At 41.4% G+C, this 121896-nt stretch overlaps 1 protein-coding gene across 1 annotated transcript; it reads left to right on the top strand.

The window, feature by feature from the left end:
• The first annotated feature begins 1857 nt into the window (after positions 1 to 1857).
• On the top strand, positions 1858 to 100243 carry CHST3 (carbohydrate sulfotransferase 3). The gene is made up of 4 exons (XM_075841677.1): positions 1858 to 2156; positions 69357 to 69410; positions 90098 to 90356; positions 93229 to 100243. The coding sequence occupies exons 3-4, from the start codon at positions 90220 to 90222 to the stop codon at positions 94481 to 94483; spliced, it is 1392 nt and encodes a 463-aa protein (XP_075697792.1). The 5' UTR covers positions 1858 to 2156; positions 69357 to 69410; positions 90098 to 90219; the 3' UTR covers positions 94484 to 100243.
• Positions 100244 to 121896: the final 21653 nt, after the last annotated feature.

Raw genomic sequence — 121896 nt, 5'->3', positions numbered from 1 at the left:
ACTGTGAGACTCACCAATCCCAGCACCGCTTGTAGCTTTCCCACGCTAATTAAGCGCTGGAAAGCTACAAGCAGGGCTGCGATTAGTAAGTCCGACACTCCCCCACTGCCTGGTCTCGGTCTGAGCCGTGGTTGTGACGTCAGGACCAGATAACTCCAAGGTCCAGGGACCGACCCAATGACGGTCTGTCTCTGACTGAGGTCACCTCAGTCAGTGACAGTCGCAGACCGTCATACGCTCCGCCTCCTCACTGTCCGCAGCCACTCCAAGTCCACTCTCTTCAAGCCACTCCAAGTCCTCCTCTCTGCCCGCCACCCTTCTTGATTGCACTTTATCTGCACATGTAAATTTTGGCGCATGCGCAGTGCAAATCATACGCGAGCACAGAAGAAATCCAGGACAGTGCTTCTTTCTGCCGGACGGCAGAAAAAAACTGTGCGTGGGCTTTAAAGTTTAGTGAGTCCCCCACTCACCGTAGAAGGTGCGCGGCCGTGCACCTTATAGAGAACAGTGGCTCTAAGGGTTTTCTGATTGATCAGTAATTTCCAAGCTAAGGCTCTGTTTATATCTTCGTCGGAGGCTCCGTTAGGGGCATTCGTCGCAGATCCCGCATGGTTTGCCGGAGACAATAGCGCACCATGCTGCGCTATTTTGTCTGCTACAATCGCGGACACCCCGACGGAACCTATTAAAATCTATGGGTTCCACCGCAACCGGTGGCGTTCGTTGTGCAACGGAACCGTTGCTTCCGTTATTCCCTTGTTCTGCTCCTCTGAGGGAGCAGAACAACGGAACAGCACAGTGCAAGTGTGAACCCTGCCTAAAATTTGATGTTATTTACCACCAGTTCTTCACTTATAGTACACACAATATTCATTTTTCAAAACAAATAACATGTGAGGAAAATATTGCAGAAAGAGCATAAATAGAAAATAACATACAATGGAAATGGATGTGCTGAAGGATGCAATGTTCTCAGCTTCGTTCACATCTGGGGTCCCGTTCACCCCCTTTCCGTCAGGGGAACCCATAAACTGAATCCAAACGGAAACCCTAGGTTTCCGTTTGCATCACCATTGATTTCAATGCTGACGGATCCATTGTAAATGGTTTCCGTTTGTCACCGTTGCTTCTTTTGACGGAATGAATAGCGCAGTCGACTACGGTATTGATTCCGTCAAAATGACGAGAACCCTTAAACAACGGTGACAAACGGAAACCATTTGCACCGGATCCGTCACCTTTGAAATCAATGCTGATGCAAATGATAGGTTTCCATTTGTTTCAGACAGGGTTCCGTTCATGGGTTCCCCTGATGGATATCTCCGACAGAACCCATGAACGGCGTCCCGACGCAGATGTGAACGAAGCCTGAGTCTTTCAGCTAAATTTTACATCAGTAAACCAGCGGTTCCAACAACTTGTGGCGCATCACACGGCAGATGTGGGACTGCAGGGAAGCCGTCCTGTACCGCATGAATGCTGTTTATTGCAGGCAGTCCTTATATTAACAAGTCTGTGGGGGCAGCAGTAAATAAAACCAGGAAGAAACGGGCGACGGAAAGAAATGACTTGTATTTTTGGAGAAAAAGTGCCAGAGTAGACTTGGTGCTGGAGTGAGACAAAGCAACAGAGAGGTTGTTGTTCATAGGGATCCCCGGAGAAGGAAGGGGAGGGGGTGATGCTGCTGCTTCCATGGAGGAGGGGAGCACGAAGGGTGTGGAGAAGAAGTAACTGATGGCTTTGGGGAAGACATGAGGGGACATGGAGGGTGGTGAGAGGGGTGGGGGATCCTTACAAAGCTCCTCCTGTAGGCAGACGCTGGAATGATGCGCTCCTGCCTCCATTCAAGTCTCACTCGCCAACTTCTCCCTCCGCTTCTAACTTCATACATCGGCTGGAGGTAAAGAGGCGCAGGTCACAGGAATACCGTAAAGTGCCTGAGCCGCTACAGGAAACCCTATGCGCTAGCGACGTACATTTAAGATTAACGCAGAGGAAGAAACAAGCTGCTGAGATGCGGACTGCCCGGCTGCTGGCTGGCAAGCGCCCCTGGGCTCATTGTCACCCGGTTTGGATGTTTAATTCACACTAGACTGAAGAAGAGTGAGAGAAACGGAGCAGAAGCGGACGGAAGCCGGTGCTGCGCTCACACAGTAAGTACACGTTTACTTCTAGGAGCGCGCAGGAAGGGGGCGAGCTCCGATTTTGGACTTTCCATTTTTTCCTCCTGCCTTATATTTCCATCATTATAATGTGAAAACTGAAAAGCTTATTAGAAACTGAAGATGAAGGAGCATTGAGCCGAGTCACACATAATCACATCAGCTTGCCGCAATAAAACCTACACACGTTCTACTTCTAGATTTCTATATTATGGGGGGATTTGTGAGTTCTCTTTACATGAAGACTATTTTAGGTGCCATCAGGTTACTGGCAGCAGGTTGACCATTGCTTGACACTTACATGATTTGTTCTATTACATCAGCCCAATTTTTGTGTATGTGATGCCAGACTGAACTAAAATAAAAGTGCCAAATATTTGAACATTTGAGGTCAATATTACATGAATTTTGTTTTGACATGTATTTGGCTGCGTGACGTGTTGGGGACAATGATGTGTTGCGATGCATTGAACATACAGCCTGTGGCTATAACCTGCAGATGTGCACATTGCTCTGATCATCTGCATTCATCCCCATAGACATTTCCTCAATTGACAGCTTTACTATTCCTGAATGCCCGTTTGACAGCGTCTCATAAAATGCCTATATTTGGCATCTTGTGCCACCGCCTGCCTGGTTCATGTGATCTGTTACTGGCAGCAGTCATCCGAACTTCAGTGAACAAGGAAATCTGAAACCGATTTGAGAATAAGGACCCTCTATGTGGTCATTACTGATGTACAGTTCATGGTACATGTAGTATACAGCAAAGCCAAAAGGGCTCCACATATTTTAGGCCGATTGTGCATCGATTTCGGCGAACCCATTCAGATGAATGTGACAGTCGCAGAAATTTGGGCAACCAATATGCCGAGTTTGTTTATACCCTAAGGGGTAAATTCACACAGTAAAAGTTTGTTGCAGAAATTTCGGAGACTGTCCCATTCATCTAAATAGGGCTTTGAGAAATTCATGTGCTTGCAGAAGAATTAACTCTATTCACATGAATGGAACTTATTTCCAGTCGCAAATATTTTTGCAACAAATTTGCCACGTGTGAACTGACCCTAAGGCAACTGGGCTCCCGTGGTGATCATGCCTGCACAACTCCTGTGCCCATGTCATCAGAATGAGATAAATGTACGCCATTATGCGGCAACTAGTACCCGCAGATGACGTACAGGTACATCATTCTGCATTAATTACTTAAAGTCTATAGTGAAAGTTTTAACTTTTTTGGGTTCAGTCGCGTTTTCGTAAAAAACACTTGAAGTTCAAGGCGTTTTTTTACCAAAGGTTTGAAAACACTGAAAAAATAGTGTGTGGAGATGGCCTTAAAGGGGTTTTCCAATACCTTTTGTATTTTTTTTTTAAATCTCTGAACCAATTCTTATTTTCTATAAGCCCCCTTAATATTGTTCTTTTAATTTTTTTCATTTTCTTTTAGCATAAGGCCCTGTTCACACAGAGTTTTTTTTGACAAGTTTTTTGACGCAGAAACCGCATTGGAAAACGCGCCAAAAAACATCCGCAAATGCCTCCCATTGACTCAATGGGAGGCAGAGGTGTTTTTTTCCCACGAGCAGAAAAACCGTCTCACGGGAAAAAGAAGCGACATGCTCTATCTTCGGGCCTTTACGTCTCTGAGCTCCCGTTGACATCAATAGGAGGCAGCGAAAGCATTTTGCGCGTTTTTGCCCACTGTGCTCAATGGCTGTTGGAGATAAACGCCGCGAAAAACGCGGAAACGGCGTGCAGGCAGATCAAAATCTGCCTCAAAATTCCAGACGGAATTTTGAGGCAGAATTTTCTGCCTGCAAAAAAACTCTGTGTGAACAGGGCCATACGCTGTTTTGTTTACATAGAGAGGTTTGTTTACCTCTGTGTGTTTCTTCCAATGCTCTTCCGGTCATTCTGCTCCCAGCATGCACCACATACTTTTACTGCGCATGCGTGATTCAAGTAAACATTAGTTGAAAGGCGCAGGCGCTAGTTTAGCAAGTCGTTGTTCGGGACAGCCCACTACAGGAACGTCACACATGACGCACCGTTCGTGGAGACGACAGGAAGAGGAGCTCGTCCGGAAGTAAAGAATCAAGACTGGTCTGCACGTCAGCGGAACAGAAAAGTTCTGATGGTGGCGGTGTCACGTGACAATCGGTATTTGAAGACATCTACTGCTTTGCATCGGTAAGTATATTACAAATATAGTTCAATGCATCTTTAAAATATTTTGCTAAATATTTTTACAAAGGTGGAAAGCTGTTTGAGAAGAACAGGATGTCTACTAAAGGGCTTTTCACATCTGCGTTGGAGGCTCCGTTTGGGGCCTCCGTCGCAGATTCGGCAGAAATTGTTTTTAGTAAAGCGACGGACACCCTGATGGAAAGCCAACGGAACCCAATCACGTCAATGGGTTCCATTGGCCGTCAGTGGTATCCGTTTTGCAACGGAACCGTTTCGTCCGGCATTCCCTTGATCTGCTCTGATGGAGGAAGGAAATTGATTTTTCAATACTAAATGAAGATACATCTCTCCAGGGACTTGCTAGCAAATTTGAGCCTGGAAGGCAGCACACAGCACTAGCCATGATTAGTGGCGACAGAGGAAACTGGTCTTCATATCCAACCGCCCTTAAAGGGTAACCAAACGTTCAACAAACTTCTGACATGTCATAGTGACATGTCAGAAGTTTTAATTGGTGGGGGTCCGAGCACTGAGACCCCAGCCGATGTATCGGAGTACGGGCTCATAAACTTTCTATTGAGTCCGTACGCCGCTACATAGTTTTCCAAAAAAGCGCGAACAGAAACTAAGCAACTTAGCGCTCACACGAGTGCTTCTGCCTCTTCATTTTAGGTATTAGTGGGGGTCTCAGTGCTCGGACCCCCACCAATCAAAACTTCTGACATGTCACTATGACATGTTAGAAATTTGACAAATGTTCAGATAGGGCATGTTCACACGTACACGTCCGATACGCCTGAAATTACGGAGCTGTTTTCAGGCGAAAACAGTTCCTGAATTTCAGACGTAATGGCATGTGCAGGCGTTTTTTCTATGGAGTCAATGGAAAACGGCTCCAATTACGTCCCAAGAAGTGACATGCACTTCTTTGACGCGGGTGTCTTTTTTACGCGCCGTCTTCTGACAGCGGCGTGCAAAAAAAATGACCGTCGGCACAGAACATCGTAAAACCCATTCAAATGAATGGGCAGATGTTTGCCGACGCTTTCAAGCAGTATTTTTGGGCGTAATTCCAGGCGTAAAGCGCCCAAATTACGTCCATAAATAGTGCGTGTGAACATACCCTAACCCTTTAAGCTTTAGGTAAAGCTGCCTGCTGTCCTGATAATGTTATTTTAGATAGTGTCATATTTTACTTATGCCTAATGACACCCAGCTTTTTCGAACTCCTGAATGGTGTAGCGGGGAATAAATCTCTGCATAAGTAAACAAATTAGTCTGTGGGAGCTATAAGGCTGAGTTCACACGTTGTGGATTTGTCGCAGATCTCACCCTTTTGCATTGCAAAGTGTAAAATCTGCGCTGAAAATCTGCGTGAAATCCACGACGTGTGAACTCAGCCTTAGGTCAACAATATGGCTTGTCACCCAGCTCTTCCAGAAACGGATGTAACTAAGAAACCGTTATAAGAGACAACTCATTGATTTAGCTTTAAATGACATATTTTTTTGCTCTGCAAAAATGGACTTTCCTTCCAACAGCTGTCAGACAGAAGTGGCCTATTCACTGATCTGTATTTTACATTGTGTGGTTCTGCTCTATCTGTTAACAGGCTTTATCTAGTATACAAAATGCCAATAAATAAATAGCCTATTGTAAGAGTCTGGAGAACACTTGGTGGGGGATGATGATTATATATGTGAAGACATAATTGACTTCCCACAGTGGTCTGAGAGCAGCGGTGTTTGGAGTTCAGATAGATCTGAACCACAGAGTAGTCTGGGCTTGAATAGATGTTTGCTAAGCATTAAAGCCCTCCGCTTCATACTCACATTCACCTAAAACATGCCAAAATAATAAGAGACTTCAAAGCCTGAAGCAATGAAGAGTGGATTGCTTTTAGTTCCTTTGTGAGTATAGCCATGTGTCTGAAAGATTCTCATACAGCAGAACCTCATCTAGCAAACACCCAAAACTGCTTTATATAACTGCAGGAAACATCATATTTCACAGCACGTTCAATTGCTTTTCTGCAAAGCAATCAAACACAAAAGCCCCAACTCACAACAAAAACAATAAATATATACTGCGTATACATATATATATATACAAATATATATATATATATATATATATATATATATATATATATATACACCAGCAGAGAGCAGCGGCACGCACCACAGAAAAAATGACGGGTGCCAAGCAAGTGATCCCGATCCACAGACCATATACATATAAGGAAGAAAATCTTGCAGCACAAACAAACTTGTTTGATGTTGGCTGAATAAACCGCATTTTTTGACATTCATAATCGGAGTGCTGCAAGATTTTCTTCCTTATATAGATATATATACATATATATTGCATTTTTTTTAAAATATGTAGTGAACAGTAGGCCCTAGAGAGCTGAGTCCTTCGGAAGTGCCTGATTTACTTATGTGCCAAATTTGGTGCAGATTGGTCCAGTCGTTTGGCCGTGCATAAAGAACAGACAACATAAATACATTTTTATATATATCTATCACTGTTCATGAGAAATACAGTATGCTAATTTATTGTATAAATGTCTCCCCATGTTTCTACAAACAACTTGTATCTAAATGTAGTTTGAATCCTGATATAATGTCTACAGTATCAATCTAATAGAAAGCATCAATATCTAAAATATGAGAAAGAGCTATTCCATCAAAGTAACAGTGCTCTACAGAAGAGTTAGGGCGGGTTCACACGTGGCGGAATTTCACTTAAATTCCGCTGCGGACACTCCGCAGCGTTAATCCGCAGCGGTGCCGTTTGTCCATTGACTTACACTTTAATTTAGCAGTGTTCGTTTAGACAAGGCGTAAAATTCCGCTGCGGAGCATAGGCTGCGGAGCGGAATTTGGTGTCCGCAGCATGCTCTGTCTGTTGCGGAGCAGTGGCGGACTCATGGCGGAATTTCTCCATTGACTTCAATGGAGAGTCAAAATTCCGCAATGAAGTCCGCAGATCTTATGTGTGCTGCGGAGCGTATTGTTTTTACTACCATGACATTTCTTCATTCTGGCTGGACCTATGTATTTCTAGGTCTACAGCCAGACTGAGGAAGTCAATGGGGCTCCCGTAATGACGGGAGCGTTGCTAGGAGACGTCTGTAAATAGTCACTGTCCAGGGTGCTGAAAGAGTTAAGCGATCGGCAGTAACTGTTTCTGCACCCGGGACAGTGACTACCGATCTCAATATACATGTATCTGTAAAAAACATATAAGTTCATACTTACCGAGAACTCCCTGCGTCTGTCTCCAGTCCGGCCTCCCAGGATGACGTTTCAGTCTAAGTGACGGCTGCAGCCAATCACAGGCCAAGCACAGGCTGCAGCGGTCACATGGACTGGTGCGTCATCCAGGGAGGTCGGGCTGGATGCCGAAAGAGGGACGCGTCACCAAGACAACGGCCGGTAAGTATGAAATTCTTTTACTTTCCCTAGGGAATGTGCTGTCCCTTCTCTCTATCCTGCACTGATAGGGAGAAGGGAAGCACTTTTCCCGCAGTCCGCAGCAGCTAGTCCGCATCAATTTTCTGCACATTTTGTGCAGATCCGCAGCAGAATCTGCAACGCAGATTCTGTGCGGCATTGATGCGACAGTTGCGGAGGAAATCCGCCACGTGTGGTCATGCCCTTACTATTTGAACAGCAGACATCTCAAGTCAAATATCATGGAAAAATTGTGTTATGTATTCTCAGTGTACATTCTGAAAAGATGCATGTCATAGCATAATAAAAAATTAATGTGTAAAAGCTTAAGAGCACATTCACACGTGGCGGAATTGCTGTTGAATTCTGCTGTGGACAGTCCGCAGTGGAATTCTGCAGCAGCCGTTTTTTTACATTTGTTTCTATACATTTTTAGGAAACTTAGTTCAGACGTTGCAGAAAATAACTGTGCGGAAATCAGGCTGTGGTGCAGAATTTTCCCTCCGCAGCAGCTCATGACGTTGCGGAGAAGAAGCGGAATTTCACTGCGGATTTCAGTCTTTGCAATGCAAAAACTGAAATCTGTGGCAAGTCCGCTGTGATATCCGCAACGTCTGAATTACCTGTCAAATATGCAAATGTTGCTGCAGATTCATTGCGTAATTGGCCCAAATTTGCACCAACATTTGCGGCGGAAAAATTACGCCACATCTGAACATGGCCTAATAGGGTTATGTATGAAGATTGTCCATTCGGCAGAAACATTTTAAGAGTGTGTTCACATCAGCGTTCACTGTCAGTTGTTGAGTCCCGTCTGAGCTTTCTGTCAGAGGAACCCATCAAAGGAAAGGCAAACAGAAACCATAGCTTCCGTTTGCATCCCAATGTTGGGATGTATTTACAAATGCTGTTTTGTTGTGTTTTTATATCGCGATTTGCACAAAATATCAGTAAAAAAAAAATGACACAAAACCAGCACATGTAAATACATCCTTAGGGCATGACCACACATGGCGGAATTCCTCCGCAACTGTCCGCATCGATGCCGCACAGAATCTGCGTTGCAGATTCTGCAGCGGATCTGCACAAAATGTGCAGTACATTGATGCGGACTAGCTGCTGCAGACTGCGGGAAAAGTGCTTCCCTTCTCCCTATCAGTGCAGGATAGAGAGAAGGGACAGCACTTTCCCTAGTGAAAGTAAACGATTTTCATACTTACCGGCCGTTGTCTTGGTGACGCGTCCCTCTTTCGGCATCCAGCCCGACCTCCCTGGATGACGCGCCAGTCCATGTGACCGCTGCAGCCTGTGCTTGGCCTGTGATTGGCTGCAGCCGTCACTTACACTGAAACGTCATCCTGGGAGGCCGGACTGGAGACAGACGAAGGGAGTTCTCGGTAAGTATGAACTTATATGTTTTTTTACAGATACATGTATATTGGGATCGGTAGTCACTGTCCCGGGTGCAGAAACAGTTACTGCCGATCGCTTAACTCTTTCAGCACCCTGGACAGTGACTATTTACAGACGTCTCCTAGCAACGCTCCCGTCATTACGGGAGCCCCATTGACTTCCTCAGTCTGGCTGTAGACCTAGAAATACCTAGGTCCAGCCAGAATGAAGAAATGTCAAGTTAAAAAAGCAAGACGCATCCGCAGCACACATGACATGTGCATGACAGCTGCGGACTTCATTGCGGAACTTAGAATCTCCATTGAAGTCAATGGAGAAATTCCGCCATGAGTCCGCCACTGCTCCGCAACAGACAGAGCATGCTGCGGACACCAAATTCCGCTCCGCAGCCTATGCTCCGCAGCGGAATTGTACGCATCGTGTAAACGAACACTGCTAAATTAAAGTGAAAGTCAATGGAGAAACGGCTCCGCTGCGGATTAACGCTGCGGAGTGTCCGCAGCGGAATTTAAGTGGAATTCCGCCATGTGTGAACCCGCCCTAAGCCTGACTGGTATTTTTTGGTGGAAAAGATGGCAACTCTAGATGTGGGCAACTTTATATTGACCACTGCTCTTAAAGGTCTTTTGGCAATAACGCTCTAGAGCTGGAGTTCGGGCACATAGAAGATCAGTCTCCACTGGTATCCAATAAATTACACTATGGACATCCAATTTACATTTGGCTTTTCTGTAAGGACGCAGCTGTATTACGAATACTTGTACAGATTTGTAATATGTCGGTTGTAGACTACTATTGGCCCATATGGCCATGTTCCAATACATACCATATAAAAGAGGTATTCTCCCCTACGAGTTTCGTTTGTTGCTCATATAGTCTTTTATAGTACATAAAGGGTTACACAGGTTTCCAGAAATGTAACACTTTCACTATAACACAGCAACCCTCCACTTAAACATTGACTGTTTTGGCAGGGTAACACATAGGCGCAACATTACACTATGCAATGCCTGCTAATATTCATTATCACTGTTGTACTAGGCTGTGAATAAGGAATTCTCACCATAATTAGAAAGTTTCAGGTTAAATGCAAATCAGTAACACATTTGCGGTGACAAATGAAGTGAAAATGAGTTTTATATCTTTAGCTTTTCTCAAGTCACTTCTAGAATTGTTACCCTTACACCATCGGGTTGTGATCATTGATGAAGGGGAGCCATGGTGCTGGAAGTTTGGTTGAACAATCATTCCTTGTTGATCTGTGAAGGTTGTTGTTTTGGGACAACGACTCTAGAAGTTAATACGTTAAATCCCTGATCAATCTCTGCCTTGATCAGTGGCCCGGTCTGGGCATGGACTGTACCTGACAATGACCAAAAAAATCCACCATGACAGAACAACTTTTTCACACGTCTTGTCTGTCTCGCTCGTTCGGCAGTCTATAATCTTGAGTGTATTGTCAGCTTTAATAAGCGAGTATACAAATAGTGATTATCAGTTGTACATATTTTCCTCCTGTCGGTTTCTCACATGATACTTGATGATTACCAAATTGCCTGTATGATCTCCATATTTTCTATATGTTATAGCAATACACTTATACAGTGTGCATAAGTCCAAACATTTTATGACATAAGAAAAGTTATTCCTATAGTGTTACTTTGGGGCAAACTTTATAAGATGAGACATCATTGCTGAACCAAACATAACTGAATAACTGAGAGGCCAAGTTATATCATCCTAAGAAACGTTCACTGTTTCTTGCAAGCCTCTTCTTCAGTATCAGCTCTGAGGACAACAGCGCCCCCTAGTTCCGGGCTTTTCTCTTGGTCTTAGTTTATCTCAGCTGAACCCAGCAGAGCACCAAGCTCATACAGACATTTGGGGTACCCAGACAGCTATTAGGGCTTCACACTGGTTTTACTAGTTAAAAATGACATCCAGATCAGGATGTTGGATCTGGTTGGATTAAATTTTCTTTATCTGTTCCTCTTTAGTGTGGTTTTTCCTTTTTCTCTTGCATACTAAGATTCGATGTTTGACCTATTTGATATTTCATGTAAAATGGACTGACAGGTATGTCTAAACAAAATGGTCACATACACATCTATCATCAGGTTTGCCAACTGTTCTTAAATTCATGGAGAGTTCTTAAGATAAGGGACTTTTTTCCAGTGTTAGTAAAAAAATAATAATTTTTTTTTATAATGTAGAAACTTCTACAGGTTGTTATGGTTGTAGTTATGTTCAGAGTAAATTCTGCTAATGTGTTCTTATTAGTATCTCAGCTATGGACATATATCACTTTTCTTTATGATTTATTACGAGTTTTCAATTTGACCGTAAAAAATTTGTCTGTGGTATTTGGATAAGTTGTCTAGAAAAAAAGAAAAAAATCACGTAGGCAAACATGGCTATAATATGAACTGAAATGTTAATGCTGTTCTTTATTGTAGTCCTCAGTGCTCAGTTGGTGGATAGTACTCAAATCCTCAAATGTTCATGTATCAATTTGGAGAAAATAGTGCACAGATTTGAGTAACTTTAAAAAAAAAAAAATGTTTCCTGTTAGTCCAGGGTCACACACACAGTTTTGGTGCAGTTTTTGTCTTTGTTTTTTGAGCTGAAGCCGGAAGTGGATACAAAAGGAAGGAAAGGTATAAAGAAAAGACTGATGCATCTCCTTTTTTTGTGTCCACTACCCTGGCTCAGAAAAGTGAGCCAAAATCTGCATCAAAGGTTTGTGTGTAATGCTGGTCTTAGGGCTCATGCACACGACCGTATTTGTGTGCACGGCCCGTGATTTGCGGCCCAGACTGCTGCAGAGTGTGACCTGCGCGAATCCCGGGCCGTGCACATGGCCGTGTACATTCATATCAATGAGCCTGGACCGCAAAATGCGGCCGTAATAAGACATGTCCTAACTTTTTGCAGTCCGGGACTGTGGAAAACACGTTCGTGTGCATGGGGCCGTAATGCGATTATTATTAACCAATATTTGATGAACTACACATATGCATGTTTGAGTTTCATGTTTAAAAAAAAAAAAAAAAGGAAGAAATCGATGTGCACAGCCAACCCTTCTAAGGACACAGAGCAGTCATTTTTATCAGCTGCTTTTACTGGTCATGTGTCATTGCCATACAGTGTTTTCCTGCTTCTGCTTATAGTGCTATATACTGTAGCTGTCCACAGGTTACTTCCTCTATGTTCAGACTAATCATCTTTTCAAATTGGGACACTCGATCACTGTTAAAAGGTCCGTTCATCAGATGAGGATTCTGAAAAAAGCGTAAGTCACACAATTCTTCCATTAATTTAATTTAAAATAGTTTTCAGATCCCATGGAAGCCGTTCTAGGAACATTTCACAGCTTCTTTAAAATTATTTATGAACATGCATTTATTGTGGCAAAGTGGTATACTGAGTGCATCACCAAAATGTGAGCCACTTCTTTTTGCCACGGTTTTCAGCTCAGTAACCTTCTGCCTGCAGCAGGGTTGCCAATAGAATTTTTTGGCACCTGTATAGTCAAGTGGCCATAGCCCCCCCTCCTCTACATATCACATCCTTTACAACAATGCCTCTTTTTTTTTTTAAGGCCGGGTTCCCACAGGTCGGATACGCTGCGTAAAAATCACGCGGCGTGTCTGACCTGGAACCCGCAGTACTTTCCGCCTGTGGTGCGATTTTTTTTGATAGAATTTCCCCTGCGTAAAAAAGCGCTCGTATATACCCCCTCCATCCTTTGATGTCCGCTCCGACCTCCTGCGATGACGTTGCAGGCCATGTGACGCTGCATTCTGTCATTGGCTGCAGCGATCACAGGGGATGAAAGTGCAGGAGGCCGGACTGCAGGAACAAGAAGGGCGTTCTGTGTAAGGATTTTTTTTCCAGAGTTGCGATTTTTGCAGCGTAATCTCTGTGATTACTTCACATATGTCACAACACTTGGCTTTCTGTTCAACAAAAACGCAGCATAAATTTACATTATATTCCGCACTGCAGGTTAATTAGCGTTTATGCTGCATTATTTTTCCGCATAATTCTGTTGCGGAAATTCTGCAGCATTTACTGTATGTGGGAACCTGGCCTAAAACTGTGTGTGTGATCCTGGCCTTAAAGGGGTTGTCCGAGATACGATCAAATTTTCAAAAAGTGTGTCATACATTTCCCCTTATACAAACAACCTAAATAAAGCAGTATTTGAAAAAAAAAAATCCACTTACCACATCTCTTCTTTGAATTTAGCGCCGTTTGTTTACATGCACTTATGGTCACACGCACTGTTTTCAGATGTAATTCGGTTGTTTTACGCCTCAAATTACGCCTGAAAAAACGCCTCCATTACACCTACAAACATCTGCCCATTGCTTGCAATGGGTTTTACGGTGTTCTGTTCCCACGAGGCTTAATTTTACGCGTCACTGTCAATATACGACGCGTAAAAAGACGCCCGCGAAAAAGAAGTGCATGTCACTTCTTGGGACGTTTTTGGAGGCGCTTTCATTGACTCCATTGAAAAAAAGCTCCAATAACTTCCGTAAAAAACGCGAGTTGCTACAAAAACGTCTGAAAATCAGGAGCTGTTTTCGCCTGAAAACAGCTCCGTATTTTCAGATGTTTTTGGTCACTGCGTGTGAACATACCCTTAGGCTGGGTTCACACTGAGTTTTTTGACGCGGAAGCCGCGCCGCAAAACTCGCCAAAAACCGGCCGAAAATACCTCCCATTGATTTCAATGGGAGGCGGAGGCGGTTTTCTCGCGCGAGCAGTAAAACCGGCTCACGGGAGAAAAAAGCAACATGCCCTATCTTCGCGAGATTACGCCTTTGACCTCCCATTGACATCGATGGGAGGCAGAGAAAACGTATTTCGCTGTGTTTTATGCCCACGGCGCTCAATGGCCGCGGGCGAAAAACACCGCAAAAATCGGCGTGCAGGCAGAGGAAAATCTGCCTCAAACTTCCAAACGGAATTTTGAGGCAGAATTTCCTCCTGCAAAAAACTGTGAACCCGGTCTAAAGCATGCAATGAAAGGGCTCTGTATTTGAACCTGACAACCCATATGTAGAATGTGACCTTGTGTCCAAATACACGTACTATTCACTGCACATAACTATATGGGCCTCTAGCATGTTTGATACAGGAATTGACCAGGCCCTGTTTTGAATTTTCAAGGACACTTATCCATTATTACTTGCAGTTCTTTGATGGCCTGCCGTTTTCTCTATACACCATGTACAATTATATTTAAAATTACTTTAAAAAAAAAAAAAAGAAAGTATATATATATGCCTATATTTAATGTGGGATAAAGACTTCTTTTAAACATGTAGAATTCCTGCTGAATCTATTTCCTCTTATTTACCAACGCCATTCATTGCAAAAGAAAGAAAATGTAAAAGATTCTTGAATAAATGGCAAGGATCCCCGCAGTGAGCAGATTCTGGCCAACAATTTCCAGCTGCAGAATTCAAGTCAAAAATTCACAATGGCCTTTTCAAATCTGACATGAATGACATGAATAAGGACTCTTCAAAGCCACAGTTTGGTGGAGATCAGTACATTCATTATTAAAGTATTGGGTAGTATTGATTACACCACCAGAAAGTCAATGCGATGCAGATCATGATGCTTTCATTGGGTCAATTAACAAGTTTTGTAAATATACTATAAGGCCCCCCCCCTGCACATGTTGCAGAAATATCTGCTGCAAATCCACCTGCGGATTTTTCCCCAAATCCGCTGCGAAGCTGCAGCAAAACTGTAACGTGCAGATTTCAGCATGGATTTGAATCCTCAGTGAAATCCGCGGAGTTCCAGATCTGCACTGCAGGTAAATTTCCGTATTCTGCAGAATGTAGATAAGATTTGTTCAAATCTCACCCACATGGCTCGTACTGTATTCCGCTATTGGATTAATGTTCGAAAACTCCTCATCTAATATGCGTTGTGTGCAGGGGTAGGAAGGGTATTTTTGCACACGGCAAATTTGTTTCAGAAATGTCTGTGACTTCAAATTCGCTTAATGTCTCTGAATAGGGTTGCTTTGTTTCAAGCTCATGAATTCTACAAGCCCTATTCAGAGGAAGGAAACAGTCACAGAAATGTCTGCCACAAATCTGCCACATGTGGATATACTTTGAGGCCACATTCACATGATTTAGGTCAGTAGTTTGCATCACTATTTGGAAACCAAAACCAGGAGTGGAGCATAAACAAAAGGTAAAGAACAACCGTCCCGGATATAGCGGGACACTCCTGGATTCTGGACGGTGTCCCGGGCGGCCGGTGGTATGTCCCACTGTCAACTGTATCTGCTTCCTCAGGTAGGGGGACATTATACTGTATTGGGGAAGCTATAGGAGCATTATATTATATGGAGCTGCTGTGGGGGCATTATACTGTATGGTGGCAGATAAAAGGGGCATTATACTGTATGGGCAGCTATAGGGGCATTATACTGTATGGGGCAGCTGTGGGGGCATTATGCTGTATGGGGGTAGCTATTGGGCATTATGCTGTACAAGGGCAGCTATGGGGTTTTTATACTGTATGGGGCATTATGCTGTATGGGGAAGCTTTGGGGGCATTATACTGCATTAGGCATCTGTGTGGGCATTATACTGTATAGGGTCATTATACTGTATGGGGGAAGCTATGGGGGCATTATGCTGTATGGTGGCAGCTATGGGGCTTTATGATGTATGGGGGAATTTGTTTAGGCAATATACTCCATGGGGGCATCTTTGTGGGCGTTATACTGTATGAGAGCATCTGTGTGGGCATTATACTCTATGGGGGCATTATACTGTATGCTGGCAGCTAGATGGCATTATACTGTGTGGGGGCAGCTAGATGGCATTATACTGTATGCTGGCAGCTAGATGGCATTATACTGTGTGGGGGCAGCTAGATGGCATTATACTGTATGCTGGCAGCTAGATGGCATTATACTCTATGGGGCATCTATGGGGGCATTATACTGTATGCTGGCAGCTAGATGGCATTATACTGTGTGGGGGCAGCTATATTGCATTATACTGTGTGGGAGGCACTATGGGATACTATACTGTGTGGGCTGAAAGATTTGCAAATAATAAACATTTTTGAAAAGAAAATCACATTATAGTTAACACTCATCATCGCGCCTATTAGATTAGTTAGGAGATATGGAGTTAATAAACTAGTGACAGATCCTCTTTCAGGCCTCATGTACAGGGCAGAGCCAAACATCCTGCTCTATCTGCGGGCAGTATGATATAGAGCAGGAGGTGAACAGTTTAATACATGTTTTTGTGGGAAAAGATTCATTGTAGCTTGTATGTTATTCATAGGGGTTAAGTAGGCGGTGCTACCCAATGATTGACAGTTATCTCTGTATGTACAATTATTAAGGGAGTGCTATCAATCATTCAATGAAACCACTCAGTGGATTTATAAGCCCAGAGTAAGTTATACTAAATATTTTCCCATAAAACGATGTATCAATCCGCTCGGCTCCTCCTGCTCATCAATAAAACAGTATGTTCAATGTGACAGGTTCCTTTTAAACTAAGTCCATTGTTGAAAATTTCTGTAGTAGGCTATTGATATACAAAATAAGCAGAGGCGTCACTTGAGGTTTCTGGGCCCCAATGAAAAATCTATAACAGGACCCACATCTATTGTGCCATTTTTTAATACCGGTGTTTTAGTATGTGACAGAGGGGCATAAAAACACTTATAGATCCATATGTATTTAGCCTATGCCCACAAACATTATTATACACCTTCTAGATCATAGCCACAGTCCGGGAGATTATAACAATTATAACAATTTATAACTGACATTGTATTACGATATCAGAACATGTCTAGTCATTTCAGATGTATCGTGTACTGAGATGACTCCCTTATAGGGGACTTACAAAATTTAGGATTCATAGCATATGTTTTGGATGAACACAGCCCATATACGATGGTGACATTGTGTCTGGTAAAGCTTCATTTAGTTGAAATCTGATATCTAAGGCCAGAATAAAAATAGAGAAGGAGATAGAGGGGTAGTCTGAAGATCGACATTTAATACCTATCCACAGAATAGATGATAACTTTCTTATCGCCTGAGCTCCCCTCCACTGGGACTTACTAGAATGGGGGTCCTGAGCTCTCCATTTTTCCTCACTGCACCCCCCACAGTGAGGAGGAGCTTGACTGGAGCGGCAGTCGAGCATATACGCCCTGACGCTCCATTCAAAGTCTATAGGGCTATCGGAGCAGCACACCGCATGCTCGACTGCCGCTCCATTCAAAGTTTTTCCCACTGGTTGTGCAGTGAGTATGCATGAGGGTCTCAGATCTTAGCATTTCGAGACAGCGGTGTAGGGCTGGGTTCACACATTAAATGGTGTTTTGTTTGTCTGCTCTATCAGAGGAGCAGAACAGCAAAAATACTGGAAGCACAGACTAATGACTGACTTATAATGACATATAACGTGTATATATATATATGACTTATAATGACTGACTTATGACTGACACAATCACCACCTGATGGTACACATTGACTTTAATGGGTACCATCAGGGGGACAGATCTGTGGCGAAGGCCCTTTATGGCACCTCCAACGCAGATGTGAACAGGCCCTTAGAAACACTCCTTCCATGTAGATTCTCTTGTAAATAAAGACAGAGTGTGTCTTAGGCCTCATGCACATGGCTGTGCAGTAATCACGGCCTGCGATTGCAGGCATGTCTGGCCACGGGCCGCAGCCTGCATTTTCGGCCCATTCTCCCATACAAAGTATGGGAGCACGGCCCGTAAAAAGCAAAAGATAGAACATGTCCTATCTTTTGCAGTACACTTCTACGGCACAGACACCTATCCGTAGCGATACGGAAAGATGTCCGTGGCCAATAGAAGCGAATAAGTCCGTAATTGCTTTTTTTTGTTAATGCTTAGGTGGCAGTGGGTCCATCTTACATGTAATATGACCCATAATATTCAGAAGTGGAATGGGGCAAATATAAGCTGGAGCCCCTTACCCTTATACTCTATAGTAGCCACAGGTGTATTGTAAATATGCCTATGGATAATGTCAGCAATATTCTAGAACCTTTGGTGATGAACAATTGGTAGAATTTTTTATTCACCAGCAAATGATCACATATTCCCTAAATAAAAGTATAAAAATAAGCAAACTAAAAACTGTCCAATGCTTGAATAATGCCCTGCCAGCGTTCACACAGCACTCAAATGCTGCTACTCTTTAAAGGCACATTGAGTAACAAAAAATGGCATTTGAAGCTATCATATTACTTCTTCATGCCAAAAGGAATGAACTTTCTATGTCTGAAGTATCCAGATGTTAAGCAATTTGCTTCTTTTGTGACATCAGGTTTAACATCCCAGATGTGGAAGATTTCCTCCTTTACATCTTATTCATTCTCTAGCAATGCAGACATTGGGGGAGATTAACTAAGTAAAATGCAAGCAAATTCTGTTGTAAATTGCTCCAAAAGAATGGAGTATCTGCAGTGGACCAAAATTGTCATGTATTTTGGATACTTTTTACGCCTAGTAAAAGTATTTAAATGTTCTAGAAAAAAAGTGTATGGTGCCAAATTAATTAAAAACGTGCGCCATTTTTTGGCACGTCTGCTGTGTTCATGAAGTCTAAGAGTGAAAACATCTGGATATCAGATAAGTGACCTTATGCTGAAAATACATACATGTGAAAATTGGTATATGCTTCTATAGGAAGGTTTTTGCATATGAATGATTATTCTATTATTGCTCAGTTTAATATTGTACTTTTGAATGGTTACTTTTATAAAACATGGAAGGGAATTGTACATTGATGAAGTCACAGCCAATGTATTATTTTCATTTTCCGTAAACTATCCAAACTATAGTCCATGTTTTTTTTAAGGTGTTGAAACCAAGAGTTAACAGAGAAACAAATTGCATATGAAGGTCATCAATGCAAGGTAACAGACTGGAGAATATAAATCTATAATGTATTTTGTCATATTGTCCACTTAACAATGGTTTGCTCCTAGAGCTAGTTGATAAATATATTATCTGTTCTTAAAATGTTATAAGCTATATGGTTTTAAGAAGTCATATTAGTAATATTCGGGCTCGACAGGTTGAACATGGATGCATTAGTTTGGTGGCACACGTAGTAGCCTACCAGTCCATATTTAGTGAGGGAGAGTTTTTTAGTTACTGCGATACCAGATTTATTGGCCATGTGTTTAGAATGTCGTGTCCAGTGATGAAGATCTCTGCAGTGCTGATGGGGTTTGACATGCTATAGTTTGGTAAATTGGTGGATGTGTAAGATCGCAGACTCCATGCCTGTAATCTCTGACATACATCAATGGTATTTTATAAGATCAATTCTGAGTGACTTTCCCCTTTAAGTGGGGTGCACAGAAACTACATGGAGATTCTTAAAGAAAAAAGCTCCATTTTTATTTTCCCTTTTTCTTTCTTTTACTATGGGTATGAGTGGCAAAATAGCTTACAATCCGTGGAATTAGACAAGAGAAATATTTACAAAGTTACTCTTATTTAGATTTTTTTGTTGAACTGTTTTTATTAAACATTCAGTGTCAGATAAACATGCATGTAATAAAATGCAAGTCAAATTGTATATAACACTTTATAAGCAAGTCAAAGCTTTAGGCCTCATGCACACGACCGTAGCCATGTGCACGGCCGCGATTTTCGGGTCGGCCGGCAGCGGACTGTCAGCCATGAGCCGCCCGCAAATCGCGGGCCATGCACATGGCCGCGGCCATTATTTTCAATGAGCCCGGACCGCAGAACACGGCCGTAATAAGACTTACCCATTCTTTCTGCGGTTCGGGCTCCTGGGCCATGCTCGGACCGTGGAAACCACGGTTGTGTGCATGGTCCTATAGGAAAGAATGGGGCCGCAATTCTCCCGTGGATTTTTGGGGGAATTGCGGCCGCAAAAGCACGTTCGTGTGCATGGGGCCTTAGCATAAGGCTGGGTTCACACGACCTATTTTCAGACATAAACGAGGCTTATTATGCCTCGTTTTACATCTGAAAATAGGGCTACAATACGTCGGCAAACATCTGCCCATTCATTTGAATGGGTTCGCCGATGTACTGTGGAGACGACCTGTCATTTACGCGTCGTCGTTTGACAGCTGTCAAACGACGACGCGTAAAATACTGCCTCGGCAAAGAAGTGCAGGGCACTTCTTTGCAACGTAATTTGAGCCGTTCTTCATTGAAGTCAATGAAGAGCAGCTCAAGATTTATGAGCGTCAAAGACGCCTCGCATAATGCGAGGAGGAGCTTTTACGTCTGAAACGAGGCAGCTGTTTTCTCCTGAAAACAGTCTGTCTTTTCAGACGTAAAAGGAAGCTAGCGTGTGCACATACCCTATCAAGTCAAGCATCCGTGTTTTGTATTATCACATGGGATATAAAACAACTTAAACAACCAGTCCTTAAGACATAATACCTTATTTAGTAAGCACTAGATCACTGTGATCACTGTTAGGGTCAGTTCACACGTTGCATAAATACGGCGTTTTTTCCACAACGGAATTGGCTGCAGAATATCAGCCGCAAATACAGTAGCAACAAAGTAGATGAGATAAAACAAATCTCATCCACACGCTGCGTAAATACTTAGCAGAAGAAACGCTCAGAAATTGACCTGCAGTGTGGCGTTTTATTCCGCTGCATGTCAACTGTATTTGTGTAAACGCTGCTTATTTGTTGCGGGTTTTCCCCATTGAATTCAATGGGGAGGTAAATCCTGCAACAAATAGCAGTCGTTGCGTTTTTTTATGGTGGGTTCGCAGCGAATCCGCTTCAAAAAATGCAACTCAGAAAAAAAACAACACATACTTAGCCTGAAGTCTGTGTCCCTCCCTACAGCGCGGCCTCCTGGGATTGTGTTTCATCCCATGTGACCGCTGCAGCCAATCACTGTAGCTGTAGCGACGGTGCTTGATGCAGCTTCTATTTATAGGGGATGCATAGAAGATGCATAAAAAAACTTTAAAAAAAATGTTTTCATGTAAATTAGAACAATGTTTATAATCACCAATTACAAATATTTAATTTAAAAAAAATGTCTGCAAAGGTTTTGATTGCGTTGATAACTTGGAACCCCTGCCGATCAGCACAATGATGGGGATACTGCACCCCATCACTCTTCTGCATGGAGCATGGTGCATGGAGACTTAGCATGTTGAGCCACTGCACAATAAACCACCAAATATTGTGGGGGGTTTTAATGAAACTGATCATGTATACAGGGCCAGATTATAGTGTGTGCAAAAGGGGCAATTACCCAGGGGTCTTCACCAGGTCTCCAGCTCCAAGTTCCCTCCAGAAGTTATTTGCTACATATGTTTGGAGAGAATGATATCGCTAATTGGCAATTACTTTGTGTGAACAAAAAAACAAGTAGTGCCAAAAGGAATCCAGTGCTCCTCAAGTGTCTGGACACCAGTTACTGGCGACACAAGTGACCACTGGCAGTCATTATCTTTTTACACTTAGGTAGATATCTATATATATATATATATATATATATATATATATATATATATATATATATATATATATATATATATATATATATAAAACTGTGAGATCCTTACCACACAATAACTAGGGTGTCACTGAATATAGCCAGTTCATTTTATGTGTGTTTATTTTAAAAAGCATTGTAAGTAGAAATAATTAAGAGCAGTCACTGAATGAAAAATGTCTTCAAATGTGATAAACGCATAATTCATTTTTAAATACCTTAATAATGTAATTTCCATGAAGGTGGGGGACACATGTTTATCAATAGTCTTTATTCAAGGAATGTTTGAATTCTCTATATCTTTGTAACAATTGTAATATATTTTCTCTGATGTTGCACAACAAAAACAAGCCATCTAATCAACAATTTCGTTAGATAGGGAGAAAAAAAGAGAGAGAAGGTTTTCATGTGTGGGCATTTTTTTATTTTTTATATTTTTTCAGGGGGTGGCAGGGGTTGTGTGAGTTGTTTTTCACACTATTTTAAAAAATAAACTTAATCTCCTGAAGAAAAGTCTAGAGTGGTTATTAAATGTCCGGATGGTTTACATGGCTTCAGGGAGGGAAACAAAGATGTTAAACGTTCCCCTTTTCCTGGTTCTTCCTCTTGTCCCTTTTCTTTTTCAGCCATTTACGCAGACGGTTCAGGCCTGATTTCTTTGTGACTTCCTCCTTTTTTGTATCTTTTCTTCTACCATTTCTTCATTGAGCAGGGGTGTTTCTTCAATCATAATCTAATGATACTGTCAATGATTCTCATGTTAGATACTTTCCCCAGCTCCATCACAGCTACTGGAACAAATACTGGCTTAAGGATGACAATCTCCTCCAGTACTGCCGGGTACTGGCTGGCACGCCGGCGCTGGATCATATACATGTAACAGCATCTAATGATCCCTATAAACGCAGCGAATATCATAGAGCCGCATAGCAGCAGGACTACGAGACGTTTGATGTTACTGTCATCTCTGTCATCTGGACCGGGAGTTTTCTGCCTCCCTGGTCCTGGGAAAGTCACTGTCCAAAAAAGAATAAAGGGAAATAAAGACATGAAATCAACGATAGTAGCAGCTGAAGCCCAAGACTGGACCATAAGGAGGAGATAGAAGACTCTTCTTATACCTGAACCCTAGAAACCCTACACAAACCCTCCCCAGTGATGATGTCCATTACCTGCTGGTGTTTCTGTGAACTTCCCCTCTACATAACATAGACTAATCGCCAAAAATACAACAACAACGCTCCGCAACTCCATCTTCTCCAACAACTAACCCTCAAAAGACTCCAGTGCTCCTCAACACATAGAAGCCTGGACACAGCATTGTGATGTCACCCATCATCTGAGCTGTAATGTGAGGGGGCGGAGCTGCTGCTGCTGATGTCATAAGAGATATGGCCTGAATGATGGGCAGTATATAGAGTAATATATATATATATATATATATATATATATATATATATATATATATATATTATTTTTTTCCCCTCTCCTTCTTTTCCCCCATTCCTCTTCCCTTTCTCTTCTTTCTTTTCTCCTCCTCAATCCTCTCATCCACCCAACCTTCACTTCAATAACCAAATACATTCACGAGGGGGCACTTAGCCCTAACAAAAATTGAATTTTCTATCTACTTCAAAGACCTCATAAAGCACTTAAATACAGGGGGGGGGGGAAGGACTATAAAGGCAAACTAGCCCCTTTAATCCACAAATATTCAGGTATTTACAGGAAGTCCATCCAGTATTGCAATACAATATTTGCAAATTAAAGGCAGTAAACCGTAAACTTGCCCCTTTAATCCTCAGGGATCCAAGTATTTACAGGACGTCCATCCAATAGTACGACACAATTTTTGTAGCTTAGCGGTCGTAAACAGTAAACTTGCCATATAAATCCCCACAGATCCAGGTATTTACAGGGAATTCAGGAATTCATCCAGTAATGTAATACAAAACTTGCACTTTAAAGGCAGTGAACAGATAGACAGAAAATAACAACAAATATAATATTAAGCAACAAATACAGCTGGTTTTTAGGATTTAAATAGACAACTCATGTCCCTTTATAAGAACTTTCATAGGAGGATAGAGCAGATATTAATAAACAACTCATGTCCCTTTATAAGAACTTCCAGGAGGATAGAGCAGATAGGATATCCAAAGTGTCCTGGTCCCAGCATTGCAAAAGATCCTGATCCAGGTCCTAGTTACAGCGATACACAAAGCCAGTTTTCCCCCTCTTAAGGCATCTTAATAGGGGATAATGGTGGAAACAGGAGGCACCGTGTAAATCGGGGTCACAAAAGGGCGCACATAGGCAGAGTTCACCCGCCAATATACACTGATCGCTGCAATGAAGGGTAGAGGAGGACGCAGGAGGCGCCGTGTAGCTACGTCATCAGGTGCACACGCGTGCGTCCGTAGTGTCATCGATCATGTGTGGGAACCTTAGGTTGTTTGGGAGAGGGTGTTTACAGTTATGCTCACCTTTTTTTTAGTTGTGCAGTGAGGCACAAGTACTCAATGCGTGTTATAGTCAATGTATCCCATCCACGGAACTGCCGGCCTTGAGTCATTCCCGGGTCGAAGGAAGCCGGTAATTCAATAGGAATAAAAATGAGTAGTTATTCTGAAACTCTCTGTGGCGCTGTTCCTCAGGGAAAATCTAAAGGCTCTTTTGTCTTCATGTATAAAACAGTTTTTCGCAGCGAAAAAGAAGTGCAGGACACGTCTTGGGACGTTTTTGGAGCCGTTTTCCATAGACTCTATTGAAAAAAGCTTCAAAGACGGCCGTAAAAAACGCTGTGAAAAACGCAGCGAAAATCGCGAGTGGCACAAAAAACTTCTGAAAGTCAGGAGCTGTTTTCTCTTGAAAACAGCTCCTTATGAACTGCGTGTGAACATACCCTAAAGCTTCGTTCACATATCCGTCAGGGCTTAATTCTGACGTTCCGTCTGAGCTTTCTGTCAGAATGGAGCCCTGACTGAAACAAACGGAAACCATCCGTTTCCATCGCTATTGATTTCAATGGTGACGGATCCGGTGCCAATGATTTCCGTTTGTTTCAGTTGTGCAAGGGTTCCGTCGTTTTGATGGAATCAGTACCGTAGTTGACTACGCTATTGGTTCTGTCAAAACGACGGAACCCTTGCATAACTGAGACAAACGGAAACCATAGGCACCGGATCCGTCACCATTGAAATCTCAGACGGAACGTCAGAATAGAGCCCTGATGGATATGTGAACGATGCCTCATTTTTATACCCTTTTATTCTTATATAGTCAACAATAACACATGCACTTTACTATGCCTCTATGATCAGGTCGATAGTTTGTACATAAGGCCTAATTCACACGAGCGTATTTCACGTCCGTGTTACGCGCGTGAAAATAACGCACATCACACTGACCTATGCAAGTCAATGAGGCCATTCAGACATTCCGTGTTTTTAACACAGCGTGTGTCCGCTGTGTCCGCTGCGTGAAACTCACTGCATGTCCTATACTTCTGCGTTTTTTGCGCATCACGCACCCATTGAAGTCAATGGGTGAGTGAAAATCACGGACAGCACACGGACGCACATCCGTGTGCTGTGCGTGATTCACGCAACAGTTGCTAAAGAAATGATGAGAAAAAGAAAAACACCTTCAGTTTATTTTACGCAAGCAAAACGGACACGTTCGTGTGAATAAAGACTTAATGGTATATTTTTTTTAAATCTATACTGAAAGGACTATACGAACACTTTTTGGCAAACATTGTAATGTGACTTCAATAGAGCACTTACTTATCTCTGGAGAAACAATCGAAATGCACCGGAAAAATCCATCCTGTCCAAATTATGTTTAACCCAATGGCAGCCCTTGGTTGAGAGTCTGTCAGGCCAAATAAAAATTAGCTTGTTTTGAGAACCTGCAGGATTCACTAAAAAAAAATATATATGATATAGCTGAATGCCAATTTACACGGGCCAATTTACACGGGCCAATTTACACGGGCCAATGATTGGGAACGATGGTTTCTAAGAAAGCTTGTTCGGGCGATTGTTGGCATGCAGTATAGCATCGGCTTCTGTAAAAGGGTCTATTAACGAGCACCAATCTGCGATCGTAATCTGTCCATGTACCTTTAGGCTGTGTTCACATTTCTTTCTGTGAATACATTCAGCGTATGCGTCAGGAAAGCTCACAGCGCATACAACAAACGCAGCCATAGGCCTTCATTCACCCAAGGGTGGCCTCCATCACTGTGGCATGTGTCGGCATACCTTTTTCCTTACTGTATAGGAAAGTACAGCAGGTATATGGTTTTTTAACATCGAGGCCAATAAGTGACGTATGCCGCTGTATGTTAAACAGTGACATGGGTCAGAGCCTTCTGACGGATGTATTCATCGGGGAATAGAGAAGGCTGAACAGAGGTGTGAACAGAGCCGTAAACTGCACTTCACAAAGCAATGGGTTTATTATAAGTAAAGTAGTTTATGACTTGGGTGATAGCTGGTCATTTGTTTCATTCCAGTTGCAATGCTGTACTGTGTGTTGTCAGCTGAATATGTAGAATATGTGTGGCTAATAGGTGTGTGTACACATTCAGAAACCCGGATAAGTCACACACAATACGTGATCTTAGTGTTATTTTTTTATTTATTTTTTCGAAAATAGACATACTGACACATAAGTGAAGACAATAGGTAAGGAAACAGCTGTGTGTTGTTATCACAGCATAGGCTAATTCCAGCCTTCTGTTTATTCTTTTATGTCTAATGATGCTTCCTTCTCATCCACGTCCATGTTTACTTTGTAGAACAGTCGGAAGGACATCGCGTTACCCTAATGAATGCAGTCAGGAATCAGCATCTGGCCGAATACAACTGTGTCATTCATCTGGAGACGTTAAAGTGACATACTGTACAAGTTGCTAGGTTGCCGAGGTTTGGCCCTCTGGTTAAAGTAACTTCTTTCATGATCCATGAGAGCTGATTCTTAGGTGCTATCAGAAGTGTCTCCCCAATCTATGCCCTTCCGACCAAAAGTTGTTTGGGTGTCATTGACAGTGATTAATATATATATATATATATATATATATATATATATATATATTTATTGCATTGTACCTACAGCAGTAGTCAAACCCCTCTTATACCATTTACATAACACATTGATCTCTTAGGTCCAAATTGTTCAACAAGTCTTTTGAGAAATAAAAACATCAATACCTGAGAATAGTAACCTATATTTACAAATGTTCAAAGATTGAATGTATATGCGGCAGCCCAACATGCCACTGTCAGAGGTGTCTGTTACTGGTTTATTTCCCTCCCCTCATTGAAATAAACATTCACACTTGGTATGTGTTTGGGGGGGATATAGCTGTTGGTCGAACAAGCCATCTGTCATTTCTACCGAATAATCTAAAGTTACAGTAATTGTTGCAAAAAGCGTCATTACAAAAAGTCTGAAGTCAGTTAATGTTCTCTCTCCACATGCAGGAAATCTGAAGTTATTTTCATCACACAGGATCGTAATCTTGTCATTTTGTAATAGGTTTTGTATCTGAACACTCATAACACGCACATTTACACTAAGGGTATGTGCACACGTAGTCAACAAAAACGTCTGAAAATCCAGAGCTGTTTTCAAGGGAAAACAGACCCTGCTTTTCAGACGTTTTTTTTACCAACTCGCATTTTTCGCGGCGTTTTCACGCCGTTTTCGCGGCGTTTTTTACGTCCGTTTTTGGAGCTGTTTTCATTGGAGTCTATGAGAAAACAGCTCCAAAAACATCCAAAGAAGTGTCCTGCACTTCTTTTTACGAGGCGTAATTTTACGCGTCGTAATTGCCGTACGACACGTAAAATTACGCGTCGTGTGGACAATACAGCGTTCTACCCATAGAAAGTAATGGGCAGATGTTTGACGACGTATTTGAGACGTATTTCCAGACGTAAAACGAGGCAAAATACGCCTCGTATACGTCTGAAATTTGGCCGTGTGAACATACCCTTACACTCTTTATAGCCTCTTCCATTTCTTCTCTGTCACCTCATGAGTGCATTTCCTTTAGCGGACTATGAAAGCACATATAGGGACCGGTAAACATCAGCTGGAAGAAACCCCAAAATAAACAGAGAACTAGAAACCTCCCATGAACAGATCAGGGCAAAAAGTCAATATACTTCAGGCATTCCCTGCTTCTGTCTATCCTGGGCTGAAGAGACGAAATATCTTCTGTTATTCCATGCACTCTTGACCTCCGAACCTCCTATGTCAATTTTTTTTACTGCCAGAGAATAGGTTTGTTTCAATAAACATAATAGATGCTCGGTCTACCTATCTGCCTATTGACATGCGTAACTTTTGGCTTAAAGGGAATCTGTCAGCAGTTTTGAGCCCTCAAAACTGCTGGCAGCGCCATATAGAGAGGGCGCTGTTGGTTGTGTCAGTTATAAGTTACTTTAACAAGAAATCAACATTAATTGCCCCCGCCGAGTCAATTGCAAGTGCCACGGTGGCCGCCCCTTGATGTTCAAGTGCTCCGGGCTCTCATCTATGAACAGTGCCAGCGCCTAACCCTCTCCTCTACCGGCTCTAGCAGTCTCCTAATTGGACGCTAGAGCTGCCACTCAGATCAGAGAGTCTGGCAGCTGTGACCGAGGCCATGGGGGCATTAAATGTCAATTTCTCAGCCATGCAACTTGCATGACTGACCCAACAGGTATCTTTACGCTGCCCTCCCCCTCCCCTATATAGCTCTGTTTTGAGGCCTTAAAACTGCTGACAGATTCCTTTTTAAAGTGTATATCAGTGAACCAACAGTTATTACAAATTGTATAAGCAATGTCAGATTTTTTTTTCTTTTTGCTCACTTTGAAGCCATGAGGGGGGTTTAATTCCCTCTAGCTTCCATGCTATTCTACATTATTATTGCCACTTATTAAGTCCAATAATAAAGTATATATTAGGGAATTGCTTTTTATGAAAGGTCAAATTAAACAGTTTTAGGGCACGGCCAGACGTGGCGGAATTGCTCTGGAATTCCGCTGCGGACAGTTTCTCCATTGGTTTCCACACCTTTTTAGTTAGGTTCGTGCTGACGTGGTGGAAAACTCTGCTGCGGACCATAGGCTGCGGTGCGGAATTTGGTGTCCGCAGCATACACTGACTGTTGCAGACGTGTAGCGGACTTGTTGCGGAATTTCTCCATTGACTTCAATGGAGATTCAAAATTCCGCAATGAAATCCGCAGATGTTATGTGTGTTGCGTTGCGGATTGCTTTCACGAACAGGATATTTCATCATTCTGGCTGGACCTATGTATTTCGAGGTCTATAGCCAGACTGAGATGAAATGTTTTAAAAGACAGCAGGAAGTACTCTTCACCTGAATCCGCAACGACTAATCCGCATCATTTTACTGCACATTTTAGGCAAAGGCGCAACGGAATCTGCAACGCAGATTATGTGCGGCATTGATGCGGACAGTGGCGGAAGAAATACGTCATGTCTGAATATGCCCTTATACCTACAAACTGCAGTCTAGACAGTGTTTGGCAAAAATGAGAATCTTTGCAAAGTACAGAATTATTAGATTCAAATAAATTACAGATTGATATATGTAACATATTTTAATTTTACTTACAGTTATGTATCCAAATTGTATCTTGTTTCATGAAAAAAGTCACAGGGTCAGAAGATGTTTATGATCTACTGGGATTAGGAAAGAAAAGTCACCAAAAACAGCACCACTGAGCGGTGTCTGTCTGACCCTGTGACTTTTTTAATGAAAAAGGTTGATTGCTTATGGGGTATATTGTACAGTATATCCCTTAGGCCATAGTCACACGAACAGGTGTCGAATCGGCCGTGAAAAACAGCCATTTTTCACTGCTCTTTTGCACCCGTGAGGAACCTGTTTTTATATGTCCTCATAGACTTGAGTCTACCGAGGGATTCGGGAAAACTGGCAAAAATTGACTGTGCTACAGCCCGTGGACGAGACTGGCACTACTTCTTGAAAAGAAGCAGATCTCAGTAGATAATACATATGTTATTGGCTTCTCTTTTTATAAATTATTTCAGGCTGATTCATTAAATAACGTCACTGGCAGTGCAGCACACATAGCTAAGTACTTCCACATGCCGAGCTCTGCTGGATTCAACAGATGTTAACATAGTAAAGAGATGTTCATATAAAGACACAAAAAACAATGACATGATTACTTCTATCAAAGAACAATATTGGGACTCGGAGTACACGTTGCCTGTCCTCTGATGAACTCTGGATGAAGCAAAGAAACTTGGGAGATACATAAGGAAAATCCTTTCCATTTCTATTAGAAATAGGCAGATGGCCACATTCCATATCTATTGATGACTAAAGCCTAAAGCACAGCTCTCGTCTCTATATGACAATGTGGTCTACACTCAGCTCTCGTCTATATGACAATGTGGTCTACAAATCAGCTCTCGTCTCTATATGACAATGTGGCCTACACTCAGCTCTCGTCTCTATATGACAATGTGGCCTACACTCAGCTCTCGTCTCTATATGACAATGTGGTCTACACTCAGCTCTCGTCTCTATATGACAATGTGGCCTACACTCAGCTCTCGTCACTATATGACAATGTGGTCTACACTCAGCTCTCGTCTCTATATGACAATGTGGCCTACACTCAGCTCTCGTCTCTATATGACAATGTGGTCTACACTCAGCTCTCGTCTCTATATGACAATGTGGTCTACACTCAGCTCTCGTCTCTATATGACAATGTGGCCTACACTCAGCTCTCGTCTCTATATGACAATGTGGCCTACAGTCAGCTCTCGTCTCTATATGACAATGTGGTCTACACTCAGCTCTCGTCTCTATATGACAATGTGGCCTACACTCAGCTCTCGTCTCTATATGACAATGTGGCCTACAGTCAGCTCTCGTCTCTATATGACAATGTGGTCTACACTCAGCTCTCGTCTCTATATGACAATGTGGTCTACACTCAGCTCTCGTCTCTATATGACAATGTGGTCTACACTCAGCTCTCGTCTCTATATGACAATGTGGCCTACAGTCAGCTCTCGTCTCTATATGACAATGTGGCCTACACTCAGCTCTCGTCTCTATATGACAATGTGGTCTACACTCAGCTCTCGTCTCTATATGACAATGTGGCCTATACTCAGCTCTCGTCTCTATATGACAATGTGGTCTACACTCAGCTCTCGTCTCTATATGACAATGTGGTCTACACTCAGCTCTCGTCTCTATATGACAATGTGGCCTACACTCAGCTCTCGTCTCTATATGACAATGTGGTCTACACTCAGCTCTCGTCTCTATATGACAATGTGGTCTACACTCAGCTCTCGTCTCTATATGACAATGTGGCCTACACTCAGCTCTCGTCTCTATATGACAATGTGGTCTACACTTAGCTCTCGTCTCTATATGACAATGTGGCCTATACTCAGCTCTCGTCTCTATATGACAATGTGGTCTACACTGTTTTGGCTGAATTTAGCAACTCAGCCATGAAGTTGTGAAAGACAAGGGATAGGAATGCCTGACAAGCTAAAGTGTGGTTATTCTTCTAATTACTAGCTGGTTCTTTATTATAAGAAATCACTTATTGGCTTTATATGGCGAGACCACAAAATGACTAAATGTCATTACAACAATTTTATTATCATTTGTTGCCTTTTCTCCTTTTCTGCTATTTCACCTTCTAATTTTAAAGGCTATGTAAACCTTTGAATGGCATTTAAAGAAATTAAAATAAAACGGTCAATCAGTGTGATTGGTGTAATTTTATAAATAGTTTTTATTAAAAAGTATTATTACTTTTTGAGATACAGCTGCTCTGTATTCTGTATGCAGAGCAGCTGTATATTTCGCTATGACCTGAATCTGCCAGTCACGTGGACCTGACGGGTTCAGTATCAGCGGGTCCTGCTTGTTTCTGACATGCAGGATCCACCTGTAATCTATCACAGTTATGAACTTAGATGCGATAGATTGCAGGTGGATCCTGCGTGTCAGCATTTAATCTATTGAACTCTACTCACCCCTCGCTGGCCGCTGCAGTCAAAAGTTCATTGCTGTTATCCCCTCTTCTAAACTCCTCCTCCAACCACAAATAACGGTCTGCAAACATTTTGCGCCTTTTATAAAAATAATCCGGCAGTCTCGTTTATTACTCTTCTTATGCCCGCCCACTGCCGAAAACTGGCCCGCCCTGAATGCCAAAATCTCGTCCAAGTGCGTATGCACCCATCATGTAGTTATTTCTTATACACCACTATGGTGTCCCGTTGTGCGCACGGACCAGGACATCGATGCGCAAGCGTGGGATTTCATGTGCGCTGGGGCGAGGCAAGTAGCTGTCAATCAAAAGTAAAGATGCGGGGTTAACTCGGAGCAGCTTGAGGAATTAAGATATGACTCTCTTCAAACGAAGATATGACTCATCCTCATTAGCATACGGCACGGGAACACTAAAAAACTGAATACTAAAAAGTACAGAGCCGACTTAGAAGATAATTATAGGTTACATTAAAAAAAAAAAATCCCCCAATTCCACCAGGTATTGCTGGTTTAATAGGTGAAATGCTGGTGATCGATTCCCTTTAAGGTATTCCATGCAGTGTTCGATAGCTGGATTAGGGCAATCCAGAGGTAGCAGTAGTGCACGTGCCCTGGTGCATGAGGGGGCCCAAGATCCCTCTAACACATAAGAAGAGATGAATATTATAACTTGCACACATCCATTGGTGGGCCTTCTTACAAATCTTGCATTGGGCCCTGGAGTCTTAATTATACCTCTAGGCCATGTCACGGATTGTATGTAACTGTTTTTAATTCATGTTGTGGTTTGTGGATTATTAACATTTTTATATTGTACAGATTCAGGGGGTATGCTTATAACACCTGTCTTTGTTTTGTAGAAAATACCATATCTGTTTCTTAGACATTATATATATATATGGTTGGAGCGAGTTAAATAGAATATCATTCATATATATCATGTATATCACTTATACTAATAACTATACTAGCGCCCCTGTATGTGGCTATCCGCGTTACTGGGTTATGAGACGTATGAACAAAGTTTCACTTAATATGTTTTTATAAACAGGATTTATATAGAGATGCTTTTTATACATTGGTTTAGGGGGGCATAAATTTAATTCAAGTAAGTCGGATTTTAAACCAATATTGTGGAATTTCAAGTAATCCAGTGCTTGTCCGGCAAAGTGTAGGATCATTACGTTTTACTGTATTAAATGTTTTACATATTTTAACCGTCGTGATCTGGCTGATAAATAAAATCATGTTTAACAAGATTTACAGAATAGAAACATGGCATTTCCTGTCATGATACAGGAAATGTTACTCATGCATTTGTTAGTCATGCAGCTTGTCTTTCTTAGGCTGGATTCACACAAGCACGTTACTTCCGTAATTGACGGAACGTATTCGGCCGCAAGTCCCGGACTGAACACACTGCAGGGAGCCGGGCTCCTAGCATCATAGTTATGTACGACGCTAGGAGTCCCTGCCTCTCCGTGGAACTACTGTCCCGTACTGTAATCATGTTTTCAGTACAGGACAGTAGTTCCACGGAGAGGCAGGGACTCCTAGCATCGTATATAAGTATGATGCTAGGATCCCGGCTCCCTGCACTGTGTTCAGTCCGGGACTTGCGGCCGAAATACGTTCCGTCCATTACGGACGTAATGTGCTCGTGTGAATCCAGCCTTATACTGAAAACATTTTTAAAAATTGTCTCATCTGAGATAATTCCTTTCAGATTAGAGTCGCTGAGCTAATTTGGCCGGGGTAAACCACGGCCAGCCAGACATTACCCCTGCAGCGGCCATGCAGATGAATGGCCGTCCATGTAATACATTGACAGAGTGGGAGCTGCTGTTAGAAAGGGGCTCTGCGATCTGCATCATAGGAAGGGTCCTGTGCGGGGACCCCCACTGTGATATCCATATGCTCTAATAGGGCATATGGACTAGGGTTGCACGATGCATTGAAATATTGATACTATTTCGATGCCGTGCACTCTTAAACGGTTCAATACCGTTAATTCATGTATCTCTATACTAAACTGTGCGGCCGCACAACTTAGTATTGTAACACATGAATTTAGTCAGATCGGGGCTGCTGCTGTGTAATACAGCCATTGCCCCGCTTATGACAAGTGTGTGCGCGCGGTCAGCATGAGGTGATGCGGCTGGCGCTGCACTAATGAGCGCTGGCACTGAAGACAGAGAACGTGGCGGGAGCACTGCAAAGCTCCCCCACATTCTCTGACATCAGGGCCAGCGCCGCCACTCATTAGTGCAGCACCGACCACGCGAGTGCACTTGTTGTCAGGAGCGGGCCAATGGCTTTATTACACAGCTGTAGCCTAGTACTAACAGCGGATATCAGAGAAACCTCTAATCTCCGCCGCTATTCCCTTGAATGCTGCGATCACAGCTGACCGCAGCATTTAAGGTGAAAATGAGAAGGGGGATGCCCCTTGGATCGCATCACAGGGAATCCCTGTGACGCGATCGAGGGACATACCATATATCGGCAGACAGCCCAGGGTCCAGTGAAGGACCCCAGGGCTGTCTGACCATATTACCTGTTAGGGCATACTTAGATATGTCCTAACAACTGCCTAGATATATGCCAGTACATTAACCCCTTAACGCACCATGAGGTAACTCTACATCATGGATTGCCTCACATTGAGACACGTCACATACATATATGTGATCACACTGCACAGAACATGTACCCGTGCCTCCGGGCTCCCACTGTTATAGCCAGGATCAGAGAAACCTCTAATCTCTGCCTTTTTTACCCCTTAGAAACTGTGGTCAACAGCGACCATGGCGTCTAAGGTGTTTGATAGAGGGATAGGGTCTCAGGGAGCTGATGGATTACCATGGCAGCTGGGGCCTAACAATGGGGCTCGGGTCTGCCATAAGCATCTGCCTATTAGGCCTTCCAGAGGCAATAAGGCTTCACAGGTTCTAGTCCTCTAGGGGGACATAAGTAAAATAAAATCAGGTTTAAAAAGTTTTTAAAAAGAAAACAATAATCTACCCCCAAAAAACATGTTTTTATCCTCTTTTTCATTAGAAAATATTTTCTTTATTAAAAATACTTATTTGATATCATTGCAATCATAATGACCTGTAGAGTAATGTCAACTTGTTACTTTTCCCACACGTTAAACAGTGGGGAAAAAACAGTTAAAAACAAAGGCTAAAATATACTTGTTCCTTAGGGGTTAAAGTTTCGAAATAAAAAAGTACAAACATTTTTTGCAGGCGGAAATTCTGCCTCAAAATTCCGTTTGGAAGTTTGAGGCAGATTGTCCCCTCCCTGCACGCCGATTTTCGCTGCGTTTTTCGCCCGCGGCTATTGAGAGAATCGGGCATAAAACTCAGCGAAATACGCTTTCTCCTGATGTCAATGGGAGGTCAGAGGCATAAACGCCCTTCTTTCTCCCGCGAGGCGGTTTTACCACTAGCGGGAAAAGGACGCCTCCGCCTCCCATTGAAAACAATGGGAGGCAATTTCGGGCCATTTTTGATGAGTTTTTTGCGGTGCGGTTTCCGTGTCCAAAAACTCGTCAAAAAACTCAGTGTGAACCCAGCCTCATGTTAAGTAAAAATAAACATGTAAAAAAAATACACACATTTTTTACCATAAACACTAAAATAAAAGTCTCAAAACATAGAATATACACACATTCGGTATTGTTGCGACCGTAATAACCTGCACAACAAATTTATAGCGTCATTTATGATGTGTACACTGTAAATAAAATTAAAACAGCTTTTTAGCACTTGTTAATGTGAGGCACGAGGTGTTATGAATTTAGTACCTCCATGTGCCTCACATTAAGGGCTTGTTTACACGAGCGGTTTATACGTCCGTACGACGCGCGGGATTTTCACGCGTGTCGTACGTACCTATAATTGTCTATGGGGCCGTGCAGGCAGTCCGTGAATTTTGTGCAACGTGAGTCCGTTGCAAAAAACTCACGACCTGTTCTATATTTGTGCGCTGTTCGCGCATCACGCACCCATTGAAGTCAATGGGTGCGTGAAAACCACGCAGGTTGCACGGAAGCACTTCCGTGCGAACGGCGTGATTCGCGCAACAGCAGTGAAAAGGATGAATGAAAACAGAAAAGCACCACGTGCTTTTCTGTTTACTAACATCCAAACGGAGCGTCATAATGATGGCGGCTGCGCGAAAAGCACGCAGCCGCGCATCATATGGTGATGACACACGGAGCTGCTAAGTGCTTTTTGCACAAGCAAAACGCCGCGTTTTTTGCGTGCGCAAAACGCACACGCTCGTGTAAACGAGGCCTAGTAGTAATTAACCCCATCATGTACCTTACACATTAACCCAAAGTTATCCATTATGACTGTGAGAAATAGAAAATGTAAGAACTTTTTATATTATTATTATTGGCAAAGTATTGTTTTGGTATCGAGAATTGCAATACTACACAAAGTATCTGTAAAGGATCTGCCAGACACAACTTCTGTGGATACGCCCATAGGTAAACAGTCTGCACCTGCTTCTATGTCTGTGAGACTGACTCCATCTCCCACCACCCAGGATGGCAGGCTTAGGAGTGGGAGAGCCTATCACAGCCTAGCCAGACGGAGCTAGCTCCCGCCCTCTGTCTATTTATACCTGCCTTTCCTGTTCCTCCTTTGCTTGTGATTCTTCTCTGCTGGTTTCCTGGCCCTGCTGCAGCTTCTTGAACTACTGATCCTCTGCTTGTGATTGACCTTGGCTTTACTGACCACTCTTCTGCTCTGCGTTTTTGTACTTCGCTCATCTCCTGGTTTGACTCGGCTTGTTCACTTCGCTTGTTGCTCACGGTGTCCCCGTGGGCAACTTCCCCATTTCCCTGGCTTCTTTGTACCCTTGTCTGTTTGTCTGTCGTGCACCTATTGAGTGTAGGGATCGTCGCCCAGTTGTACCCCGTCACCTAGGGCGTGTCGTTGCAAGTAGGCAGGGACTGAGTGGCGGGTAGATTAGGGCTCACTTGTCTGTCTCCCTACCCCGACATTACAGTATCGGTATCAGAGTCCAAATTCTGGTATCGTGATTTTCATCGCTTCCGTTCAGCCTTTCCGTCAGAGGAACCAATGAATGGAAAGCCAAATGGAAACCATAGCTTCTGTTTGCATTACCATTGATTTCAATGTTAATTCTTCCGTTGCAGTTGGTTTCCATTTTATTCCGTTCAGTAAAGTTTCCTTTTTTTTCATGGAAACAATAGCGTAGTCGACTACGCTATTATTTCTGTGAAAAAAATGGGAACTTTATGGAACAGAAACAAATGGAAACCTATTGCAATGGAAGCTATAGTTTCCGTCCGGCTTTCCTTTCATTGGTTCCTCTGACGGAACGGTTGAACGGAACCGATAAACAGAAACAAAACTCTGATGTGAACAGGCCCTTACTTAGTTATTGTACTTTGTCAAACATATGTTTGATTTGCAATCTTTGACATCAACGTGAAATCAAGATTAAGAAGAAGGTAAGTGAATGGAACCACTATTTATAGATAAAGATTTTAGTTTGCGTGGGTACAGACACACAAAAAAATAATCACATTACTAAGGTAAAAAAACAATGAGAGTGGGAGTAAGGCCGGGTTCACACAAAGTTTTTTGCAGGCAGAAAATCTGCCTCATAATTCCGTTTGTAATTTTGAGGCAGATTTTGCTCTGCCTGCACGCCGATTTTCGCGGCGTTTTTCGCCCGCAGCCATTGAGTGCCGCGAGCAAAAAAACACTGCGAAATACGCTTTCTCTGCCTCCCATTGATGTCAATGGGAGGTCTGACACATAAACACCTGAAGATAGGGCATGTAGTTATTTCTTCCCGCGAGCCGTTTCTTCCGCTTGCAGGAAAAAAACGCCTCCGCCTCCAATTGAAATCAATGGGAGGCATTTTCGGCCGTTTTTTGTCGCGTCTTTTGTCGCGGTTTCTGCGTCAAAAAACGTGTCAAAAAACTCCATGTGAACTGACCCTTACACTTCACAGTTGAACTTTTCTTGCATACAGTATATCATATTACATACAATAACAGTTATATAACGTTTAAATATTCTATATAAATGTCTTTACATAAAAGAAAATTAAGGCTGGTAGATTTGTTATAGAAATGTCATGCTTTTGAAAGGGGTTTGCAAAGTCCATACACATGCCCCAGAAACAACTTTTATTGTCTGCCATGTGTGATTTATTATCTGTCATGTGTGAACATCGCCTAAAGAATATTATGCATTAATATATTCTGCCACGTTATTTTGCTATTGTTGTATGCTAAGATATTGTTATACGCTAAATTCAACCCTTTTAGGGGTCAAAAAAAAATCTGTATTAGAAAAAAATTCTAAAAATGATTTTCATACATGTGTCAACCGGATTTGGGGGGTATTGTGGCTGCAACTATATTGGAAACATTTTGGCTGGTACTTTATGGGGGAGGGGGCACACTGTTGGGACAGTGTGGAGGGGCAAATTGTGGCTCGCACAGTATATAGGAGCGCACTGCTGTTGGCACAGTATTTATGGACATACGGCTGTTTCCGTCAATCCCAAAGACTTGGAATAGAGCAGCAGCATGTATGTTTGACCGCAGCTCAATATAAACTCTCCTTGTCACGGTAATGCAACTTGGGGGTCCATTGTCGTTCGTTCTAGCAATCTGTGAGGGTCCCAGTGGTCGAACCCTCATAGATCTGACATTTACCACAGATATAATGTTAAATGATACCATTTTAACTGCCTTCAGTCACCACTTTATAGAGTTTTGGAGCTTACTGCATACATCTAACTTAAAGGGAATGTATCAATCACATTGTTTCTGCTAATTAAAACCAGATAGTAAAACTAAAATCTGTTTTCAGTTTTTGATTGTAGATTTATTTATTCTCTTTTCTTTACCTGATTATGGGGGCAGCCATATTGCCTGAGCTGCTGTTAGCAGCATTTAGAGATATGCTTTACTGCAGCCACATGGACCATGGGAGCCTGTGAACAGGAGAGGACCCATTGAGTCCTATGGGAGAGTTTTCTAGGCATGTTCTGTGGCCTGTGCAGAGGTCATTGTGCAGGAAAGGATACGAGGGGAACCTTGTCAATCATCTATTGTCAATAGTGGGTCCTGTGTTATCTATATAGAGGTGTTACCTTTCATTGTAATTTTTTTTTTAAACAGATTTTTTGTTTTCAGCAATGTGCACAATACAATTTAAACACCATATGAGATGTAATCCAATGATTGCAGTAATTAAGTACAAAAATAGTGATATATATAGATTTTAAAGTGACAAGTGCATAATAATAAACATATCTTAAAAAATGTATACTATATTTAATGTAATTCATCTTTATACAATTTTTTTGATAATGAGACTGCTGAAAAATTACTTCTACAGAACATTAGCTTTAATTCTATTATGAGACTCAGTTGCCAGAGTGAAAACTACAAGATTTTTGTATTAATATAGATAACAAATAAAATAAAATAATCACCATAAATTCTTAAAAAATGTTTCATTATGAAAACATATACAATAGGTTACCTGTTGATGACATATACCCTTGAAGGTTACTGACAGAATTTTATCATCTAACTATATCTATAAAGAGGATTTGCCTAAAAACAAAGCTCTGACCAAAATATACATATATATATATATATATATATTTATATATTTATATATATATATATATATATATATATATATGTGTGTGTGTGTATGTGTATATATATATATATATATTGAAAATGTAAATACATATATATATTTAGTAGTGCAGACTTAATAGAATTGAAATATAAATTGTTTTTGAAAGTGGACATTTATTTTAAAGTGTACCTATCATTTAAATAATAAACTTTGGCCATGTGTTAGAGAGGCGTACTTTAAGAAGAGGAACTTTGGGACTGCAATCGGTCTGGTGCTGACTAAACTGTGCTGTGGAGTCTAAAGCATCCTCCAGTTCTTCGTGGTTCAAAATTCTTAGGATCTCCAAAAATCTTAGGATCACCAAAACATTTTAGGATCTCTATAGTATCTCTGGGAGGCAAAAAGATGAGGACTGGGTCCCGTAGCAAGAGCTGTAAACACTACTGGGTTGGGTGCGAGTACAACTGGAGGTGGAGCAGGTGCCAGCTTGAATGCATCTAGTCTGGAGGAAATGAATAATTTCTTTCTGACACTTTTCTTGTTGTGCTACTTGATCAGCTAGATCATAAATTTCCAAAGCTAGAGGAGTCGGTAGAGCAGTGTTAGGTAGGTGTACCTGGAAAGTGGAACCTTGGGACTGCATTCAATTTGGTACTGAATAAAATGAGGTGCGGAAGCTAAAGGATCCTCCAGTACTTCACCAGGGACCCCCCCCCCCCCAAGAAAGTTTTGACATAACTGGTCGGATTTCAAGGTCTCAGAGTAGACACCGATTGTCAGCGAGACACAGCAGTGATTCAGGCACAGGGGAGTAGGCAGACAGAGCCGTGAGTCAGAACTGGACGATAAACCAGGAGAGACAAATCCAGAGAGGATGACTGGAAAGATGAGACAGACTAAAGGCAATGTGCTAAATATAATATGGCAACTGATACTTAGGCTAGGGTCAGAAGACCCTTTCCTGCTTAAATGGCCTGCCAGCGTTGATTTGTTCACCAGACACTAAAGCCGGTAACATCATTGGCACACAGTTGCCATTTGTAGGACACTAAATAAGTCAAACTAGCTCCTAGAGCCTATAGTATTTTGCCCTTCGAGTTCGTCTGACAAATCTCTTAATGGCAATATGGTGTACTTGCTGGCAAGACACGGAGGAACAGCACTGGAGCTGGAAGCATTATGCAACACTATGTCACAGAGACATATCCGAAGGACAAAATGCAATAGGCTTTCTTGAGGCAGTTTGAAGTACTTAGTAGCCTACAAATAAAAAATCTGAAACAATGATATTACCAGCTTTAGCGTCTAGTTGCAAAATCAATTCTGGTGGCCTGTTTAGTGGCCTACAAATACAAACTGTCATTGACATCAATATAAAACAACCCAAAAATGTTAAGAACAAATTTCTAGGTGCATTGGCTACCTGTCCTCTGGTATTTGCCCGTGATGTTCTTGTGCTTTTTTGTAACTTATTAATTTAGTGTGAAGATTTATTTTATCTGCTTGCTAATATTGGGTTTAAGAAGTTACATGGTTAGTACGGTTGGAAAAAGACATATGTCCATCAAGTTCAACCAGGGGATGGGCGAAAGGGAAGGGATGGGAGAAATTATAGAACTTTGTTTTACCCCTATTGATCCAAGGAAGGTTTAAATTAAATAAAATAAAATAATAACTAAATATAAAATTACCCATAAGGCCTTAACCAATCTTCCCTAAAAGGGAAAAATTCCCTCGTGATCCTAAGTGGCAATGTGACTAGATCAACATTCAAACAAGAATTGAAACATAGGCGCTAATATTTTTTGTTCTAGGAAATTATCTAATCCTTTTTTAAAGCCATCTACTGTCCCTGCTGTGACGGCTCCTGCGGTGACTATTCCATAGATTCTCAGTTCTCACAGTAAAGAAGGCTTGTCGCCTCTGCAGGTTGAACCTTTTTTTTCTCCAGACGGGGAAGATGCATTTATGGTATAGTTTCCCATGGAAGTTTTTCTAACTAGAAATTTAGATCTGTTATTTTACATTCGTGTTGGCACACTGTCTGATTTTGGTCACACCTCAGTAAATAATTTGTAACATTTTCTTCACTACATGTTTTCCATGACAGCCTTTCTGAAGTTCAAAATCTTTTAACATTTACCTTGTTTGTCTGAGTCATTGCTCAGCGCACAGACTAAGGAGTAGGTGTTTTTGAGCCATGTAATTTTTCGTCTCACTAACCACCACATTGGCTTTTAATCTCATATAAAAATAACAAATACCTGTAAATAGGCTGTTTCACCATCAATACGAGGAACTTGTCCAGGAAATAATGACAGGTTGTGGATTCAGCGCAGGGCTGAAATAGGAAAAATAAGCAGTTGTAGAGTTGCACTTACACAGATGTTAAGAAACCATATAACCTATTTACAAAGTTGTTGTTTTTTTTCAAAATAAGCAATAAAAACTTTCATATGTGTACTATGTAACTAAGCCATATAAAAGTTTTCTATTCAACCACTAATGAATGTGTACAACTTTATTTAAGTTATAAAAATGTTACTCCGTTTTGTAATAAGTTTAGTTCAATACAAAACTTGTTGACTATATAAAAGGAGTCAGGAGTCATCATTTTTTTTTTAGTGTACGGTATGTTGTACATTTCTTTTGTAACCCGTGGGAAAGAAAAAAAATAAAGAATTCCGCCACAATGTATTTTCAAAGCATAAAATAATTTTCAGATGCTAAAGAAAGCTACATTACGCAACTAAGAAATTACCTCCAACTAAACCATAAAGGGCCCTTCATGAACAAACCGCAAAACCTACATATGAACCCAAAAGAAGGATAACGTGCCCAACAGATATATAAATTATATTTTTATTAAATATATTAACAGGTAACAAAAGTATCAAAAGCACGGTTAAAAATATATGTGAGAGCAAGAAGGAGAAGATGGAAACGGATTGTCCAAAGACACAGAAAAACGGTACACCTCAACATCCATTACCAGGATCATGTCCTAGTGCATATATGAGTACTTGCCAGATAATACCAGTTATAACATCTGGACAAAAATATTATGGCAAAAAATATGCCTAAGGATAATATTCACATATGAACAAAAAAAGACCCCAATAATAAACCAGGGATATCAAGCTGGGTGCATTCAAGGGGGTATCAAATATATAAAAGATGAAAGACCATATATAGAAGATGCTAACAGGTCCCTATGACAATCTGTATAGGCACAATGGCAATGTGCCAGAAGGTCAAATAATCCCTAAAGAGTCTACCTATCATATAATCTAACTACCATGATACCTGAAGCATAATCAGATAAATACTGGGAAGATGTATCCATAGATATATAGACAGGTGAGACCTATGTGCACAAAATCGGATAAGTAAAAATAAAATGTGAAAAGTAACACACTAATAAATCCATCAAGTGACCGTGTAGTGTGAATGAATGTACCATAGAGGCAATCCACAATTAGATAAAGAGGATGCGAGAATACAGTTATTTAATTAAATAAGAAGAGTATACTCATATACGCTAAAGCAGGGGTCGGGAACCTATGGCTCGCGAGCCAGATATGGCTCTTTTGATGGCCGTATCTGGCTCGCAGACAGGGCTCCTACCTGTCTATGGGAAGGATGCATGCACCGCGCTCCATCAGCCCGTGCACCGCGCTCCATCAGGCCGCGGTGCACGCTGATATTGGTAGTTCTTTGATGGCCTGATAAGCATTGGCGGCAGTGGTGAGCGGCAGGGAGCATGGACTACATTTCCCATAACTCCCTGCATAGCCGCGCCGTCTGCAAGCACGCACCTGCGTCCCCTAGTGAAGCGGCATCTGCCTCCTCCCTTGTGTCTCCCTTGGACGTTAACGGTAGGAAGTATTCTATTCGTCGTTGGTTAGCAACAGCATTAAAACGTTATTATGTTATAAAAAAAAGAGTTCGGAGATTTGTTGTTCTTTAAAATTAAATACAAGTCAATGTGTGCACTTTATGTACAGTGAGACTATTTAATAAAGTTCAATTATTTATTACGCTGGGTGTGCCTGCTTGTATGTACCACTTTAAGTAGTAAATGCTTTAGTTCCCTATGGGTCTGAGCCTCTCTTTTTTGTTCATTTTCTGTAAGACCAACACTTTTAAAAGGGCCACTGACAGATACAATTGCTCCAGCGGTCACTTAGTACACAAAGGAGTGTTCCTCTCTGCTGCACTAAGCCACCGCTGGACCTAAACAATAATTCGCTGTAAAATAATAAAATAGATAATTGACATAACTGACAATGCGTTGTGTGACATGTCCAACATTCCAGCTTCTTTCTTCTGCGAATGCCTCAAAGCTGGCATTCTCTCAACATCAGGTGGGAAGAATGCCAGCTTCCAGTCATGCGCAGGAAAAAGAAGAAGCCAGACTGCTGGACTGATGTCATGCATCGCAAGCTCACAATGTAAGTTATTTATTTAATTTTTTTACTGCTAATTACCATTGTTTCAGTCCAGTTGTGGCTTTATACAGCAGGGAGGAGCATTCCTTGCTGTACTAAGTGAACATTGGAGCGATTGATCTGTCAATGGCCCTTTAAACATATTGTACGGCTCTCGCGGAATTATATTTCAAAATATGTGGCGTTTACGGCTCTCTTAGCCAAAAAGGTTCCTGACCCCTGCGCTAAAGGTATCCATAAATAAAATCTTGAATATATACCAAACAAAAAAAATATATAAAAAAATAAATAAAGACTCATATCCACATTCCACGGAACATGGCCATATAGAAAAGAGTCCAAATGTTCATATATATGGATATATCAGACCCAGAATACTATAACACATATACAAGAAAATAGGCAGAATCTCTTCTAAAGTGAGATACAAAACATGTATATATAACAGAATAGACACTAGTATAAAATACCATCAAATAAGAAAAGAAAAGTCCAGCAATAGATTATGATGTCGCATGACAGTAGGCGCTCTCCCAGACAGCTCATGTTCTATTTTCATCCATTGGTACATCACGACCCACCTTTCCCCAATGCAACCACAACAACAAAGAAAATACAAAAGAAAAATAATGAATAATATAAACAGACAATTGAATAAAAACATAAAAATATCCTGGAACCGTAAAATTTGCACAAATAGATCACAAAAAGGGCTTCAAGCATACAGAAGAGGCTGGACGCAGCCTGCAGGGCTTAAGGGGAAGCCTCCATGACCTCACTGGTAGGGAAAGGGTTAATAGGTAGGGGAGAGTTGGAGGGAGAGTTAGGAGGAGGTGGAGGAGGGACAAGGAGGAGTCAGGGGGCCGTTGCTGAGCTTCCCGCTGTTTGCGGCATTGAGCCGGAAGCAGCGGGAGGAGTAACACAGGGAGAGACAAGCTCCCCGTTGCCCGCGCTCGCTCAGTATGGCAGAGGCAGGGTTGTTAGAGCAGCTGCGTGCTGCTGCTATGCACCACGGTCCCGGATGGCTGGAGGAGACCGTGGCTGCATTAGCAAGGATCCCGGACGCCGTGTTGCCACGTCAGGCACGGCGTTCGTGGTCTGTTGCAGGAGACAGGCTCCCCTCCCCCGGCCCCCTTCCTAGCATGGCGGCGGGGGGGGGGGGGCTCGGCAACAACTGCTCCTGTCCGGAGCAGGCAGAGAGCGTTGCCGGGGGTGACGGCGATGCAGGCCGGGTCGACTCGTCCCTCCCGGCGGTCTCGACCTCCAGAGCGCCTCAGTCCTGAGGCAGTCCCGCGGACACGGCGTCGCAGAGGGAGCCCGATCTCGGACGCTGCAGGCCAGGCAGCTGGGGGGACCGCCCCTTCCCAGGCCCTGCGTCCTGGCAGGAATCCCAAGCCGCGACGGGGTCCGGCGGTGAGCAGGGAGTCGCAGGCCGGGCTCCCTGTCACCCCTCCACCGTCGGATGGAAGATTTGGAGGACGAGGTACGGCCGCCCCACCTGGTGATGTTCCGGCCAGGGGGCAGGCTTCTTCAGGATCATCGAGACGGACGCCTAGATCTGCAGCGACGTTGAGGCAACAGGTCCAGTCGGAAGTCTGGGTTCCATCGGTCGGGCGGCAGGTTGCCGGCCCATCAGTCAGCGCTTCATCATCTCCGATCCGAAGATGTCGGTGGGATGGCCAGTCGTCTGCGAGAGAGGAGCTGGAGGAAGGTGAACTGGACGTGTATCGTCGAGGTCAGGATGGTCCGGCTGACGGGAACACAGCGCCTGTGCGGCCCGGTGAGTGTGTAACTCCATCATTGTCATATCCAGTGATTTTTATGTCGGGTGTCGGCGGGGGGGCTGCTAGCGTCGCATCGGTGGCCGGTAGTGGCGCGGGCGGGCGCGATGGCGCGGGTCTGGCAGATTTAGTGGGTTGCTTGAGGGAGCTGGTCGGGCGCCTAGACAGGGCGGCGGCGCCGATAGCTACGGAAGTGTCCCCGGCGGTAGTGTGGGAGGGCCCCAGGGACGTGGGATTGGTACAGGCGCGGCCCGTGCTGGTGGTTAGGGAGGCGGTCGCGGTGTCGGTACAGACCGAGGCACAAAAGGATGGCGATCGGGTGCATATTGATGACCGTGCTCGGGGCGAGGTGTACGTTTGTTTCGAAGGTCCGTTGGGGGCGCATTTAAAGCAGGAGGTGCGCGAGCGGATCTGGAAGGACGAATATGTTGAGATTTTTTCTCTCTTGCCGCTCGCTAAATTTAATTTGGATAAGAGCAAGCGGGACGAGAGTAAAAAGGACGAGGAGGAACGGCGGCGGTATAGGCTTATCCCGCAGACGTTCGTTAATTGGTCGCAGGCGTTCGCCATATTGGCTAGTGTGATAGGGAAAAAGGCGCCGGAAAATTGCTCGGCGTTGTTTTGTTATTTTGATGCCATTGGGGAGGCTCATAGGGCGTATGGGGGTCAGGCGTGGCTGCGATACGATGAGCAATTCCGTCAGCGGAAAGCGGTTCGGCCGGCGATTCGGTGGGACCAGAAGGATATTGCTCTCTGGTTACGGGTTACGGCTCCGGTTAGGCAGTCCTTTCCCGGGAGCGGCGGCCAGGGAGGCCAGTCTAGTCAGGTTGGACAAAGCGGCGGGGGAAAGGTGGGTTTTTGCTGGCAATTTAATGAAGGCCAGTGTAAGTTCGGGGCCACGTGCAAGTTCAAGCACGTGTGTTCCGAGTGTAATGGTGCATCACACGGGGCGGCAAAATGTCTGCGAAAAAAGAGGTCAGGGAACCAGCCCTCCGCGGCGGGTCAAGGGGGTGTCGCCGGTGAGGGTGGAAAAGATGGCCCCTTATCTAAATGAGTATCCGGATAGGGCGGCGGCTAAGTTGCTTTACGAAGGGTTTCGTGTTGGTTTTGTTATTCCTCCGCCTCCTTATGAGGTTCCGGTTACGCGGAGGAATTTAAAATCGGCTTGCTTGCATGCAAAAGTCGTGTCGGAAAAGTTGTTAAAAGAAGTTTCGTTGGGCCGCATGTCGGGGCCGTTTGTTGAGTCGCCTGTAAAAGATTTAGTTGTGTCCCCGTTGGGTATTGTCCCTAAACGCGAGCCCGGAAAATTTCGTTTGATTCAACATTTATCGTATCCCAAGGGTTCGTCGGTAAATGACGGGATTGATCACGAGTTGTGCTCCGTAGTCTATACCTCATTCGATAAGGCGGTGGGTTTAGTGCGGGCTGCGGGTCCGGGTGCGCTGAAAGCAAAAACCGACATCGAGGCGGCGTTCAGGTTGTTGCCAGTTCATCCGGAAAGCCAACGGCTGTTGGGTTGTTTTTGGAATGGGGCTTTTTACGTGGATCGGTGCCTTCCGATGGGGTGTTCCCTTTCTTGTGCATACTTCGAGGCGTTTTGTAGCTTCGTGGAGTGGGTAACGAGGGGAGTATCCGGGGTCGACTCGTTGATCCATTACTTAGATGATTTTTTGTGCGTTGGCCCGGGGGGTTCGCCGGTTTGCGGTAATTTGCTTCATACACTACAGAAGGTGGCGAGGGATTTTGGGATTCCTTTGGCGCCAGAAAAAACGGAGGGCCCGGTAGCGACGATTTGTTTTTTGGGTATTGAAATAGACTCGGTGGCAATGGAGTGTCGTCTCCCTGCGGATAAGTTGGGTGCTTTGAGGCTGGAGGTACGGCGGGCTTGTAGACTGAAAAAAAAATGACGCTGCGGGAGCTTCAGTCGCTGCTGGGGAAGTTGAATTTCGCCTGCCGGATTATGCCGATGGGGAGGGTGTTTGGTAGGAGGTTGGCGGCGGCAACGGCGGGAGTGCGTGCGCCACGTCATTTTGTGCGGCTCAAGGAGGAGCACTGAGCTGATCTTCAGGTTTGGGATGACTTCTTGGGCCACTACAATGGTCGCTCGCTATGGATGGCCCCAGCGCAGGATACGAGTGATTTGAATATTTTTACGGATGCGGCTGGGGCGGGCGGTTTTGGAGCTTACGGGGGAGGTCCGTGGTGCGCAGGTCAATGGCCGGCTAGTTGGGTGTCCAGTGGACTCACGCGGAATCTGGCCCTGCTCGAGCTGTTTCCCATCGTGGTGGCGGCTACCATTTGGGGGGACAGGCTCAGGGATAAGAAGGTCCGTTTTTACTGCGACAACATGGGGGTGGTGCTGGCCATTATTAACATCACGGCGTCCTCTCCTCCGGTAGTTCAATTGTGGCGACACTTAGTGTTGGTGTGTTTGTCGTTGAACGCGTGGGTGGTGGCGGTGCATGTCCCGGGAGTACGGAATTTTATCGCTGATGCTCTTTCTCGCTTGCAGTGGGACCGGTTTCGGCAATTGGCACCGGGAGCGGATCGTCTCGGTTTGGCTTGTCCGGATCATCTTTGGGATCTGGTATCGGTCCCGTAGAACGACTGTTACAAAGGTCTTTGGCGCGCACGACGTGGAGTGCTTATGCTGCTTGTTGGAGGCAGTGGGAGGAGTGGGTAAGAGAGTTGGGTGACGTCAATACGGATAGAGACAGGTTGGTGGCACTTTTGTACTGGCTTGGCATTTAGAATAGGTGAGTGGGTGTCGCCAAGTACCAAACAGGCAGGGGGCTGAGATCTGGGGAGGTGAGCCTATTCGCAGATCGGCTGGAGGTATGGTTGCGTCGGTAAAAAACTGACCAAGTAGGGAAGGGTAAACTGATAGTTTTGTTCGCCCTCCCGGGGTCGGTTATGTGCCCAGTAGAGTGCATGGGGGGTTTTACGCCAAAAAGGGGGTCTCCAGATTTGCCTTTGTTACGTCATGTGGACGGGTCGTTTTTGTCCAGGTTTCAGTTTGGAGCTGTATTTAAAAAATGTTTGACGGCGGTTGGGGTTGCGGCAGGCTCATATTCATCTCATTCCTTCAGGATTGGTGCAGCAACAGAAGCGGGGCGCTGGGGGTTGGATGATGAGGGGGTGCGGCGTATTGGTCGTTGGGAGTCCAACAGGTTTAAGTCCTATGTCCGCCCCCATTTGTTATGAGGTTTGTGGGTAACGCTTTTAAAATGTTGTATGGTGGTGCCTAACTGTTTTTCCGTTTCAGATTCGCCTCCGTGTTTGGTGTGGTTGATGGGTCATTCTTACGTGCACTGGGGGGCTTTGAGGGCAGACGTCCGCCCGGATGGTCGCCAGTTGCGCATTCCGCGACAGGATGCGGTTGTGCATTGGCTGGGATTTAGAGGTATGTCGTGGAGCAGGGTGTTGGCGGAATTCCAGACATATGCCCGGCTTGATAGGGTTCCGGAGGTCTTAGTGTTGCACGTGGGTCGGAGTGACTTAGGAGCCCGCCCCTTTCGTGAGTTGGTGCGGGATATCAAACACGATATGTTGTGTTTGTGGGTTTCTTATCCCAAGTTGGTGATAGTGTGGTCGGACATAGTCCCGAGGAAACATTGGCGGTTGGCTAGGTCAGTGGAGAGAGTCAATAAGGCTCGCATTAAAGTTAATCGGGCGGTGTCCCGTTTCGTAGCAAAAAACGGGGGCATTTGTGTGCGGCACAGGGATTTGGAGTCAGGAGTGGGGAACTTCTGGAGGAGTGATGGGGTTCATCTGACCGAGGTTGGCATTGATCTTTGGAGCTTGGCGATAGCAGAAGGAATAGAAAGGGCGGTGGTGGTGTGGCGGAACTCACAGGCTTAAGGTGGTCAAGGCCTGTTTCGCTGTGGCGGGGGGAGTCCTTGAGGCCAGTCAGTACAAAATGGTGGGGGGGTCGCATCGGGGGTATGCGTCCCCCAAAAAAGGTACATGGTTGAAGACTTCATCGGGTGTTATCCCTTTGAAGTGGTCTTCTGGTGGAAGGTATATCACTTGAAGGCTTCATCGGGTGTTATCCCTTTGAAGTGGACTTCTAGTGGTCGGTATATCACTTGAGGGCTTCATCGGGTGTTATCCCCTTGAAGTGGACTTCTAGTGGTTGGAGCCATCTGCAGAGGTGAACGGTGCTTCCGAGCTGGTTTACGGCTGGAGGTAATTGGTGGTTTGCAGATGGCTAACTCGGTGTGTTCTTAAAAAAGGAATATCTGAAAGGGCTTCAAGGACTTCCTCTGCTCGGGTTAATGTTAACGTTAAAATTGTTATTTACGATTCTGACCCATGTTGGGTCATGTGAATTATTAGGAGGAATTCTCTGGTGGATTCCTAACTAGTTATCCGAATGTTTCGGATTTAAATTGTTTTTATAAAACTGTGAAATTAATAAACGGCTGCTGTGGCCATTTCACATCCAACCTCGGTGTCACGTGTCTTTCCTAAAGGTGGGGGTGGAGGGATAGGATGGGTAAGGGAAGGTTCATTAACACACGACTCTACTTAGGCAGGTCAAGCCTCATTCAAACCAAAAGGTGAGGTAGTATTAAGCAACAAGATCCAGTTATTTTCCTTCCTCAACAGAGCCTGCCGTTCATCGCCACAAAAGAAAGCTACATTAATCAATACAGGATTTATATGTTAGGTTCATGTTGGCTTCTCCCACTGTAATTAAAGATACAAAGTTAACCCAAAATTACTCAAACAATAGAACAAGTAAACAATAGCCTATACCATAGTGTCAGCCACAGTGCTCATGCACATACAATATTGTCATCATTAATGCTCATATAATAGTGCTAGTCATAGTGTCTACATAGTGTCAAGAAGAGTACATGCCAACCACAGTGACTATGTAAAATGGCCATCTGTAGTTCCCCTGTACTAGCGCCTCTAGTGGTCACAGCCACAATGCTCCTTTAGAATTGGCAGTGCTATGTAATAGTGCCAGACACAATTCCACTGTGCTGCTACTACAGTTCTAGTGTTGGGACTGCCACAGCTCCCCTGTACTTGTGTAAGTCCTGCCAATATCTCATGTGTATAAGTTACACTTTAGTTTATATGGTTAAATTATGACTCATAGGTAATTAAGTTACTATCTACGGCTGTTCACACTGGCGTCATCGGACCTATTTTTAAAAGATTCATGACGGGTTTGAGGAGCTTGTTTTTATGCGTTTTGTAATGGATCTTTCAGATTTCCGTTTTTCTTTCTTTCCACTAAACCACACAGTACAGCAATACGTTAATAATTACATTTAACTTGTACTGTACAAGACACTGGCATTCCTTTGCAATGATCTGTGAAGGTCTGTGAATGACTAAACCTTTGGGACAGTGATTTAGAAACTCCACTCGCAATTCACTAATTTATGTTGTGGTTTGGTCTGTATACTTCATGACATAGCTGGGAAATAAACTTCTCTATGTCATGTTTTATATCTTGTTACTTTCTTGATATTATGTTTTCAAAGATAACATTTGTGTACAGATTTCCAAATTAGTACGTTTCTTATCTGAAAATGCAGCACAAATTGTTCCCCAGTCCATTTATCCAATATCCCAGACATTCCAGACCTCGGGGGAAGATTTTTTTTTTTTTTTTTTTGCGGCATGGACATGAAGAGAAGATGTTTTAAGCAATTGAAATCTTAAATTGACTGGGAGGGTGCCTGGAATATTAGGAGATGTGTTTTATTAAATGTACAAGTTCCCATGACCAGTATAAGTCTGGGCATGTGATGATCTACCAGCAGCATTAACATGTCCCTTATTTGATCAAACAGAGTGATCCAACAGTTCAGCCGGCTGTCCTTGAATTTGGCCACAAACTGACAAATAATCGACTCTATCATTGTATGGATGTCTGGTGTATGTGCAGCCACCTTGTAATCTCTATCCATTGTAATGTACGTTATTTAATCATGCCCCAGATGACCAATACATGGCTTATTTTTTTTAAAGATGTAGACCTTGAAGATCTGTCTGTAGAGAACACACCATGAATTTGTGCTTTGTGCGTCTGCACTTTAGGTGTAAGGAGGGAGTAAAAATTATCAAGGAGTCGTTGAATTCGATGGTGAAGATGTAAGGGAGGTGAAATAGGTTTGTTTAGCAAGGACAAATACAGATTTGTACGTTTTGAGCATCAGTTTGTAATAGAGAAAATCTGCTGACATATGTAATTTCCTCCAAAAACGTAACACACTAATTATTTTTTTTTTATGCTCTGAGAAGCAATATGGGTAATAAGCAATATAAAACTACATTAAAATTTCTCCGTCTAAAAATTAATGATGCAACTAACTGTACTGTGTAATATAAAGGGACTTTCTCATGTCCCATTTTAATTAACCAAGTAATACGTAAGGGAAGACTCTTGTTAAACAGCATGTTGTAAAAACTACATAATGTATATTTTCACTTTGCAAATTATTTAGAAATAATAGCTCACTAATGACTTTGTTCTCCCTCCCTAAATTAACTTTTATTTTGTCAGAATGTTATCATAATAGTATTTAGTGAAGCTTGTTAAATCTTAAAGAGGCTCTGTCACCAGATTTTGCAACCCCTATCTCCTATTGCAGCAGATCGGCGCTGCAATGTAGATAACAGTAACGTTTGTTTTTTTTTAAAACGAGCATTTTTGGCCAAGTTATGACCATTCTTATATTTATGCAAATGAGGCTTGCAAAAGTACAACTGGGCGTGTTTAACGTTAAAGTACAACTGGGCGTGTATCGTGTGTTACATCTGGGCGTTTTTACTTATTTTACTAGCTGGGCGTTGTGAATAGAAGTGTATGATGCTGACGAATCGGCATCATCCACTTCTCTTCGTTAACACCCAGCTTCTGGCAGTGCACAGACACCGCGTGTTCTCGAGAGATCACGCTGTGACGTCACTTCCAGCCCCAGGTCCTGCATCGTGTCGGACGAGCGAGGACACATCGGCACCAGAGGCTACAGTTGATTCTGCAGCAGCATCAGCGTTTGCATGTAAGTAGCTACATCGACTTACCTGCAAACGTTGATGCTGCTGCAGAATCAAATGTAGCCTCTGGTGCCGATGTGTCCTCGCTCGTCCGACACGATGCAGGACCTGGGGAAGTGATGTCACAGCGTGATCTCTCGAGAACACGCTGTGTGTCTGCACTGCCAGAAGCTGGGTGTTAACGAAGAGAAGTGGATGATCCTGATTGGTCAGCATCATACACTCCCATTCACAACGCCCAGCTAGTAAAAGAAGTAAAAACACCCAGATGTACACACACAATACACGCCCACTTGTACTTTTACTTTAAACACGCCCAGTTGTACTTTAGAAAGCCTCATTTGCATAAATATAAAAATGGTCATAACTTGGCCAAAAATGCTCGTTTTTAAAAAAACAAAAAACGTTACTCTTATCTACATTGCAGCGCCGATCTGCTACAATAGGAGATAGGGGTTGCAAAATCTGGTGACAGAGCCTCTTTAAGTGTCACCAAGCATTGGTTTTCTGCAATGTGACCAAAAGAAGAGGTATTAGAACTAATGGTAGTAGCTTAAAGGGATAGTCCCACCATAACGACCTTTGACCTATCTACAGGATAGGTCATATGTGTTTGATCGCAGGGGTGCCATGGCTAGGACTGCCACTGACCACAAGAATGGGGGTCCCGAGTCCCATGTTTGAATGGAGTGGTCATACATGTGCTCTTCCGCTCCATTCACTCTTTATGGGTTTCGAGCAAATACTTATGACTTATCCTGTGTGTAGTGTGACTACATAGAATATATATTTTAATACATTTTAAAAGGAAATAGCATTATGACAATTTCCTAATATTCTGTTATTGTGAGCATTAGTTCTTAAAACATTTGGATTCCTAACAGTTTTATTATTATAAACACACCAAAGTCCTATGCACAAAATACATTATATACGGCTGAAATAAGGCAGTTAAAATTTACTAGCAAGCTAAAATGCTGACTGTATACATAAGGTAGCTGTCAGCCAAAACATTGTTCCACTCACAGCCATTATCTCTGACTCCCATAAACATGCCTTTCCGTCTTAAAAAATGGCTTGGTCATTTAGGTCTAAAATAGGCTGGTTATTAAGGGGTTAATAGTAGCACCTTTGAAACCACATATCTCCAAGAAAAAAAAGCCAGGTTAAACCCTCACTTTGTCAGATGTTTGTTTTCCTTGGCAGTAGATTTTGAGGACAGCGGCTTGAACCCTGATAGATTCAGGTCCCAGCTCTAGTAACGCGGCCACTTTCTCGACTGTTTCTGTAACTCTCATAGACCAGAATGGAGAGGGCCGAGCAACTGCAGCGGCCGCCTCACCAGGTGGGATGGGGTCGGGGGACCCCCATTCTTGATATAGATGCAGGTCCAAGAGCTGGAACAAACATCTATCAGACATTTATGTCCTATCCTGTGTCTAAGAGGAGAAAAACTGTTCAAGAGGAACAGTGGGGAGTTGAATTCTATATGGGTACATATCATATATTCCGATCATTTTTACTAGAAGTTAAAAAGAGATTTAGCTACAGAGGGTGCAACTATCTGTGTTCTATTTGTAATTGTGAGGTATAACATTAGGTTTCATATTGGATAAAAATGTGCATGGTTTTATCACGTTGTATAGCAACTTAATTTTTTACACTTTTTATACTGCTGTCTCAGACTACTGTGAGTAACCTAAGCAATAGCCTGCCCATTCATAGGTTTTGAAAGATCCTGTTTATAAACAGAAATAATGAAATTATCATTATAGCTGGCTGTGTCGTTACCAGGTTCTTGCCAAGTGTGCTTCTTTATTGCAGAAACATGTCAAGCACCAAAATAACAACAATAATGTAATTATTTTTTTTTATTCATGGACTCTTTATGCCTACCTATGAAATTGGAGGCACATGGAGACGCAGCATGAATCATTGATTTTTTTGGGCACAGCATTATATCCGTACAAATTGGATCTGTAGTAAGTAGCGGATTCTTGATCACCGAGCTCCTTACCAAGCCGCCGCAATCCTCCAGCTAGACGAACCTGCACCACTTCAAAGATGGTGAAACCTGTGAAGGAGGGACCTAAGGACCACTAGAGAGCAGACTTCAGTCACACAAGACCCATTCCGTGATGGACAAATTTCTCAGTTGGAAAAAGGCCTCTCCGGCAGGCAGAGGCATATTGGATCTGGATGAATATCATGCACTTCCAGCTAGGGATGTCACGATATCAGAATTTGGACTTCGATACCGATACTTCGTTTAGTATTGCGATTTCGATACCATTTAGATACTTTGCCAACAGTAATAAAAAAAAAAAGTTCTTCCATTTTCTGATGTGAGGTGCGTGGTGTGATGCTGAATTTAACCTCCACGTGCCTCACATTAATAGTAATTAATCCCATCATGTGTCTCAGTCATAATGGGTTAATGTGTAAGGTACATGATGGGGTTAATTACTATTAATGTGAGGAACATGGAGGTAACATTATGGAAATAACTACTTCTCCTAATTCAAATGTCTCTTGACTTACTTTCTTTGGAAAAGCAGACACTCCAGGCTACCATTCACCCTACTGGCTCTGAAGAAGTCAAGTGGTGGAATTGCCCTTCCCGACCTAGCCACGTACTACAAAGCTAACCAGTTAATCAGATGGACACAATTAGCCGACCCTCGCATGAATGCTTCCCATGTTAATATTAGGCGTAAACCTCTGGGCAATCAGCTGTAACATTTTCTCTGGAAGAAGTCTCCACTACCGGAAAAAAAAAAAACGTTTTAATTAGCGATCTACCTAGGGGTATGCTGCGGGTCTGCCAGGAAACGCGGGCTCTCAGTGTGTTTAATGGTTTGTTATCCCCACTAGCCCCCTAAGTACTCTCTCTTACTTTATGGACAATACACTTATACATGTGTCAGATTTCTGGAACTGTTTACGTTGTGTCAATGTCTCTGAATTAGTGAAACCTCCAACCATGTTGCAACTGCCAACTTTATTGGCCGACAAAGCATTAATCTTGCGTAACAACTTACAAACATTTGACTTTATAACTACATGTTAGAGCCCCGCTCTAACAACATTCATGTGTTACTATACTTAGCTTTGCGGCCGCACAGCTTAGTATCGAGATACATGAATTTACGTTATTGAACCGTTTGAGGGTGCACATTATCGAAACAGTGTCGAAGTTTCGATGCATCGTGCAACCCTATACCAAACTACTTCCAAACGACTCCAACAAAATGGAGAAAGGTGGTGCCCTCTAATATTGCAAAAGTAGACAGAGTTTCTTGGTGATTTGGCAACTGTGGGTGGACTTCACGAATGGGAGGACCTAAATTCATTCTAAATTACTTCTTTGTTACATGAAAAATGTATTGAAGATGTTTTATGCCATGTCTTTACCTATATGGAAGACCCTGCTCTTGATGTGGGCCTCCTTGCCAAATGAACGTCTGGCTTGTCCCCATTTGGTTGCCCGGGTACCATCTTCCTGAATCTCGCTATTACATCCACATCATCCATTTAGTTAATGTAAGTTACTTGTAAGCTACTTTTTTTTATGTTTTTTGTTCATAAACGCTGCTAAACTATTGGACCCAAAACCTCCTTTAGCGTTAAGGTGAAATAGTGATGGAGAGAGGGCTCTCAGATCTTCTTTTGAGATTATTTTATATTGTCCTACATACTGTAGGATTGTATTGTGAAGGCTGTTCTTCTTACATATTCCCCAGTTCACCAGGTGACTGTTTGGATAAAAGACTCCCTGTGGAAACATGACCTGCATGTCGTGTAATCTACGCATGTATGTGAACTGTATTTCTTTATATGAAGGCCATGTTTATATGGTATTTTTTAGAGTATTGACTAAACATAGTCCGTATATTGGACTGGGCTTACTTATAAATGCTCCAGTACAACCTAATGAAATGAGGGTGGGAGAATGAACTCGTTATTTCAAATCTACCCTACCATAGTCATGTGTACTGCTCAAAGGAATAATCTTCACACACAAAGTAAAACATTTATAGTCATTATAGGAACAAGTAAGTCAGAATGTCAAAGATAGTTAATAGGAAACAGACCATAACAGATTGTCCAGGAGTTTAAAAAATAGGCTAACAGCAGGAAATGTGATGAAATAATTATTTACCTATTAAATCCCCCACCGCCCCAACACCGATGTTCCGGTGGTCCCCACTGGTCTTTGTTTACATTTCTGTCAGGGATGGTGGGCTGTACAACTACGTGACCGCTGCAGCCAATCACTGGCCTCAGTGCCGTAGATGCAGCAATGGTCTCATGCCGTAGATGCAAGTAGTAACTCCCAAGAATCTCAGGGACTGCTGGAGCTGCGGGGAATTTAATATGTTTGTAATTATTATTTGATCACATTTCCTGCTTTTAGCCTATTTGTCGAAACTCCAGGAAAACCCCTTTAAAGGTTAGAGAATGTTTGAGACTATTCATAGGGGTTAATCTGGCAATATACATGAGAAAGCTGTCGAGTGAATGCTCATTTGGTCGAGAACTTTTTCTCTAGACTCTACCATAAGCCTACATGATTGGATCAGCCATATGTATATGTTTATTTCAATAGAAAATGGGGAGTACGCTGCAGCTTATCCCCCAGGAAAGAAAAGGATGAAGCATGTTTGATTTAAAAAATGTTTTCCTTGATGTCAGACATCTAAGGGCTAGTTCACACTGAGTTTTTTTTGGCGCTGTTTTTAACACGGAAACCGCATTGGAAACAGCTCCAAAAAATGGCCAAAAACGCCTCCCATTGATTTTAATGGGATACAAAGGCGTTTTTCCCGCGAGCGGGAAAAAAAGCGTTATGCTTTTTCTTCCCGGGTTCCTGTTTCTGACCTCCCATTGACATGCCTTAAGGAATTTTGTGGCAGATTTTTTTGTCTGCAAAATACTCTGTGTGAACATACCCGACGATTGCCAGACTGCTTTAATACCTATTAGATCATCGTTCAACTTTTCTGAAATTGGCATGTTTGGCCGCCATTTATCTAATGTGTTTAGGCAGCATTAGGTCTCTCTAACAGAGCATTATAAATATCACCGCCATTTTGCAAAGGGGTCTTGTGGAGTAGCAGTAATATTCTCCTACTATACACAGAGAACATTTCACAAGTATTAGGGTATGTTCACACGGGCTATATTCTGCCGTTTTTTGGGCCGTAAACGTCCCGAAAAACGGCTGAAAAATCGGAAGCAGAACGCCTACAAGCATCTGCCCAACGTCGTTCCATTCCCACAGGGCGTTTTTTACGCCTCATTTTCAGAAAATGGTGCGTAAAAAGACGCCCCGTAAAAAGAAGTGCATGTCACTTCTTGAGCCGTTTTTGGAGCAGTTTTTCATTGACTCTATAGAAAAACAGCTCCAAAAACGGCCGTAAAAAGCTGCAAAAAAGCTTGTTTGATTAAAAAGCGGCTGAAAATCAGGAGTGGTTTTCCCTTGAATACAGCTCCGTGTTTTCAGCCGTTTTTTGTTGAGCGTGTGAACATACCCTTAGAGATATAGCAATAGCGTAGTCGACTACAGTATTGATTCCGTCAAAACGGCAGAACCCTTGCACAACGGAGACAAACGGAAACCATTTCCATTGGATCCATCATCACCATTGAAATCAATAGTGATGCAAACGGAAACTTATGGTTTCCATTTGTTTCAGTCAGGGTTCTATTCTGATGGAAAGCTCCGGCAGAACGGAGCCCTGACGCAGATGTGAACGAAGCCTAATGTGTATGAGGAGCTCTTCTGGCCTTTTATTAATGGGATGCAGATCTGTTGTTTAGCATAAATGACTTTACAGGACTGCACCCACTACGACCAAAAAAGAGATCAACTCTTTTACAGATATGTCTTTGGTTGGCGTCTGTCACGCTTGTTTGTTTCATAAAAAAGGTACCGACACTCAGCAGAAAATTGTCTAAATCGGTCTTTTCAGCTGTACAAAATCTCTAGTGTACATCCAGCTGAAGTCCTTGTCATTCCACCATACCACAGCAAGTCGAAGGTATAAGCCCGGAGTTTTCTCCGATGTTTGTCTCTGATGTATGCCACTATATGGCATACAGTGGCATATGTCGGCCATTGATTCTCATTGGAAAAAAAAGTATACCAGCTGTTCCTCCCAACTCCTCTATAAGCATTGACTCTTAGCTCAGCTTGCATGATTTTTAACTGGGGACCTTTCAGGCAGCGGCATATTCCCTGCAGGAACAAAGATCGGGCACGTTGAAATCCCAAAAGAAAATTTTGTGGAAAATACAATTTAATATATAACGGACCTTACAAAAACTGACTTCTAATAATCATTCACACATATGTGTGTACATTTTTATGGAGGTTATTAGAACTGAACATATATAAGTTAAAATAGGGATCATACCCTCTTTGTAGTGGCAATGATCCCTAGGAGAGTATTGTCTCAAGTATTCCCCCATTTTCTTTACCTCTTCTTCTATTGTTATGTTTTTCTCTTTATCTCCCCTTTTTTTCTTCTTTTCCTGTCTTAATTTTCCCTGTTTCTTTTGTCTTCCCTTCCCTCACTCTCTCACCCCCTCTTAGTTGCTGTTCCTCGCCCATCCCATTTATATACGATAAACATAATATACTGTTTGCCCACTGTGACGGATTAGGATTTTGTTAATCCGATTGTCTGAGTGCCCTTGTCTTTATTTGTTTCTACAATGTTGTTGTGCTTTAGCCTTTGGTGTTGTAAACTAGGTTCAAAAGAAGTGAAAAACCGGAAGCGCCAGATCCGTTGCACCACGGACACCACTGGCGGCTGACAGAACCAACTAACTTTAATGGGTTTCGTCTTGGTGTCTGTGGTTTAACCGGAAACTATAGCGCAGCATGCAGCTATTTGTCGGGATCTGCGACGGAGGCCCCATAAGGGGCCTCCAACGCAGATGTGAATGAGGCCTTAGACTTAGACCTTTGGTTTGCTTTCTTTAAGCCCATTAAGCAATATTTTAATAAAGAATTTGAAAATAAAAATAAAGTAGTGATAGTAGAAATGTGTCTGTACTTCCTTCCATCATACCCATGGAAGAAAACGAGTTAATCTCTCCCTAGTCTATAATAGCTGCTTACAAAGAACAAGAAATTGCATTCAGTTGCACAGCAAGAGGGCAGATTAGGTTTTGAATACTTTTACTGCTAAAAAGTAGGATAGGAAGGACCAACAAGTGAGCCTGTTACGCTAGGTTGGTGAACTAAAATATTTTGTAGAAAAAAAACATAGAGGTGTGAATTCTCCTCCATTCACACAATGGTGTGTTAATGTCTAGCTTCAGTTGTGACCAGCTAAATGTTTGCGCTATGAAACAGTTACACAAACACACATGGTCAGACTGACTCACTGCAATGCAATTGCCTTATAAGACTGAAATGAGGACTTTAACCAAACATGGCCACATATTTCTCTCTGCCAATGTTGTACTCCATCCACAGACAAGTCGTTTCTCTGCTATGTGTCTTTTCCCTTGGGAGATTTGATGCATGTACATTATTTTTTTACTAATTCAGTTTTGATAAACACTTAGTTTTTTTGTGACTTATGTACTGTAAGACAGTACATTACATATCTTTAATGTATAAAAACACTCTGTGGCTAATATAATCTAGTTCAATAAATAGTTTTATCCAAGAATTACTGGAAAATGTGGTAGTGGTGACCACAAATACGGATGCAGCATGTGCTATTACATTCTTCTACACTACTAGAGATCGATTTTGGTCATTTACTTGTACAGCTAAAATGATCCCCATGCCCAGTATCTCTGTTCTTTAATAATTTGTAGTACAGGTTTCACAATACTGTCTGGAGCATTTGTGTTGCACGTTCAGCGTGTATTCCAGGAAAACTTCCGATGTACACGCTAAATGTGTCCATAGGGCTCCATTAGCCCAACGGAGGCCAAAAGAGTGTCCTTTTGACATCCTTCGGGCCGGTATACGTCAACATGCCTTTTGTTTTTTTGTTTTTTTAGGTAGTCTATGGGTGAAGGGTGCCTGCGAAGGATTCCCGTGACGGATGCCTAACAGTAGCATCTGTCACCCATAGACTGTACATCAAAGGTCATTATAGTCTAAGGGTGACAGATTCAACAGTCAGATATCCGTCACAGTCTACATTTAACGTGTATGTCGGAAGCTTTTCCTGTCCTATACGTTAAACGAAGGCCAAAAACATGATGTGAATGGGACCTAAGATCACAGTCGTCCGATAGAGCAGGATGGTCGACGATCTAGTGTATATTGAGGGGGCTCAGATTTCCACATGCCCGATCCTTTGCTTTACTAGGGGCTTATTCACCTGTCTCCATTAAAAAAAATGCAGGACAAATAGCTGTGTATGTTTATGGTGAAACAAACTTTCGGCCAACTGCTATCTTGTGCATAAGTGCTATCTATGAAGTTACAACGCACTCATTTTGCGGTAAGATAAAGAACGTTTTTCTACTCCACAGTGCTTTTTTATGCAATAATAATTGGGCCACTAGATACTAAGCAATTCTTTTATCAGTGAAACTGCTAATGTAAAGTCTATTTAGCTTCCACAATGTTTTTTTTTAATTTTTTTTAAATGTTGCTTTCAGCTATACAGCGACCATTTCATGTTACTAATAAATGATATTGGACTTATACTCGCTAGAATTGGATGGTGAACAGGTTATCGAGGATGATTGCAACTATTCGTATCAAACGCACTCTAGCCACTAAAATATATGAGCAGAAGACGGGGAAATAATATAACCAAAAGTTATAGAAAGAAAGAGTAGTAAGGCTCAGGTTCTGGAATACTGCTGCTTTCTTGAATATAAATGTCCTTTTCAGTTAGCACCCTAAGTTAATTACCCTCAGCCTATAAACAATGGCTCATTTAGTATTTTACATTCACTCAGTGAGGATAAGCAAACCTAAAAACATTCATTAAGTAGGTCATAAAAAATAATGGAGCACAGTAACAGCAAGCAACAGCACCATCTGAATAACAGCAGTGGCACTGGCATAAAGCAATGTAGACTTCTCAGGAACCGGATCTGCAAACAGCAGAAATCTCTATTTATCTTGGTAGTAGAATAATACAACTAGTAATCATTGATTTATTTATTTTGCATTATATTAACCTATTAAACCAGATCACTAAAATTATTACATACTGGTGAACATTTCTCAATGATAGCTGAGGGAGTTTTGATGCCATGTTAAAACTATAATTAAATATTGACCGGAGGACACATAGAGGAATTGCCTAAGCATAAATATACAAACAATATCATTTAGACCCTACCAGTTCACACTACTACTTTGTACAAAATACTTCTATGCTTGGCCTAAAGTGCATTATTGATAATCAAACAGTATGTTCCTGATCATGTGCTTTGGTGGTTTGATCATAAGACTTCCTTGGCTCTGATATCAAGAAACAACAGACAATATCACTATTGAATCCACAGCCTATAAACTACAGTATGTTTGGTCTGCTTTTTTTATATGACCAAATATGTTTAAAAATAAATAATCCTCTTTTTCTGTATCCCAATTACACTGCATTATAACAGGTAGAATAAACTTTGCATAGTAGTTTGCATAAAATTGTTACTAAACATGTCTATTCTTAATCTTAAAGAAATATGCCTTTAAACGCTGTGTACACCTTTAAAAATTGTTTTTAAATAAGAATGTGTATAGGTGTGTTTGGTGCAACGTTCTCATTTTTGTTAAAAAATAATTTTTACTTCTTGAGATACAGCTGCTTTGTATTCCCTATACAGAGCAGCTGTATCGTGCGCTGAAACCTGAATCTGTCAAGTCCGCGGTACTGATGGGTTCAGTGTCAGCGGGTCCTCCAGGTCTCTGACATGCAGGATCAAGCTGCTATCGATCACATCTAAGTTCATAACTTTGATGTGATCGATTACAGGTGGATCCTGCGTGTCAGAGACCTGGAGGACCCGCTGACACTAAACCCGTTAGTCCTGCTAACCTGACGGACTCAGGTCTCAGCACTAGATACAGCTGCTCTGTATAGAGAATACAAAGCAGCTGTATCTCAAGAAGTAAAAAATTATTTTTAATAAAAAGTAATTAGAAAGTTGCACCAAACACACTGATACAAATTTTTATTTAAAAAAAAAACAAAAACATTTTCATACGTGTACACAGCCTTTAATATTAACGTAACGTAAAACTGTAAAAAATTTAGAATGTAAGGTTTGATTCTTTTACTCTGCATTGACTTTTTACATGGTATTCTAGGTTTATACCATTTTAGCTTGGCTAATGAGATGTTCTATCTCCGTGTTTATCAAGATCGAGAATTGTTCATTTCAAAGTAACTGTTTGGGGAACTTATGTTTTATGAAAAATATGATGACAGAGTGTGAAATACATGTTAAGATTCCGATAAAGAAGATAAGGTGGTTGCATCATGTGTATGATGTATTTAACACTATATTGTTGAACACATCTTATAGAGTTGAGGTAGATTGCTGCAAATATAAAGAATAATTGAATGTTTGATATGGCAGTGATGCCAATACCTGCCAAATGACCGGATATTAACCCCTTAATGACCGGGCCTGTTTGTCACAATTACCAAGCCAGATTTTCATAATGTGGTATGTCTGAATTTTTAAGAGAATACGTCTGCAATAGAGTTGTATATCTAAGTAATTCTGACATTGTTTTTTTTTGTCACATGTTGTACTTTATTTTAGTGGTAAAAGTAGACTGATACGATTTGCGTAAATTAATTAAAAAATACAAAAATTGATGACATTTTGTAAAAATTAACATTTTTACCTATTTTGAACATATGTACAAACATACTGTACAATTTTTTTTATTAAATATATATTTCCATCTCTTTACTCTATTTTAGCAGCACTTTTGAAAAAAAACAAAACATTTTTGAGCAATTTAGAAGATTTACAAATGCAATAATAATTTTAAACATTTTGAAGTTCATTTTGTTTTCCTGCACCAAGCCAGGCTTTCAGAGGCTCATAGGTGTCAGAATGATGGAAACCCCCATAAATTACCAGATTTTGAAAACGACACCCTTTAAGTTATTTATTAAGGGGTGTTGTAAATATTTTGACCCCATAGTTTTTTTGTAAGAATTCATGAAAAGCAGGTGTAAAAAAATATAATTAAATTTTTTTTCACAAATGTATCATTTTAAAGTCAGATTTCTTTGTAAAGCGAACATGAAAATGAAGAAACACACCCCAAAATCTATCACCCTGTTTCTCCTGTGTTCAAAAATACCCCCATTGGGGCTGTAATGCGCTGCCTGGACACACGGCAGGGCCCAAAATGAAGGGAGCACCCGGAGCCTTTCAGGACACATTTTGCGTGAAAATGTTTTAGGCCCCACTGCACATTTGGAGAGGCATTGAGCTGCCAGAACGATAGAAACTCCCCTTAAATGACCCCATTTAGAAAACTAAACCCCTTAAGGTATTTATCTAGGGGTGTAGTGAGTATTTTGACCCCACAGTTCTTAGCTGAATTTAATGCAAATAGTGTAAAAAATGTTTTTCACAAATGTGTCATTCATAGGACTTTTTTTCGTGCACAGTACATGAAACTAAGGAAATGCACCCCAACATTTATTGTGCTGCATCTACTGTTTTCAAAAATACCCCCACTTAGGACGTAATCCATTGCCTAGATGCATGGCGGGGCCCAAAATGACAGGAACCCCTCTATGGTATTCATAATTTTAGCTTGAATGACTTATAGGCCCCACTCCTTCTTTACAAAGGATTTGAGCTGGCAAAACGATGTAACACCCCCAAAAGTAGCCCCATTTTGAAAACTACATCCCTAAGGTATTCATCTAGGGGTGTAGTGAGTAGTTTGAGGCCACATTTTGTTGCAGGAATTAATGCAAATTTAGTGTAAAAAATAAAAAATTTTTTTTCTTTTTTTAACAAATGCGTCATTTACAGGACAAGGTATTCATCTAGAGGTGTAGTGAGAATTATTATTTTTTGTGGGGGATCTTTCCCTAATGGTATTCATCTAGGGATATACTGGAAATTATTATTTTTTATTTTGGAGTTTTTCTTGTATATGTGGGCTATAGTGTAATAAAAGGTGATGTTAAAAAAAAATCAATGTATTAGGTAATAAAATGGTAAAGAAAATGTCAGAAAGTGCATAAGGGCTAAAAAAAAAATTAAAATCAAATTATAAATTTAGGGATGTATGATACACCCGGAAACATTCCCTAATGCAGAGCCCTGGTTTCTTTGGTCAGATTTCGCATTGATAACTGGTTTTCCTCCGTATTCAATTTTTAGAACATACGCAACATCTCTTTTGAAGTCGTCTTTTTTTGGCAGTAGGGGATACTCCGGATGGGAAATGTTGTCCTGGGACAATTCTGTTGGCTTGACTAGATGATGTCACCCCTCCCCTCCCCTGGGCCTGCTCTCCCAATATAAGATTTTTTATAACATTTTCTTGATATTCAAGATAGGATCCCTGGTTCCCCGCTTTTCTAAAAATTACAAATGAATTATATAGGGACTACTAAAATAAATATGAAAATCAAATCATATTTAAATCATCTTGAGCTCAGTACAGATCGTACGGTGCCAACCAGGGGATGACAATTTTACCGATACAAAAAAATGGAAAGGGGAGGGAAAAAGGAAGAGAAAGGGCTCGGCTCAGCATAAATATAAAAATATGAAAAAGTTTATTTAGCAAAATACAATAAAATCACATAACAAAAAATAACACCGATAGTGATCCTGTATCAGGAATTAAATAAACACAACACAAAAACAAAAAAAATTACAGACATAAATGTCACAAGCCCGGCCGGGTAAATGAGAATTAGCTCATAAAGTACAATTAACCTAGTTATTTATAAAAGCATACATTATCCACGAAAGGTGCTGCATATAGTTGTAGCTATATAATAACGAATAAATAAGTCGGTCCTTTATGGACCATATAGATGGTGAGCTAAGTGTAATCCCATACAGCAACAGGGAATGAGAGGCAAACAGCCCAAGGTATAATACCACGTGGACATACTGTAGGAGATGTGTCAGTTGTGTTTGTGAGATAGATTTTGTTACCTATTTAAGACACAATTGTAACAATATTTGCCAACAGCAATAATTAACCTTATTAAGTCCTCAATATGATTGCGGTTGAATTAGCATAGCGGGCAAAACACAACACACAGAACCAACTGCAATCAATCAATGGCATAAGATAAACAGGACATAAATATTCCAAGTCATATACTCCCCACCATATAGTTCGGTTTCTGGAATGCAGGCCAGTAAATAGACAGTGCGTTCAACTGAGATTTCCAATCTGTTGGTTGTAAGTGTGTCGTTTTCTCAACAGACAGTGTAGAGACCAGCAGGCCAAAGTAAGCCCAGTTGCAGTGATTGCTGAGAATGGGGATTGTTCGTTCCAGTAATGATTTTCCTTAGTGGCTAAAATAAATATGCAGTTTAATTTTTGCTTGACCTTGGAATTTGGCAGGCCTTTTTGATTGCGGCGTATGGTGCCACAGGCCACGTTTTTCTTCTCAGACAGGCACCTGAAGAGGGGTATGCTGGAATAGAAATTGTCCACATATATATGGTACCCCTTATCAAAAAGAGGGTGCAAAAGGTCCCATACAATTTTCCCACTGATGTTGAGTGAAGGGGGCATTCTGGAGGGACAATTTGGGAGTCTTTCCCTTCTCACACTCTCAATTTGTGAGTGTAGCCCGGGTCACTCTCACATAGTTTTTACATTTTTAACCCAAATCGGGCCCTCTTATTTGCCTGAATTGAAGCCGGCCTTAGAAAAGGACCAGGGACTCAACCACGGGGGTAAAGGTCTGTGAAAACTTGCCATTTAAATAATTTAAAAGTGGCCTCATTTTAAAAAGCTGGTCATGGCTGGGGTCACTGCGGGGTGGGCAAAGTGAATTATCCACGAAATGAAGGAAGTGCAGTATGGTCTCAAAGCGCTGCCTTGTCATCACTTCCCTGTACATAGGGGTGTCGTACAGGACATCAGATGTCCAATAGGACCTAATCGTGGGTTTCTTAACCAAACCCATGTGCAATAGGAGGCCCCAAAATGTTAAAATGTCTGCCAAAACTACTGGGCGCCACACACTATTTTTAGCGTAATAAGAGTTGGGGTGACTGGCAATAAATTAAGCAGCGTATAAATTTGTCTGCTCAACCATTAGGACTAATAATTGCTCTGACAGAAATATTTTTAAAAAGTCCTCCTCCCTAAACCCCCTTGATGCTGATTTGGATGCCCATCACAGAATTACTCATCAGTCTCACTTGCACTTTCTGTATCCGAGCAGATAATGGTGTAGGCCTCTTCTGCCGTATACAGACTCTGAGCCATGCTAATCTTACTAACGTAAGACTGGCCCTAACTATTTCTAACGAATTGCCCCCTAACTAACGCCGTACACTTAACTCTACCTAATGCCCTAAGTCTACCGCTAACTAAACATTACACTATTTTTTTAATATATATATATAAACGCTAAAATCCCTACCACACTATAAACCTAACGCTGATAGATGTTCCCTAACACTATCCCTGACTAATTTCTACTTCTAACTAATTGCCCCTCTAACTAACGCACTACACCTAACGCTACCTAATGCCCTGTGCCTAACACTACACTATATATATATATATATATATATATATATATATATATATATATTTTGCCCTGCCTCCCCGCCTTTACATGTTACATGCTGGGATTGGTGAGTCACCGTATGGGGACTACTGTGATTGGTCCCCTGACGGCTCCCTGTCACAATCAGTTGTCTACGACACACAGTGACAGTTAAAGTGAATGACGGATATATCAGTCGCTCTGTGGGAAGTAACACCCGTCGCTCGTCACTAAGGGGTTAAAGCATACAATATCTATACTATAAAAGTGAATATCTGTTTGGATGCCTGAACGTATAGAGGACAAACAAACGCCTGAACCATCTGACCCCAAATTTGACACATTGGTATATCGGGTATTCGGGAAGGTTTTCATAAAGGTCCCAACCTTGCCGTTGTTCTCTGTTATCAGCTATTATCACAGGATCAGAATACAGACATTTGCTTTTGTAGTATAGATGTTTTTATCTGGCAGCAGCAGGTAGTGCAATTTACTAAATAATTCTAGATGGGAAGGTACAGTCAAGCAATTGCCCATAGAAACCAATAAGATGACTACTTTCATTATCAAAGGGGCGTTGGAAAGCTGGAATCTGGTTGCTGTGGGCAACTGCCTCATTTTTCTTTTAAACCAGTTTAGATTAATCATCCCCCATTGCATCTTATGCTTTTTGGGCACATAATAAAGTTTTCAGTCATAAATCTTGAAGGGGGCAGAAACTACTAGTTGATCTTCCTTACTTCAGTGGGATCCTTTGGACACACTAAGATGGTTTAAAGCCACTCTGGTCGTATGATTTTGATTTTACGTTTCTAAAGTTTATTGCACTTGGCTTCTAATCCGGCCACCACACCTTCAGGACCTAAACTAAGAAAATTTGTAGTCAACTAACCGTTCACTTCAATTTGCAAAATGACGCCAAAGGGAGCCCCCTCAATTGGCATGAAGTCTCCAATGGCCAGAAGAAAAGCTGCAGAGACTCCTCAGCAAACTCTTGCCCGACTGAAGCTGATGAAATGTTTCATACTGCTGCTACAACTGCTGAAACTCCTTAGCAAAATCGTCCCTGGCTTTCTCAGCAACAGATTAGACAGGTGGCTCTCAATCTGCACTATGCGTGTTTCTCCCATGGACAATTGTATGTTGCCTGTTCTAGAGTGGGACAGGTTTAAATCTTTGCCTATGCCCCTGGCAATAAAACTGACAATGTTGTTCATCAACAGGATCTGGAAAGTATAGTCTTACCGTAGGAAAGTCTTAGGCCTCTTTTACATGTCAGTATTTTGGTCAGTATCTTGCATCAGTATTTGTAAGCCAGAACCAGGTCCAAAATACAGAAGAGGTGCAAATCTTTCTATTATACTTTTTCTGTATGTGGTTTCATGCCTGGTTTTGGCTTCCAAATACTGGTGCAAAATACTGCCCTGTGAAAGAGAACTAACGCTCCCTGATTGCAGTGCAGAGGTAGGTCAGTCAACCATTCATTTTCCTCTCGATCTGGAAAAAATGTATTTATTACAATTTAGGATTATGGGTAAAAAAAATAAAACATAGTAATGTGCACTATAAGTAAAAATACAGAAGCCCGTCAGAAAGTTGCTATCTGAGCCTTGCTCAACCACAAACACACAAAGCTTTTAGAACAGTAATACATATTGAATAGCTAGTACAATATACAGAACTGCAGGGCAGGAAGTAGGTTTTCAGTGTCAGCTCAGTAACTATTTTTATGCTAGCTGAATGGTAAAGCTTTGCTCTGAATAGGAACTTGCTGTTTGGCAAAAACATTGAATATGGGACATACAGCGCTGTGACCTCTTTTTTTCTTTAAATTGCAGGTGCATCTTTCCTATATAAATGATCGAAAAGTGAAAATACAACTCATGTAACAGGTATGTCAATTTTCATTTTGTTTAATTGTCCTCAACTGTTTGAGCAGGAAGTTTATATTGTACGTCAGTATTGCTAACATATCCTACAAATTAACCAAACCACTCATATCCAAAAAACAGCAATACATATTAAATGTGCGTTGGCTGAGTCCGACAATTTAAACAGGACCGGCCGACAATTTATGTGTTTGGGGTTGTCCTGACTTTTCCCCGATGTCAGATGTCGGCGGAACGAAGGAACAGATATTTTGGATTTTAATATAAAGACTTCAATTATATACCTGAATCTTAAAATGAAACAAGTATTAGGTGGAAAGTGCAGAATCATTTGAAACCTAATTTCATGTAGGAATCTTGTATCTATGATTGTATGTAATCAGGGCCAAATTACATGGGCCCTTGGGTGATAGTCACAGTGGAATCCCTTATGTCGCAACTTGTTTGTAAAATGTTTTTTGTTGCAATTTTTCCAGAACGCCAAAATAAAAGGGGAGAGGCTGTATGCGTCAAAGGTTTTAATTGAACCCTTTTACTGCAAGATGTGGGTGATGTTTTTGTTTAGATAGACAGAATCATTTTATATTTTGTTTGCACGTCCACATTCATAGCCATAATAGCTATAACTTTATTATTTTTGCCTCAACTTAGCTGTGTGTGGTGTTGATTTTTGCGAGACAAGCTGTAGTTTTTTTTTTGTGCCTTTCTGCTATACACAAGTGTTTCATTTATATTAATCTTTATCATGAGTTAAATGCAGAAAAAAGCAATTGTGCAATTTACTGATCACCATAAATAACGTGTTTACTGTATTGTACGGGTTGTTGACGGGGTTACTAAATATGTCTATATTATTTCCTTTTGTGATGTTCATTCAATAAATTGTATTCCAATTTTTTTTTTATTGCAAATGTTTTTGCGCCGCTATTTTTTAGTAACTTTACCGAAACAAAATGTAACTTTTACTTTTTACCTTTTTTTCCACCTAAAATATACTGCCATATAGAGGTATATATTTATATACCAGTACATTATACCTGTGAAGAAAAATATAGAGGCATTTAGGCAGAGAAAATCCTCTCATTGACATCAGTGGCTCACTGTAAGGGTCAGTTCACACTGTAAGGGTCAGTTTTTTTTACATGTTTTTTGACTCGGAAAATGCGCCAAAAAACGTCCGAAAATGCCTCCCATTGATTTCAATGGGAGGCAGCGGCGTTTCTCGGGAGAAAGATGCGACATGCCCTATCTTCGGGCGTTTACTTCTCTGACCTCCCATTGACATCAATGGGAGGCAGAGAAAGCGTATTTTGTGGCGTTTTTTGCCTGCGGCACTCAATGGCCGCGGCCGAAAATTCCAAACGGAATTTTGAGGCAGATTTTCTGCCTGCAAAAAACTCTGTGTGAACCCAGCCATAGGTCAAGCAAATTTCAGCCGAATACAACGCTGGTGCTCCAACTTAAATGTCCGAACGCACAATTTGTCGTTCCTTAGCACGGATGGGCTATAACAGCAGATGACCAGTTCGGGTGTCGTTGCTGTCTAAGAGAAACAGAAAGGCAGTGCTCCAGTGGGCAAAAGAGCGCAAAAATGATATCACTGAGAAGTAGAAAAATAATTGCCTGATCAGATATATCTAGATTTCTGTGACACCATGCTGATGGAAGAGTCAGAATGTGGCGCAAGCAGCATGAATCGATGAACCCTTCCTGTCAGGTGTCAACAGTTCAGGTTGGGAGAGATGAAGTCATGGCGTGGGGAATATTTTATTGGCACACCCCGGGTCCTCTGATACCTGTGGATTGACGTTTGAATAGTAGGGCTTACCTAAGCATTGTGATCGACCCAAGTTCATCTATTCATGGCAGCTGGTTACCCTTTGGCAGAAGGATATTTTAGCGACAACTGCAAAAAGCTATCCTGTCTGCATGGGCCAATATTCCTCCAGAACGATGCAAAATTGCTGCGGTTCTGAAGGCCAAAAGGAGGTTCAACACGCTATTAGATTGATGTCTCTAGTTTAGTGGCCATTCAGTGTATGTAAAATGGTGCTATTAAAAAATACATCTCGTCCCACAAAAAAACAAGCCTTCATACAGCTACGTTAACGGAAAAATTAAAAAGTTATGCCTCTGAGAATACAGTGATGCAAAAACAAAAAAAAAATCTCTGCGTCCTCGATGCCTAAAATAGCTGCGTTCTTAAGGGGTTAATGTTATAATGCTTGAGTGCATACATAGCAGTATGATAAAAAAAAAACATGAACTGAAACTGAAAAATAGCAACAAAATGTAGACAGCTGGAATCTCTTGATAATAAGAAGACCCCAGCTGTGTTCTCATTTTTTTCTGTGTATTTATTTATATTTTGTTGCTATACATCCTACTTCAGAGTAATTACCCCTTGAGGACCAGAAGATTTTTTTTGTTTTTTTCCTTCCCTCATTATGACTGTAATAACTTATTTTTATTTTTTCTCTAACATTGCTGTATGATGCCTGTTTTTTTGGGGGACAACCTTTGTTAGGGTTTTACATATGTGTTTACATTTTACGACGCAATATACTGTAGAGAAAATGCAGGGAAAAAAACAATTTCACTCTATTTTTTTCCCCCTTTCAACAATCATTTTAATGTTTTATTACACCCATTATTACGGTTTATGTGATACTAAACCTGTCTTTATTAGTTAATGTCTTTCAATTAATATTCAATAAAATCTGTTATAAAATATATTTTCTATTCTTTTTATTTTCCTTTTTACCGTTGTTTTATTTATGTACACTACCGTTCAAAAGTTTAGGGTCACTTAGAAATTTCCTTATTTTTGCAAGAAAAGCACAGTTTTTTTCAATGAACATAACATTAAATTAATCAGAAATACACTCGATACATTGTTAATGTGCTAAATGACTATTCTAGCTGCAAACGTCTGGTTTTTAATGCAATATCTACATAGATGTATAGAGGCCCATTTCCAGCAACCATCACTCCAGTGTTGTAATGGTACATTATGTTTGCTAACTGTGTTAGAAGGCTAATGGATGATTAAAAAACACTTGAAAACCCTTGTGCAATTATGTTAGCACCGCTGTAAACAGTTTTGCTGTTTAGAGGAGCTATAAAACTGACCTTCCTTCGAGCTAGTTGAGAATCTGGAGCATTACATTTGTGGGTTCGATTAAACTCTCAAAATGGCTATAAAAAGAGAGCTTTCATGTGAAACTCGACAGTCTATTCTTAATTGCCAAGAAACTGAAGATTTCCTACAATGGTGTGTACTACTCCCTTCAGAGGACAGCACAAACAGGCTCTAACCAGAGTAGAAAGAGAAGTGGGAGGCGCCGCTGCACAACTGAGCAACAAGACAAGTACATTAGAGTATCTAGTTTGATAAATAGACGCCTCACAGGTTCTCAACTGGCAGCTTCATTAAATAGTACCCGCAAAACGCCAGTGTCAACGTCTACAGTGAAGAGGCGACTCCGGGATGCTGGCCTTCAGGGCAGAGTGGCAAAATAAAAGCCATATCTGAGACTGGTTAATAAAAGGAAAAGATTTATATGGGCAAAAGCACACAGACATTGGAAAGAGGAAGATTGGAAAAAAGTGTTATGGACAGACGAATCGAAGTTTGAGGTGTTTGGATCACACAGAAGAACATTTGTGAGACGCAGAACAACTGAAAAGATGCTGGAAGAGTGCCTGACACCATCTGTCAAGCATGGTGGAGGTAATGTGATGGTCTGGGGTTGCTTTGGTGCTGGTAAAGTGGGAGATATGTACAAGGTAAAAGGGATTTTGAATAAGGAAGGCTATCACTCCATTTTGCAATGTCATGCCATACCCTGTGGACAGCGCTTGATTGGAGCCAATTTCATCCTACAACAGGACAATGACCCAAAGCACACCTCCAAATCATGCAAGAACTATTTAGGAAAGAAGCCGGCAGCTGGTATTCTATCTGTAATGGAGTGGCCAGCGCAGTCACCAGATCTCAACCCCATAGAGCTGTTGTGGGAGCAGCTTGACCGTATGGTACGCAAGAAGTGCCCATCAAGCCAATCCAACTTGTGGGAGGGGCTTCTGGAAGCATGGGGTGAAATTTCTCCCGATTACCTCAGCAAATTAACAGCTAGAATGCCAAAGGTCTGCAGTGCTGTAATTGCTGCAAATGGAGCATTCTTTGACGAAAGCAAAGTTTGAAGGAGAAAATTATTATTTGAAATAAAAATGATTATTTCTAACCTTGTCAATGTCTTGACTATATTTTCTAGTCATTTTGCAACTCATTTGATAAATATAAGTGTGAGTTTTCATGGAAAACAAAAAATTGTCTGGGTGACCCCAAACTTTTGAACGGTAGTGTATATATTTTACTTTTTTTTAATCCCACGCCTACATATTATCCTGCATATATATACATATATGTTAAACACACAGGCAGTTGCTCCGGCATCTATAAGTATGCCCTAGCAAATGGCTACACCAAAGACAGCTCTAGTATCCTACAACGGACCCTGGGCTTTCTGCCCATACCTTTTTTGGACAGAGATCATGCCGCCCAGAATCCCTGTGATGCTGAGGACAACCCCCCTTTTTTTCTAACTCCTCTTTGCTTCTCTGATCACTTCCATTAGAGAGGGAACGCAGCTGTCAGCCATACTCCTGATGTCAGTGCCTGGGGCGTAACTAGTAAAGACTGGTCCCCATAGCAAACTTTTGACTGGGCCCTCCCTCTCCCCTCAGTGCCAGATGCCTCGGGCCCAGTTGTATAGTTGCTACAGCGATAGTTACGCCACTGGTCAGTGCCGTAATAGTATATTGCTGTGCAGGAACTTACTGTACTTCTACCAGTACCATACTATTACAGCACGATGCGGCAATCGGTTAAGAAGTAGTTTTTGTCCATGTACCCATCTGTAATAATTGCCCTTATTATTACGCTTATTGTATGCTTGGCTATAAATGCTCAAGATAGAAATACATAAAGTTTATTAAGCCACAAACCTGTTTAAAGAGGCTCTGTCACCAGATTTTGCAACCCCTATCTGCTATTGCAGCAGATAGGCGCTGCAATGTAGATTACAGTAACGTTATTATTTTTTAAAAACGAGCATTTTGGCCAAGTTATGACCATTTTTGTATTTATGCAAATGAGGCTTGCAAAAGTACAACTGGGCGTGTTTACAGTAAAAGTGTAACTGGGTGTGTATTATGTGCGTACATCGGGGCGTTTTTACTTCTTTTACTAGCTGGGAGTTAGGAATGGGAGTGTATGATGCTGACGAATCAGCATCATCCACTTCTGTTCATTAACACCCAGCTTCTGGCAGTGCAGACACACAGCGTGTTCTCGAGAGATCACGCTGTGACGTCACTCACTTCCTGCCCCAGGTCCTGCATCGTGTCGGCCACATCGGCACCAGAGGCTACAGTTGATTCTGCAGCAGCATCAGCGTTTGCAGGTAAGTAGCTACATCGACTTACCTGCAAACGCCGATGCTGCTGCAGAATCAACTGTAGCCTCTGGTGCCGATGTGGCCGACACGATGCAGGACCTGGGGCAGGAAGTGAGTGACGTCACAGCGTGATCTCTCGAGAACACGCTGTGTGTCTGCACTGCCAGAAGCTGGGCGTTCTGAAGGGAAGTGGATGATACTTCTCGTCAGAACGCCCAGCTAGTAAAAGAAGTAAAAACTCCCCGATGTAACACACATAATACACGCCCAGTTGGACTTTTACTTTAAACACGCCCAGTTGTACTTTAGCAAGCCTCATTTACATAAATACAAAAATGGTCATAACTTGGCCAAAAATGCTCTACATTGCAATAGCAGATAGGGGTTGCAAAATCTGGTGACAGAGCCTCTTTAAGAAAAAAAGCTGTTTTTTTATGGGTAGAGTTAGGCATTTTGTACATGATTAATTTGTCCATTCAATGACCAACTGGCTGATTTATTACGTGGGGTGGTAGCCTAGTGCCAAAGCAAAAGTGGCATTCAATCTTGTTTATCTATCAAACTTTTATCTAGAAACTCACTGCAGTGGAAGAGAATAACTGAGTTATATCTAGTAAGAATAATTATCTGATGATGATTGTCTAGAGAGAAATAATATTAGCAGAAGCATCTAACAAATTTGGCACAAAAATAAAATAAAAAAAGAGTTATTGTAACTCTAAGGCATGCACACTATTCAACCATAACATTAAAACCACTGACAGGGGAAGTGAATAACATTGATTATTTAGTTACAATGGCCCCTGTCAAGGGGTTAAATATATTAGGCAAAAGGTAAGCAGTCAGTACTTGAAATTGAAGTTTTGGAAGCAGGAAAAATAGGCAAGCGTATTGATCTGAGAGACTTTGATAAAGGTCAAATTGTGATGGCTAGACGACTCGGTCAGAGCATCTCCAAAACGCCAGTACTTATGGGGTGCTCCCGGTATGCATTGGTTAGTACCCACCAAAAGTGGTCCAAGAAAGGACAACCGGCGATAGGGTCACGGATGCCCAAGGCTAGCCAAGAAGAGAGAAAGCTATCTCGCCAGAAGAGCTACCGGAGCACAAATTGCTGAAAAAGTTTCTTATGACTGATAGAAAGGTGTCAGAACATACAGTACATTGCAGATTGCTAATTTGGGGCTGCATAACTGCAGACCGGTCAGAGTGCCCATGCTGACCCCTGTCCATTGCCGAAAGTGCCTACAATGGGGTTGGCCAAGGAAATTTAGTGCAGCAGATTTGATTTAGATTTCTCTACTGTTCATTCACTTTGTATTTTGTTAATTGATAAAAGAAAACGACTAAGTCCTCATGCACACAACCGTAGCCATGTGCACAGCCGTGATTTTCGAGGCGGCCGGCCGTGGAGTGTCACCCGCGAGCCGCCCGCAAATTGCGGGCCGTGCACATGGCCACGTCCATTATTTTCTATGAGCCTGGACCGCAGAACATGGCTGTAATAAGACATGTCCGTTCTTTCTGCGGTCCAGGCTCCTGGGCCATGCAAGGACCGTGGAAACCACGGTCGTGTGCATGGCTCCGTAGGAATGAATGGGGCCACAATTCTGTGGATTTTCGGAAGAATTGCGGCCGCAAAAGCACGTTCGTGTGCGTGGGGCCTTACACTTTCATTTATTAAAGCATTCTTACTTTGCAGCATTTTACCACAACTGCCTAAAACTTTTGCACAGTACTGTGTATATAGAGAGGGAGAGATTTTTTTAATTTTTATTCTCTATCCTGTTTGGCTCTTGTAAGCAATCTACTACAATGTCAGAGAACAAAAAATAGAGCTGCTGACCTGTACCCAAAAAAAAGCAAGTGTATTTTTTGGATCAGAGCACACTGACGTTTTTTGGACTGATGCAAGATTTGGCATTCGTTTCTGTATCAGTGAGCAGGACTAGTGCAAGTAATTAAAGTAACTGCTCCAGCAATTCTTGGATCTTCTGCAGTGAATACAAAGAACAAGTGTATGTCATTTATCTTGTGATAAAGAGGCAGCGTCAGGGATACTGTAATATAGACTTTCCTTCCTTTCCAGGTGCGCGTTCAGATTTATCCTCACTAAGGACTGCTTACTGCAGGTGCCAGCTCTCAGAGATGACTTTTGTATGGAAATAATGAGTCTTTCATTATAGAAGTCTTAATAATAATCCAATTTCTGCTATTATTATGCTTGGTCATTTGAAATTATATCAATTGGTCTTATTGCTAAGTTGTATAAAACTTAATTAGAATTTAAAACCAAACTTCAGTCACTCTCACTATCAATAACCTTTTTATACTTAGTTAAAGAAAATGTCTGAGTATATAGTGCATATGGAGGCAATCTGCAAAATGCATTAATATTAGGATTGATTTACAAGTCAGAATCACCTAAATGTTCTGTATCAAATTTAAAGTGTTTGTCTCAGCACAAATATTGATAGCATAATGCTAGGATATGCCATCAATGTCCAATCGGTGCAGTCCGACCGATGCGTCACCGATCGCTAGAAGAAAGTAGCAGAGACACTATGAAAGCACAATGTCACTTTGATTCCTGTTGGCGCTTTTGAGCTATTTCTGGATTGCACATTTGTCGACGATTGACTATTATGGGCCGACCATGCGCCCACCGGAAAAATCCAATCGGTCTGTGCTGTTGCAACCACTATGGCTTCTTACATGGGTGGGGCATGCAAGGTTTGTTTACTAAAACAAAAATCTTTAGTTTGTAAATATCTAAACATTTTAGTTTAAAGGGTACCTCCACCTTTGTAACCATTTTTTTTTATTGTTCCACTGCACCTTTGCAAATATCCTCCCGTTTTGTGTCTACAACTCCTATTCACACCTAAGTGTCTCCATTGTTAGAGGCTACAAATGAAATCTCTGTACTCTGATCCTACAGTCATACTGCCAGGTGAGACAACTTAAATAAAATAATTCTACCGGCCTGCAGCCTTTACTAGGGGAGCTTACTGTATAAGGATTTATAGAGCTACTATTAAAATAAATAATAAGTGCATGTGTAGTAAGCTCCCTGGCGGTGGCTGCAGGCCGGCAAAAGTAAATCATTTAACTCCATGGCTGTGTGCAAAAGGAAATTTGGAGCTCTGTAACAGAAAAATAGAGTTTGTACCCTAATAAAAATATATTATAAAATCAGCAGAGAATTTTTGACCTAAAAATGAAATGGTATTAAAAGGTGAAGATATACTTTAACATAAGTAGGAGAAGAAGTGGTGACCATGATTGTGTTCTTGGTTAATTTTGAACTTCACAGTATTTAGACAGAAATAATTTTTGTTCCATTAATCCCATGACATACCCTTACTGGTTAGTTCTGTCTGCCTCTATCTAACACTAGGTCTAAACTGCATCTGAATGAAATGGAAAATTCACAATTCTTATCTATAAAAAAAAATACATAGATCTCTCCCGGATGCCACGAGAATACCACTTTATGCGTAATTGAAACTCTTTGAAATGTTTGCTAGCTCACTGAAGCAGGCCGGGTCATGCTTGGGAATTCTGTGATTAAGATCTAAACACAGAAGGAAAATCACATTATGACTAACGTCCTGTCTCTGAACTACACTGCTTGGCAGTACAGCAAAAACCTATTCAGAACAGACTTGGTTTCCCAAATACTTTAGAAAGTTGTCACAATAATCTGCGGAATAAGAACAGTTATTTCTCTAGGTATTAATCAGGAGAGCAGAATTGAGAACATTGGTTAGAAGTAATTGCCATCAAAACCAGTTTCCCATAGTAATTATTCATTAGCGACCCGTACTAACATCCTGATGTATGATTGCTTACCAGGTCAGCTAAATCGCCAAAGGTTGGTAAGCTATGCGTGGAAATCTAGCAGTGTCACCCACATTACCCACCAGCAGACACTGGTGGCAAGGTTCTTCCAGTATATTTGCATAGATGATGTAAAACAGAAGAATCCCTCCTCACTTTTTTGTAGTATCTATATGGAACTCGTAAATCCACATGTGTGAGTTTTCTCCATCCACTACAGTTTCCTCCCAAGGTCCAAAAACATGCTGTTAGGTTAATTGACTTCCTATGAAATTATCCCGAGTGTGTATGTGCAGGGAAGTGTAATTGTAAGCTAATGCGGGGCACGGATTCATGTGTAACTTTTGTACAATGTCTCAGAATATATTTGCATTGTACAAATAAATAATCTATGCAATGAAAGTTTTCCGTAGAAGTGTCTGATCTGATAACATAGCAGCACATAAACTCTGGCTATTTTCTCAGAGGTTTTAATATAAAAAAATGTGACCGTCCCCGATTTGAAACGAGAGCCACTCATTTTTAGCCATTCATCAGCCAGTGGTTTGCTCATAGTATATATGCCATTTTGGGTTATTGGCAATCTGTGAATGCTTAGCTTGTGAAGCCAGAATCGACAGCGTTTCACAGAACAACATTTTATCTTGGCAAGAAATCGTCAGCGTTTCATAGAACATATGTTTCCGAGATGACCACAATCGTAATGACAGCCATGCTGCAGCTTCTGTTCTCTTTGCTGAAGTCTCTTTTTTGTAAATATCTAACAAATGTTCATATTATATTAGGAACCACTGTGTCTCCTATTATGGTATGCGACAATGAAGTGGAACGGAAATCCTTTCATAAACAGTTGATATTCATCATATATTATCACCAAAGGCTTTCATAATGACTGTTTACATTACAGCCATTACAAGAGCGCCTTTGGCATTAGGTCTAATAAAGCAAAAAACTTTAATCAAATTGCCGATTTGGCTAAATAAAGAATAGTATGACATCATTTTGCTATGCCTAGTGAAATCTTTAACCCTTTTGATGCCTTAACAATTTTTACACTTTTGACAAAACTTGAGTTATAACATAAAACTATTATACCTATATATTATCTCAAAATATACACCTGGCACATTGTGAAACTGCCACCTAGCACTTTACATTCTAAGGTGCCTTCAGGCAATTTTGTATCAAAGCATAACATTCTCTGAACAATACATACAAATCAATGTTTGTAGTGAAGTCTGACAAGCAGAGTGTGAAATGCACAACCTCCTAAATATAAAAGTTCAAGATTTGCAGAGTATATACATGCCACTTATGCCTATGCCTACATGCACATATCTTCACAAGATAATCAAAATTGAAGAGACTAAAAATCTCAATGATCCAGATACACGTGAGAATCCGAGTATACTTGCCACCCCACATACTCACATCTCCCCATTTCTGTGCTTTCATCCACTCCCAGGCACACCTGCAAACAACGTCCTGATGCTGAGCAGCATTAGGGCATTGTCTGCGGTGGCCCCCCGGAAGTGGAGGAAAAAAAACAAACGGGGAGAGGAGAGTAAATTAACATCTGATCTAAGATCTGTAAAGGGGTTGCTTAGGTATTGGTCTGGGGTCTGTGAATAAGGGGGTCTGGTTTGAGGTCTATATATATATAAGGGTGGTCTAGTCTGGTGACTTGTACACAAAGGGTTCTGGTTTGAGGTCTGTTTACATGTGTGGTTCTAGCCTAGGGTCTGGTGTCTATATAAAGGCCTCGGCTGGTGTCTATATCTTTATTTAGGGACTCAGGGGTGTGGTTTTAGGGGGTGTCCAATGTAATTGCTTTTTGTTCCCATCTTTGGAATCTCCCTTCTTAAAAGTTGGCAAGTGTGCTTATACATAACCTGGGCAGTTGGGAAGTGTGTATTGTCATCCTGTAAATGCAGCTATCTCCAATTGCAATATTTTAGCAAACTAAGGCCTGATTCACACGAGCGCTGCGCATCTCGGACATGAAAAACTGCAGTTTTTCACGTCTGAGGTGCATCCGTGCTCAGCGCTGCGGGACGCGATGTCACGCATCCCCCATAGATGAGAGTCTATGGGGAGATGTGTGATGCGCAAAAAGAACGGACATGTCCTATTTTCGCACGGACCCTTCACACAGTCAGTTGAAACAACGGCTGTGCGAACGGCCACATTGAATTACATAGGTCCGTGGGACGGCCGCTGTTTCAACGGCCGTCCCACAAACGTTTAACACGTTCATGTAAATAAGCCCTAAGAGTTGCCTTTTAATTCTCTTTAAAGCATGCTTGGTCTATGATAGGAGAATCTGACTATAATGCTAAAGTTTACTGGATTATTCCATAGATCCCCTATATTTTTTTACCTTCTGTGTAGTGTGGTGCGTAGTCAGACATGGAATCATCATATGATCTACGGATTTCATATTTTCTTTCCTGCTAATCTTAGTGCTGAAAGCCAACAATGGCAGGAGTGGAACAAGACGTTCAGACTGTCTGTACGACTTGCGTTAAGTGCATAATAGCACCTTTAGCCACCAACAGCCCTAGATCCATATGGAGAACCTTATTTTATTATATTAATGGAAAAAAAGGTCGCAGATGACCTTTCGAGCGTTGCAAAAAGTCAATGAGTTTGTGTCGTGGGATGAAGTGATTTTACATTAACTTTCAGGCGATCAAATGACGTGTAGCCCTAGCATTATCCTTCACATATATTTACTCCTAAAGACACTCTGGTACTGGATGAGGCATTGGTCTTTATATACCATTTACCTAACCTTCATCACTTTCCTACCATTACATTACTAAAGTGTCATTTTGAAAATGTCTCTTTGACATCCAGTCTCTAATAAACAGCTGCATTTCAGTAGGGACCCGTATTCTTTTTTTATTTTATTTTTTTCTTGCTCAATGTTAATATCAGGTTAAAAAAAAAGACCCCTTAATTTTACTACATTAGCCAAAAATGACTGACTAGGAGGATAAGCGTGCCTTCTACAGACTGTTGGGGATTTGTGCTGTATGAGGATAAATGTGACAAGAACGCATGACTTTTTAAATATCCCTGTAGCTGTTGTTTACTTGCAAGATATTTTTTTTCCTGTTTCTATGACCAATTTTTTGGTGACATATAAAGAGATAAGCATATGTTGCTAATTTGTTTCTGTAACTTTCGATTAAAGACTGTAGTACTGCATATATCAACTTTTTTATATTTATTTTTCAATAATTCTGCTAATATTTTTGACTTTCTTCCTTCTGCAACCATAACGGGCACCTTACAAATAGACCAAAATACATAGCAGGGGGTTGGATTAATCAAGGTAGACATGTTTTTTCAGCAAAATTTTACATCATCCTGTAATGTCATCCTTTCCCTTAACATTTAGAGAGCTGCCCTTCCTGCAAATAATCCTGCAGATCATTTTGTGCCGTAGACCTCATGCTAACCTCCATAATAAGTTCTTTACTTATTCTATCTTGGCCCGCGTGTCCTGTTCTTTTCAATGGGTCTTTACAGGGTCTTTACTTATTTTAAATAGTCTTCCCAGAGATCCATATTATATTTAATGCCTTTGATTCCCTCAACTACTGGAAATGCTTCCTACAGTTAATTTGTTTCATATACTATAAGGCTGAAGTAAAGGCAAGTTCCCCCTTGTTTGACTATATTGGATAAGAACTGTTTTACAAATTGACAACATCTTTTTTAATTGTATTATTGGTGTAAATCTATTTTTATTTAATTCTAGAGCTTAATCTGATATTTGCAGATACTATATTTTTCCTTGTGAGACTTTACTCTATGAAAATATAACGTATATGTATCATAAATATTTTTATTAAATCCACATTGTATTAAATGGGATGTCTGATTTAGAAAACATTTTCAGAAAGGGTATAAAAGGATTCTGAGTTATTAAAGAGTCGCCCCGTGTGCAGGTCCCTAATTTACTAGCTAGAGCAGAGACTCATCTGGAGGATCCTACATATTTGTGTGTTACATTGAGAGTTTATTTTAATGGAAATAGTGTCTGTCAGGTCCCCCCACAGGTTGCAGTTAATTATTGTGGGTTTCAGCAGATGGACACCCTAAAATCACATTATTATCATTAAACCTAAAAAGAAAAAATACACAGCGCCTCATTGTGCGAACAACCCCAAAAGAAAAGGGGCAGACATCAGTATTGGTTAAGCTTAGCTGAACATGTTGAGCTGGCATAGGCACAACTCAGATGTAATTATAGATTAGATAGAGTCAGCTGCAGCTGTTCTAACCGGTTGGCATGAGCAGCCACCGCTTAACCATAGGAGCAGACAATAGAAAAGGGAAACTATATAACAGCGCTGCTGACATCAGGTGCAAACAATTCTTTGCTTGAATTCCTGTATTACGGGTACACGTTTCGATGCTGGGCCAGCGTCTTCATCAGGCCGATAGCATATGCACACTAAGACACGAGATATACACTATATGGACAAAAGTATTTGAATACCTACAGGAGGTTTTATGACATTCCATTCTAAATCTATAAGCATTCATATGAAGTTGGTCCCCCCTTTGCAGCTAAAACAGCTTCCACTCGCCTGGGAAGGTTATCTACAAGATTTTGGAGTGCGTCTGTGGGAATTTGTGCCCGTTCATCCAGAAGAGCATTTGTGAGGTCAGACACTGATGTTGGAGGACAGGGCCTGGCTCACAATCTCTATTCTAATTCATCCCAAAGGTGTTTGATGGGGTTGAGGTCAGGGCTCTGTGAGGGACTATCACATTCTTCCACACCAAACTCACCCAACCATGTCTTTATGGACCTTGCTTTGTGCACTGGAGCACAGTCACGCTGGAACATTTAATGGTCTTGCCCAAATTATTCCACAAAGTTGGGAGCATACAATTGTCCAAAATGTTTTTCCCTTCACTGGAACTAAGGGGCCTAGGCCAACTCCTGAAAAACAACTCCATACCATTATCCCTCCTCCACGAAAACTTTACAATTAGCACAATGCAGAAAGGAAGGTAATGTTCTCCTGGCATTCAGCAAACCCAGACACATCCATTGGACTGCTAGATAGAGAAGCATGATTCATCAATCCACAGATCACGCTTCCACTGCTACAGAATTCAGTGGCGGCGTGTTTTACACCACTCCATTCGACACTTGGCATTGTTCTTGGTGATCTAAGGCATGCATTCATCTGCTCGGCCATGGAAATCCATGACATGAACCTCCCGGTACACTATGCGCCTCAGCACTCAGTGACTCTGCTCTGTAACGTGGTCTGCCACTTCGTGGCTGAGTTGCTGTGGTTTCTAAACTTCCACTTTGCAATTATACCACTCACAATTCATCGTGGAATATCTAGGAGGGCAAAAATTTCACGAACTGACCTCTATAGGGGAGGTGTGCTTGTGTGTGTGTGTGTGTGTCACTATCTACAGAGGGTACTGTGCCAATATTTACAGAGGGCACTGTGGCATTATTTACAGAGGGCACTGTGGCATTATCTACAGAGGGCACTGTGGCCTTCTCTACAGGTGTGTGTGTGGCATTATCTACATAGGGAACTGTGGCATTATCTACAGAGGGCATTGTGGCATCTAAAAAGGGGCTACCCAATCTTGACATTCTTGTGTCTGCCAAACGCTGCCAACTGAGCTGCCAGACTGCATGTAGCGACACTTAAATTGGAAAACGGGATTGTTAAATTAAGCATGTGGAGTAAACTCGCAAATTTCCGTTAAGTTTAAACCTAGCGCTATTATTATTGTAATTTAGTATTATAGTAATGTAGTATTGTTATAGTAATCTAGTATTATTATAGTAATGTAGTATTATTATAGTATTGTAGTATTGTTATGGTAATCTAGTATTATAGTAATGTAGTAATATTATAGTAATGTAGTATTATAGTAATGTAGTATTGTTATAGTAATGTAGTATTGTTATAGTAATGTAGTATTGTTATAGTAATGTAGTATTATTATAGTAATGTAGTATTATTATAGTAATGTAGTATTGTTATAGTAATCTAGTATTATTATAGTAATGTAGTATTATTATAGTAATGTAGTATTGTTATGGTAATCTAGTATTATAGTAATGTAGTATTATAGTAATGTAGTATTGTTATAGTAATGTAGTATTGTTATAGTAATGTAGTATTATTATAGTGATGTAGTATTGTTATAGTAATGTAGTATTATTATAGTAATGTAGCATTGTTATAGTAATGTAGTATTATTATAGTGATGTAGTATTGTTATAGTAATGTAGTATTATTATAGTGATGTAGTATTGGTATAGTAGTTTGATTAACTAATTGATTAACAATACTTTTGTATTGTATCAAATTTGAAAGTAATGCGACCCGTCAACTTAAATTTTTTTTTATATGCGGCCCATTTACCTGGCCGAGTTTGAGACCCCTGGTTTAGAAGTACATTTTTAAACCACCTTTAGTATTGTTCTGATTATTTTCAAGCGTAAGACAAGCCGTCTTATTGCCCAAGGCAGGGTGTTTAGAATGTGCTTCCCCCACATTCGGTCCCTGATGTTCAGCATAATAGCTGTCATTCATTTAATCACCCTTAGTTGTTTCCCTGCCTTACCCACCAATCCCTAGGGTTCTAAATTATAATTTTATATATTTCCCATTTCCATCTATTCCTAAGCCCTTCACACATTCGCAATTCTCTTTGCAGGGCCATTTGGCTACCCTACCATGTATCTTTAGTATGGTTTACTAGCATTCAGATACTTCCCTCTTAAAATCCAAAAACTGTAGTCCCCTCCAAAAATGGTGCCCAAGTCTGCCGCCTACTCCGACCTGATTGTTTCTATATGTGATAATGGCTACTTGCAATGGATCTCAGCCGCACTCTTGCCCTCACAGGACCCGGTCTTTAATTCCAACAGCATGGTGTGGTTATCGCATCTTTTCCTATCTTGCACACTGTCTTTATTTATTTGCATTGTCTTTGCATTCTATATTTGACATTGCATTTTCAGTCATTCAAATGCAGAGTTTTCCGGGTGTCCTTTATTTTAAGTAACATTAATCCTGTTTTATTCTAATAGGGCAAAAGTGGGGGTCCCTTTGGCATTTATTCTGGCCAGGGACATGTGCTCTCTTTTCTTTGTCTTTAGATGTTTTTTCCCTTTTGAGTCCTGCTGTGCTAATTGTTTGTACTTTTTCATGTATATTGTAATACAGTAACTTAAATTGTTTTGGATGTGCGACTCTAGTAGCCTTTGTCTTTCCTCTTCTTTTTGTGTTACACATTGTGTTACACATTTGTTTAGTCAGCACTCCAAGCAACTTTTTACATATATTGTCGTGCCCATCCTATTTCTTTGTTTACCAATACTTGCAATGGATGGCTTGCTGTATGTGTTTTTAGTATAGGTTCTAGATGTTTATTCTTGTTGATATTCTTCTCCGTATTTCTGTGTATTATGTAGGTCTTATGAAGACTTCTGTAGATGTCATTATATTTCTCTACACATGTATGTGTCTGTGTGGCTGTTTTGCAATAGAATCCATATGTTAGTTGTCTTTCCAGGAAAATGCTAAGGCGGGATAATATTAAACTTACTTTAACTCTCTTATACCAGGCATAAAGTAGCAAAAGACACTGAACACTCTTCTGACAAATTCCCAGTTGATTCCTTCTAAAAAAATTTACAAATTGCTTTCAAAAGTAGTCACGTCTTGATTGGTTAAGTTCACACCATAAAATGTAAAATTTGGTGACAACAAATACATGTGCATCACAGGAAAGACAGCGGGACCCCAGGGAGTTAAATGCATGGCTTAAGTCTTGGTGTAGAGGAGAAGGCTTTGGGTTCCTAGAGCACTGGGCTGACTTTTTATTGGGTTACAAACTATATTCTGCAGATGATTTGCACCTAAATGGAAGGGGTCCGCTGTGCTGGGGGAGAGAATTCTAGCTGGGGTGGCGGAGTATTTAAACTAGGGCTGAGGAGGGAGGTCAATGTAGAAAATAATGGGGTAATCAGTTTAGAGAGGGGTCAGACTATATTGACTGTGGGAAGAAACAGACTGTGGCGAGAGGACTAGCCAAAAAGATAAGGAGATCCTTTTGCTACAAAACATTGAAAATATAAATGCCCAAATAATGTCAAATAATTAAATTTCTGATACCAAATGTGACAATTTGAAATTCAAGTTAAAGTGTATGTTCTCATTTGCCAGAAGTCTAGCAAGCAAAATGGGGGAGCTGGAGGCCTTGGTACTGGAAGAAAATATAGATATAGTTGGTGTTGCTGAAACATGGCCGGACTCCTCTCATGACTGGGCTGTAAATCTACAGGGTTTTACATTGTTTCGAAAAGACAGGACAGATAGGAAATGCAGTGGTGTATGTCTGTATGTGAGAAGTGATATGAAGGCGGTGGTGTATGTCTGTATGTGAGAAGTGATATGAAGGCGAGTGTGAAAGAGACAATAGTGGGTGAAGATTGTGAGGAGGTTGAAACTTTGAGGGTGGAATTACAGAGGGAGGTAATCACTGAAAAAATTACTTTTGGTGTAATCTATAGACCCCCCCCCCCCCCCCCGAATATAACTGAGGAGATGGATGATCAGCTATATAAACAGATGGAGCAGGCTGCACAGGGGGGTACTGTAGTAATAATGGGAGATTTTAATTACCGGGATATTAATTGGTATCATGGTTCGGCGTTAACTTCAAAGGCGAAAAATTTTCTCAACCTGTTGCAGGAAAATTTTATGGCCCAGTTTTTGGAAGTCCCGATTAGAGGTGAAGCTCTGTATCAGTGATCATAATCTAGTTACATTTTACATATACTGTAAAAAACAAACACAGGCTGGGAGGGCAAAAACACTTAATTTTAAGAAGGCCAATTTCCCCAGGATGAGGGCTGCAATTCAGGACATAAGTCAGAAGAACTAATGTCAAATAATGGGACAAATGATAAATGGGAGATTTTAAAATCCACTTTGTATAATTATAGTGCAAAATTTAACCCCACCACTAAAACTTAACCCCACATGGCTTAAACCTGTAAAAAGGGCAATACATGACAAAAAAAGGGCATTTGAAAAATACAAATCTGAGGGTACATCTGTAGCCTTTGTAAATTACAAAGAGCTTAATAAAATCTGCAAAAAAGTAATAAAATCTGCAAAAATACAAAATGAAAGGCAGGTGGCCAATGATAATAAAACAAATCCCCAAAAATTATTCAAGTATGTAAATGCAAAAAAGGCAAGGTCTGAACATGTAGGACCCCTAGATAGTGGTAATGGGGAGATGGTCACAGGGGATCAAGAGAAGGCAGAGTTACTAAATGGGTTCTTTAGCTCTGTATATACAACTGAAGAAAGATCAGCTGATGTAGCCGGTGCCAGTGCTGTTAATGTATCAGTTGATATACTGAATTGGCTGAATGTGGATATGGTCCAAGCTAACTTAAATAAAATAAATGTGCACAAGGTTTCGGGACTAGATGGGTTACACCCTTCAGTTATTTCTGGCCCCCTCTTCATAATATTCAAGGATTCTCTAGTGAGTGGTATAGAGCCAAGGGACTGGCGCAGGGAAAATGTGGTGCCTATTTTAAAAAATTGCTCTAGGTCTTCCATGGGTAATTATAGACTAGTAAGCTTAACATCCATCATGGGGAAAATGTTTAAGGGGCTATACAGGAGTATGTGACAAAAAATAGTATTATAAGGGACAGCCATCACGGTTTTACTGAGGACAGAAGTTGTCAAACCAACCTGATTTGTTTTATGAAGAGGTGAGCAGAAGCCTCGACAGAGGGGCCGCTGTGGATATAGTGTTTTTGGTCTTTGCAAAGGCATTTGACACGGTCCCTCATAGACGTCTAATGGGTAAATTAAGGACTATAGGTTTAGATAGTATAGTTTGTAATTGGATTGAGAATTGGCTCAAGGACCGTATCCAGAGAGTTGTGGTAAATGATTCCTACTCTGAATGGTCCCCGGTTATAAGTGGTGTACCCCAGGGTTTAGTGCTGGGACAACTATTATCCAACTTATTTATTAATGATATAGAGGATAGGATTAATAGAACTATTTCTATTTTTGCAGATGACACCAAACTATGTAATATAGTTCAGTCTATGGAAGATGTTCGTAAATTACAAGCTGATTTGGACACACTAAGTGTTTGGTCATCCACTTGGCAAATGACGTTTAATGTAGATAAATGTAAAGTTATGTATCTGGGTACCAACAACATGCATGCATCATATGTCCTAGGGGGAGCTACACTGGCGGATTCACTTGTTGAGAAGGCTCTGGGTGTACTTGTAGATCATAGACTAAATAACAGCATGCAATGTCAATCAGCTGCTTCAAAGGCCAGCAAGATATTGTCGTGTATTAAGGGATATAATATTACCACTTTACAAAGCATTTTGTGAGGCCTCATCTAGAATATGCAGTTCAGTTCTGGGCTCCAGTTCATAGAAAGGATGCCCTGGAGTTGTAAAAAATACAAAGAAGAGCAACGAAGCTCATAAGGGGCATGGAGAATCTAAGTTATGAGGAAAGATTAAAAGACTTAAACCTATTTAGCCTTGAAAAGAGACGACTAAGGGGGGACATGATTAATTTGTATAAATATATGAATGGTACATTCAAAAAAATGGGGAAATCCTGTTCCATGTAAAACCCCCTCAAAAAACAAGGGGGCACTATCTCCATCTGGAAAAAAAAGGTTCAACCTGCAGAGACGTCAAGCCTTCTTTACTGTGAGAACTGAGAATCTATGGAATAGTCACCGCAGGAGCTGGTCACAGCAGGGACAGTAGATGGCTTTAAAAAAGGCTTAGATAATTTCCTAGAAAAAAAAAAATATAAGCTCCTATGTCCACGTGTAGAAATTTAGTTTGATCCCTTCCCTTTTTCCCGTCCCTTGGTTAAACTTGATGGACTTGTGTCTTTTTTCAACCATACTAACTATGTAACTATAAAACATGCATTGCACATGTAAAACACCGTAAAATGAACGGATTCAGATAACACAAAGCTGTCCTATACCTATCACCACTTTACTACATGCATGCCCATAAACATAGAGTGAAAGTTTCCTCAGTAGTTATGATTAATTGATGTCACCTAATTACAAAAAGAAAATGTTATTATGCATAAAGCTTATGTGGTGGAATGCAACAGCAATCTGTATATTTTTAAGCAGTTTTCATATTTAAATGGTGAGGCTATAATCTGGAGTGATTTATTTCTGTATCATTATATATTTTTGTAAGTTAATAGAATGTGCAGTAATTGAAATATTTAAGCTGACTATTGTATCTTTAGTAGAAAAACAATATTTTATTTTTTTCCTTTGTAGGAAAATAGTTGAGGATGCAAGGATTCTGGAGATATAGCTTTGTCCTAGTGCCTGAAAGAGAAGAAACAAGTTCTCGCACCAAAATATGAGAAAGTGATGTGACATTGAAAATCTTCTCTGCCATGGATAGATTACAGTACGTCACCATGGACATCAGAAATGTGCTGAGGACAATCAGGATGAAAGCCAAATACGTGCTCTTCTTAGTCTTAGTGGTGGTTCTGGTCATCATTGAGAAGGAAAACAAGATCATCTCAAAGTAAGAGAATGGGAAAAAGTTGAGTTAATGAACAGAAAAAGTAAGAATACAGGAATGTTTTCTAACCACCTAAGGCTATGTTCACACTGAGTTTTTTGCAGGTGGAATTTCTGCCTCAAAATTCCGTTTGGAAGTTTGAGGCAGATTTTCCTCTCCCTGCACGCCGATTTTCGCGGCGTTTTTCGCCTAATGCCATTGAGTGCCGCGGGCATAAAACGCTGCGAAATACGCTTTCTCTGCCTCCCATTGAAGTCAATGGGAGGTCAAAGGCATAAATGCCCGAAGATAGAGCATGTTGCTTCTTTTTCCCGCGAGACGGTTTTACCGCTTGCGGGAAAAAGACGCCTCCGCCTCCCATTGAAATCAATGGGAGGCATTTTTGGGCCGTTTTTGACGAGTTTTTGGGCGCGGTTTCCGCGTCAAAAAACTTGTAAAAAAACTCTGTGTGAACCCAGCCCAAATGTTCACATTACAAGTAGATGCCACACAGTGATATGCTTTGTCCATTCAAAGTAAATATTTTTATATAATTTTTCCACGAAGATCCATGGCTACAGCTTTGTGTAACATGTTTAATTATTCCGTTTGTTTGCTATAAATAATAAAAAAAAATTGACTATTCAATTAGTATCCAAACATAAAGAAGAACAAAAAAGCATATTCCACATTTACTACGATAAACAGCAGAAATGGGCAGGTATCTTCAATCCATCATACCGTACGTCCCTCTGCCTCATCATCATAAACCCTCATATATCTTTCAGTGACAAGCCCACTATTAATTGACTGCTAGAGTCTGCTAATAGGAAATGCTAGTAACCATCATGATACCAGTTTATCTTTTACCTATAATAGCCAACTTAACCCCTTAGTGACCAGCCCATTTTAGGCCCTAATGACCAAGCTATTTTATTCGTTTTTCTATAGTCGCATTCAAAGAGCTATAACGTTTTTATTTTTTCGTCTACATAGCTGTATGAGGACTTTTTTTTTTGCGGGATTAGTTGTACTTTTTAATAGCACCATTTTAGGGTACATATAATTTTTAGATTAACTTTTATTAACCTTTTTGGGGGGATTATAAAAAAAAACTGAAATTCCGCCATTGTTCTATGCGTTTTTAAATTGACGCCGTTCACTATGCGACGTAAATAACATGTTACCTTTATTCTATGGGTCGGTACGATTACGGCGATACCACATATGTGGAGGTTTTTTTATGTTTTACGACTTTTGCACAATATAAACACTTTTGAACTAAAATTATTTGTTTTTGCATCGTTGCTTTCCAAGAGCCGTAATTTTTTTATTTTTCCATCAATGTAGTGATTTTTTGGGCTTGTTTTCTGCGGGACAAGACGTAGTTTTGAATGGTACTGTTTTGGGGTGCATGGGACTTATTGATTCATTTTTCATTATGACTTTTTTGGGGGTGCAATGGAAAAAAATAGCAATTTCGCCATTGTTTTTAGCGTTTTTTTTTTTACAGTGTTCATTACATATTAACTTTATTAATGGAGTCATTACGGTCGCGGCGATACCACATATGTGTACTTTTTTTTTTTTTTTACACTTTTACTAAATAAAACCACTTTTTATGGAAAAAAATGGTTTTATTTCTTTTTTTACTGTACTTTTTATTAATAATCTTTATTTCACATTGATGACTTATTTTATTAGTCCCACTAGGGGACTTTACTGTGCGATCATCCGATCGCTGCTATAATGCTTTGGTATACTTCGTATACTAGAGCATTATTGCCTGTCAGTGTAAATCTGACAGGCAATCTGTTAGGACGTGCCTCCGGCGCGTCCTAACAGGCATATGTCCAGGGCAGAGCTGGGGGCTTTTATCAAGCCCCCGGCTGCCATGACAGCCCATCGGAGACCCGCGATTGCATTCGCGGGCCGCCGATGGGTGACAGAGGGAGCGCACTCCCTTTGTAAACAAAGTTAAATGCCGCGGTCGCTATTGACGGCGGCATTTAACGGGTTAAACGGCCGCGATCGAAGTAAACTTCGATCGCAGGCATTGGAGCAGGAGCTCAGCTGTCATCAGACAGCAGAGCCCCGGCTCCTGGCTGCACGGGAGACCCGTGCAGGACTTAGGCTAGGCGAACGTAAAAAGGCGTCAGCCTAGCCTAAGGCCCCTTAGTGACCGACGTAAAAAGGAGTATTGGTGGTCACTAAGGGGTTAAACTCAGAAGACAGAAGCTCAGACAACCACCAAAACAGCTAAATCTGTACAATATTCATTTTCCTACATTACAGTTCTGGCTTAGGCCTCATTTACACATCCAAAAAAAGTTTTTCAAAATTGTTCAAAAGCTGTAATACACCCCTTAGAAGTCTTTAGAGACTTGTATGCCTCTGATTTCATAATATAAGTAATATGCGTCATAATGGGGAACCATACAATAACTCATGGAGTGTCTATAGCTCCATAGTATGTCACCATACAAACCGTACTTTCCTCTATACAGATTCGATGCACGTTGTTCTGTTGCGTGCATGGGGCCTTACTATGAATGTGTAAAGTTACACCTCTCCAAAGAGATCCAGCTGTTGAGAAGTCAAGTATAACTTAGTTAATTGCCTGATTAGCGCAATGAACCATGTTATTTTCTCAAGACTTTTGTTGGCAGATCATGATAATTTTAGTGGCATCTAATATTTGTAGTATTTGTAATTAATACAAGGGACAGTTAAAGGGAAAATATTTAAAAACATGTAGCAGACAGTTTCTAAATGGATCTATCAGATTCCTACATTCATTGGATATTTTCATATGATACAAAAAATACAGGATTGAATTAAGATATGGAAAATATATCCATCCATTTTCATTTTGTTTTGTTTTGTTTTTTTACAGAGTATCGGACAAACTTAGTTTGAAGCAAATGCAGCAGAACATATTTGAGATCAACAGTACGGACTCCAATATTGTCTACTCAGAAAATGGTTCCTTGCTGTCGCTTAGTGAGTTGGACTCTGCCTTTTCTCAGTTTAGGAAAAAACTGGTTAATATCACCCTACAGCTTGGTGGAAGTAACCCATTTCTTGCAGACCTTCCTAAAATGCCTCGTAGGCATATACTGCTGATGGCCACTACACGCACAGGCTCATCTTTTGTAGGCGAGTTCTTTAACCAACAGGGAAATATATTTTATTTGTTCGAACCCCTTTGGCACATTGAAAGAACGGTGTCTTTTGAATCTGTTGGTGCCAATGCAGTTGGTTCAGCAATTGTTTACAGAGATGTTCTCCAGCAACTTCTGCTCTGCGATCTACATATCTTGGAGAACTTTATTTCACCACCTGCTGAAAACCACCTCACAAGGTTTTTATTCCGTAGAGGCTCTAGCAAATCTTTATGTGAAGACCCAGTGTGTACTCCTTTTGTGAAAAAAGCCTTTGAAAAGTACCACTGCAAGAATCGCCGATGTGGGCCTCTTAATATGACGTTAGCAATGGAAGCATGTTTGAAAAAAGAACATGTGGCTATTAAGGCAGTACGTCTCCGACAGCTGGAGTTCCTACGCACTCTTGTAGAAGATCCACGACTTGACATGAGGATAATACAGCTAGTTCGTGACCCAAGAGCTGTGCTGGCCTCTCGCATGATAGCCTTCTCTGGAAAATATGAATCATGGAAAAAATGGGCTCTAGAGGGGGCAGCCCCCATTCATGAAGATGAAGTCCAAAAACTTAGGGGCAACTGTGAGAGCATCCGTTTGTCTGCAGAACTGGGCTTACGTCAACCAGATTGGCTTAGGGGTCGCTACATGCTCATACGATATGAAGACATTGCTAGATTTCCTCTTGAAAAGGCCAAAGAAATGTATAGGTTTGCTGGGATCACACTTACACCACAGGTGAAACAGTGGATTATCAAGAACACTCAAGCTTCTCAAGACAGTAATGGCATCTACTCTACTCAAAAGAACTCTTCAGAACAGTTTGAGAAGTGGCGATTCAGCATACCATTTAAATTAGCCCAGGTGGTTCAGGATGTGTGTGAACCAGCAATGAAACTGTTTGGCTACAAGTTGGCTAGTGACTTAGAGACACTCACAAATCGATCAATCAGTTTGCTAGAAGATAAGGTTAATTTTTGGGTGACGTAGTGTTCTGCTATTTAAATTATTTATATCTTGGATTTAAAACGTCCATTGATCTTTGTGCTTGAAACAGGGGAGGCAGATGGGAATAGGCCAATTTGCACCCGCTGAGCCGCAATGGGCCATATTTTAAGCCTGTGTGCATTTTTCATTGTATTACTTCCTAAATTAGGAAGTATTTCTTATTGAAATGTAAGGGGACAATGCGGAAGATGTTGATTATCCAGATTGGCTTTAAAGTGGATGATTCCTGCTGATGTACAGAAACTGTCTCATTTTCCAGGTACTAAATGAACCTATGCCTGGAAGAATTATTTCTCTCTTCACAGCACAAGTTGTTTTCGGGGGCCAAATCATGGATTTTCTTCAATAAAATGCATCCAAAGAGTTCAAGGACTCCGAAAACCCTAAATTTCTGAAAATACGCAGCACATAAATGAAGTCGCATGTCCAGAGGATAAAAGCTTTACCATTTTCTGTGGGGAAACATCCTTTGTGAATGGTTATTTTCCTAAACAACAGGTTTATAATTGAGTGTTTCTTGCATTCAAATAGTGGACTGTTAATCTGTACAAGTATCGCTGCCACTCAGAGCAGATGTTTTCTTTATGACATTCAGAATATGAGAGAGACGTTCTACTGCAGGTTATCTGAGCAAGAACGAGCTTGCACGCTCAGACCCTCACAAAAAAAAAAATATTTATACTGTATCGGGAACGAGAAATGGCAGCACTCCAAGTCCTTATCATTTCACGCAAAGATTGCCAGCTCTACAACGCGTTTCTTTCTTACAAAGCTTCAACACAGTTGGCTGTGGTTTTACATATGGAATCCTATAAATTATAACAGAGGAAGCCAGTTTGTTTATTTCTTGAGGCTGTGAGGTTGCACCACCTGTTTCTTACTCCAGCTTATTCTAACACTCCATAAAGTGGAAGCAGACCTCTCACCTGTCTTCTCAATCCAGTGGGGTTTGTGATAATGAATGCTTTTCAATAGGACTGCATAGGTCTCAGTGCAGAGTAGTGGGCAGCTGGTCTTGTCCAAACATTTATTATTAGTTCTGTGTAGTGATTAGATTAATTTAAGGTCAATATGAAGGAGCTTTTGTCAGCCCAGACATATTCAGGCTTTCTCACTGGTATTCAACAAATCTAGTATACAGCAGCCAATATACAAGCACTGGGGACAAATACCAGTATTCGGTGTTTTCTAGATATTACTACCCCTATGATCTATTGCACAATAATTCTTCATTATAAGATAATTACACCAAAAACTGGAGATTCTGGTTTGGTTGAATACGGCTAGTTAATAATCCCGTATCATTTAAATATTTACCTAGGGTCCTGTAATGACACTCAGCAGTGCCAGGCACCAAGTAATGTTCACATCGGCATCGCAGGCACCGCCTTCGCAGATTCCCTCACATTTGGTGTCACAGGTACGGATACCTTGGTGGGACCCTATGCAAGTTAATAGGGTCATTCGGGTGCTGCTGGTGAAACATTGTGTGACGGATCCGGAAAAGCGTTGTGGCTTTCGTTATAAATGGAGGCCACAATGCTGATGTGAACAGAGCTAGTCCATTATTGGGACTAGTCCTAATTTACCCAATGTGAATATGCAGTTTTAAGGCTCTGTTTACATCTGCGCAGATTGTCATTTTTGCCTGACAAAATAGCATAGCATGCTGCACTAATTCTGACAGTATGACAAACACCGTGTTGGTACCCCGACGAGATCCATTAAAGTTCATGGGTTCCATCGGGCACCGTTGGTTTCTGTGAAGCGACAAATCCAGCGGCTCAGTCAACTGCGCTATTGAGTCAGTCAAAATAACGGAACCCTGTCACAACTGTGACAAACGGAAACCTTTAGCAACGTTTCTGTCACCATTGATATCAATGGCGAGGGAAACGGAAGCTAAGGTTTCTGTTTGCCTTTCCGTTGAGGGGTTAACCCGACGGAAACCTCAGACGGAACTCCTCAACGGAAGGGCAACCCTTAGGCATTCAGAAGATTATTTATATCTGTTAAAAAGACTTTCAGGTCTCTGGAAGAAGCCATTTTTGCTAAGTGATTGTGTTGGTTGAAAGTGCACTTTATTTAACAAGTTTAATATTTCATGTATGTTATGTCATTATCAGCATGTAGGAACTTGTCCTTCCCTAGGATTAGCAAAGTAAACATCACCCTATCAATAAAAGATTCTTTATTCATTTTAAGTAACACAGCATAAGAACGTTTAAACATGGCAATAATTTGTTCGAACAAAGAACCGTCATGTTGTGAAAAGATCAGGTTATGCTGTTATAATATGCTATTACCTCATTTTAAATTCCCTAGGGCTTTACTGTTTGGATGCCTTTGAAAAGATTCTGGTATTGCTAATCGTTTCAATTTAAAAATCTCTGGAGATAATCTAAGGTTTTTCGACAACACACACAATGGAGTTCGTTTAGATAAATACTAAAATGGACATAAGCGATCCTTATGGTAAATTTACTGTTAATATATCATTTCATAGTAGAATATATTTTTTTATAATGGATAGCGTTCACAATGTAAAACTTTAATGTAGAGTTTTAAACTGGCCATAGACAAAGATAATTGTTACAGAGGTTGTCTAACTAAGACAACCCCATTCATGTCCTTTTTGGGTATATCGATGTCATTGAGCGGGGTCAACTTATCAGGACCCCGTTCTATGAGCCAGATCAGAAAGCCTCAGATGTATTGTTCATGCTTCCAAATGTTTCTCGGCTGTTAGTAAGAACTGCTACAGTTGTGTATTTGCCCCCTTCCCTAGTAGTGGTCCAATTTAAAAAAAATTGTTTCATTCTCATTAAATTGTGGCCAAATCTTTAATCCTATGACCAGACTTACTAATTATAACATTTTTAATATACTTAGCTTTACAATTCTTCACTCTACCCCAACTACTGCTGTTCGGTTCCTCCCCCACATCTTTGTTTACGGTCCTGCTTGTAAGGGCCAGCTAATTATGGACTACTGTGTTTGACCATAGTGATGTTACTACAGAGGGCCATGACTGGCCCTCTCACAAGACATGCTTTCCCTATCAACGACACGTCATCTCCCAAAGCGTAAATAGAGAAGTGGTGGGGGACCGAACAGCAGCAGCGAAGTAACGGTGAAGACTTTTAAGGGTAAGCATAGTTAAAAAGTATACAGTATATTGAACTAGCGTCTTTTTTTTTACTATCCCAATAAAACCATTTGCAATCTGAGTCATTCTTATGTTGACAACACCTTTAATGATTTATTACATCTTTACCACTGGCTATACTGCTTAATTAGTCCAAATTTTCTGCCAGCATATTGCAAATATACTAGATCACGAGAAGGAACAAACAGGAGCAGCAGTACCATTGAAATGTAACCCTATCGGTTATGAATAGGTATATAATTACACATTTATCAGGTTCACACACCTAATACTTCTGTAGATGTATTTGCTGAGGCATGCAAAATGCAGACGTATAACGGCTATAATATTGTATTTACCCACATTCTTACAGCAAACATTACATACTGTATATCCACCCTGCTGAGAAATAGACTACAAATCATAATAAGTTGTAAAGATAAATTAATTCCGTCTATAACAGTTTTATTAAAGGCCACAGGTTTGAAGATCTGCTTCTTGGCTTTTCTGTTTTTTAAAACTGTAGCATGAAGCACGGAAGCCTTCTTAGACTGGGTTCACACAGAGTTTTTTGACGAGTTTTTCGACATGGAAACCGTGCCACAAAACTCATCAGAAACGGCCCGAAAATGCCTCCCATTGATTTCAATGGGAGGCGGAGGTGTGTTTTTCCTGTGAGCGGTAAAACCGTCTCGCGGAAGAAAGAACGGACATGCCCTATCTTCAGGCGTTTACGCCTCTGACCTCCCATTGACATCAAGGGGAGGCAGAGAAAGCGTATTTCGCAGAGTTTTATACCTGCGAAAAACGCCGCAAAAATCGGCGTTCAGGGACAGGAAAATCTGCCTCAAACTTCCAAACGGAATTTTGAGGCAGAATTTCCGCCTGCAAAAAACTCTGTGTAAACCCGGCCTTATACGGTATTTACTGACGTATTTGGTGTATGATACAAAGCATAGCAGGACCTATGCATTACAGATATGGTTACATTTTAGTTTGTTTCTGCCAGTCATAATATTATTGTCATATTTCCTGTGCTTTCCATGTCTATGTGAAATAAGCAAAACTGTATTAAAACCAGTGGTATACTTAAATGAAACTATTAAAAGTGTTGAGCCCTATAAGATTGACTTTATAAACTTCTGCCACCACATTTGATGGAGGTTATCTGGATATGTTCAGGAAACAAATTTGTCATTAACATTAATTAATGCTCCGGAAAAAATCTATCATTAACGTTTCTTACATAATGGTACTAGAACAGTATTAAAATATAAATGTGGATTACTGAAGGTTTGCCTCCCCTACCTACACCCCAAAAGGTTTATTGAATGCACGGATTCACAGAGCTGAAGCTATAATTATACATTTTGTCCAATAAGTGACCCTTTATGTTATTTCCCAGTAAAGCCTTATTGAGGTCATTCCTGGCAGTAAGTAGGCCTCTGATTCAGAGAACTGTATATACATTGCTCAGTTCAGATTCACACTTCACTACTTGCCATAAATTACTAGCAAGATGGGTTTTGCTACTTTTGGCTTATTATTGTGCTATAATGCCCTCTGTGTACTCCTGACACCAAGACGTCCCTCAAGACCTCTACGACTCTGAATGTGGACAAGGTAGCATAGCACAGGTCTGTTTCTGTGAATTAATGAGTATTTAGGTGTAAATCTTACATTTTTATTTTCATTTACAGTGATTTCAAAATCACAGTGATATAGTAAATTTACAGCATTCATAACACAGGCATAGTACTCTATACATTAAATTAATCAGTGTCCTCAAAAAACCCAGACTACCAGGTAAAGATAACTATATTCACCCTTGTGTCAGGCTTGAGAGATTCAGTGTGACATTTGTAAGGCATTACTTTACTTTCTCTAACTCTGGCACCTAGGAATGAGGAGTTCCAGAAATGGTGCTCATACACTCCTCAAGCATTAGTTCTTAAAGAGGACCTTTCATCTGCCCATAAATGTGCAGCTGGGTGCAGCATGTAATGGGCAGGACTGCACAAACCCTGGGGCACTTTAAACATTTTTTCCTATCCTCCGTTATTTAGATATCGGTGCCGTTATATTTGGCGCCCGATACTTAAATAACCCTCTGAACTGTTGATGGTGGCGTGTAATTGGCAAGGGAGCGTGTAACATCGCTGTGACACTGTCCAATCAGCTATGGACAGTGTCACAGCACGGGCTGGAGGGCAGAGCGTGTGCGCGCGCACGCGCAGCTTGGAGCATGCTCTCACTCTTCAGCTCTCGGCAGACAAGCTGAACAAGACTGTGTGATCTCTCATGAGAGATCACACTGTCTTGTCTGCCAGGAGCTAAAGAGTGAGTGAGAGCGTGTGTGCGCGCCTGCACGCACAGCTCCAATGCGGCTGCGGAAGATACTCCCGCCACCATGGGACAAAAGAAGAAGAATTCACATCTTCTTCTCCTCTTCTATTCCGTGGTGGCGGCGGAGCACACGCTCTCGCTCTCCTCTCTCCAGCTCTTGCTGTGACACTGTTCGTAGCTGATTGGACAGTGTCACAGCGATAGTAACGCCCCATGCCAATTACACGCCCCATTGACAGTTCAGGTGGTTATTTAAATATCAGGCGCCAGATATAACGGCATCGATATCTAAATAACAGAGAAAGATAGGATTTTTTTTTATAGTGAGACAGGGTTTATACAGCCCTGCCCATTATATGCTGCACTCGGCTGCACATGTATGGGCAGGTGGGTGAAAGGATCTCTTTAAACGCCATTCATTACTGTATGTCAATTATAAGACATAAGCATACCCATCTTTATGCTGTGTTGGGAACTGAAACTAATATTTGGGGGCTTATTCTGGATTCTAGAACTATTCCTAATGATTTCAATTATCCAATCATTTACCCATTTATCTAAAAACAAAAAGAAAAATGTTGATTGATTTGTTATTTATTTTTTGCCAGAAAGAATAGAGAAGGAGCCTTCAAAATGATTATTTAGGACAGCATGCTGTAAAAGGATGAACTCTTTTTGTTAGTTCTTTCTTACATATATTATCATTTTCTATTATACATGAATGTAACATACCACTTTCTTATACCAGTGCAGTAGACCACTGTCGCTGCACAGTCAAATGGTATATCTCATAGATGTGTCCTGTGTAGTTAATCCATGGACTACCTGGGACTATACCTGTTGCTGGTCACTAGTCCTGTATGTGTCACGTGACCTGGCACACATCCTGGGACACATCCATGGACTATAACATTTGGCTCATAAAAATTGTATGATTCTATTTTTTATAAATAAATGAAATAAAAAATTGAATACCCCTTAAATGGCACATCAACTGAAGCAAATAAATTATTAAATCTATACCCCTCAGATTACCAGTGTGACCAAAGTCCATTATAAAGGTTTATCACTCTGCCTCTACTTGCTCCATTCTCACACCCATTATTGCTTAAAGGTGTTTTCCCACAAACACATATATCCCCTATCCACAGGAGACAGCGGTCCCAGAAGTCCCATAGAAATGAATGGAGCGCTGGCCGAGAATACGCACCAGCATTCATGGAGCACTCCGGGGGACTCAGTCCCGCGTTCTTCTCATTGCTAGGGGTCCCAGCAGTCGCACCCCCAACGATCACACATGTATCCCTTATCCTGGGGGTAAGGGATACATGTGTTTTGTGGAAAAACCCTTTAAGTTCCAGAACATTCACTATGTATGGCACCATCATAATCGACTTGGACCTGGCAAAGCGAACATTTCATTTTTTAACATTTTTCCTTAGCAAGTAGCTAATTTACACCTCCTCTTTATAATGATGTAATGTTAAGGGAACTTGTCTGATTCTTTGCCAGTGCATATGTGATCTGATACGGTTAGTTAAGGTAACTAGAGATTTTTCAAAATTTTCTAAAATCTGGTTAGCATGTGTTACAAAATTGTGCAGAATATGGCCAGTTTAAATAGAATAAGAAAAAAATGTTTAACTTGGCTCCATCAACATTGGATAAAGAATAAAGAATGGTTTTCTCCCAGTCTGAAGGAAGACAAAACGAATCAATTTCTGTTTAATTGTTTACTATTCTAAAGGATCGATCAGTTCTTAAAGCCATAACAATTAATGAGGTGCGCTTTAAACCAACACATTAAAGGAATAGGATGAAAAATGTAAAAAGGTGTGTGTGTATATATATATATGTATATATGTATGTGTGTATGTATATAATATGTATGTATATATATATATATATATATATATATATATATATATATATACACACACACATGTGTGTGTATACATATATAGATTTTGTTTTAAATAATTTAAGTGCAATTACAAGTCCTTCATGTTACAATGCAGATGATTTGCTTCATCTTAAAATTCAAGTGTTTTTATGTTTTTGTTTGTTTTTCTTCATAGAGTATCCAATTTTTGGTTTATATTTTATTTTGTCTTAATTATTATTATTATTTTTAAAAAAAATGCTGTTACGATTTCCAATTATTTTTATTTATTTATTTTATTGAAAGAGGGGGAGACAAAATATTTTATTTTACAAGATTTATGCTGTACCAAAAATGAATAAATTAAAAAATTAACAAAATTAAATGTTTACTGCTTTGTTCATTATTACAATTTTACATTTTATAAAAGACAAATATGGCATGTTAATGGTAATATTTTAGGTTTAGGTTATTTGTTATACTGTAGTAGAGAAGGGCAACAAGAGTTGAAATAACCTAGTTATACTGAAAGGGCTCATTTACCCAGCAGTGTAAAACGGACCCATGTGTTGCATCATATTGCCCCTGTGAGACTACCTCAATAATAAGTACTCTATATGCTACTATATGATGCTTCCATGAATAACTCTGTAATACAACATGCAGTGCAGCATGCCACAATTTGTTGTTCTTAACAATTCTATTAACTTGTACGGGTACAGTACTTGCCCAAAACAGGTTATGGGCATTGTAATTTCCTCATAAAATGCTCTCAGAGATTAAATCCAACAGCAACTTTCTTTATTATAACTCCTTCATTCAGATGCCCTTCCTTCTATCTCCCGGCTTACAGCAAAGCCTCTTCCACTTCCTGTTTCCTCTACAGTATGTTTTTCCCTTAAAGGGAGGGAGATTGCTTACTGTTTATTACACTATCCCCCTTTTTAAAGAAAAATAACAATTACAGTAACACTAGAAAAGACAATTGAGCATACACATTTTCTTTGTTTCTCGTTTAGTTGCTGTAGCTTTATGTTTGACGTTATTCAATGTAAGTGATCACCCTTTTCCATTGTAGTAGCCAGATGATTCTCTATTTCTATGGCACGTGCCGTTTTTAGAAAGTCCTTCAGAGAGTATTCTTGCTGCAGTTCTATGCACCATATAGTGGATGATGTCCAAGAACCAATTACTTGTGTTATTAGGTCATTATTAAAGAGGCTCTGTCACCAGATTTTGCAACCCCTATCTGCTATTGCAGCAGATAGGCGCTGCAATGTAGATTACAGTAACGTTTTTATTTTTAAAAAACAAGCATTTTTGGCCAAGTTATGAGCAATTTTGTATTTATGCAAATGAGGCTTGCAAAAGTACAACTGGGCGTGTTTACAGTAAAAGTACAAGTGGGCGTGTATTATGTGTGTACATCGGGGCGTTTTTACTTCTTTTACTAGCTGGGCGTTAGGAATGGGAGTGTATGATGCTGACGAATCAGCATCATCCACTTCTGTTCGTTAACACCCAGCTTCTGGCAGTGCAGACACACAACGTGTTCTCGAGAGATCACGCTGTGACGTCACTCACTTCCTGCCCCAGGTCCTGCATCGTGTCGGCCACATCGGCACCAGAGGCTACAGTTGATTCTGCAGCAGCATCAGCGTTTGCTGGTAAGTAGCTACATCGACTTACCTGCAAACGCCGATGCTGCTGCAGAATCAACTGTAGCCTCTGGTGCCGATGTGTCCTCGCTCGTCCGACACGATGCAGGACCTGGGGCAGGAAGTGAGTGACGACACAGCGTGATCTCTCGAGAACACGCTCTGTGTCTGCACTGCCAGAAGCTGGGCGTTGTGAAGAGAAGTGGATGATACTTCTCGTCAGAACGCCCAGCTAGTAAAAGAAGTAAAAACGCCCCGATGTACGCACATAATACACGCCCAGTTGGACTTTTACTTTAAACACGCCCAGTTGGACTTTAGCAAGCCTCATTTACATAAATATAAAAATGGTCATAACTTGGCCAAAAATGCTCGTTTTTTAAAAATAAAAACGTTACTCTTATCTACATTGCAGCGCCGATCTGCTGCAATAGCAGATAGGGTTTGCAAAATCTGGTAACAGAGCCTCTTTAACATCAGCAAATGAACGTCCTTGTGCAAGTTCTCTTAAGCGTGTGGCATATGTGTCCATAGATTCTTCTGGAAGCAGCTTGGCAATCCTGAACATGTATCTCTCATATGTGATGTGTTGTTTAGGGTTGAAGGAATCGGTTAACCCGTTCCCACTCAATCACGTAACTGTACATCGGAATCAGCGGTACTTTGTCTCATTCCCATGTACAGTTACGTTGGGACAATAAACTGCCACCATGTCAAATGACATGGTGAGAGGGAGAAGATCGCGGTGGCAAGTGTCAACAGCCACTCACCGCTCGCTGGCACAAGATCAATGAGAGCGATTCTGTGATGTCGATCGCTGTAATTGGTCATTCAAAATTGAATGGCCAATTACAGCTAAGAAACACAAAAGAGGCAGGATTACCTATCATCACAGGCTCTGACAAGCTCATTTCCGTTAGAGAGCTTGTGAGAGTCGGTGTGATAAGCCCTGTCAGATTATATCAGTGGCGTAATTATAGGGGTCGCAGCGGTCGCAATTGCGACCGGGCCCTGAAGCCAGGGGGGCTCGTGGCCCCCCTGCACCACGTCTATAAAAAGTTACTATAGTAATTGGGGCCTATGTAATAAACTACACAAGCCCCTGTTTCTATAGTAACTAACAGCACTTACCCTCCTCATTCAGGAGAGCAGCGGAGGTCCTGACGTCACAACGCTGTGACCTCACAGCTCATGACGCTGTGTGCTGCACACGACATCCCGACGCTGTATTGAGTCAGGACCTCTGCTGCGGCTGAAGAGGAGGGTAAGTTTAATATTACTGTCTGCTGAAGCTGATAGGTCAGGGTCCGACTCCCGGGACCCCCATCAATCAGCTGTTTTGAAGGAGCCGCAGCGCTCGCACAAGTGCTACTTCTATTCCGGTCACTGTGTCGGCAATTCAAAGTGTGAGCAAGTAAGGAAAATTAAGGGAAATCGGCGCTCGTACAAGCACTACACCCCCTTAAAAACAGCTGATTGGTGGGTGTCCCGCGAGTCGGACCCCGACCCATCTATTTATGGCCTATCCTGAGGATACAGGATATCACTACAGATGGTCGGGTACCCGACTCTTCCCGGTACCCCTGGTGGTGATGGGTACCGGGGTAATAATGGGGGTTAGTCTTAGGGTTTTACCGGCATTAAGCCCCGCCTTAGTAATGGATGCTGTCAATCAGATACCGGCCATTACTAAGGAGGTAGTAATAAAGTTTACAAAAATACAAGGACATAGAAAAAATATTTTATTGAAATGAAAGAAAAAACAACGCAACCCTCATTAACCATTTTATTGAGAACAAAAAAAATGCTGTCATCGGTACTTACCTTTCTTGGGTCCATCGCTGGAGCCACAATGTCAGCGAGCTGGGCCCTAAATCTAATACCATCATGTGTGATAGAGTCTGCTGAGTCACTGTATCTAATCCTATCCATAGCTATAGTGTCTTAGTGCTATAGATATGTTGTCTCCTATATACACACACACACACACACTTTTTTTTTGGGGGGGACACATATGTATTGTTGCTATTTCCCCTGACGTTTTAAAACCTTAGTGATGCCCCTGGCTGCTAGTGCTGCATCGTTGGGTCACTTAAGAGACCCAGCGATGCAGCTGAAAGCTGCGGGCCGTTGGCCATGATGAGTTTGGAGGGCCCAAGAAGAACTTTGCATCGGGGCCCATGAGCCTTTAGCTACGCCCCTGAATTGTTTAGTTAAAAAAAGTGAATAAGGATCCTCCAGATTCCCCCCCCCCCGCCCCAGGAAGAGCCCAGTAATTTCACAATAATCCCCAGATCGCCCACCCATTGCCCCAGTGAAAAAAAGATCAATCCCCCAGATCGCCCCCTCACTACCCAGTGAGAGGACAATTAACCAATTCAATGTCCAGTACGATTCCCCTAGATCGCCACCCTTCACTGCTGCCATGACACCTTCAGTGACAGTTTCACTCATTAAAGTGATACAGTCAGTTCCATCCCACTCCTATATTTTTGAGAGCACCATTTTTTTTTCTAGTTCATAAAAAATATAAAAAAAACGAAATGAAAAAAATATATAAATTTTTTTTTTTCATAAGGACAGTTATGTTATAGGGTTACATTAAATAAAATATCTACACAGTATTTTTATATATACACACACACACATAAATATATACATACACACACACGTATCAAAACGTTTATATATACAAAATTATATCTGTTACATTCGAGTATAGTATACGTTACTGCAATATGGCGCAGACATTTTTCTAGCCCAGAGGAGGCGCTATGTTGTTCCCGGATACAGACTCTGCTAGTGAAGATGAAATGCAGTTTGTTCTGACATCATCTTCATCTAGCGAGTCTGATGAACCCCCACAGCAGCGCAGAAGAGTTACTCGTTTTAACCTGCTAGTGAGGTGATATGGACACCTGCTATAAATTATTCACCCCAGGTTCCTGACTTCACCGCATCCTCGGGAATCCGTGGAGACCACGCGGTTCGGAGAATTAGATTTGTTCCCCAAAAAATTCTCTGTGGAATATATAAATTCAATGGTCAAACAGACCAATTTATGTGTGGAGCAATTTCTCGCCCGCAATCCCGCATCCTACTATAGCAAAGGCCAAATTTGGACCCCCAGAAACCCATAGGAGCTTTGCCAATTTTGGGGCCGATTACTAAATGTGGGCCTCATAAAGAACCCCAGCATTAGGGACTACTGGTCTTCTGATATCTTTTATAATACCCCCCTTTATCGCACCATTATGAGCAGAAAAAAGACTTGAGGCTATCCTCAAATTCCTGCACTATACGGATAATACCCGCTTCTCCCTCCCATGATAATCCAAATTATGACAGGTTATATAAAATAAGGTCTGTCATAAAACATTTTAATTTTAAATTCGCCAAAAATTGTACCCCAGATGAAAAAATTGCGGTCGACGAGTCTCTCGTAAGTTTCAAAGGGAGGCTTGACTTCCGTCAGTACCTTCCGAATAAAAGGACCCGGTATGCAATAAAACTATACAAGATGTGTGAAAGTGCCACTGGGTACACGCATTGCTTTCCGAATTTATGAGGGAAAGCATTCCAAAATTAATCCCTCAGAGTGCCCTCCTCCCTTGGTGTCAGCGGAAAAATTGTCTGGGATCTCATACACTCGCTACTTGGCCAGGGATATCATGTCTACAACTTTTATAACAGCATCACTCTCCAGAAGTGTATTTTAGTAAGAGTAACAGTGGCCTGTGGCACAATAAGAAAAAAATCGAAAGGACCTCCCTAAAACCCTACTGAGTCCAGACATTGCCAAAACGAGGGGGTAAATCTCCCTGGAGTATAACCACTTTATGGGTGGGGGGATCTATCTGATCAGGTCATAAAGCCGTATAGTGCCATGTGGAAAAGTAAGATTTGGTAAAAGAATCTGGCAGTCCACCTCACCCAAATGGCAATGTATAATGTGTTTGTGGTGTCCAGATATGCAGGCAATAGAAATATATTTCTCCAATTTCAGGAGACCATTATTAAAGTCCTTTTATTTAACAACCCAGAAGGGGAGGGCACTTCTTTGGGAGATTACAGTTGCCGTATAATCCCAGGACAGCAGTTTACCCAAGTAATACCCCCCACTGAGAAGAAAACAAGACCATAGAAAAGATGTCAGGTGTGTTCCAAAAAATGCATCAGAAAAGTCACTATCCACCAATGCCCCTATGCATCAATGAATGCTTTAAAATTTACCATACCTCCACAGCGGTTTCAAATTCTTTTATTTATACACCCATTCATTTAACAAATTGCCCATTCTAAATAGATTTTTAAAGCGGAGTAATTTTATTTTCATATATTTTTGCCCACTTACTAAAATTTTTAAAAAAAACAAACAAAACTAAAAATTCTTTAGATGAATACCTAAAGTGGTTTCATGTTATAATTAGTCACACCAAACTAAAATATTTTTTTAAAAACCCATAACAAATTTCTCACTGTGCCCCTAGATGAATACCTTGAAGGGTATAGTTTTCAAAATAAGGTCAGTTGAAATCACTGAAATAGCATACTTGAGATAAAAATTTCATTTTTTATTTGACAGCATCAGTTGATATAAATTTAAAGAAAACCTTTCACCTCCCCATACATGTGCAGCAGGTAATGGGCAGGGCTGCACAAACCCTGGGGCACTTTACTTTTTCTTCCTATATTCCTCCGTTGTTTAGATATCGGTGCCATTATATTTGGTGCCCTATATTTTAATAACCCCCTGAACTGTCAATGGAGCGTGCAACATTGCTGTGACACTGTCCAATCAGCTACGGACATGCTGCACTCAGCTGCACATGTATGAGCAGGTGAAAGGTTTTTTTAATATTATTTCAATAAATATTTTTTTTTATAATTTTACTGAGTTTGCCTACTATTATAACTATGTCCTGCCATATAAAGCTGTTCTATTAATTCTTATAAACATTTTGGTGATATGGGCATCGTTCTTTATATTTGGAGGTTACTCAATTTACGAGCTGTTCCTGATCAATACGTTATGGGCTTTTTTAGTGTTTTGTACAGGTTTTTGCACAACCTGTTAAACCCGAAAATACTTCCAGGAAAACTGACAATATTTTAGGGTTATTAGTGATCCTTTACTGTCCATATAGATTGTGTTGGACACTGCCCTTTTATATATTCTGTAGGTGATTGGTTGTTTTGCGCACATTACGGTTCCTACTTTGCCGGGCAGGGACCTGTAATTGTGTGCCAACGTCCCTTGGGCATGTTCGTCCGTGGTATAGAGATTGATTGGGCTAAAGAAACGTTGTATGACCAGTCCCTTTGAAAAAAGAAGTGACATTATAAAGCCCTGTTCTTTCATCCCGTGAACATTCTCAAGTTCTAAACTTTTCCCTCCGGTTTTCAAATATATTGCCCTTCAGTCCAATACTGATTTAATTTTAATTCTCCCTGCTTTAACTGTTGTTAACAGCTGTGGACTGACACATTTGTTGGTCAGCTGCTTTGTTAGCATGATATAGTTACATACACTGGCAAATGCACTTCTACGGGTTAATATGTGTGGAAGGCAACCATGCCCCAAAAATAACAGATTTGATGAAAAAATTACCACCTAAATCCCATGATTCCGGCTATGAAACCCTAGTGGTCCAAACACTCATTATACCACTAGATAAATACCTTCGGGGTGTAGTTTTCAAAATGTGGTCACTTCTAGGGGATTCACATCGTTCTGCCGGCTCAAATCCTTTACAGGCATGGAGTGGGGCCTATCAAGTCATTCAAGCTAAAATGATGTTCTAAAAAGCCATAGGGTGCGCCTTTGCTTTGGGGCCACACTGTGTGGGCATGCAGCAGATTACGGCCTAAATGGGGGCATTTCTGAACACAGTGGAAACTGGGCACTAAATGTTGGGGTGCGTTTCATCAGTTCCATGTGCGATGTATGAGAAGTAAGTCGTATAAATTACGCATTTGTGGAAATAAACACCTACTTTACATCAATTCTTGCACAAAAACGATGAACACCTTGGAGGTATCGTTTTCAAAATGGTGTTATTTTTGGGGGGTTCCTTATGTTCTGGCACCTCTGAGCACCTTGCTTGGTACACGAAAAGTGTTCTTCAAAATTTTAAATACATTGCTGTTAAAATAAAGTAGACGTATGTAAATATAAATTTTATATAACACATTAGTACATTATGTACATAAATATGTGCAATATTAAAATTTAAAACAGGAAATATATTATTTTTTCCAAAATTCGTATAATTTTGAGTTTTAATATAAAAATAAAAATCGTATCGGCCTACTTTTACCATATAAATATAGCACAATATGTCACAGAAAAACAGTGTCAGAATCACCGGGACACACAAAGGCATTACAGAGTTATTTTGCTAAATGTTCGCACAGCCCAGATTTTAAAAAATCTGGCTTGGTCCTTATAAGCAAAAAAGGCTCAGTCCTTAAGAGGTTAAGGCTTTGGAGCAGCTGCTGTATATGTCAGTGTCTCCAGCAGGTAATATGCTGTATGTGCCAGTATAGTCTAGTATTAAACCACTTTTTCTTTTAGAATCTTTTATGTCCATTGCTTCCAGAAAGTTTTAATATCAATTAAACCATTTTCTCCATTTGTGAGCCAGGTTGTTGCCATTATTTGTATCAAATTTTGGAACAATGTGAAGATGATCTGCCCTCTTATTTCTGCTCAGTTCTGTAGTGTAGGAGGTAATCGTGCTGTAGTTTTAAGTAAAACGGAGGGAATGCAGGTTTCTGAGTAATGTGTGCTTCACATACCTTGGCATTTGATGGTTCTATATCTTGATTTATATATATATATATATATATATATATATATATATATATATATATATATATATATATATATACAGTGATTGGTTTCTGATTTTTATATACAATATATTAGAATATTGTTCCCGAGTACATGCATAACGCAGTTTTTTTTTTTTTTAAATTGACATTTATTTGAGCACCATAGTTAACCAACACACATCACACGTAAAAAAAAAAAAGTAGCGACTGCTTACACCAATTGAAACGGGCAACTATAGCTTAATATCAGCATGTCACAATGCTGTTCTGTAATTATATTCCTCTATTGTTTGCAGAATCGTTTAATTCTGAAACTGCTTGTTTTAGGTCTTGCCACAATATATGTATCGCAATCAAGTCAAGACTAAGGGTAGGTGAATATAAAAATAGTGTTTGGTTCCACTATAATCATTTAGAAATAGACTTGCTTTTGTGCGTAGGACGATTTTCTTGCTTTATAACCTAATTATTCTTCAACTTCTGAAGATGACTGAACATTCTATTAATAATTTTCTAGTACCTGTAACAAGAATCTGAATTGAATAGATGCCACTGATACCTAGTAATGAAGAGTTTGAGAAATGGTGCTCATACACTCATACAGAAAGTTAGCACTGTCTGACCCCGGGGTGTGGAGTCTAACAGAGGGACCTTCGTGAGGAGGCATATACTTTGCATTGTGGAGCCCGCAAGTTGTGGTTCCCTGGGCAGTCTTCCTAGGTGGTAAATATATTTTAAGGCAAGGTACAAAGGATGATCCAAAGAATAGTCGGGCTATTGGACAAAACAGCAAGGTCAAACACAATCCAAGGTAAGGCGCTCAAAAATAACGGAATGGTTAAACAATGTAGGTCAGCAATAGAAAATCCAAATAATAATAAGGCAAGCGCACAGGAACCAACAACAGGGGGAATTATTCTGTTCTTTTGGCAATGAGACAGAGACTGATACAACTTTATATAAGGAGGCGAGTGATGACGTCATGGAGGGAATGTCAGGGGTCTGCCCATTTACAGAGGAGTAATTAGAACAGGAAGAGAGAGTTCAGAAGTGACACTTAATAATAAATAGTGTGAGCAGGTCTTTTACAGAGGAAGCTCTGGCAGATCGCAAAGTCAGATACGTTTGTTACAGCACAAAGCAGAATTCATGGTTCTTTCAGTAATGCCATGTTCCATATTTACACATTGGTGGGTGTAAAAAGACCTAAGTCTATAATTTCATGTTTTTATACTTACAAACCCCAGTTGATCAAGAGAACGGCAAATACCAGCTCTGAATGGCATGAACCCAATTTGTCATGAAGTCAAAAAAATTCCTTTCTGACGTTCTATATTAACATCAGTAACCCTGTATATTGTGTTTCTGAAGGAAGATGTCTAACTGAACATTTCAGAAATCTATCCTCACTTTCAGCCGCTACCAAATCCAGTGGGAGCAAAACTTTATGGTTGGGACAGTAAAGTTATGCTTTTGAACCTGGTGATAAAATTGCACTTTCTTTAGCTATAAGCAGACACCACGTGCTCTCTTTGGGGTCCGCAAAAAGAATAACTTATCCGATTGGTTTTTTATAGGGGTCATTTACATATTTATATAAAGATATCAAATTTCCTCTCAGCCCTCTCCTCTCTAGGGTAATAAATATAGTTTTAAAAACATTTTCAAAACAGATCTTGCATATCTCGTATTAGTTTGGTTGCCATTTTTTGACCGCCCTCCATGTTGATAAGCAGCAAAGTATTCCTATATCAGCACAATGTTGCACTGCTATTCTGATATTCTTTTTGTGGAATGTTGTATTTGTTTAATGCCAGACATAATGGGCCCTATATTGTCCATAGGTGTCTACTTCTTGCTCATCTGCTCAGGGAATGTTCTAGTGGTCGTTCAGTTTTCTTCTTTTCCCTGTCTGTTTGCAGACACAGTTGACTTTACAGCTACTCACCAGGCATCAATGTCCTTCCCTATTATTAGATAGATCCTGCTTTTCTTCTGAGAGATTCTGATAATAAGTGTTAATTACGGAATTGTTGTTCATGGTATTCCCTTATATAACAGTGTGGCGTCTGCAAGCATAATGGAATTTCCTCAATATACATAAAAATATCAAACTAACTTAGCTAAAATGTTTTCCTGTTCACCATACAATATAAAACATTTCAAGGCTGAACACTAAGAATAACAAATCGTATAATTGAGCAGTCAATTAAAAATACTCCAATTGCTTCCAATAACAAAGTTAAAGAGTCACCGTGTCAGAGGATTATTGAATGGCTTGTCTGGTTTTTTTATAAATCAAAGAGAGCTTGTTCTGTGCTTTAGAAAGGGATATTTGCTGATGTCTCACAAATCTGTACACATAGATTTAAAAGACAGCTTTCTTTAGTATCAAAACAACAAGTGTCATGGAAAAATCCAGCCTAACTTTCGCACCATTGAGTTCTGGTTGCAGGTAAAAAATAATCTTTTTATAGATAATTTAATATTACAGCAATTAAGTTGATTAACAAAAGTTAAATAAAATAAATTAAAAAAAAACAAATTGTTTATGAGAATTTTTTCACTATCTCTTAAAGTGGATCTGTGAGCGGGCTTATGTAGCCTTATCTGTGGGCGTTACGTAGGGGAGGAGACAGTGAGCAAATAGATCAATTCTTATTACGAGTCAATGTATGGGAAGGCTAAGTTTGCATACGTATGCTCAACAAAAGGCACTTTCCTCACCCCGTATCTGGCAAACAATCGAAATCCAAAAATATGTGTATTAGGTAAATCCCGTAGTTCTATAGAGGAAGGATCGTCTCCCCGAGTTCTCCGATGGTCCCACAGAATTGGAGTTCTAAACCTTCGGAATGTAAATAAAGTAAAGTGCAACACTTAAGGCTTGTCCACACGTAAGGGATTTGCTGTGGAAAATTTCTGCAGCATTTACGCTTTAAATAGGAGAAAATCTGCTGCGGAAAATCCGCACCATTTCATGCGTTTTTATTGCCCAAAATAGTGCATATATTTGCTGCGGTTTTTTGGTGCATTTTTTCAAGGACTGTGTGATGGTGATATTTATTCTTCCTGTGATGTCATTTCCACCTCCTGTAAAAAAAAATCTGCAGCGTTTACGCAGCAAATTACACAGTACATTGATTTCTATGGGGAAAAAACACAGGAAATCAGTCCACTTTCTGCAGCAATAATTGACATGCATGCGGAATAAAAATGATGCACCACAGTCAAATTTCTGGACGGAATTTGTTAAATGACACCCACTTTGTGGCTACTGTATTTCGCTGCGTATATTCCGGCTGTAATTTCGGAAGGAAAATGGAAGCAATTCTGTTATGTGTGGACAAGCCCTTTTGGGATATGTTTCACTCCATGCTGTTTTTATTCCATACAAAAAAAGGAAAAAAATTCCAAGCATATCAATAGATAAAAATCACGCGGCACTCTCAATATTATGTGCAATCTCTTTGTTACACTCCCTCCAAAACAACTACATCGCGAGTATGCTCGCCCTTCACCACCTCATATATGCTCACAGGATGGAATTAGGTCTACCAATGCCAACATATGATTATTAATTCCGGTGATTAAAAGGATGGAATATTCTCTCATTCCATTTATCTGTCCAAGTGTTATGAGATATTTTATTTTTGATTTAATATTGCAGGCGTTCCAGTATATGATTGTAGGGTTCTCTAATAAAGCTGCACCTAAACCTTTATTAATCCTCAGAATGTGCAAATTTAATTTGATAGTATTTTGAATTGTGGATGAACCTGAGGAATAAGAGGTAAAGAACGGTATATTTTTAATAAATTCGTATATATTCAATATATTTCGTACATTTACCACTAGATTGGTTTGTATATCTTCACTAAGGGTATGTGCACACACACTAATTACGTCCGTAATTGACGGACGTATTTCGGCCGCAAGTACCGGACCGAACACAGTGCAGGGAGCCGGGCTCCTAGCATCATAGTTATGTACGACGCTAGGAGTCCCTGCCTCGCTGCAGGACAACTGTCCCGTACTGAAAACATGATTACATGAACATGGAATTTTATAACATTTTGTAAGTATGGAGTGAAACATATCCCATAAGTATTGCACTATATTTTATTTATATTCCTAAGGCCTTATTCACACAAACGTGTTTTACGTCCGTGATACGCACGGACCTATGTTAGTGAATGGGGCCGTTCAGACATTCCGTGATTTTCACACAGCGTATATTCGCTGTGTAAAACTCACGACATGTCCTATACTTGGCTGTTTTTCGCGCATCACGCACCCTTTGAAGTCAATGGGTGCGTGATAATTGCGCATGGCACACGGAAGCACTTCCGTTTGTCGTGCCTGATTCGCGCAACAGTAGATAAAGAAATGAAGGAGAAAATAAAAGCACTTCATTTCTTTTTCAAAACTTCAAAACCGCGTGTCATAAGCATGGCATATGCGTGAAAATCACGCAGCCAACACTGATGACACACGGAAGTGCAACGCGCCAAAATGCTGCATTTTTTTTGCGCGCGCAAAACGCACACGTTCGTGTGAATAAGGCCTGAGGTATAGAACTCTAATTCTGTGGGACTATTGGAGAAGTCAATGCCAGGGAGCCGATGCTTCCTCTGTAGAGCTACAGGATCCAGGAGGTTTTAACACACATATTTTGGGATTTCGACTGTCTACCAAATACAGGCTGGGGAAAGTGCTATCCTCCAAGGACAATTCTTGGACTGCAGTCAAGAACCGTCTGTGCGGTAAAACCTGATTTTGCTTGTGCTAAGTTTCGGTGTTGTGGATTTCAACCTTTTTTACCTGCTCCGGTACGGACATTTGAGAAGTGTGCAGAAGGACACTTGTATTTTTAAAAAATTCACATATGCATTGGAGGCTCCACCAGTATCCTGCGTTGCAGATTTCTTCTACTGTATAATGTCAGAAAAAAATAGCACGGCATGCAGCACTCCTTTTTCCGATAAAATGACAAACTTATGAAGTCAGAAAGTACCATCAGGCGCTTTGGTGTTTGTCATGTGACAGATCAAACGTTCCGTCATTTTACGTCATTGCCCCTATAACAGCAGAACAACGAAAATGACTAAGGGTGATGTGAACATAGCCTAACCTTGTCCTTGCTGCTAAAAATCCTCACTTGGGCTTCTCATCCCACAGCGAGTTGAGAGTATAACTTCCACCGCCCTCACTCAGCGACTGCAAATATTCTCTGTTTATAAACACAGGGGCACTAAATGACTTGCTCCACTGATACCTAGAACTAGAATAGACATTGACTCAGGGATTATGCAGTCCAAGACTGCCAGTGGATCTATTAAACGGAGCTGCCAGAGGAGTCGGTAAGTCAGTGGGTGTAGTTGAGAGCATCCGGTGTCCAGGTGAAAATCAGATATTGGGTTTTGCCATAAAAGTCGTTTTCAAGTTTAAAGGAACAGTGTCATCACAAATTATTTTTTTATATGTTAAAGATGTTAGTGCTTTATTAAAAACGTTTATATCCATTTGTGTGTTTGTGTTTTATTTTTTCTTATTTTTACACTTTTTCTTCCCTATGGGGGCTGCCATTTTGTATTCCATTTCTGTCTGTGTCGATTAACGACACATACAGACATGGAATACGGCAGCCACAGTCCCATAGGGACTGTGAACGGCTCCCGTCCCATTGACTTCCGTGTACGCCGTCTGTGTGGGAACTGCGCATGTGCCGCTCCCACACAGTCCAATTCGAAATTGGCGCCGTCCGGCGCCATTTTCCTGTGGACCGGAAGTCGCGGCCGGACAGTAATATTACTACTTCCGGTCGCGGCTTCCGGATTTGTGCACTTGGACCAGCGGCAGCAAACGGAGCGGACGGGCCGGAGGGAGCCGCGGCGGCAGGAGCAGGTAAGAGATTTCAATGTATGTTCGTGTTTGTGTGTGTTTACTACTGTATGTAAACCTACTACGCTGTGTGTTAGCTCAAAAAATGGCGACACACAGTGTAGGAGGTTACACCGTTCAAACCCCTCGTTTATCCCGGCACTAGCCAGGATAAAGGAGGGGGGGATGCTGAGAGCTCACTAGAGCGAGGGCTTTTAACCCAATGTTGCAATGCTGCAATTTTGGGAACTAGCTCCATCTAGTGACCAAAAATGGGTAGTATTATAAATTAGAAATAATTTATAATATTTCCTGACTCGCGAAAAAAATAAAAAATATTTGAACAATGTTTAATCACCCACACACTAAATGTTTAATTTTTTTTAAAAAAACGTGTTTTTCTGGCAACACATTCCCTTTAAACTCACCTTAGAGTACTGTTTTATAGTTTATTTATAGATATAGTCACGTATAGTGAGTAAGGACACCCCATGTAAAGATTATTTGTTTTTCAACATGTGGACATTCATTCCTATTCAAAGAGTATATTAAGGTGATTAATAAAGATGATAAAAACAAAAACGGACATCTTGGATATCATTTGAAAACCACGCCGACTTGCAGAAAAACCACTTGGTGGCTCGGTGTATGGAGACACCACGGCTGCCTGGTGGCTGCTGTTTATTACTACCATAAAGAACAAAAATGTAAATCAGTTTCACCAGATCAGGTACAAATGATTAGAACATTGCTAGAGAGGACATTGTAGGAACCAGCCTTAGGGCTTATTCAGACGAACGTTGCGTTTTTGCGCGCGCAAAAAACGCGGTGTTTTGCGCGCGGAAAAACCACTTGACAGCTCCGTGTGTCATCCGTGTATGATGCGCGGCTGCGTGATTTTCGCGCAGCCGCCATCATAGAGATGAGTCTAGTCGACGTCAGTCACTGTCCAGGGTGCTGAAAGAGTTAACTGATCGGCAGTTAACTCTTTCAGCACCCTCGACAGTGAATGCCTATCACAATATCGAGAAACCTGTTAAAAAAAAAAAGAAAAAGTTCGTACTTACCGAGAACTTCCCTCCCGGCCGTTGCCTTGGTGTCCGCTGCAGCCTGTGCTTGGCCTGTGATTGGCTGGAGCTGTCACTTGGACTGAATTGTCATCACGGGAGGTCAGACTGGAGGAAGAAGCCGGGAGTTATCGGTAAGTCAGAACTTCTTTTTTTTTTTACACGTTCATGTATATTGGGATCGGAAGTCACTGTCCAGGGTGCTGAAACAGTTTAACTCTTTCAGCACCCTGGACAGTGACTATCTCCTGACGTCGCGTACCGGAATTTCTTTTGCCGGGTTCGGCCAAAACGAGTTCGGCCGAACCCGGTGAAGTTCGGTTCGGTTGTCCGGGTTCGCTCATCTCAAAGAGACTCCGTTTGGATGTTTGTAAACAGAAAAGCACGTGGTGCTTTTCTGTTTACATTCATCCTTTTGACAGCTGGTGCGCGAAACAGGCAGTTCGCACGGAAGTGCTTCCGTGCGACCTGCGTGGTTTTCACGCACCCGTTGACTTCAATTGGTGCGTGATGCGAGAAATACGCGGAGATATTGATCATGTCGTTTTTTTGCGCAGCGGAAAAACGCTGCGCAAAAAGCACGGACTGTCTGTACTGCCCCATAGACTTGTATTGGTCTGTGCGTGGCGCGTGAAAACCACGCGGCCCACACGGACCCAATACACGTTCGTGTGAATCCACCCTTAGGGTGCAAGTACATAAAGCAATAGACTATGCAGCAAATTTCCACGATTTTGCGATGCGGTTTTGGATGTGTGACTTGTACATCATGGGCTTCAAACTGTACAAGCTACATAGCCCAAAAACGCATCACAAAACCACAGCCATTTGCGGTTAAACTGGGGTTTAGTTATGTAGTTCTCAGGCACGTGACAACTACTGCAGCCTGGCTGCAACATGTACGGCCACCCTTATTTAAATCTCAAATGTTTTGTTTTATTTTCGCTTCGTTGAAATGTACCATGCCTAGATGCAAAAAACTGTCCGTGGCCTTCAGAAAGAAGCTAGTAGATGCCTCTGGGTCTGAAAAGGGATTCAATAAGATTGCCAAATAATTAGACATCTACTGACCAGGAGGCTCAACTACAAGTTGAGAAGATTTCATAAAATTCTCTAGGACTAACAGGTAGCTCTCGCCACTGTTAATGTCAAGGTGCATGAGCCTATCACTAGAAAAAGGCTGCACAAATTAGATCTTCATCTAGGAGGTGTACCAGGGGAAAACCTTTTCTGTCCAGAAAGAACATCATGACAACACTAAAGTTCTTCCATGAAAACCTAAACAAAGAACAGGACTTATGGAACAATATACTATGGACAGACATGCAAAGATAGAGTTGTTTGGCCACAGTACCAGAAGACATGCGTGTCCAGTTTCCAGTGACAAACAGCAGGACCCCGAATGTCTAAACAGGATGCAAATAAACAGGTGATAAAACTAGCTTCTAGTAGTGGAGTACAATTTTACTGTCTTGAATGACTAGGCACCAAAAATTCTTTCCCTGTGGGAATCCATCCTAAGAGTGTTTATACCTGTTGCTCACTGTCCCTTATACACGGCTGATGGTTTGCCTCTGCAGGTCACGGCAAGAGCCACCCGCTACAATGCAGAATCTCCAAAGATAAGGGATAAAGGTTATAACCTTGACCCATAGCTGTGACGTGAGTTTAGTAACACAAAGGCACACTTCTGCGCCTCCGTGGGTCCTGTGGTGGCTGCCCTGAGATTTGTAGACACACCTATGCTACAATAATATGGGTTAAGATAATTCCTTTTCACTGACGTTGCTTTCAGTTCTTTACAGTCCAAGTCAAATAACAGTATACCCCTATAATACCAGGGCCGAGAACAGAACTAACTACTACAACAGTTTGAAATGAACAGGACCTTTACATTAACTTAAAAATGTACTTGCAAAGTACATGCTGGTAACCCCACAGTCAAATACTCAACTGTAAAACAGCACGGCTGGCTGGGTGCATATGGAGGAGTCACTGGGCCTTGGTTTGTGTCCCAAATGCCAATATGCAGGATGCTGTTCCACCAAGTATAGATATTTCCTCAGATGACAGCCTGAACTCTGCATAGCAAGCTGATACACTTTTAGCTGGAGGCAATCTCTTCCTTAAGGCCACGGCTACACTGAGACTTTTTGGAGTGCTACGGAAAGATTCGAACTATTGAGCTACATTTGCAGCCATATTAAACACATTGAGTTGCATGCAATCTTGTGGACTGCAGCTGTCACTCAACAGTTAAAATCAATCAGCAGTACTACATAAAAGTCTCAGTGTAGCCCTGGCCTAATGCTGCAAGAGCAGCAGTGTCCTATGTCCCTCCACGTGGTACTTCACACACGGTCTTCCCTCTTCCGCCCCTCCTATCCTATTTATTATCTACCCCCTACCTCTCCATGCATCAGTGCTACTACGTGGTTCTTTTCCCCATCCCTTCACATCAGAGGAAGACCCCCTTCAGTGACCTAGTGCCCTTATAGTTATCGCACGGTGCACGGCTTCCATTAAACCGGAACGCCGCTCCCACAGCATTACCAAACAATGCGACCCATCTGCATCCAGGGATAGCACAGAATACGGGGGAAGCTTGACACACACAATGAATACCCATAAGGGAAGGAAGACGGCGAACCACACGGACGGGGAACCCCTGGAAAAGGTACAGATGAGCAGGGCTGCCATCAGGAATTTCTGGGCCCCATACTGCCAATGAGTCTGGGCCCCCGCCCCCCTCGTTATTAGGAGGGGGGGGTGAAATGTAAAGGGGCAGGAGGTAGGGCACATTAAAAAGAAAACTCTTTGGAGGAGCAGGGCAGAGACAAGAGGTGGGTGTCGGAGGGCAAAGGGGAGAGACTAAGTGCCAGGGCTGGGAGAACTGAAGGTAGCAGTGGTAGCCAGGGGGGAGACGCAACCTCACAGGGGCTCTGTGGAGTGACAGGGAAGAGACAAGAGACAGCGGCTCTGTGGGGGGCAAAAAGGGAAAGTGAGTGTGTGTGTGTGTGTGTGTGTGTGTATATGTGTGTGTATAGAATCTGTCAGGGTGTAGGAGGGCAATATAAACAAAAATCATTGCACTGAAGCCCTATACACAGCAGAGTCACTCACCAAAATGTAGTCCCTAAGATCTCCCACCGCCACGGGCATGCCTGGATGATGCTTTTGCATTCTCTTCACACGCTGCACACACGTTATCTGTGTAAAAACCACACAACAAAATTAATTCAGACACCAAACCAGAAAAAAATTCAGATCCTAGACCAGACCTGTTAGGTAATTCAGACACCTTTCCACCAGACCCCTACCTGTGGCCAGAGTTTAGCATTTAGACTTTTATCTACAGGGGAGTGTGTGTGGCGCTATCTACAGGGGGCAGTGTGTGGAGCTATTTACAGGGGGGCTGTGTGTGGAGCTATTTACAGGGGGTTGTGTGTGGAGCTATTTACAGGGGGTTGTGTGTGGCACTATTTACAGGGGTGTGTGTGGCACTATCTACAGAGGGGGGTGTGTGGCACTATCTACAGGGGGGGGGTGTGTGGCACTATCTACAGGGGGGGGGGGTGTGGCACTATCTACAGGGGGGGTGTGTGGCACTATCTACAGGGGGTGTGTGTGGCACTATCTACAGGGGGGTGTGTGTGGCACTATCTACAGGGGGGGGTGTGTGGCACTATCTACAGGGGGGGGTGTGTGGCACTATCTACAGGGGGGGGTGTGTGTGGCGCTATCTACAGGGGGGTGTGGGGCGCTATCTACAGGGGGGTGTGGGGCGCTATCTACAGGGGGGTGTGTGTGGCGCTATCTACAGGGGGTGTGGAGCGCTATTTACAGGGGTTGTGTGTGGCGCTATCTACAGGGGGCTGTGTGTGGCGCTATCTACAGGGGTGGTGTGTGGCGCTATCTACAGGGGTGGTGTGTGGCACTATCTACAGGGGGTGTGTGGCACTATCTACAGGGGTGTGTGTGGCACTATGTACTGGGGTGTGTTTGGCGCTATGTACAGGTGGGTGTGTGTGGCGCTATGTACAGGGCTGTGTGTGGCGCTATCTACAGGGGGCTGTGTGTGGCGCTATCTACAGGGGGCTGTGTGTGGCGCTATCTACAGGGGGGGTGTGTGGCGCTATCTACAGGGTGGGTGTGGCGCTATCTACATGGGATTGTGTGGCGCTATCTACATGGGATTGTGTGGTGCTATCTACAGGGGGCAGTGTGTGTCACTATCTACAGGGGAGTGTGTGTGTGGCGCTATCTACAGGGGGTATGTTCGGCGCTAACTACAGGGGAGTGTGTGGCACTTTCTACAGGGGATTCCAGTCCAGGAGGAGACCCTGACCTCACTGTCCATATATGGACCGTGACCTCAGGGGCTACCTCTAGGAGAGGAATCCCCGGCCATAATGTCGGCAACTCTCTGGCCGGGGATTCCGCTCCTGGATGGGTGAATGGCAGAGCAGGAAGCTGATACTTTCCTGCTCTGCCATAGTATTCAATTGTATCTGCATCCTGTGGACGCAGATACAATTGAATATGGCAGTGGCTGAGACACGTCTGGGACAGTA

This window comes from Rhinoderma darwinii, chromosome 11 (genome assembly GCF_050947455.1).
Source record: "Rhinoderma darwinii isolate aRhiDar2 chromosome 11, aRhiDar2.hap1, whole genome shotgun sequence".
NCBI classification, from domain to species: Eukaryota; Metazoa; Chordata; class Amphibia; order Anura; family Rhinodermatidae; genus Rhinoderma; species Rhinoderma darwinii.
This window is presented reverse-complemented; position numbering and strand designations above follow the sequence as displayed.

Bases quoted from the DNA above. Each gene is read 5' to 3' on its own strand.
- CHST3 (XM_075841677.1), top strand. From the start codon at position 90,220: ATGGATAGATTACAGTACGTCACCATGGACATCAGAAATGTGCTGAGG. The intron at 90,357-93,228 runs GTAAGAGAATGG...GTTTTTTTACAG, and splicing joins GAAAACAAGATCATCTCAAA to AGTATCGGACAAACTTAGTT.